The 144,179-nt window shown below is 43.0% G+C and overlaps 2 protein-coding genes and 1 non-coding gene across 5 annotated transcripts in view; 1 reads left to right on the top strand and 2 right to left on the bottom strand.

Moving 5' to 3' along the window:
• The first annotated feature begins 30,804 nt into the window (after nt 1–30,804).
• On the top strand, nt 30,805–110,640 carry LOC144511816 (fibroblast growth factor receptor substrate 2-like). 2 transcript variants are annotated; one of them, XM_078242165.1, is made up of 8 exons: nt 30,805–30,934; nt 83,664–83,771; nt 86,725–86,813; nt 89,451–89,637; nt 91,957–92,118; nt 94,534–94,700; nt 96,661–97,610; nt 105,992–110,640. In XM_078242165.1, the coding sequence occupies exons 3-8, from the start codon at nt 86,748–86,750 to the stop codon at nt 106,017–106,019; spliced, it is 1,560 nt and encodes a 519-aa protein (XP_078098291.1). In that variant the 5' UTR covers nt 30,805–30,934; nt 83,664–83,771; nt 86,725–86,747; the 3' UTR covers nt 106,020–110,640. The 2 variants fall into 2 exon arrangements, with proteins under 2 accessions (XP_078098291.1, XP_078098292.1); XM_078242166.1 differs by lacking the exon at nt 105,992–110,640 and having other exon boundaries at nt 96,661–97,614.
• A 10,126-nt stretch (nt 110,641–120,766) lies between these two features.
• Nucleotides 120,767–120,949, bottom strand: LOC144479320 (U2 spliceosomal RNA). The gene has a single exon (XR_013495509.1). It is a non-coding gene; the product is annotated as a U2 spliceosomal RNA (small nuclear RNA).
• An 8,952-nt stretch (nt 120,950–129,901) lies between these two features.
• Nucleotides 129,902–144,179, bottom strand: part of LOC144511819 (gastricsin-like) — a 15,561-nt gene continuing 1,283 nt past the window's right edge. The window contains exons 3-9 of one of the 2 annotated variants that reach the window (XM_078242170.1): nt 142,349–142,466; nt 142,101–142,219; nt 139,307–139,506; nt 135,901–136,023; nt 135,317–135,461; nt 131,940–132,038; nt 129,902–130,057 (exon numbers count right to left, since the gene is read on the bottom strand). In XM_078242170.1, coding sequence (XP_078098296.1) covers nt 129,902–130,057; nt 131,940–132,038; nt 135,317–135,461; nt 135,901–136,023; nt 139,307–139,506; nt 142,101–142,219; nt 142,349–142,466 — 960 coding nt within the window. The remainder of the gene's footprint in view (nt 130,058–131,939; nt 132,039–135,316; nt 135,462–135,900; nt 136,024–139,306; nt 139,507–142,100; nt 142,220–142,348; nt 142,467–144,179) is intronic. The other variant, XM_078242171.1, reaches the window with a different exon arrangement.

Here is a 144,179-nt window from a genome sequence, read left to right as displayed (position 1 = left end):
CTGCAACCAGCAATTTCTCTATCTTAACACACTGAGCATCAGACGCAATAAATATCTGAAATGACCTCCTTCTAGTTAATCCATTTGTTCACCACAATTGAGATATAATTGGATACCTCATGTCCCTTGCCTGCACTAAGTCAGCAGGGCACATCATTCAGTGGTAGGGCGGCACAGTCGTACCCTGGTTAGCACTGCTGCCTCACAGCTCCAGGGACCCTCGTTTGGTTCCTGCCTCGGGTGACTATCTGTGTGGAGTTCGCATGTTCTCCCCGTGTCGACATGGGTTTCCTTCGTGTGCACATCAATTTCTTCCCACAGTCGAAAGACGTGCAGGTTAGGTGGATTGACCGTGCTAAATTGCCCCTGGAATAGCCATGGGAAATGGGTGGAGTTACTGGGATAGTGCAGAATGGTGGCCAGGGTGGGATGCTCTTTCAGAGAGTTGGTGTAGATTCGATGGACCGAATGGCTTCTTTCTGCACTGTAGGGATCCTATGATCAACGCTGGCTGAATTTAATCAGGTTTCTGAGTATGTTCTTTCATTTCAGTTCACTAGAATAGAACAATTTGGTTATATTTGTTCAGTAAGAGGTTAAATTCAAAACCAGTCACTTTGGAATGGGATTGCACAATGTTAGTTGTAGGATTAACAACATGCCTTTTAGCTATCAACTTTATCTGCTTTATTTATTGCAAGACACAGGACAAGACTGACAAATGCTTATTACCATCATAATTTACACATCTTCATTGTTCTTATTTGTATGGAAACCTTTCTTCCCACTTTCCTTCCCCACCTTTCTGAAAGGCAGTGACTCATGTTGAGATTGGGATCTGCAGACATTAGCACCGCTCTGGAACTTCACTTCTTCAGATGTGAGTCTAGTGTCAACCTTAGCTCAGTTGGTAGATACCTCACCTCTGAGTCAAATAGTCGGGGATTGGAGCGACAGACTTCCAACACATCATTTCAACACATCCTAACAAGGACTGAAAGGGTTGACTCGAGATTAAGAAGTGATTTCCTGGAAAACCGAGGAAATAAAGGCTAAGCCACACCCTCAGATTCTGATGGCCCAATTTCAACCTACAATTTGTGCTGAGTTGGCTGACCTACAGGGAGGTGACCATAGGCATGTCACTGGGTCACACACTAGAATTGGGTTCAGATTCCTGGTCACAGTTTCGAGAGACCTGCCAGAAAATACATGTGTTTGTACCTTTGGGTGGGAACACAATTCGGCACAAGTTGCTAGATCTGTTTGAAATTTTGCACAGTGGCCACCCAACACGATGGAGGGTATCCTCAATGTGAAGATGGAACTTTGTCTCCACAAGGACTGTGTGCTGGTCACTCCTACCTATATTGTCATGGACAGTTGTATCTATGACAGGTAGATTTATTAATTCCCTCACCACCTGCCGCAGACCCAGTTTCGTAGCTATGTTCATTAGGACTTGCCCAGCTCAGTCAGGTGTGGTACTACTGATCCACTCTTGGTGATGGACTTTGAGGTCTCCCACCCAGAGCACATTCTCTGTCCTTGTTGGCCTCAGTGCTTCTTCCAAATGGTGTTCAACATGCAGGAGCAGAGGGGAGCAGTAGGTGGTGATTAGCAGGTTTCCTTGTCCATGTTTGACGTGATGCCATGAGGTTTCATGGGGTCCGAAATTAAACATCGAGGACTCCCAGGGCAACTCCCTCCCAACTATGCTGCCACCTCTGATGGGTCTGTTCTGTTGGTGGGACAGGACATACCCAGAGATGGTGATGGTGGTGTCTAGGACATTGACTGTAAGGTATGGTTCCATGATTATGACGATGTTAGGTTCTTGCTTGTTGCTGTGAGACAGAACCTTGACACAAGGCCCTAGATGTTTGTAAAGAGGACTTTGCAGGTTCGATAGGGTTTGGCGTGGTGTGCCGTTGTTGCTTCTGGTGCCTAGGTTGATGCTAGGTGGTTCATCGGTTTCATTCCTTTTTTTTAGACTTTGTAGTTGTCTGATACAACTGAGTAGCTTGCGAGGAAATTTCAGAGGTCATTTAAGAGTCAATCATATAGGCTGTGGGTCTGCAGGTCAGACCAGGTAAGGATGGCAGATTTTCTTAATGAACCAGATGGGTTTTTACAACAAATGACAATAGTTTCACGGCCACTATAACTGAGACTGAACCGTGATGGGATTTGAACCCGTGTCCCAGAACATGACCTGGGCTTCTAGATTACTAGCCCAGTGGTGCTACCGCTACGCCATCACCTCCCTGTGAAGTGGAAAATGTGGCTGGAGCAGCTTGAAGCGTATGCTGACAGTCATGGTCTGCTTTTCAAAATTATAGCTTGTGTTTCAGATAGTTAACTGAGTGAGACAGGGGAAGACTGCAGCCTGTCATGTCTCGTTGACTTTGGTGATGCGATCGCTAAATTATGATACTTTTATTTTTGTTTACTCCTCTTTGTGACTTGTTTCTCATTTACATCATCTTCTACCACACCATATACCATTCATTCCTTAACTAGGAATGTTACTGTTTTCAATGTGGGTGATTGCTGTTCAATGTGGGTGCTTCGGTGAGGGAGATTTTCAAGACATTGACTGCCACAAGAGATAAGGGCAATAATGAATGCACAGTGAAAGCGTTAGAGAACCATTATGTGGTGACACCAAATGCCACATTCCAGAGGCATGTTTTCTATCAGATAGAGAGAGAAGCAGTCATGTATGATGTATAATTCCATCCAGCCCCAAATGTATGACCCATTTGGGGCTGGATGGAATTATGTTGTGACAGATCTAAATAACCAGGTAATGGATCGGGTGATCCCAAGACTGCAAGTTGGATCAGTTGAGGTGTAAGCTTAATGTTGGGAGCTACTTTGAAAATAGCAGTTGCATTGGAAACAGTGGATGGACAATTTCACAGCATGCAACTTGGTCCATCTCTGCCATTGGCAAGACAAAAGTTGCGTTAACCGAGTGGCAGAATGGAACCCAGGTGCATGTGGACAACATTTTTTAAATTCCTTTTTTTCATTCATCCATGGAACATGGGCATCGCTGGTTTATTGCTCATCCCTAGTTGCCCTTGGAGGGCAGTTGAGAGTCAACCACATTGCTGTGGCTCTGGAGTCACATGTAGGCCAGACCACGTAAGGATGGCAGATTTCCTTCCCTAAAGGACATTAGTGAACCAGATGGGTTTTTCCAACAATCGACAATGGTTTCATGGTCATCAGTAGATTCTTAATTCCAAATACTTTTATTGAATTCAAATTCCACCATCTGCCGCGGCGGGATTCGAACCCAGGTCCCCAGAATATTAGCTGAGTTTCTGGATTAATAGTCTAGCGATAATACCACTCGGCCATCGCCCCCCCCCCCCCCCCCCCTTCCTGATATCCCTTAAAGGCATATTGCAACACAGGGGTGGAAAAATATGATATTCAAAATCATTTATTTTTTTTATTCATTCATGGGACATGGGTGTCACTGGCTGGCCAACATTTATTGCCCACCCCTAGTTGGCTGAGGGCAGTTGAGAGTTAACCTCATTGCTGTGGCTCTAGATTCACATGTTGGTCAGACCAGATAAGGATGGCAAATTTCCTTGGGTTTCAGACCCTTCCTGAACCAGATGGGTTTTCTGACAATCGGCAATGGTTTCGTGGTCATTAGTAGATTCTCAATTCCAGATTTTAAAAATTGAATTCAAATTCCACCATCTGCCACGGTGGGATTCGAACCCAAGATCCCAGAACATTAATTGAGTTTCGGGATTAATAGTCTAGTGCTAATACCACTATGTGATTGCCTCATTTTCAAGAGTTGTCAACAAGCAAGGTATTTTGCAAAGTAAAGTGGGGACACCATCAACTGGAGCTTCAACCTGATTCAAGGAAGGTAACAACCTTTGATATTCATTGTAGATTTTACTGATATAAGAGATCGTTATGCGGCATCAATGTGGTAGCAGAGATTTACCAACACAAAATCCATTAATTGATACAAGGGATCCCAGGAATAACCAATATCTCAGATGTCAGAGATGTGCGGATTAGGTTGATTGGCCATACTCAATTGCCTCTCAGTGTCAGGGAGATTAGCAGGGTAAATGTGTGGGGTTGCGGAGGTAGGGCCTGGGTGGGATTGTTGTCAGTGCAGGCTCGATGGGCCGAATGGCCTCTTTCTGCACTGTAGGGATGCTATGACTCTATGACATCATTATTCATCAAGCCAATAGAGGGGAACATAATGAGAGGTTGAGATTAATATTGGTCAGATTGCAGGCAGCAGGATTTATGATGAATACAAACAAGTGCTTGCTGGGCATTACAGAGCTAATATTCGTGGGGCAGAAACTCACAAGTGGCAGGATCAATCCAGCCAAAGACAAGATAGAAACGATGGCAGAGACACGTGAACCACACAATGCCAGCAAAGCTAGGAGTTTTCTGGGAACTACTGTGCAAGGTTTATTCAAAGCTTCGTTACCCTGGCTCATCCATTGAAGAAGTTGCCCTGAAAGAATGATTAGTTCAGATTTGATGAGGAACAGAAAGCTGCTTTCAAAGCTTTGAAAGGCAGCTTGACAAGTGCTTGAACCTGGGATACTGTGATCCAAATGCACCAATGAAGGTCATAGCAGATGCAACCCCAGTAGGATTAGGAGCTGTGATGGTGCAAATGCATGCTGAAGGCTCGAGAATCATTGTCTGAGTGAACAGATTTCTGACAAGTGTTGAGAAGAGATATTCTCAGATGGAGAAAGAGGCCTAAAGATTAGTGTGGACATGTGAAAGATTCCATGCATACTTGTTCGACATTGAGCTTGAATTAGCCATTGCAAGATCACAAGTCATTGGAGACGATTTATTCTCCTAGATCTAAAACACTTGCCAGAATCAAAAGTGGGTTTTGTGGCTCCAGCAGTACAAGTACAAAGTGATTCACGTTGCTGGACAAATGAAACATAACTGACCTACTGCAATGACTACTGAGGAAGGATCAAACATTTGGATCCTCACCAGAGAAGGGAGCCGAATTGTTCGTGCGGTTATGGGAATTCATGCTACATCCAGGGCAATGAGAATGAGTGAGATTGAAAGAGAGTCCAACAAAGATCCAGAATTGGGTGACATCAAATGTATAATTCATGTTGGGAACTGGGGGAATTATCGATCAAGGTTGCACATTGCTATACAAGATGAACTGTGCAAAATTGGCAAGTGTGTTCTCAGAGGCAGTAGACTTGCAGTGCCACAAAAGCTTAGGCCCCAACTACTGACGCTTGCTCATGAGGGCCACTTGAAAGTGATCGGTACTAATAGTTGGGTAGCACGGTGGCACAGTGGTTAGCACTGCTGCCTTCACAGTGCCAGAAACCAGGGTTTGGTTCTGGCCTTGGCGACTGTGTGGAGTTTGCACGTTCTCCGCGTGTCTGCGTGGGTTTCCTCTGGGTGCTCTGATTTCCTCCCACAGTCCAAAGATGTGTGGGTTAGGTGGATTAACCATGGTAATTGGGCAAGGTTACGGGGATAGGATAGGGTTATGGTCGGCCTGGGATAAAATGGGTCACAATAGGCCTTTGCAAAAATGTCATGCAAGTCACAGGCATTCATCATCACGGAGTGACTCCTAAAAGGCCGCAGGCAAATGGGGAAGTGGAACAACAAAGCCAGTTTGATTTTGTTCAAAATCATGAGGGGGCTGGACAGATTAGAAAGGGAGTGAAGTAGATGGGGAAAAACTGATCCTCCTTGTAAAAGGAACAAGGACAAGAGGGCACAGGTTTAAGGTGATTTGCAAAAGAAGTAAATGCGATGTGAGAAAGAAACCTATCCACACAGTGAGTGGTTCAGGTGTGGAATAGACTGCCTGGGAGTGTGGTGGAGACAAGTTCAATCGAGGCATTCAAGAGGGCATTATTGAATGGATACTTGAATACAAACAATACGGGAGTGTCTGGGAAAAGGCATGGGGAATGATACTCAGCCATAATGCTTAATTGGAGAGCTGGTGGAGACACGATGGGCCAAATAGCCTCCTTCTGTGCTGTAACAATTCTGTGATTCTATGAATCCTTCAAGAAACAGATGAGGATTGGTCAGACTGATGGCAAAGATTGGAAGGAGGCACTGCTATCACATTTTTTTATTATTCATTAGTGGTACATGGGTGTCTCTGGCTGGCCAGCATTTATTGCCCATCCCTAGTTGCCCTTGAAACTGTGTGGTTTACTAGGCCATTTCAGAGGGCAGTTGAGAGTCAACCACATTGCTATGGCTCTGGAGTCACATGTAGACCAGGTAAGGATGGCAGGTCCCTTAAGGCCATTAGTGAACCAGATGGGTTTTTCTGACAATCGACAATGATTTCATGGTCAGCAGCTGATTCTTAATACCAGGTATTTTTATTGAATTCAAATTCCACCATCTGCCGTGGCGGGATTCGAACCCAGGTCCCCAGAACATTAGCTGAATTTCTGGATTAATAGTCCAGCGATAACACTACGAGGCCATCACCTCCCCAACATGTAGAGCAGCTCCACACGCTACAACAGGAAAGACCTGCTATTTGGATGCATAATATGCACCAAGGTTCCAGGAGCTGTAGGACATCAATGTTGAGCAGGAGGCTCAAGGTCATGATGCTGAGAAAAAGGGGCTTGTAAAAGTTTTATACAGAGGAGGGGGGTGAGACAGTCTGATTAGATGCCATATGATGGAGTACAGCTGAGACGGGAGGAGTGTGAGTAAGATTGGTGCACCATTTTACCCCAGGCTGTACAACGGCGATGTCCTTCAACATTGGCTGTACATTGCCATCAGCAGGAAGGGAAACAGTGTGATTGTGCAGTCGCCAGAAGGAGAAGTGTGTGACAGAAATTCCTCATGTGTCAGAAAGTATCCAGATGACAAACACACAGCAGATGAGGCAGATGTAGGGGCTGAAGCAAAGCTGAAATGCAAGCCAGTGGCGCTGATGGCTGGTAGATAGATAGCTAGCTGTTCAGAGGGAGCAACTCTGAATTCCGAACCCTGACGTGATGACCAGAAATCCTGAAAAAGCAGGCAGACCACAGAGCGAGTGGAGAGCACCACAGCGATCTGAAGACTAAGCGATAAAAGATGAAATTGGAAATAGCAGTTCCAGAGAGTGAAATACTGAACAAAAGTCTGAAACCATATCGTACGATGATGGAATGAATTTACCGAATGTTCATAATTGAAGAAATTCATTAACGCAGTGAGTTATGAAAACAATGATTCTGTTTGCAAAATTTATTGGAGTAGGTTTAGTACGGGATAGAGCCTAAGCTACAAACACCAAGTAGAAAAATCATGGGCAGGCTTTTGATCTAACAAGGGAGGGATAGCCGCTTGTGCATGTAGACTTTGACTATTAGATACTATATGGTATTCAGATAAGATACTGTAAGGTACACTCTTTGCTACATATGAGGCTGCCTAACCTGGGGCATTACAGGTCAGACAGGCTGGACGGTATTCTCTGGCCGTTCACACCAATGGGATTCCCTGGTCCTGCTGCGCCACATTCTCCGTCCTCGCTTGCTGTGGCGGCGGGACGCGAACGGCCGGAAAATTCCAGCTGACATGTTGAGAGGTTAGCCAGCGTGTCAGATGAAAGTAAAGTTTATTTATTAGTCACAAGTAAGGCTTACATTAACACTGCAATTAAGTTACTGTGAAAGTCCCCTAGTCGCCACAGTCCGGCGCCTGTTCGGGTCAATGCACCCTAACCAGCACGCTTTCAGACTGTGGGAGGAAACTGGAGCACCCAGAGGAAACCCACGCAGACACGGGGAGAATGTGCAAACTCCACACAGACAGTGACCCGAGGCCAGAATTGAACCTAAGCCGAGAATCGAACCTGGGTCCCTGGCGCTGTGAGGCAGCAGTGCTAACCACTGTGCCGCCCACGGTGTTATAGCATTACGGCATTATATGCTGTGAAACCAGCAGTTAAAGCTGTGAGATATCCCTTCAGCCTGAGATATCACACTTGAGACAACTTGCTAAGTGAAAGACGCTGGGCAGGATTTTCTGGCCGCGCTGGCCCCAAAACCAGAAAATCCCGGCAAAAGTCAACGGACCTTTGCACGATCTGCTGCACCACACCCCCCTCCCCGCCCCCTGCCCCCCCCCCACCCCCCCTGCCCCCCCCCGCCCCCCCTGCCCCCCCCGCCCCCCCCGCCCCCCCCTGCCCCCCCCCCGCCCCCCTGCCCCCCCCCCACCCCCACCCCCCCCCTCCCCCACCGCCGCCCCCCCCCCCCCCACCGCCCCCAGTCCAACCCACCCTCTATGATCCCTGTGGCGGGCGGGACAGGAAAATTTTGGTGGCTATCTGAGTGCAATATTTTTGGATGTAGAAGTGATGTTTTTGTGGTGGAACCCAGAACTAGCGTGAAGAAGCCGTCATAATTACAGTGACAATTTGCAATCGGTTAAGAGAGATTTAATTATTCATTATCATTGTCTTGACAATCGCATGGTGATGGAAGTTTCAAAAAGTGACTGTGAGATACAGAATACAGATAACTGGAATGTCTGCTCTGGTCCTGGCAATTGCTGAAGTGGGCAGCAGGATGGTGTATATTCATGAAAAGCCTTTGGGGAGAAAATGAGCTGATATTGCACTTGGGTTTCACAATGCTTTGTCTGATTTTGGCACAGTGAGAAGCCCCACAACACCAGCTTAATGTCCAACAGGTTTATTTGGAATCATCCGCTTTCGGAGTGCTGCTCCTTCATCAGGTGAGTGATGAATGGGTCCCGCGAAGTATCCTCTACTTCACCTGATGAAGGAGCAGCGCTCCAAAACCTCGTGATTCCAAATAAACCTGTTGGACTTTAACCTGGTGTTGTGAGACTTCTCACTGCGCCCACCCAGTCAAACACCGGCATTTAGAATCATAGAATCCCTGCAATGCAGGAGGAGGCCATTTGGCCCATCGGGTCTGCACTGACAACAATCCCACCCAAGCCCTATCCTCATAATCCAACATATTTATCCCACTAATCCCTCTAACTTATGCACCCCAGGACATTAAGGGACAACTTAGCATGGTCAATGCACCTAACCCGCGCATCTTTGGACTGTGGGAAGAAACCGGAGCACCTGGAGGAAACCCACGCAGACATGGGGAGAATGTGCAAACTCCGCACAGACAGTGACCCGAGGCCGGAATTGAACCCAGGTCCCTGGATCTGGGAGGCAGCAGTGCTTGCCACTGTGCCACTGTGCCACCCATCTCCATATCTTGTCTGATATTGAGGTGAGGTCCAGATGACGTTTGATGGTTTGGTGCATGTAATTTTAGCCTTGCACAATCCTCATGCACAGAAATGAAATTTTACTGCATTATTTTTCTGTGGTGACTTTTACGAACCCTTTCACGACCATGGGTTCAGTCTGTTTGAAATCACAGAAACACTCTTGTTGGTGCTAGCACTGTCTTAGATAAGGAAAATAACACAAAGTCACTTTAAACTACTGGAGTCTCTGGCCATTTGTCAGCTCAAGCGGTTGGATTGTTTACTTAAAGGTGGAGGAGAAATGCAGACGACACCTTTTAACCCTCTACCAGGCTTTTAGAAGATGCATAAAGCTGCTCTCTGAGTTTTTTGGCAGATAGAGCTTTTATGAAAGATATCTAATGACATCAGCGTGCCACCTGATGGAACCTGGGATCTTCGCACTTACAAGTTATGGTCCAACAAGCCAGAGTCTTTTTAAGTGAATCTTGTGAACAACTCATCCAATTCCTTCATGGTTCCTTCCATTGTAGTCTATTTCATCATCCTGACTTCAGGCCACTTTGAATGCGCATCGACTAGGACAAGAACAAAGAACAAAGAAAGGTACAGCACAGGAACAGGCCCTTCGGCCCTTCAAACCTGCATCGATCATGATGCCTGCCTAAACTAATATCGTAAGCATTTACGGAGTCCGTATCCTTCCATTCCCATCCTATTCATCTATTCGTCTAGTTGCCCCATAAACGTCACTATCGTACCTGCTCCCACCACCTCCCCAGGCAGCGTGTTCCAGACATTCACCACTCTGTGTAAAGATTTGCCTTGCATATCTCCTCTGAACTTTTCCCCACACACCTTAAACCTATGTCCCCTAGTACTTGACTCTTCTACCCTAGGAAAGAGCATCTGACTATCCACTCTGTCCTAGGAAAGAGCATCTGCCCATCCATTCTGTACATGTAACCTTCAATGACTCCTGCAAAGTATCCATTGCCAAATTTGTTTGGCCAATCCCACAGTGAAGTGGTTGTAGAGTTGGAATATTTTGCATTCTAGCACATGATTGGCATTACCCCACTTTTTCTTCTATTTGTGAGTCAAATCCCAGCCACCAAAAATAGCCCCGTGCGTGCACTACCGCTAAATGATGTTCCTCTTAAAATCATGTGCATGACCCTACCCATTACTGGGTCATTGCTCGTGTGCCTTTGCGCCTGAGACCATGTAATTGGGACATTCTCTATCTGAGAGAAGTATAATGTGTTGATGAAGCTGTCTTGTGATTCGATTTTGTCCGGAAGTGGCAATCTCGGTAAGCCATCTGCCTTGGCATGTTGTTCTGATCTCCAACACTTGATTTTATAGTTGTGCGCTGATAGTATTAAGGCCCATCTTTGTAAATGACTTGCAGCTAATGATGAAATTCCCTGGTAAGGACCAAAAATTATTGTCACCATCTTTGTGGTCGGTCAACAAAGTAAATCTTCTCCCTTACAGGCACAGGTGAAATCATTTAATGCCAAATATTATGCTGAGTGCTTCTTTCTCAAGTAGTGCATTATTTTGTTCCACGTTTGATAATGTTTGTGATGCTATTGGCTCCTCCCCAGTTACCATAATGTGAGATGTAACAGCACCCACCCTGTGGGGCAATGCATCACATGCCAGTTGAATTTTCAGCTCTGGGTTAAAGTGGACTAGTACCTCAGATTGCTTGAGTATGCCTTTAACTCCTTTGTACACATTTTCACACTCCTTCATCCAATTCCATTGTTGGCTAGCGCACAATAAAGTATGAAGTAGCTTTAGTAGTGTTGCAGTGTTCGGGATGAACTACAAGATTAGTCTTTCTTGCCACAGCTTTTGCATTTATTTTCTCTCCTCCAACATTCATGTGGCAAGTGCCCCGCCCTGGGCACACCTATGGCATGCTTGCATTTTAAGAGCTTTCTTTCTGTCAGTTCCCATCTAATGTATCTTGGCTTCAGCTCCACTTGAGAAGCTTCTTTCGCGGCCAATTCCATGGACACTGCGATCTTGACAGCAAGTTTTAGTGCTAAAGCGCTTTCAGTGAGCATTCGTCTTTCTTTTTGAAGTCCACAAACAAGCCTGTCTCACAGAATGTCCTTGAGAGTTGGGCTAAAACTTACAATTGTTTGCTAGCCTTCTTAATGTTTCTACGAATTGTGATATAATTTTGCCCTCTTCCTGGCTCCGTCGATGGAATCTGAATCTCTCAGCAACTATTAGTGATTTAGGTAAGAAGTGACTTTTGAGAATCTGGGTCAGTTCCTCTTAGGTTGTTCCACTAGTTTTCTTGGGATGAACAAGGCTCTGCAGCAACGTAAATGTTTTACGCCCTACAATGCTAAGGAAAGTAACTTTAAGTTCATCTGGTATCCTGTTTGCTGCAAGATAACATTGAAAACTCTCTTTGTAAGCATTCCATGTTTCCACATTTTCCTTGTACACTTCCATGGTGCCACCTTTGCCACCATTGCAGTCCTGATTCTTAGATCGTAATACTTCTTTAACATTCTCACTCCTCATTTCTTTTGTCTTCCAATTTTAATCTGTGTTTTTTTTAATTGATCCATGGGACATGGGTGTCACTGGTTGGCCAACATTTATTGCCCATCCCGGGTTGCCCTTGAGAAGGTGATGGTGAGCTACCTTCTTGAAACGCTGCAGTCCATGTTCTATGGGTTGACCCACAATGCTGTTAGGGAGGGAATTCCAGGATTTTGATCCAGAGACTGTGAAGGAACGGCAATATATTTCCAAGTCAGGATGGTGAGTGGCTTGGAGGGGAACTTGCAGGTGGTGGTGTTCCCATGTATCTGCTGCCCTCTGGATGGAAGTGGTCGTGGATTTGGAAGGTGCTGTCTAAGGATCTTTGGAGAATTGCTGTGTGATTTATTTTATTCTGTTATTTCTTTTGTTGTTTCTTTAAATTATTTCTTGTCTGGGTTATGGCTTCAGAGAAAACATTTTTTCCTGACTTATTTTCCTTCTGCTTTTTTAAAATTTATTTTTATCGCAAACACTAATCTGACTTTAAACCAGAAACTTTAAATTTAAATTCTGATTTATCTTTGTTATGCTTATGTTTTTGTTGGAGCAGTTACTTTGCCAGGAGCTGGTTTTCTCTCTCTGTCTGAGACACAATGCGCGATGCTGTCACTTGCGAGCCCAAAAGGACCCCCAATACGGTAAGTAAAATTGTTGATTTCAGTTTTACTCCCTATTCACACGATTTGTTCATTTTCTAGGGGGTTTTGAGCCCACTGATTTTTCTAAATTAAATAGTATTTCTGCTATTTTTGCTGTGCTCTGATTCTCTGAGCCGTTTTGAGGTCATGTCAATTTTTAAAAAATGGAAGGTTACAGAGTGCTTTTATCAATTTAAAAGTTAATATTCACCTGCAGCAAATGCTAAAAAGAACTGTTTCCACGGCTAAATTTACTGCACTTTTGATCGATGGTGTGGCGGTCCTCTGAAAATCGACCCTTGACTCGAATTCCGGATGAATTATTTCTTCTGACTGTTTTCTTGTCAGCAGTTTTGTTTAAAACTAGTCTTTGTCGATGATCTTGCTGGAAGACGCACCTAATCACCAGTTTAGTTCTTTACTGTTGTGTTTTGGGGCTTAAGCCTCTTCTACAGCAAGGAGCAAAAAAATAGGTAGTCACAGCATGGATACTTAACCAACAAGTCAGAATTTATTGAGATAAGTGTTGCTCCATCACAGCCTGAGACAGTAGAGACATAGAACCCTGTGAATGCCTCTGGTGATGTCACAGCACATCATGTGACGAATCACACAGTGATGCATTGCTTTACAATACATATCAGTTATCTTATGAGGAAAGGTTAGACAAGCTGGCCCAGTATCGTTGGAGTTTAGAAGAATGAGAGGTGATCTTATTGAAACATTTAAGATCCTGAGGGGACTTGACAGGGTGGATGCTGAAAGGATGTTTCCCCTTGTCGGACAGACGAAAACTAGGGGTCACAGTTTAAAAATAAGGGGTCTCCCATTTAAGACAGAGATGGGAAGATTTTTTTACACTCAGATTGTCATGAGTCTTTGGAACATTCTTCTCCAGAGAACAGTGGAGGCAGGGATATTGAATATTTTTAAGGAAGAGGTAGATAGATTCTTGACTAACAAGGGAGTCAAAGTTCATTGGTGATAGGCAGAATGTAGCATCATGGCCACATCTTTCAAAAGGTACTTAAAAATGATCTACCTATTGAGCTAGATGTAAATGATCGCGTGGTATTCATAAAATCCATAGAATCCTACAGTGCAGAAGGAGGCCACTCGGCCCATTGAGTCTGCACCGACCTCAATCCCACAATACCATGCATTTACCCTAGCTAGTCCCCCTGACACTAAGGGGCAATTTATCATGGCCAATCCACCTAACCTGCACATCTGGAGGAAACAGGAGCACCCAGAGGATGCCCACACAGACACGGGGAGAACGTGCAAACTCCACACGGACAGTGACCCAAGCCGGGAATTGAACCCGGGTCCCTGGTGCTGTGAGGCAGCAGTGCTAACCACTGTGCCACCATGCCGCCCACAGTGAAGACTCAGGGTTTCTCCTGATTCCCTGGAAGACAATCATCCCCCAACCAGCAATGCTAAAAATAGATTAAAGGTTCATTTCACCGCTTGTTGTCTGTGGGAATTTGTTGTGTAGAACACTTCAAAGGTGAATCCGTGATCGGAAAGCAATGCGGGTCAACACGAGGATGTGGAAGGCACTACGAAAATGCACTTCCTCTATTTCTTGGAATGGTAAGAAAATACCTCAGCTGGAAAAATGGCTGGACATTTATGACTGAGGAAAAATAAAATTCAAGCTCCTGGAATGTATGGGTTCTCCAGAGGAAGATCAAAAGTAATATGACTGAATAGAAACATCTGGTTCTGGCCATTTCCTGGAGTTTCTGCTGAGGTGACAGCAGGAGAAGGCGAACCAGTGCGAGGCCCTAGTGGAGGCTGTGGTTTAGTTCGTGGTATTGTCACTGGAATAGTAATCCAGAGACCCAGGATAATGCCCAAGGGACCCAGGTTCAAGTCCCACCAGGGCAGATAGTGAAATTTGAATAGAAATCCAGAATTAAAAGTCTAAGGATGACCATGAAACTGTTATCGACTGTCATTAAAAACCCACCTGGTTCATTAATGTTCTTTAGGGAAGGAAACCTGCCATCCTTACCTGGCCTGTGATGTGACTCTGGATCCACAGCAATGTGGTTGACTTTTTAAAAAATGCCCCCTCAAGGGCAATTATGGATGGACAATAAATACTGGCCCAATGCTGTTATTCTACCCCAATGTTTCTTTTAAACCATGGACGTACAGGATGGGATTTTCCGGCTGCACTCGCCATAAAAACGGAAAATCCTGCCCGAGTTCAATAGACCTTTGCATGGTCCACCCTCGCCCGCCCCCCTCCGCACCTACCCCTCGCCACCCCTCCCCCACCCCTCCCTCCCCCACACACCCCCACCCCCGGCCCGCTACGATTCCTGTGGCAGGCAGGATGGGAAAATTGCTTATTTCAATTTTTGATTTTCGGATGATGCAGAGGAAGAATGTTAACGTGTGTCTGGCAGGTCACCTTGTTCTCTCAATCGTTCAATCCTTTTCATCAGTTTTAATTGTTGAAATGAGTTTGAGTGAAGGTTCTCAATGGAATGCAAACGGGATTGCCGCAAGTATCGTGCAAAAATGGCTACACAGCTGCCATGGTTAACTGAAAGTGTGCCTATACGTAATTTACTTCATTATAATAGAAGCATTTCAGTGCAGTATAGCAAATCCTATTTTTAAAAAGGCTATGAAACACCAAACTGTTTTGCAATTCATTCTGGGGGAATCTGAGAAATCTTTGACCCCCTTCAGCATTGCAATTACTTTAACCTCATCAGCAGCAGAAAGAAGATTATTTTTTTCACAGGTTTAGTTTTCATTATTCGCAAAGAGAGACGGAGTGATTTTAATTGGGTAACTAATGAAAGTTGATATACCGAGCGGGGAATAAACCTCATCCAAATGCTGCTGCAAATCCGAAATGTCGGAAATACTCAGGAGATCAGGCAGCGTCAATGGAGAGAGAATGAACCATTCAGATGAATGACCTTCCACCCCCATCGGCTTCCTGCCTGGAGAATAAAGTTACAATTAACTCCATAACTCCTACCGCAGTTTCACCTCCGTAACATCACCCAGATTTTGCCCTGTCTAAGCTGGTTTGCTGTTGAACCCCCCAGCCGTGCCTTCATTACCTTTAGACTTCCACCAAGGCTCCTTAGGCAGTACCTTCCAAACCCATGATCTCTGCCATCCAGAAGGACACGGGCAGCAGACACATGGGAAGGCAGCACTGCTGCCTCACAGTGCCGGGACCTGGGTTCAATTCCCGGCTTGGGTCACTGCCTGTGTGGAGTTTGCACGTTCTCCCCGTGTCTGTGTGGGTTTCCTCCGGGTGCTCTGGTTTCCTCCCACGTGCTGATTAGGTACATTGGCCATGCCAAATTCTCCCTCAGTTTACCCCAGTGGTTCCCAAAGGGTGCGGCGCGCCACACTGGTGCGGCGAGAGAGGATGGCAAGTATGGCGGGAAGATTCAAGGACAATCAAAGAAAGATTTAAACATGGTTTAAACAAGCATTCTTTTATACTTTCTGGATGTCCCATGATCATATTATAAAGTAGTTGTGTTCTATGTTATGAATCAAGCATTGCTAGGAGTTGTTATTTTTTGTTTTTGAATGTATTCCTTATCAATAAAAAATTCGGTGTGGCACGAGCAAATTTTTATTCCGAAAGTGCGGCCCAGTGAAAAAAGTTTGGGAACCACTGGTTTACCCAAACAGGCGCCAGAATATGGCGACTCGAGGATTTTCACAGTAAATTCATTGCAGTGTTAATGTAAACCTACTTGTGACATTAATAAACTTAAACTTAAAAAACTTCCGTGCTTTAAAACAGAAAATGCTGAAAAGACACACTATGCAAAACACGTCTGGGACAATGTGGCGTACAGATGTCGGGACTCAGCTGAACAATATCAGGGGCTGTCACAGAATAGAGGCCACCAGCAGCTCTGGACCCCGGAACTCTACAGCAGTGGGTGGAAGAGCATCTACAGGTGGATCTTCCAGATTCAGTGTCATTGAGGAGGTCCACCTTCCAGCCTCAGAATGTTCCTGGAGATCCATCACCTTTCTCATAAGGTTCATCTTAATTCTTCAATCGTGGGTCGGTGATGTTTTGTGCCTTTTCAATATGGACTGGATACAATGGTGGACTACGCATCTTTAGAGATCAGAGCTGGAAGATGTGGCAAATTTTTTTGCATGTTTGTAGAAACTTGATGTCTGTGTCGATATGCGCGATCTTCTTGGAGATCCTCTCCACTTGGAGCCGGCAGTTTGCGGCGTCGATGGTAGTCATGACTACCATCGACGCCGCAAACTGCCGGCTCCAAGTGGAGAGGATCTCCAAGAAGATCGCGCATATCGACACAGACATCAAGTTTCTACAAACATGCAAGAAAAAAACGCCGGCATCTCCACAGCATATTTTTTCAGCAGAAACACTCCATGTTCCTACCCCCCTGCCATGGAACTTATTCCTAGAAGGGAGAACTGTCCCAATGATTTGAGTGGATTGATTTGAGAATTTGTCCAATGATTTGAATGGATTGATTTGAGAATTTGCCCAATGATTTGAATGGATTGAGTTGCGAATTTGCCCAATGATTTGAGTGGATTGATTTGAGAATTTTCCCAATGATTTGAGTGGATTGATTTGAGAATTTGCCCAATGATTTGAGTGGATTGATTTGAGAATTTGCCCAGTGATTTGAGTGGATTGATTTGAGAATTTGCCCAATGATTTAAATCTTCTTCAGCTTCTGAACACTTGTAATCTTTTCTTTCACTGGTCATTGTTTGTACCTCCAACATTTTTGAATAATTGATATCTTTACTTATTGCTACCTCCAATATTGCCACTTCCAATTACGTTTGACTTACTTGAGGCTCTCCATCTCAGTGAAGCTTTGTTTATTCGATGGACAATCGTACCACTCCTGTGGACGAAGCCTACTATTGTCCTTGTTTTCATGAATGCATTTGTCACTTTAGCTCAGCGGGGCAAATAGCATGAACAAACAAGTGTCGGGGAGTTTACTCACATTCATTTTGCTGTAGCTCTCCATTAATTGAGAGAGCCAAGTTGTGACATGCTTCCAGATTTTGCCAACACCCGTCGTACCCTGTTGTTGGTGGTTGAGTTGGTTGGGTTGGGTTGGGTGGAGAGGAGCGAGGGAATGTTGCTGTGAATATTTTTCACATCCAGCCTTTTCAGAGAAAGGCCTAGGGGCAGATTTTGTGACTCTGGCAGGTGCAAGACCATAAAATGCGGCCAGCCGGTGGCAGAGTGGTTAGCACTGCTACCTCATAGCGCCAGGGTCCTGGATTCAATTCCGACCTCGGCTCACTGACTGTGTGGAGTCTACACGTTCTCCCAGTGTCTGCGTGGGTTTCCTCCGGGTGCTCTGGTTTCCTCCCACATTCCAAAGACGTACGGGTTAGGTGGATTGGCCATGCTAAATTGACACTCGTATCAGGAGGATTAGCAGGATAAATATGTGGGGTTACAGGAATAGGGCCTGGTTGGGATTGTGGTCGGTGCTGACTTGATGGGCTGAATGGCCTCCTTCTGCACTGTAGGGATTCTATGATTCTATGAGTCACTCAAAAGCCCATCGAATCTGACACGACCAGAAAATCCTGTCGGTGGAAAGGGTCATAAAATTGCGCCGTTAATTTCTAGAACTGACTTCTGGCACATCGGATGTGAGTGACTGGGAAGGGTGGGAATGCGAAATTAGGGTTAATTTCCCCATTATCCAGCATTAATATTCATTACCTTGGGAAGATCAAAAATATCCGAAAGTGTATTTGCCATTAGCTCAATTCCTGTATGTTAAGCTCATGGTATAAATAGAACATTCTATTGATATCTGAGGAGCACTTTTCAAAATTTAAGAATAGAAATTGCTGGTAATTGTAGTGTAATGGGTTATTAGACTAGCTTTGCTAATGAGTGATGTTGATCATGATGTATCAGTGACATTAGCAGTTACATGCCAGACTCTCTTGAGAGTGGATGGAACACACTATACTCAGGACAGACCTACCTACTCCATAATCTACCATATATAATGTTAATAAACCAATTTAAAGCAAGTATCAGAGCTTTTTAAATTCATCTATGGGATGTTGCTGACTACACCAGCATTTATTGCCTATCTCTAGTTGCCCTTGAGAAGGTGATGGTTAGCTGGCTTCTTGAACTGCCATGATGTGGAGATGCCGGCGTTGGACTGGGGTGAACACAGTAAGAGTTTTAACAACACCAGGTTAAAGTCCAACAGGTTTATTTGGTAGCAAATACCATTAGCTTTCGGAGCACTGCTCCTTCGTCAGATAGAGTGGAAAACTGCTCTCAAACAGGGCACAGAGAACCGGGATATTGGATTTATGTCACATTATCAGTAACCCCCACAGCTTGCCTCCTGGACTTGCTGGCTGTCCTATCTGGAGACAATACACATCTCTTTAACCTGTGCTTAATGCTCCCTCCACTCACATTGTTTGTATCTTTAAGATCTGGTTGGTTGTAGGGATTCGCATTCTAATCAGTATTCTGTAACTTGATTTTGTGTCTCTGTGCCCTGTTTGAGAGCAGATTTCCACTCCATCTGACGAAGGAGCAGCGCTCCGAAAGCTAATGGTATTTGCTCCCAAATAAACCTGTTGGACTTTAACCTGGTGTTGTTAAAACTCCAACAGGTTTATTTGGTTTATGTTGGACTTTAACCTGGTGTTGTTAAACTTCTTACTGTGTTTACCCCAGTCCAACGCCAGCATCTCCACATCATGTAGGTACATCCACAGTGCTGTTAGGGAGGGAGTTCCAGGATTTTGACCCAGCGACAATGAAAGAACGGCGACATATTTCCAAGTCAGGATGGTGACTGAGTTGGAGGGAAACCTCCAGGTGGTGATCTTTCCAGGTATCTGCTGCCCTTGTCCTTTTAAATGGGAGTGGTTGTGGTTTGGAACGTACTGCCTAAGGAACCTCGGTGAGTTCCTGCAGTGCATCTTGTAGATACATCCTGCTGCCACTGTTTGTCGGTGGTGGAGGGATTGAATGTCTTTGGAAGAGGTAGCAATCAAGTGGGCTGCTCTGTCCTGGATGGTGTCAAGCTCCTTGAATGTTGTCGGAGCTGCACCCATCCAGGCAAGTGGAGAGTACTCCATTACTCTTCTGACTTGGGGATTGTAGATGGACAGGCTTTGGGGAGTCAGGAGATGAGTTACAACAAATGTATATTTGTTACCAAATATTAACCATGTTAAAGAAGCTTTTTTCCAATTTACAGCAATCAAAAAATGCACATCTGACACTCAGCCACCATGTTCCACAGCATTTGTTAAGATGAGTTATTAAAGCAGTCATTTAAAAACAAGGTCCTATCAAGAATTCGTGGTTCTTCTGCATCATCATCACATCTGTCGATGCTGCCGTCTGTTAATAAATTTCCTTCATTCCATGTTTGATTTGATTTGATTTATTATTGTGTGCAGTTCTGGTCACCTCACTATAAGAAGGATGTGGAAGCGCTGGAAATAGTGCAGAGGAGATTTACCAGGATGCTGCCTGGTTTGGAGGGTAGGTCTTATGAGGAAAGGTTGAGGGAGCTAGGGCTGTTCTCTCTGGAGCGGAGGAGGCTGAGGGGAGACTTAATAGAGGTTTATAAAATGATGAAGGGGATAGATAGAGTGAACGTTCAAAGACTATTTCCTCGGGTGGATGGAGCTATTACAAGGGGGCATAACTATAGGGTTCGTGGTGGGAGATACAGGAAGGATATCAGAGGTAGGTTCTTTACGCAGAGAGTGGTTGGGGTGTGGAATGGACTGCCTGCAGTGATAGTGGAGTCAGACACTTTAGGAACATTTAAGCGGTTATTGGATAGGCACATGGAGCACACCAGGATGGTAGGGAGTGGGATAGCTTGATCTTGGTTTCAGATAAAGCTCGGCACAACATCGTGGGCCGAAGGGCCTGTTCTGTGCTGTACTGTTCTATGTTCTATGTATTAACATACAGTGAAAAGTATTGTTTCTTGCGCGCTATACAGACAAAACATACCGCTCATAGAGAAGGAAATGAGAGAGTGCAGAATGTAGTGTTACAGTCATAGCTCGGGTGGAGAGAAAGATCAACTTAATGCGAGGTAAGTCCATTCAAAATTCTGACGGCAGCAGGGAAGAAGCTGTTCTTGAGTCGGTTGGTACGTGACCTCAGGCTTTTGTATCTTTTTCCTGAAGGAGCAAGGTGGAAGAGAGAATGTCCAGGGTGCGTGGGATCTTTAATTATGCTGGCTGCTTTGCCGAGGCAGCGGGAAGTGTCGACAGAGTCAATGGATGGGAGGCTGGCAATAATAAATCAAATCAAATCAAATCAAAATGTTTTGGGGAGAACAAAGAAACATTCAAACACAGCGAAATCACTGTCAAAATAAGAAAAGTGATGCAGAAATCTAAAATAAGAAACAAAATGCTCAGGAGGTCAGACAGGATTTGTGGAGAAAGAACCAAAACTAGAAAAAGCTGGAAAATCTCAGCAGGTCTGGCAGCATCTTTTCCCGCATTTTCTGTTTTTGTTTCAGATTCCAGCTTCTGCAGTGATTTGCTTTCATCTGCGGAGAGAGAAAATTTCTTTAGAATTGAATATCACAGAGTGGACTACAACACTGACGACTGGCCTTCCATGGATTTCCAAGATTGCAAAGAGAAAACGAGTTGCAAAGTGTTTTCGATCACACCTCTGTCTACACTCATCTTTATGACTTTCGATCCGGCTGTTAACCAATATTTTCCTTCACAGTAGAATTAGATTACATCACATTCGCTGTATGCTTCTGATAGGATTTAATAACCAATTCTATGATTCTATATCGATTACATGGTAGGAAAGGATGAAACATTTAATTTCTTCCCTTGCTTGAATTTTTCTGATTACCTGCTCCTTGCAGCTATGGATGGGGTTATTATTTATCATACACAATCTCTCATTCATACCTCCGTATCCAGTGTCAAGAAAACACAGATTCAATCTCTAGATTCCCAATAACCCACAATTCCAGTGTTAGTTGGCTGCTTTCTCAGGAATTGTCATAGAATCACAGAATCCCTACAGAACAGAAGGAGGCCATTTGGCCCATCGGGTTTGTACCGACCACAATCCCACCCAGGCCCTCTTCCCGTAACCCCACACATTTACCCTGCTAATCCCCCTGACACTGTGGTCAATTTAGCACGGCCAATCAACCTAACCCGCACATCTTTGGAGTGTGGGAGGAAACTGGAGTGCCCGGAGGAAACCCACGCAGACACGGGGAGAACGCGCAAACTCCACACAGACAGTCACCTGAGGCTGGAATTGAACCTGGGTCCCTGGCGCTGTGAGGCAGCACTGCTCGCCACTGCGCCACTGTGTCGCCCTTAAACTTGTCTGACAGTAAATTGAAACTTGCTGTGTTCGGTTTTGCCTGTGCATTTTTTGAAGCTACATTTGCTTTCACTGGTGCTAACGTTTCAATTCACTGGTCTACACGCAAGACAGTTTGAATTGACTTACCAGGACTGCCACCTCCTGGTCGCTGACTATATAGATTAACAGGGGAAGAGTTGATTTGCCTGTATATCTAATTAACACTTTTTATGGAGTTAAAAGTTGGATAGTTTTTATTGATTTTGTTAAAGAACTAGCTGATTTGGAAAAGAAATGTCATTATTATCCATTCTGGATTTTATGAAACGTGTACATCACTTTGAAGTTTATGAAGGGTGGATGATGAAAAGCATTGGAAGAATTAAGTCATGGGATGATGAAAATATTGATGAAGGTTTGAGCAGCGAAGCTGAGCAAGTGATAGGACCAATTCGGGATCAAATAGGACACCCAATGCTTTGTCTGAAGAGTGTTCAGGCAGGCAGCTAGAGTCAGTTGCCAGAGACTGCAGCAATAAAGGTTTACCAGGCTGATTCCAGGGATGGTGGGACTGATGTATGAGGAGAGATTGACTAGGTTAGGATCGTTTTCGTAGGAGTTCAGAGGAATGAAGGGGAATCTCATCGAGACTTATAAAATTCCAGCAGGACTAGACAGGGTAGATGCAGGGAGGATGTTCCTGGTGGTGGGGGGAGTCCAGAACCAGGGGTCACAGACTGAGGATTCAGGGTAGATTATTTAGGATGTGGAGATGCAGCGTTGGACTGGGGTAAACACAGTAAGGAGTCTCACAACACCAGGTTAAAGGTTTATTTGGTAGCAAACGCCACTAGCTTTCGGAGCGCTGCTCCTTCGTCAGGTGAGTGGACGATCTGCTCATGAACAGCACACAGGGCATATAAAGACACAAACTCAATTTACAGAAAAATGAATAATGGTTGGAATGCGAGTCTTTACAGCTAATCAAGTCTTAAAGGTACAGACAATGTGAGTGGAGAGAGCATTAGCACAGGTTAAAGAGATGTGTATTGTCTCCAGACAGGACAGCCAGTGAGACTTTGCAAGTCCAGGCAAGTTGTGGGAGTTACAGATAGTGTGACATGAACCCAAGATCCCGGTTGAGGCTGTCCTCATGTGTGCGGAACCTGGCTATCAGTCTCTGCTCAGCGACTCTGCGCTGTCGTGTGTTGTGAAGGCTGCCTTGGAGAACGCTTACCCGAATATCAGAGGCCGAATGCCCATGACCGCTGAAGTGCTCCCCAACAGGAAGAGAACAGTCTTGCCTGGTGATTGTTGAGCGCTCAATCTTCTCTTCCTGTTGGGGAGCACTTCAGCGGTCACGGGCATTCGGCCTCTGATATTCGGGTAAGCGTTCTCCAAGGCGGCCTTCACAACACACGACAGCGCAGAGTCGCTGAGCAGAGACTGATAGCCAAGTTCCGCACACATGAGGATGGCCTCAACCAGGATCTTGGGTTCATGTCACACTATCTGTAACTCCCACAACTTGCCTGGACTTGCAAAGTCTCACTGGCTGTCCTGTCTGGAGACAATACACATCTCTTTAACCTGTGCTAATGCTCTCTCCACTCACATTGCTTGTATCTTTAAGACTTGATTAGCTGTAAAGACTCGCATTCCAATCATTATTCATTATTCTGTAAATTGAGTTTGTGTCATTATATGCCCTGTTTGCTATTTATGAGCAGATCTTCCACTCACCTGACGAAGGAGCAGCGCTCCAAAAGCTAGTGGCGTTTGCTACCAAATAAACCTGTTGGACTTTAACCTGGTGTTGTTAGACTCCTTACTGTAGATTATTTAGGACAGAGGTGAGGAGACATTTCTTCACCCAAAGAGTGGTGAGTCTGTGGAATTCATTACCACAGGAAGTAGTTGATGCCAAAACATTGAATGTATTCAAGAGGCAGCTGGATGTAGCACTTGGGGCGAATGGGGTCAAAGGTTATGGGGAGAAAGCAGGATTAGGCTATCGAGTTGGATGATCAGCCATGATCATAATGAATGGCGGAGCAGGCTCGAAGGGCCAAATGGCTTCCTCCTGTTCCTATCTTCTATGTTTCTATGTCAGGGTTTATAGCGGCTCTGATATTCCTGATGCTGATTTGGAGGAAGCTGTGACGCACCCACAATTTGTTGTTGGCCGTGCAGCCTGATAGTTGTGCAGTCAAAAGAAATGACGGAGAGATAAAAGATGGCTGCTGATAGCATACATGAGGATACTAATCCTGGGCCTATGGACGTTGGCTGTGAGCGCAAATCCCCTCATCTTGCGAGTGGACAAAAATGGGATTTACGCTGGCACGATCTCACTTTGAGATCCACCCCCGCCACACTCCTCCATGCCAGTGGTGACATGATCAGAGAAAGGGCGGGAGCCTGATTTCAATACATTAACATTATTTTACATATTATTAAAGGTTTTGACACCGTAGTGTCCGACCATGACACCTCCTTTGCCCCAACGGCTTTACGTCATCCCGGCACGCTCAAAAGCAAATTCCAGTCAGGATGACCATGCCTGTAGGCCTCGGGGGTTGAGGGTCAAAGCTGCACATTGCCACCTGGCACCCGGACAGTGCAAGGGGCAGTGCCAAAGGGGCAGTGTCAAGCGGCACGCGAAGGGAGCAATTCCAGGGGGGGGGCTCTGGCAGGCAAGGATACCCTCCTCCTCCATTGGGAAAGTTCCCCTTATGTAGGGGGGGGGGGGCAGGGGGGGGGAGCGCGGGTGGGGGGAGGGGGGCAGAGGGGAGGGGGGTGGGCGGAGGGGGGGTGTGAGGAGAATCCCGATGCCTGTGGGGGATGGGGGTTGGGAAGTCCCGATTCCTGCTGGGGGGGTGCGAGTAGGGGATAGCCCCAATGTTGACTTTGTGGTGGAGGGCAAAGGTGTGCCTCGATGCTTGGGAGGGATCCCAATCTCCATCGGGGAGAGCGGGGGGCGTTTCCCGATCTCCACCGGTGGAGTGGAGGGCATTTAGTGCAATTTTGGAATTGGGATGTCCTTTAAAAACGGAGCCCCCATCTGAGAGTCCCAGTTTTGCTGATGTGTTTAATCCTCTCTAGCACTTTGTAATAGCACAGAGTGCTATTATATCAGGCAAGGAAAGGCGCCTATGGGGACGGCGAGTTTCACACAGCTGATCCAACACTGTGCAATTCTGGGAAAACTGCACCCAATAACTTGCATATGTATAGCATACTCAACATGGTCAAACAATCCAACGTACTTCGAAGGAGTTTCATCCAACACCAAACTACAGTAGGTAATTTTAGGACAGATGACTCAAAGCTTAACCAAGAGTTAGGTTTTAAAGGGTTTTTAAAAGAGGGGGCAAGAAATGGAGAGACTGAGATCTGTAGACAGAGAATCCCAGAGTTTTGGGCTTAGGCAACTGAAAGCATTGTCACCAGTGGTGGGACAATTAAAATGGGGGATGCAAGGAGAAGACAGCGAGAACTGGATCAGCACACAGATATCTCAGAGGATTGTAACTGAAAATGACAGGGAAGATAATACACCACAGTCATCATCATAGGAAATATGATTTACCCCAGGTCTGTCTTCATTCTGTAAATAAAGTGGAAGTTCAATTGGAGAGATTCACGGTGGCAACACACTCCGAGAGAGGAAAGGGTGATCGACGATCTGGTGAGTTGGATGGACTGATCCTTTGGAGAGGAAAGGGAGATGGTAGGAAAGGAGGTCGAACATCAACAACTTGTATTTATATAGGGTGGAATTTTATGAGAAACATTCTAATTGTCCAGCTAACGTGAAAATGGGAGAGTTGCAGATCTGTTTTTTGGGTGAGTTTTTACTCCCAATCTTGTGTACATCATGCATGAAAAATGGGCTAGACCATTTCTAGCTACTAGAGGCAGTGGGCGGGGCTTAATTCACCAGCCAGCAGCAGAGGGAACTATTGCGCATGTGCATGGCTCTGTGTCTGCACATGCACAATTTCAACAGCAGAGGCCTGACAGAGAGAAACAGCTGTCAGTCCTCTGCTGCTGGAGCCAGCCTGAACCAACCCACCCCCTACAATCGCGGGGGGCCGCAGCCGATTGCGAGCTCCACACCGCCCGTAAATGTAGCCCCTGCTGCCCCCTCACCACTATTCTGCCCAGACAGATCGCACCCGCCCCCTCCCTCTCCACTACAGATCATAGGCAGAGCGGCAGCGGGCCCCCCCATCCCCACCCTCACCAATCACAACTGCAGAGTGCGCAGAGTGCCCTCCTTCCTCTCTCCACTGATCTAATGCAGAGTGTATAGTGGTCCCCCCATATGCCCCGCCCCTCTAGGATACGCTCCCCCCATAGGCACCACCCTCTCTAAGTTCCCACCCCTCATATCCACCTTCAGGCCCCACCCTTGGCACTGCCAGGTGGGCATTGTCAAGGTGCCAAGCTGGCACTGCCCAAGTTGCCAATCTAGCACTGCCCTTGCCCTCATCCTCCCTGGGGGTGGGCCTCAATGGCCTCCAGATCTACCGGTGATGCTGTTCCCTGTTCATGGGGAGCAGGTGTTTTCCTCGCTGGAGGCGTGGCCATAAAGGCAAGTGAGACCGGACGATTGAGTGCCAGGCTCACTAAAGACATGAAAATGAAGATTTAAATAAATTTAAATAAATTATTCAGCCTCTCACCGGAAACTCAGTTCTGGTAAGATTGCGAGAGTTGAGAAATCGGGCGTGATTTCGTCCATAGTGTGTTTACTGTATTAAAATGTCCCACGGCACTTCATATGAGCATTATAAAAGAAAATATGAAACCAAGCTACAGAAGGAGATATTCGGACAGATGACCAAAATTTTGGTCAAAGCGGTAAATTTTAGGGTCTATGTAAATGGAGGAAGAGATGGGGAGAGGTGTAGGGAGGATATTCCAGGGCTTGGGGCTTAGGCAACTGAAGGCCATGCCACCAATGATGGAGAAATTAAAGTTGTAGGTGAACAAGAAGTCAGAATTGGTTGAGCACAGATATCTCAGCAGGAGGGAGGTTGTGGGGTTGGTGGAGATTTCAGAGTTTGATAGGGGTGAGGCCACAGAGGGAATTAGAAGCCAGGATGAGAATTTTAAAAATGAGTTGTTTCTGGATCGAGGGTCGATGTAGGTTAGCGAGCACAGGACCGATTGGGGAAAGGGACATGCCACATGTTCAAATACAGGCAGCAGAGTTGTCGATGTCCTTGTGTTCATGGAGAATAGGTTGCGATGATTCTGAGGTGATCCCACAAAGAAATCTAACCAAAGAGGTCTGGGTTGCATCCAAAACTGAGCACACTTCAAGCATTGCTGGAAGGTGTTTATAAGTTCATAAGATATCGGAGCAGAATTAGGCCATTCGGCCCATCGCGTCTGCTCTGCCATTCGATCATGGCTGATATGCTCCTCATCCCCATTTTCCTGCCTTCTGCCCATAACCCTTCAACCCATTACCAATTAAAAATCTGTCTAACTCCTCCTTAAATTTATTCACTGTCCCAGCATCCGCCGCACTTTGGGAGAATTAGTTTCCCCTCAACTCTGTTTTAAATTTGCTACCCCTTATCCTAAGACTATGGCCTCTCATCCTAGAATGCCTCACAAGAGGAAGCATCTGCTCCACATCCTTATCCTTACCTTTTATCATTTTGTGTACCTCAATTTGATCTTCCCTCATTATTCTAAATTCCAGAGAGTATCGGCCTAAACTGTTCAATCTCTCTTCAAACAACAAAGCCCTCATCTCTGGAATCAATCGAGTGAACCTCCCCTGAACTGCCTCCAATGCCACTACATCTTTCCTCAAATCTTTCAGAGTGGGGGAGGAAACCGGAGCACCTGGAGGAAACCCACGCAGACACGGGGAGAACGTGCAAATTCCACATAGACAGTGACCCAAGCCCGGGAATCGAACCCAGGTCGCTGGCACCGCAAGACAGCAGCGCCAACCACTGTGCCACCATGCGGGCAAAGAAGAGAAAACTTTGGTTAGGAAGAAGAGTTGGTTATGTGTTTGTATTTTATTGCCTCACCCATCCAATGCTTGCCCCGACCTTGGAGGAAGAGGAAGAAATATTGATGCAACGTATAAAATAGATAGAGGGGTGGCCTCACGGAGCTCCTCCTTTCCTTATGAGCATTCCCCGGATGCATTGGACAGAAAGACAGGCCTAATAAGTAATGCACAGTGAGAATGTGCTCCAAATGATTGGAAAGGGGCAATTCCCCTCACATTTTCAAATCAGCATTTTGATAAAAACTAAGGCCCAAAATCCTGGAAGAAGTAAGTTTGTGATACTGTGAGTCCAGCATCTGGTTAGGGACAAATCTTCTCGATGTGTGGCATTGTCTGAGGAGGATGTTTGGAGCGGTCTATTTCTGCTTATTCAAGGAGCTGATGGAGCCTGAAAGCTCAGTGAAGCAACTATGCCCTGTTTATCCTTTTGAGAACTGAAGGACCTTTTTGACTTTCAAAACAACGTCACATATTTTGATAACTTTTTGAGAACTGGCTCTTTTGATCCAGACTGGATGCTTGAAAGAATTCCAAGTGATATTACCATTGTCAAAATTATGGTGATGGACATTCCTGTGCTGACCCTGTGTGTTTAGTCTCTTCATCACTTTGGAAGGCAAAAGGGGAGAAAATGCTTTTGGATTTAGTACAAAGTACTAATCCATCATAAACAATTTTTAGATCTTGAGTAATTGTTATTACTGTGGTACCTTTGACTTTCATGGTATGTACTGTCCAAAAACAATAAATATATTTATGAGTCTGCTGCTCAATTCCTTGTATTTCTGCTTTTGTTACCTCTAGACTTGTCTATAACTCTCCCATCTTCCGCCCTCTATAAACTTGAGCTCATCCAAAACTCTGCTGCTTGTATTTAACTTGTCCCAAATTATCACCACCCATCAGCCATACATTCACTGATTTGCATTGGCTCCCGATTCACTAATACCTCAATTTTAAAATTCTCATCCTCCTGTTTGTGTGGAGTCTGCACGTTCTCCCCATGTCTACGTGCGTTTTTTCTGGGTGCTTCGGTTTCCTCCCACAGTCTGAAAGACGTGCTGGTTAGGTGCATTGGCCATGCTAAATTCTCCCTCAGTGTACCCAAACAGGCGTTGGAGTGTGGCGACTAGAGGATTTTCACAGTAGCTTCATTGCTGTGTTAAAGTAAGCCTACTTAGAGTCATAGAGTCATAGAGGTTTACAGCATGGAAACAGGCCCTTCGGCCCAACTTGTCCATGCCGTCCTTGTGACCATAATAAATAAATTTGAACTTAACTAGGGTGCTGAACTTAACCTGATCTTAAGCTGATCTAAAACACTCCACGGCCTTGCCCTTTCCTACTTGTCATCTCCTCCAGTCCTACAACCCCCCGGGAATTCTGCGGGTTCCTCCAGTTCCAGCCTTTTGTGCACCCTGCTTTTCTTTTACTCTACCTTTGGAGGCAATGCCTTTGTCATAATATGGGTTCTTTATCTTGCTGTGATAGTGGCTCATTGAGGAGATCTTGTGTGTTTAAACATAAAGACCTTTATTGGTAGGCTTTACAAAGGATACTGTTCATAGAGTATATAGGGGAGAAGGGAAGCAGAGGGTGCAAAATATAGCGTTATTGACATAGCTAGCGTGTAGAGAAAGATCAACTTAGTATAAAGTAGGCCCATTCAAAAATCTGATGGCAGCAAGGAAGAAACTGTTCTTGAGTCGGGGGGTTGTACGTGATCTCAGACTTTTGTATCTTCTTCCTGATGGAAGAAGGCGGAAGAGAGGATGTCCAGGGTGCATGGGGTCCATGATTATGTGGGCTGCTTTTCAGAGGCAGTGGGATGTGTAGACGGAGTCAATTAGACGGGAGGCTGGTTTGCGTGATGGACTGGGCTACGTTCACAACCCTTTGTAGCTTCGTGTGGTCTCGGTCAGAGCACTGCCTTAGAAACAAACCGGTGACACTGTGGTTGGCACTGCTGCCTCACAGTGCCAGGGACTCGCGTCCAATACTGGCTTGGGTCACTGTCTGTGTGGAATCTGCACATTCTCCCCGTGTCTGCGTGGGTTTTCTCTGGGTGCTTCGGTTTCCTCCCAGTCTGAAAGACGTGCTGGTTAGGTGCATTGGCCATACTAAATTCTCCCTCAGTGTACCCGAACAGGTGCCGGAGTGTGGCGACTAGAGGATTTTCACTGTAGCTTCATTGCTGTGTTAAAGTAAGCCTACTTAGAGTCATAGAGGTTTACAGCATGGAAACAGGCCCTTCGGCCCAACTTGTCCATGCCGCCCTTGTGAGACCATAATAAATAAATTTGAACTTAACTAGGGTGCTGAACTTAACCTGATCTTAAGCTGATAATAAGTTGATCTTTCTCTACATTATAGCTATGACTGTAACACTATATTCTGCACCCTCTCCTTTCCTTCTCCCCATGTGCGCTGTGAGGCGAACGGGATCAAGGGTTATGGGGAGAAAGCAGGATTAGGCTATTAAATTGAACGATCAGCCATGATCGTGATGAATGACAGAATAGGTTCGAAGGGCCGAATGGCCTCTTCCTGCTCCTATCTTCTCTGAACGTTACGCTTTGTCTGTGTAGTGCGCAATAAACCAATACTTCTCACTGTATCCCTATACATGTGACAATAATAAATCAAATCGAATAGTTGTGACTGTTCCTTTGGCAACTTGTGCCACATTTTTCTTGGAAAGAGGAATATTATTGATAAGGCTGAGGAACAAATGGTCATTTGTGTGCACCCGGAGGAGGAGCTGGGAGGACTAGACTCCCAGTGGCAGTGTGGAGCTGCTGCGGGCTGCTGGTTCATCTTGCCGCGCTCCGAGCCTCCTCGGGGGGGAGGGGGGGGCGGGAGGCTGCCCTTTGACCTCCTGCGGGAGATGTCAGTTGGGGCCTGCGAGCGAAGGCTGCAGCCTGAGGCGGCCGCCGGGCTGGGGGACCGCGGGCGGGCAGCGATGAGAGCGAGCCCGGCGGCACACAGGAGAGAGGCCCTCGCTGTGTCGGTGTGAGTAGGCGGCGGACGCCGGCGGGGTTTTTTGTGTGTGTGGTGGTGGGGTTTGTGTCGGAGGCGGAAAAATCGCCTTTAACCAGAGGGAGAGGGGGGGGGGGGGGTTACAATGGCCCCGGGTCCCGAGCCTCCAGACCCCTCTGTGCTCCCAGACACTCAGCCAGACACCGGCAGCTTCCAGCCCTGGGTCCCGGGGCCGCTGTCTGGCAGCTTGTCTCAATCTGTCCCCAGTCACAGACACATTCCACTCACTGATACTCGCTGATGTATTTTCTAAACCTGTGTCACTTCAGCAACAAGCTTGATAGCCCAGTCTGCATCTGTATTCACAGCTCAAACATTACACGGTGCTTCCACCCTGTGGATATACGATTCTCAGTCAATTTATCCAGACAAAGCATACCGTTCATAGAGTACATAGGGGAGAAGGAGAGGGTGTGGAATACTGAATAGAATATAGAATGTGTTTAAGTAACCATTATTTTCTCTGTGACCATATTTAGGTAAAATGTTTGTGTGTGTGTGTGTTGGCACATGGGGTCTGCACCCAACTTGTGATCACTTTGATTTCTGTTCGGGCTGTTCCCCCTCCTTTTTGGGGAGCTGCCCCTTTTTACTTTGTCCTGACTTAATCTGAGTTTGTTTATTTGGTTTGACCTAAAAAGAGGGCATGCCGATGCCTGCCTTGTATGGTGTGCAGGTCTATTTTGCATGTGTGCACATACCTGTCTTGCATGCATTGTCCATATTGGGCGCCTGCCTATATCGTGTGTAAGAAGTCTCACAACACCAGGGTTAAAGCCCAACAGGTTTATTTGGTAGTAGAAGCCGCTAGCTTTCGGAGCGCTTGCTGCTCCTTCGTCAGCTAAGTGGGAGTTCTGTTCACAAACAGGGCATATAAAGACACACACTCAATTTACAAAATAATGGTTGGAATGCGAGTCTTTACGGGTAATCAAGTCTTAGAGCCATAGAAAATTACAGCTCAGAAACAGGCCTTTTGGCCCTTGTCTGTGCCGAACCATTTTTTGCCGAGTCCCACTGACCTGCACTTGGAACATATCCCTCCACAGCCCTCTCATCTGTGAACCCGTCCAAGTTTTTCTTAAATGTTAAAAGTGACCCTGCATTTACTGCTTTATCCGGCAGCCCATTCCACACTCCCACCACTCTCTGCGTGAAGAAGCCCCCCCCCTAATATTCCCTTTAAACTTTTCTCCTTTCACCCTTAACCCATGCCCTCTGGTTTTTTTCTCCCCTAGCCTCAGTGGAAAAAGCCTGCTTGCATTCACTCTATCTATACCCATCAAAATCTTATACACCTCTATCAAATCTCCCCTCATTCTTCTACGCTCCAGGGAATAAAGTCCCAACCTATTCAATCTCTCTCCGTAACTCAGCTTCTCAAGTCCCGGCAACATCCTTGTGAACCTTCTCTGCACTCTTTCGACCTTATTTACATCCTTCCTGTAACTAGGTGACCAAAACTGTACACAATACTCCAAATTCGGCCTCACCAATGCCTTATATAACCTTACCATAACACTCCAACTTTTATACTCGATACTCCGATTTATAAAGGCCAATGTACCAAAGGCACTCTTTACGACCCTATCCACCTGTGACGTCACTTTTAGGGAATTCTGTACCTGTATTCCCAGATCCCTCTGTTCAACTGCACTCTTCAGAGTCCTACCATTTACCCTGTACGTTCTACTTTGGTTTGTCCTTCCAAAGTGCAATATCTCTCACTTGTCTGCGTTAAATCCCATTTGCCATTTTTCAGCCCATTTTTCTAGTTGGTCCAAATCCCTCTGCCAGCTTTGAAAATCTTCCTCACTATCCACTACACCTCCAATCTTTGTATCATCAGCAAATTTGCTGATCCAATTTACCACATTATCATCCAGATCATTGATATAGATGACAAACAACAATGGACCCAACACCGATCCCTGCGACACACCACTAGTCACAGGCCTCCACTCAGAGAAGCAATCCTCCACAACCACTCTCTGGCTTCTTCCATTGAGCCAGTGTCTAATCCAATTTACTACCTCCCCATGTATACCCAGCGACTGAACCTTCCTGACTGAACCTTCCTAACTAACCTCCCATGAGGGACCTTGTCAAAGGCCTTGCTGAAATCCAGGTAGACAACATCCACCGCCTTCCCTTCATCCACTTTCCTGGTAACCACCTCGAAAAACTCTTAACTGGTCAAACATGACCTACCACGCACAAAGCCATGTTGACTCTCTCAAATAAGCCTCTGTCTATCCAAGTATTTGTAGATCCTATCCCTTATCACACCTTCCAATAACTTGCCCACCACCGACGTCAAACTTACTGGCCTATAATTTCCCGGATTTCTTTTGGAACCTTTTTTAAACAACGGAACAACATGAGCCACCCTCCAATCATCCGGCACCTCCCCCGTGAATACTGACATTTTAAATATATCTGCCAGGGCCCCTGCAAGTTCAACACTAGCTTCCCTCAAGGTTTGTGGGAATACCCTGTCCGGTCCTGGGGATTTATCCACTCTGATTTGCCTCAAGACAGCAAGCACCTCCTCCCCTTTAATCTGTAAAGGTTCCATGACCTTCCTACCTGTTTGCCCTATTTCCGTAGACTCCATGCCCGTTTCCTCAGTAAATACGGATGCAAAAAAAACCCATTTAGTATCTCCCCCATCTCTTTTGGTTCCATACACAGTCTACCACTCTGGTCTTTAAGAGGATCAATTTTATCCCTCACTATCCTTTTGCTCCTAACATACCTATAGAAGCTCTTTGGATTTTCCTTCACTCTGTCTGCCAAAGCAACCTCATGTCTTCTTTTAGCCCTCCTGATTTCCCTCTTAAGTAGCTTCTTGCACTTTTTATATTCCTCGAGCATCTGATCTGTTCCTTGCTGCCTGTACATTTCATACAACTCTCTCTTCCTCTTAATCAGTGTTACAATCTCTTAAAGGTACAGACAATGTGAGTGGAGAGAGGGTTAAAGAGATGTGTGTTGTCTCCAGCCAGGACAGTTAGTGAGATTTTGCAAACCCAGGCAAGTCGTGGAGGTTACAGATAGTGTGACATGAACCCAAGATCCCGGTTGAGGCCGTCCTCATATGTGCGGAACTTGGCTATCAGTCTCTGCTCAGCGACTCTGCGTTGTCGTGTGTCGTGAAGGCCGCCTTGGAGAACGAGTATATTGTGTGTGTGTCTGTAGTGTATTGGGTGCATTGGGCGTGGGCAGGTTGGGTGTGTGCATAGCAGGGTGCACATGCCCCACTTGAGTGTGCGTCTTAGCCCCTTGTGTGCACATGTGTATTGTGTGCACGGGTGCCTGTCTGTGCAAGCCTGCACCTGTATTGTGCATCCATCTTGTGTTTGTGCATATTGTGTGCATGTGTAGGGGGAATAGTCCACGCATGACTGTTTTGTCTGCACTTTAATATGCCTGCGCCAATCTTGTGCACTTGCATGTGTGTGCTCATGCATGTATTGTGCGCACGCCCATATTGTGTTTAGTGCATGTGTGTGCACATGTTGTGTTGAGTGTATCAGGTGTGCGCACCTATTGTGTGGGCACACATGTATTGTATGCTCGTGCACCCATCTTTTGAGTGCACATTGTGTGCATGCATATTGTGTCTGTGTGTGTTTTGTGTATCAGATGCACACGCACGTGCATATTGTGTGCAGTGCATGTGTGTATTGTGTGTGCAGCCATTCTGTGTGCGCATGCACCTGGATGCTCATCTTGTGCGTGTGCGGGCCCGTCTTTGTATTGTGTATCGGGTGGACATGCACCTGTTTTGTAAACGCACGTGCATGTTGTGTCCAGTGTGCGTGCGTATTGTGCATGTGGCCATCCTGTGTCTGTGCACGCGGGGAGTCATCTTGTGTGTGTGGGCTTGGGTGGTTGTCTTGTGCATGTGAGCCCATCTTCTGCACGTCAGTGCCCCTCTTGTGTATGCGAGTGTGTGCTTTTGTGTATCATGCACACATGCATGTCTCTGTGCCTGCACCCATCTTGTGTGCATGCTTGCACCGGTATTGTGTGCGCTTGTATTGTGTGCACATATGTCCATGCCAGTCTTGTGTGCGTGTGTGCACATATGGTGTTGCGCGCAGGTGTATTGTGCACATGTGGCTGTCTTGTCTGTGCTTGAGTACACCCGCACCTGTCTTGTGCGTGCGTGTTGTGTGCCTGTGTCATGCATGTATTGTGCACATGCCTGTATTGTGTATAAAGTGTGCGTGTATCGGGTCCGCAGGTGTACTGTGTGGGCACATCTTTTGAGCGCGTGCATATTGTGTGCATGCATATTGTGTGTGTGTATTGGGTGTGCAGACACCTGTTTTGTGAGCGCACGCGCATGTTGTGTGCAGTGCACGTGCGTATTTTGCATGGGCTGTCCTCTTGGCGGGCGGGCACAGGTGGTCGTCTTGTGTGCCCGCGGGCCCGTGTTGTGCACCCGTATCTGTGGGTCTGTCTTGTTCGCGTCCTCTGTGTGCGCTAATATGTTTCTCTATATTGGTGTGTGTGTTTTACATATTTCACTGCTGCTTGCTTACTTGATGGTTTGCAGTCTGCACACCTGGTCACAATTTGTACCTGAAGTTACTGACTTTCACAACCTCGGCAAAACCGTTGTTCTCTACAGCCAGTGAAGTGAGCTACAGTCATTGTTGTGGGAGTTGCTGCAGCTAGTTTGCACACAGCAAGCTCTGACCAGGCAGCAATATAATAATAACCAGATATTCTTTCAAGTTAAAGTTTATTTATTAGTCACATTACATTAACACTGCAATGAAGTTACTGTGAAATTCCCCTAGTCGCCACCGTCCGGCGCCTGTTTGGGTCAATGCACCTAACCAGCACGTCTTTCAGAATGTGGGAGGAAACTGGAGCACCCGGAGGAAACCCATGCAGCCACGGGAGAATGTGCAAACTCCACGCAGATAGTGAACCCAAGCCGGGAATTGAACCTGGGTCCCTGGCGCTGTGAGGCAGCAGTGCTAACTACTGTGCTGCCCCAGTCTTGTCTTGTGATGTTGATCGAGGGAAGGATAAATTTTGGGTACGCACAATTTAGTCTGACCCTTTTTGGTGTTTACTATATTTTCTTGCTGTGTTCATCTATGTTTAAATGTGCCCTAATGATGTGGGCAGTAGGTAGTAATTAAGGTGAGAAAATGCTGACAACTTGATTTCTCGTAGGATATTGCCTTTTTATTAGATTTTGGATTCTGAATCCACCACGAGTAATCATGTGGAATGGCCATGTCATTATGCGAATGGCAGCAATATATTTTACTATTGAAAACTCAAGTTAGTGCAGTCCTCCCTTAAAATGGTATAAAAACAAATGTTATTTTGGTAGTCGAGAAAATTAGAAGTAAAGTACTTATTACTGACTCGTCCTATAATTTCTTTATTTGTAAATGGGTATGTGTGGTAATGGTATATTTGCCATGCTTTGCAACTGTGTTTTGCTCATGAGAACCTAGGGATTGGGAGCAGCAAATTGGTGCTTTGTAAGAAATTGACACTGAAGCCAATCGACATTTGTCATCACAAGAGCAGTAGATTATTAGGCAGTAGGTTGTTCTACAACTGCTGTATGATTGGAGTTTATAATGGAGGGTACTGTTCATTTGTCTTGCCCTGCTGCAAATTTCAGCACTAAGCCGGCAGGCTGAACTGCTGCAGAGGCCCGAAAGCCCCAGGATTGATTTCCACTGCGTGCCGACTTAGTTGATCTCAGCTAGGGTAGCAGTTGTGACACCACAATCGGCTTTGCTGCCCTTGGGTTAAAGATGACAAAATCTGCCATGGTTCCAGCTCCTGAGTGTTAACTAGTGACTCGGACTAGATCAGGATCTGCCGTTACGCCTCCACAGTTGACTGTCCCGCTGAAATTCACTGTCTGGGCCTCCACGGGGACTGGCAGCTTTGCCGAAGAATCCATGCCTCAAAAAACTGTGGCGAAACAAAATGTAGTCCTGCGTTGTGAGACAATTTTGCCCTCAGTAAGAACTGGAAAATATTTTTTGCCCTAAACTAATTAGCAAATTTCATTATTGAATTTCAGCTTTGAGGCTTGTGCCTTTGACAATCACATTGCATGTTTTGTGCTCTGCTGTCATTCTCACTCTACTATGATTACTCTGCCGACTTTGAGAAGATGTTCAAAAGCAATTGATGTTATAAAAATTGTCGGATTTGAAAAGTGCTTGCGTTTTTTCCTGATTTAGTTTTTTGACAGGTATGTGAATGGATATTACAAAGTGCTTTTACCTTTTGAGCTCTCAATCAATGAGGAACAGTTCAAAGGTTGCAGAGCATCCCATCTAATTGTCTACATTCCAGATTTAATATTTTCAATAAAAGACAATATTGTATGATTAGTTCACTTAAAGTAAGCACAGTGGTAGAAGTATGATGAAGGTTCAGAAATGTAATGGTGAATGTACAAAATAACAAAACCGTTCCAGTGCTTGTACATTTAAATACAGCACTGAGGGAATGCTGCATTGTTGGAGATGCAATCTTTTGGCTGAGGCATTACATCTGTTCAGGTGGATGTTAAAAATCCCATGACACTATTTTTGAAGAAGAGCAAAATGTTCTGGTGCCTTGGCCAACATTCATCTTTCAACCAAGAGCAGAACGATAGATTAACTGGCTAATTATCCGACTGTTCATTGTGGGACCTTGCTGTGCTACTTTTCGCAGTAGAGAACTACAATTCAGAAGGAATATATTGCTGTGAAAGTCAGTGTGGTTGTTTTTCTGAGGTCACCAGCATGTGACATTCCCCAGGGGTCAGATATGAAGTCTTAGCTTTTCACCATGAACTTGGATAAAGGAAATAGAGAGTTGTACTTTGCAGTTAGTAGATGACACTAGGTTGGGAGGCCCAGTAATTTGAGAGATCGGAGCAGTAAATTACAAAAGGACATGCAACTAAATGAGAGGGAAAACCTTTGACAGATATAATTAGTTCACTGTGGAGTAGTGAGAGATTTTTCATATTGGATTCAAGAAAGATGGATCAGAATATTTGTTTACTGGTGAGAGACTAAGAGTGGAAGTGCAAAAGGATACAGGGGTCCACGTGCATAGATTAGTGAAAGCTGGTGTAAAGTAATCAAAAGGCTAATGGAATGTTCGTCCCTGTCATAAGGGAGGATTGGAATAGAAAAGTGAGGAGTTGATGTTTTAGTTTTGCAGACCTAGGTCAGGCACCGTCGAGAGTAGTGTTCACTTTTGGACACTGAAGCTCTGGAAAGATATATTGACCTTATGAGGGTGCAGTGCAAACTTGCCAGAAAGACAGCAATGCTTAAAAGGCTAAGTAACGTGGGAAAGTTGCACAAACTCGCTATGTATTAAGTTTGGAAAGTTGAAGGGTGATCTAATCAACAAGCTGAAGGAATTCACAGGAGTGGAACTAGTGATCTAGTGGCAGAACAGAGTACAAAGTTCTTTTCAACTTTCCCTTACGGTACTTGTTGACTATCAGTCTCGTGCCAGTATTTAGCCTTAGATGGAGTTTACCACCCGCTTTGAGCTGCATTCACATGCAACCCGACTCCGAGAAGACTCAATCCCGACGCGCCAGGGGCCTCACACCTTCCACAGGCTAAGCCTCGTTCAGAAGGACTTGGGCTCCTTGAGTGTTGTCAGAGAAAGGTTTTTCGTACGCCACATTTCCCATATCTGCCAGACGAGCGGGGATTCGGTGCTGCGCTCTTCCCTCTTCACTCACAGTTACTGGGGGAACCCTTGTTAGTTTCTTTTCCTCCGCTTAGTAATATGCTTAAATTCAGTGGGTTGCCACGTCTGATCTGAGGTTGTAGAATGGAGTACAAAGGGGCATAATAATCATCAAATTAAAGATCGGTTATTTAGGAATGGAATCGTATAGTATTTCTTTTCACACCAAAGGGTAGATAAAATGTGGAATTTTCTCCCGAGGAAGGCTGTGGATGCTGGGTCAAATTGAAATGCTCAAGATAGATTTAGTTAGGTGTCGGTAATTAAGGGATATGGAATAAAATGTGGGCAATTGGAGTTCCGGAATAGATTGGCTGATCTAGTGAAGTGGTGGAACAGGTTGAATAGCATCCTATTAATATGTTCCGAAAGGTCATGGAAGGTGCTAGGTAAATGCTGTTTTTTTTAATGAGTTTGCCAATCTACACATATTAAAATGATTCTGACATCTAATTTATAGCCTGAATATGCGGTAGTGCATTAGTTTATATATCCTTTTTAAATATCTCACTGTGACTGCTATATACTCTGGCAGCAAATACAATTATTATCAAAATGCAAACAGAAATAGTGGTGACCTATGGTTGACTGACACCTGCTCAGTTGGAAATGGGTCACTATACTCCCATGCTGAGATCTGACCAATACGTACTTTTTACAAGTTCTTGGGTCACTCTGTGCTGTATGGTAGCAGATTAGCCTGTAACACTATTTAATGCATATACAAGCAATCGTATCAGATGTTGTCTTGCATATAATAATAACTTGTATCTTGTGTTACTTCATTTTGACTTGTTTAACAAAATGTGGAGGTGTGACCGTAGACTTTTGAGATCTACTGTGGACTTGGGGACAGAAATGAGTCCAATTTGGCTGCAGGGGTGAGTTCAAATAAAAGGGAAGAAGTGAACCAAATGTGAAGATCTGCATGAGTTATTGCTAAGTAGTAAATGGCATTATTGTGGACAAAGTTATGAGACCAGTGAAGGAAGATAAACAGTGAAAATATGAACTAAATGATTCTAGACCACATGGTGAAGACCAAGAGAGGTATCTGGGGTTAAACTAAAAGTGTCAGTAAGCAAAGCTAACCTGACCTCTATCCAAGGAGATAGAACACAACTCCTAGGACAAGGCAGTCATAAAGCTATGCCTGGAGTATGGTATGGTATGCAAGTCTAGTAACTACTGTGGCTTGGGGGGAGATGGTGGTATAGTGGCAATTTCGCTGGATTAGAAATCCAGAGGCCCAGGCTAATGTTCTGGCAATGTGGATTCAAATCCCACCATGGCAGCTGGTGAAATTTAAATACAGTTAATAAATCTGGAATATAAAGCTTTTATCAGTAATATTGATCATGACAACCATCATCGATTGTTGTAAAAATCCATCTGGTTCACTCATGTTTTTAAGCAATTCTGACATTTACGTGGTCTGGCCTACATGTGACTCCAGACCCACAGCAATGTGGCTGATTCTTAACTGCTCTCTGAAGTGGCCTCGCAAGTTCAAGGGCAAATAGGAATGGGTAACCAATGCTGGCCTTGCCTGTGACACCCACGTCCTGTGAAAGAATAAACATTGGAGGCAGTGTACAAAGCACAGTGACAGCGAAATGTAGTTTAAAGCATCTGGTCTGTGTGGAATTACATTCCAGATGACCGAATCCTGATCACGTTTTCAAGATTGCTGCAAACTCTAGAACCAGGAGACAACTTCACACTTTAAAGAGGGAATAATGATAAATATGTGAAACAGATTATACCGGGCGCAGATAGCACAAAGTTTAAGGGAGATTTATATTCTAGTTGTCAAACTTCAAGTGTTTTGAATATATTCAAAAAACGTTGTTGTAATGTAGGGTAGATAATCAAGACGGTGAGTACTTAGATGTAAAGTGCTTTGGGACGTCCCGATGTTGTGAATAGGGCTATATCAATACAGGTTCTGTTTTATTGAACCTTTTTAACTTCACACCCTCCTAACCACTCCCCGACTCCACTATTCTCCTGGGAAAATGTATTTATGGTTTGTTCGTGCTTTTACTCATCCTCTTACGGCGTGGTAGACCATATTCATCACCTGAGACATTTGTTAGGGTTCTATTGGGTTTGTAGTGACTGCTAAATAGCAAAGGCAGTGTCAGTAATCCTAGTACTAGACAGACCAGGCAAGAGCAAGGGAAGTCCAGATTAAACTGCATTTATTTCAGTGCAGAGGCCTGACGGACAAGGCAGATGAACTCAGGGCATGGATGGACACATGGGACTGGGATATTATAGCAATTACTGAAAAATGGCTAAGGGAAGGACAGGACTGACAGCTCAATGTTCCAGGGTACAGATGCTATAGGAAAGATAGAACAGGAAGTAAGAGAGGAGGGGGAGTTCACTTTTGATTAGGGAAAACATCACGGCAGTACTGAGGGGGAATATCCGAGGGTTCGCCCACTGAGTCTATATGTGTTGAACTGACAAATAAAAAGGAAGAAATCACTTTGATAGGGTTGTACTATAGGCCCCCAAATAGCCGATGGGAAATTGAGGAGCAAATAAGTAAGGAGATTCGAGAGCGCTAAGAAAAAGAAAATAGGGTCGTAATAGTAGGTGATTTTAACTTGCCCAACATTGACTGGGACAGCCATAGTATTAGAGGGTCGGATGGAGAGAAATTTGTTGAGTGTATTCAGGAGGAATTTCTCATTCAGTATGTGGATGGCCCGACTAGAGAGGGGACAAAACTTGACCGCCTCTTGGGGAAATAAGGAAGGGCAGGTGACCGAAGTGTTAGTGAGGGATCACTTTGGGACCAGTGACCATAATTCCACTAGTTTTAAGATAGCTATGGAGAATGATAGGTCTGACCCAAAAGCTAAAATTCTAAATTGGGTTAAGGCCAATTTTGATGGTAGCAGGCAGGAACTTTCAACAGTTAATTGGGAAGGTGAAGGGACATCTGGTAAGTGGGAGGCTTTTAAAAATGTGTTAACCAGGGTCCAGGATAAGCACATTCCTCTTAGAGTGAAGGGCAACCCTTAGAAGTAGGGAACCCTGGATGACTCGGGATATTGAGGCCCTGGTCAAGAAGAAGAAGGAGGCACGTGACATCATAGGCAGCTAGGATCCAGTGGATCCCTTGAAGAGTATATAGAGGGTGTAGGAGTAGAGTTAAGAGAGAAATCAGGAGGGTAAAAAGGGGACACCAGATTGTTTTGGCAGATAAGGCAAAGGAGAATCCAAAGAGCTTCTACAAATACATGAAGGGCAAAAGAGTAACTAGGAAGAGAGTAGGACCTCTTAAGGATCAACAAGGTCGTCTACGTGTGGATCCACAAGAGATGGGTGAGATCATAAATAAATATTTCTCATCAATATTCACTGCGAAAAGCATGCTTGTTAGGAAACTTGGGGAAATAAATAGTGATGTCTTGAGGAGTGTACATATTACAGAAGAGCAGGTGCTGGAAATCTTAAAGCGCAGCAAGGTAAATCCCCGGGGCCTGATGAAGTGTATCCCAAGACATTGGGAGGCTAGGGAGGAAATTGCGGGTTCCCGCGCAGAGATATTTGAATCATCGATAGTCACAGGTGAGGTGCCTGAAGATTGGAGGGTGGCAAATGTTGTGCCTTTGTTTAAGAAGGGCTGCAGGGAACCACCTGGGAACTACAAGCCGGTGAGCCTCACATCTGTAGTGGATAAGTTGTTAGAAGGTATTTTGAGAGACAGGATCTACAGGTATTTAGAGATGCAAAGACTGATTAGGGACAGTCAGCATGGCTTTGTGAGTGGAAAATCATGTCTCACAAATTTGATTGAGTTTTTTGAAGGGGTAACCAAGAAGGTAGATGAGTGCAGTGCAGTTAATATTGTCTACATGGACTTTAGCAAGGCCTTTGACAAGGTACCACATGGTAAGTTGTTGCATAAGGTTAAATCTCACGGGATCCAGGATGAGGGAGCCAAATGGATACAAAATTGGCTTGATGACAGAAGACAGAGAGTGGTTGTCGAGGGTTATTTTTCAAACTGGAGGCCTGTGACCAACGGTGTGCCTCAGGGATCGGTGCTGGGTCCACTGTTGTTTGTCATTTATATTAATGATTTGGATGAGAATTTAGTACGCATGGTTAGTAAGTTTGCAGATGATGCCAAGATTGGTGACATAGTGGACAGTGAAGAAGGTTATCTAGGATTGCAACGGGATCTTGGTCAATTGGGCCAGTGGGCTGACAAATGGCAGATGGAGTTTAATTTAGATAAATGCGAGGTGATGCATTTTGGGTGATCGAACCAGGGCAGGGTTCATTCAGTTAATGGTAGGGTGTTGGGAAGAGTTATAGAACAAAGAAATCTAGGGGTACAGGTTCATAGCTCCTTGAAAGTGGAGTCACAGGTGGACAGAGTGGTGAAGAAGGCATTTGGTATGCTTGGTTTCATTGGTCAGAACATTGAATACAGGAGTTGGGACGTTTTTTTGAAGTTGTACAAGACATTGGTAAGGCCACACTTGGAATACTGTGTACAGTTCTGGTCACCCTATTATAGAAAGGATATTATTAAACTCGAAAGAGTGCAGAAAAGATTTACTAGGATGCTACCGGGACTTGATGGTTTGAGTTCTAAGGAGAAGCTGGATAGACTGGGACTTTTTTCTCTGGAGCATAGGAGGCTTCGGGGTGATCTTATAGAAGTCTATAAAATAATGAGGGGCAGAGATCAGCTAGATAGTCAATATCTTTTCCCAAAGTTAGGTGAGTCTAAAACTAGAGGGCATAGTTTAAGGTGAGAGGGGAGAAATCTAAAAGGGTCCAGAGGGGCAATTTTTTCACACAGAGGGTGGTGAGTGTCTGGAACGAGCTGCCAGAGGTAGTAGTAGAGGGGGTACAATTTTGTCTTTTAAAAAGCATTTAGACAGTTACATGGGTAAGATGGGTATAGAGGGATATGGGCCAAACACAGGCAATTGGGACTAGCTTAGGGTTTCAAAAATGGGTAGGCATGGACAAGTTGGGTCGAAGGTCCTGTTTCCATGCTGTAAACCTCTATGACTCTATGCTAAGGCTGATCTGCACTCAGCAGATCCTTTCCGACTGTAGCATATGATGCCACAGAGAATTGAATTTTGGCAAGTTGCTGGCTCAGGCTTTCTTCTCTCGGCTTCTGATATACTTTAAAGGTTCTTTATTTGGTTGCACCATAAGACCATAGGATATTGGAGCATAATTAGGCCATTTGCCCCCATTGAGTCTGCTCTGCCATTCAGTCATGGCTGATATATTTCTCAGCCCCATTCTCCTGCTTTTTCCCCATAACCTTTGACCCCCATACCAATCAAGAATCTATCTATCTCTTTCTTAAATACACTCAATGACTTGGCCTCCACAGCTTTTTGTGGCAATGACTTCTGTGGCTGAAGAAATTCCTCCTCCTCTTGGTTCCAAAGGGTCATCCCTTTACTCTGAGACTGTGCCCTTGGATCCTAGTCTCTCCTTTTAATCTTCTCCATGTCCACTCTATCCAGGCCTTTCAGTATTCTGTAAGTTTCAATGAGATCCCCCTCATCCTTCTAAACTCCATCGAATTAAAACCCAGAGTCCTCAAATGCTCCTCATACATAAAGCCTTTAATTCCCGGGATCATTCTCGTGAACCTTATCTGGATCCTCTCCAAGGCCAGCACATCCTTGCTTACATAAGAAACCCAAAATTGCTCACAATATTCCAGATGTGGTCTGACCAGAGCCTTATAGTACACCCCTGCTTTTGTATCCTAGTCCTCTTGAAATGAATGCTAACAATCCATTTGCCTTGCTAACTACCAACTCAACCTGCAAGTTAACCTTAAGAGAATCCTGAACTATGACTCCCAGATCCCTTTGCGCTTCCAATTTCTGAATTATCTCCTCACTTAGAAGATAATCTACACCTCTATTCTTATCAAAGTGCATAACCTCACGCTTCCCCACCTGCATCAGGTGCAGCGATCTTGGGTGAGATTTTCCCAGGACTCGAAGCCAGTATCAAAACTGCCAAGTGAAATGTTTAGAGTGTCCTTCTGACACTTCCAGTAACCTGGAGAGTGCAGCCCAGACTCGAGCTCTTCAAAGAAGATTTGGTTTGGTAAGCGAGTGTCAGGTTTCTGGCTTCAAGATCAGCTAATTTGGTTGTGACTGTGTCATTATGGTGTGGATGTTTGACATGTCAGCTTGAGTGAGCACCTCAGTGTCTTGTGTTTTGTCCTGCCAGCTGATCTTTAGAAGGCTCTGAAGGCAGTTCAAGTGATAGTGAATACCTTGGGGTTCTGGTCCAGGACCCTAAGATAGGACAAAAGAAGTCGTCTTGGTTGGTAACCTATCCACCATCTTAAACATTCACTCCCTTTACCATTGTACAGTGGCAGCAGCCATCTACAAACTGCACTATGACAACTCTCCAAGACTCTTCAGCAACACCTTTTAAACCTATGACCTCTCCCACCTAGAAGAATAAGGGCAGTAGGTGCATGGGAACATTGCTGCCTTTCAATTTTCCCTCAGGCTGCACATACCATCTTGACTTGTAATCATTCACTGTTCAATGTTGCTGGGTAAAATCCTGGAGATCCCTAACAACACTATGGATGTAGGTACACAGATGGACTGCAGTGGTTCAAGAAGGCTGCGCACCTTCAAGTGCAATTGGGGATGGCAACAAATGCTGGCCTAGCCAGTGACATCCACATCACGTTTAAAAACTTTTTTAAAAAAAGTTTGAAAAGTGCTCAGGGGATCCATTGGATCTCCTGGACACTTAAGCCATCCAGATTTAATTTAAATGTTAAATATGGACGTTCTACCCCTATTTTCTAAACATTTACATTGTAACCGCCATGAGAAGCATGAAAAGAGCTCTGATTTGCGGAGGAGAATTGGAATTCCAACCTGTAGAAATCAAGGAATACAAAATAGGAAATTGCTTGGAAAACCGGTTCTAACTTTTTAAATTCATTTGTGGGACATGGGCATTTCTGGCTAGCCAGCATTTATTGCCCATCCCTAGTTGCCCTTGAGAAGGTGATGGTGAGCTGCCGCCTTGAATCGCTGCAGTCCATGTTCTGTCGGTTGACCCACAATGCCATTAGGGAGGGAATTCCAAGATTTTGACCCAGCGACTGTCAAGGAATGGCGATATATTTCCAAGTAAGAAGTCTCACAACACCAGGTTAAAGTCCAACAGGTTTATTTGGTAGCAAAAGCCACTGTGGCAAAAGTGGCTTTTGCTACCAAATAAACCTGTTGGACTTTAACCTGGTGTTGTGAGACTTCTTGCTGTGTTTACCCCAGTCCATCGCCGGCATCTCCACATCATGATATATTTCCAAGTCAGGATGGTGAGTGACTTGGAGGGGAACTTATAGGTGGTGGTGTTCCGATGTATTTGCTGCCCTTGTCCTTCTAGATGTAAGTGGTCGTGTGTTTGGAAGGCACTATCTAAGGATCTTTGGTGAATTGCTGCAGTGCATCTTGTAGATAGTACACACTGCTGCTTCTGAGCATTGGTGGTGGAGGGAGTGGGAGTTTGTGGATGTGGTGCCAATCAAGCGGGCTGCTTTGTCCTGGATGGTGTCAAGTTTCTTCAGTGTTGGAGCTGCAACCACCCAAGCAAGTGGAAAGTATTCCATCACACTCCTGACTTGTGCAATGTAGATAGTGGACAGGCTTTGGGGAGTCAGGAGGTGAGTTATTCATCACAGTATTCCTAGCCTCTGACCTGCTCTTGTAGCCACTGTGTTTACGTGGCGAGTCCAGTTGACTTTCTGGTCAATGGTAACCCCAAGGATGTTGACATGGTAGTTTCAGTGATGGTAAAACCATTGAAAGTCAAAGAGTGGTGGTTAGAGCGTCTCTTATTGGTGATGGTCATTGCCTGGCATTTACCTGTCGTGAATGTTACTTGCCACTAGATATTAGGTATGTAACTGCAATATAAAGGCATATTTTTTGTGGTAATAGTGCATTATTTTTCAATAAACTGCTATATATTTCTTCTTGCCCCTTTTTTTGAGGTATAATTTCATAACTACCGACAGAGCTCCAGTACTTCAGCAGCTGGCTACTCCAAGTGCAAGGCAGATGTGGCGTAATAAGTCATTCAACTGATGGGATGGAGGGTTCAGCAGACATGATATGGCTTTCCTTTTCAATCTGCATAAAAACCCTTCCAAATAGATGTTGCTGGATAATGATCAGGATCGAGATGATTGAGATATTGCTGTAAATTACATTGCCGCAACTGTTAAATTGGATGAAATAATGCAGAACAGTGATCACGATCTGCAAGCTTCCTGCTCTGGAGGCTACACCATGAGTTAAGTTTATAGAACGAAAGCCTTGCACTTTTACATAGCACTTTTCATAACTGTAAAACGTCCCATACTACTTTACAGCCAATGAAGTACTTTTGCGATCAAGTCACTGTTGGAATATGTGCTCGACCAGCAGAGTAAACCCCAGTTACTTGCTTCTCTTATCATGTAAAGAAAGAATAAACTTGCATTTATATATCTTTAATACACTGGTAGAATGTTTCACAGTCCGTAACTTTTTTTGGAAGCATTATTCTCTCCAGCTAGATCTCTGTTCTAATAATGAGGTGAATGACCAGTAATCAGCATCCTTTTGGTGGTGTTGGAAGAGGAAAGTGCCAGCCAGAAGGGCAGTCCTCTGCTCTTCCTTGAGTAGTTCCCATGAAACAGAGTTGGCATAAATGTTGTTGGGTGGTGTGCCACAGGGATCAGTGCTGGGGCCTCAACTTTTTTACAATTTATATAAATGACCTGGATGGTGAGATGGATGTTGAGACTGAAGGTATGGTTGCTAAATTTGCTGGTGACACAAAGATGTAGGAAAGTAAATTGTGAAGATAACATGAGGCTACCAAGGGACATAGAAGTGAGTGAGCAAAGATCTGGCAAGTGGAGTACGATGTGGGCAAATATGAATTTCTCAGTGTTGGCGGGAAGAATAAAACTAGTTATTTAATTGGTGAGAGATTGCAGGGATCAGAGTTTCGTAGGGTACTGAAGTTTCCTAGTGCATTAATCACAAAAGAAATACAGCAAGTAATTAGGAAAGTTAATAGTATGCTATCATTTATTGTGAGAGAAATTGATTACAGAAGTAAGGAGAATATACTTCATTTATACAGGGTATAGATGAGAGTACAGTATTGGTCTCCTTCTTTAAGGAAAGATGTAAATGTGATGGAAGCAGTTCAGAGAACGTTTGCTAGACTAATACCAGGAATGGGCGGGTTGTCTTATGAGGAAAGGGTTAGATTGTATACAGTATGGAGTTTAGAAGAGTAAAAGGGGACTTGATTGAAACCTTAAAAATTCTGAGGAATCTTGACAGGGTGGATGTGGAGAGGATGTTTCCTAGAATTAGAAACCACTGTTTAAAAATTTGGGGTTGTTTGTTTAAGGTAGTGATGAGAATTCTTTCTCTTGAATTTTTATAACTCTTCCTCAGAAGGCAGTGGGAGCAGAGATTTTGAATATTTTTAAGGCAGAACTAGATAGATTCTTGATTAACAAGAGGGTGAAAGGTTACCAGGCCTAGGCAGGAATGCGTGGCTGAGGTTATAATCAGATCAGCTATTGATCCACTTGAATGGTGGAGCAGGCTTGAGGGGCCGAATGGCCTACTCCTGCTCCTAATTCGTGTATTGGTACGTCTGTTTGAAATAAGACCTTATTTTCTTTTAAAGATTCATAAGAAACCTAGCACATTTGCAATTCAGTGCTGTACTCAAGTGGCTGCCGTAATTTCATAGTTAGATTCTACAATGGGGTTAAACCCGTGACCATCTAACCCTGAGGCAAAAGTAATAGTGAGTCAAGCTGATAGATAAAACAACCACTTCTGATATGAGACAAACTCGTACAAGAAAACCAGGATTAGGATGCTAATTAACAGTAGGACAGAAACTTCATCTACAAAAATGGAAAGGGTAAACTTAGTAATTACATAGGAAAGAAATTGGAAAAATTGTGTAAATTCTAAGGGTGGATAATGTGAAACCATTTAACACCTTGACACATTCTCTTGATTTGTAAATGACTTGAGCTCTGGCAATGCATTTTGAAAAACACATCTGAGCTCCCATCAGTTATACAGTCTTTTTATGTACTCCCAGCAAATTCTTGTCCTTAGTGCATTCCTGATTGTCCTATTATTCTGTGTACTATATTTTATTTTGGGCTTTCATTCTGCTCCAGAATGTTTTCAGCATAATGTCTTTTGTAGATTACAGTGAGAGAATTCATTTTTCCCCACTTGAATTTCAACAGTGACAATTCTATAGCTACAATCTTCATCATAAAGCCTGATGGTCTTAATTGGTGGATGTTATGACTCTTTCTGTCAACTCAATGTCTATAGCTAGAGTAAGCCTGCAGCTAATGCATTGGTGTCCCTGGTTTCTCATCCTGTTTCACCCGACAAAATGTGAGACCTTTGATTTAGTAATAAAAACAGAAAATGCTGGAAATTCTCAGCAGGTCGGCAGCATCTGTGGAGAGAGAAATGGAGTTAATGTTTCGGGTCGATGACCTTTCAGACCTGCTGAGTGTTTCCAGCATTTTCTATTTTTATTTCAAATTTCCAGCATCCATGGCACTCTGCTTTTCGATTTATGCATGGTTTGGTGTGGTGTCTGTGACTGCAGTAGATCTTGGAACATTAGACCTGAAAAGGAAGGAGGTATGGATGTATATTTTGTTTTATATAAAAAAAAAATTTTTTTTGGGGGGGATCACTTCAAATTCTTGGCTTATTTTTTAAAAGAATCTCCTATACTACATAATTTATGTAATTTAATCAGAATATGTATTTGATTAGTGTTACATGGCAAAGCTCCAAATAAAGCCTTATTTTTGCTGCTGAAAATATTTAAAGAAAAAAAGATGTTGGGAAATGGACAGAGCCATGAGCTTTCTAATCTGTGACCAAATTAAAATGTATGTAGCATTTTCAAAGTAAATCAGTCTTCTATCAAACCCAGTATTACACTTCACAATCTTTCAAACAGAATAAGGAACATTGGAGATGTTGGTCGAATATTATAATGTTTGTATATATGTATAGGAGATAAACTTACTGTGAAATTCGACTCCCAGCCTTGTACAAATCTACATGGAAAATCTGAGGGAAAACGACCAGCTGTGATTTAAGAGGAGATTGAAAGCAGATTATATTTAAAGTGTTATGACAGCAAATTGTCCTACTGACTGTTCCATGGCCCTTCACACTGACGTTTTCAGCATGAGAGAATAGACTTGGACCTGTCTCTGCTGTGTACAAATCCTGTTTTCATTTTTTTTTTGTTTATTGACTTTACGGGATGTGGATATTGCTGGTTGGGCCAGCATTTATTGCCTGTCCCCAACTGTTCTCCATTTCCGAGGGAATTTGAGAGTCAACTACATTGCTGTGGGCCTGGAGTCACTTGTAGGCCAGACGCGGTAAGGACGACTGATTTCCTTCCCTAAAGGACATTAGTGAACCAGATGGGTTTTTCCGACAATTGACAATGGTTTCGTGGTTATCAGTAGACTTTTAATTCAAATTTTTATTGAATTCAAATTTCACCGTCAGCTGTGCTGGGATTTGAACCCACGTCCCCAGAGCATTACCATGGGTCTCTGAATTACTAATGCAGTGACAATACCACTACACCACTGCCTCCCCTACGCCAATATTGCCTCTCCTGCATACATTGAGCATTATTATACTGTGGCATCATATGCTGAGATTATTTATGAAGGCCTGCCTTCTCAACCTTGCCCCTCGCCTGAGGTGTGGTGATCCTCGGGTTGGATCACCACCAGCCAGCTCTTCCCATCGAAGGACAGAACAGTTTATGGCCATCTGGGACTATGGTGACTTACCCGAGGCATCACACTTTCTTGATCTAAGGCATATATTTACAGTGGGACTTCAAGGGTTAAACTACTGAGACTCATGTTATATTGGTGTTTAAACATTCATGACTTTTTTAGGGCGAAAAAGAAAGGCTATAGAGGATAGAGAATTTAAAAATCAGTTCCTTTCATCTGTTTTGGTTTTTAAAATTGGTATACCAGAAGCAAGGCCAATGTTTAAATGTTACTTGAAAGTACGGTTAGCAACAATGACTCTGATAGTTTGTTCGAATGGCTGTCCTCATAGATTACTCTGCCTCATTTTGATTGTTGACTCTTTCAGTGAAGGGATAGAGATCCCTCTCGGGGATTCTTGAGAATTGTTATCATACATTTGAGATTAGTATTTAATTATAGAAATACTTCAACTTGTAAATATGTAGATTGCCTTTCAAATTTATTAGTGAATTGGTATTTAGATCTTTTTTATAGCAGCCTGCTACAAAGATCATCAATGATTAATTTTGTTTTTTTAAAGCACAGTGAACTGATTATTTACCTGCCTCATCAGGCTTGCTCTCTTTGCATGGGCTAGAGTTCTATTAAAGTTGAGTACAGATTCAACCTTGATGAAATAACTCCTATCCTATACTAAATCCCTGTCCCTGTCACCCTTTGTCCTTGCCAATCTCTACTGATCCCTGTTCCCAACTTATTGAATTTAAATTCTTGTCTATACAAATTCCTCCACAGTCTACTCCGCCAGCTCACTGCCATCCTTCCCCCATTTTGCAGATTCGGGCCCCCATATGTAATCCTCCTCCCTGCTTTGCCTTTGGTGGCAGATCTTCAGACTCCTGAGATTCATGTTCTCGAATCCCAACTAAACCCCTCATCCTTGATATATCCTGATTCAGATTCCTATATCTGCACCAAACCACACCTTTAAGCAAGCAATTCTATCAACTTATTACAGGCATGTCCTTGACTTCATGACATTTGAGTTATGACGAATGGTGCTTATGACGTTTAGAAATTGTCACCCGTTTTGGCTTAAAATGCTGGTTTTGACTTTATGATGCCATGCCAGCAAACAGTTGGTCTTTTACTAGTTGTTGTGTTCCTTTAGGTTCCACCTTTCACCAAGTCAGAAATTGATTATTAGGCATAGAAGATTCCCTAAACTTTAATTTGACAAAAGCCCCGGTTTAAAACTAACTGACTCGGTGGAAACTGGCTCCTGTTTTACAAAAAAATTTGAGTTTACTGAACGTTCGTTGTGAGCAGCTTTTTTGTTTAAAACCACAAAATATCACATAAGGGATGATTCCATGCCTTTGTTCATGATGTCACGGTCACGCATTGATGGAAAGGGAACATTACTTCCCAGTGAAAATAGGGTTAAGGAACCAATCCCCATTTATAACATTGTTGCTATGGGAAAACTTGCTGCAATTTATGATTTTTCGACTTGTGATGTGATTTTCAGGAACCAGTTGCGTTGAAAGTCCAAGGACTGCCTGTATGATAAAATTCTATCTATATGTGCATTGTGGGAGATATGGTGGGAGATATAGGAAGGATATCAGAGGTAGGTTCTTCACGCAGAGAGTGGTTGGGGTGTGGAATGGACTGCCTGCAGTGATAGTGGAGTCAGACACTTTAGGATCATTTAAGCGGTTATTGGATAGGCACATGGAGCACACCAGGATGATAGGGAGTGGGATAGCTTGATCTTGGTTTCAGATGAAGGTCGGCACAACATCGTGGGCCGAAGGGCCTGTTCTGTGCTGTACTGTTCTATGTTCTATGTTCTATGTTGTAAATCCCTATTCGGGACTACTGTATAATTTGTTACAGGGTTTGTAATAATGAAGCTTCTGTCTACAGTATTTTGAAACTTGTTCAGTTCAGCAATTATTAGTTTTCGCTGGATACATTTGATAAAATTTTAAAAGGAAAATAAAGTAATTCTAAAAGGAAAGACCGTTTCTTTAGTACCATCTTCATTGTTATTTCAGTTTCAAGGAAATTAGGGATTCAATGACTTCAATAGGGCTGTAGTTATTTGCCTGCAGGAGATACAGTATGTATCTAATTCTTCTAATTGTCCATGAATAGAGCAAAATTGGACAAGAATAGAGATAACACAGAGCTGAAATTGTCTTTAATCTCCTTCTGACATAGGTATTGTGAGTTAAGGTTTTCGACTCTTGATAATAGTATCTGTGCACCTTGGATTTATTAAGTATTTGAACAGGAGAAAAATAAGTAAGAAAGTTGATCAACTGCTTTCATTAACATGTGCCCAATCCCAGTCAGCTGTCGAAGAACTGACCTGCTGCAACCCAATCCTAGCCAGCCATCACAGACTAATCAATTTAACTTGGCCTTTTTGAGTCTCAAAGGGTGACCCCGTGCGATTTACAATCTTGGTTGTGCTGTAACCTTATGTTTGTATTCCTGTGATCCTTCCCCTTTCACTCACTATTGCTTTCCACCTTACAACAGATGTTTGAAGGTCAACTTCCGAGGAGCTCCTTGACCTTCCGGAATTTGGAGTTTTAGCTTTTTCTGCCAGCTTCTCTCTGAGATGCCCTCAACAACTGGAGGAGATTCATGTCCTGCTAAATTCTGCTATTCCAGTCAAACATGCTAAAACATTAATTATTAACTTATTTGTGTATTGAAGTGTTGCGACGAGAGCTGGGGGAAGGAATTTAGATTCCATTAACATTAACATATCACTGAGGTTTGAAGGTGGATAATACTCACTGGTCTTTCTAAATTACTCATCGCAATGAAACAACTCCTGACTAGTCACAATCAGCCACATTGTAGAGATAAGTGTAGAGGACAAATATCAATTGGCAATATGAGACATTGCGGTGAGTGCCTGTGTTCTTGGGTGAATGCAAAGTGCTGTATGATATTCATTGCAGTGTGGCGGTTCCTGAAGTGTGCTTTCATCGGCCATCATAAAACCAGTGAATGGAGAGGTAAATTTTTGTATTGTTCTAGAGATCGTATTCCACAAAACCAGCTATTGTTTCATTGAAAATGTAAGTCAGTGGCCTTGATTAATCCCTCAAGAAGTGTGTATTGTGGCAAAGGCGAAGTAATTATAACTGATAGAAATATTGGCATGAGGGTTTTCTTTTGAGGCTATTGTCACAAGATATGTTTGTGTAAGGTTATATTAATGTGTGATTTGTTTTTCCACCAAGGACTCTTTCAGAAATAGTACACTGCAAATGAGATATCAAAATCCAGTGATGTGAAATTACTTATTTGGAGAGAGAATCATTCAACATTAGACAACTGACTGAAAGGCAGCGATATTTTTTAAAATTCATTTTTGGGACATGGGCGTCACTGGCTGGCCAGCATTTATTGCCCATCCCTAGTTGTCCTTGGAGGGCAGTTGAGAGTCAACCACATTGCTGTGGATCTGGAGTCACATGTGGGCCAGACCGGGTAAAGAGGGCAGATTTCCTTCCCTAAAGGACATTAGTGAACCAGATGGGTTTTTCTGACAATCGACAATGGTTTCATGGTCAACAGTAGATTCTTAATTCCAGATTTTTAAATTGAATTCAAATTCCACCATCTGCCGTGGCGGGATTCGAACCCGGGTCCCCAGAACATTAGCTGAGTTTCTAGATTAATTGTTTAGTGATAATACCACTGGGCCATCACCTCCCCTTGCAATGCATTGGTGCACTTATACAGCAATGGAAATTAAAACTGTAGCCTCTGAATGCTTTTTGTTACATATACAGAGCCTATCTGGGAGCAGTTTATTATAAAGCTGGCACAAAGGATTTCCTGTATTGTGTCAGAATGTGAGTTTAGATCAGTTACATTCTCGTTTTCACTGGCCCATCACGGTCCCTCAATGGTCTTGGTCTGACAGATGAGTGCTTATTTTGATTGAAGTTTGGCATTATTCACATGTATTTGGTTCAAAATTGCACCTACACAGATTCATTCTAGAACCATGCTCAGATTAAGGTAGTTAGGTTACCGGATTAGCAATCGAACAGCCTGTATTAATAATCCAGAATTTGTGAATCCAAATTTCTAAATTTTGCCATGACACTTTGGGAATTTGAGTTCAATTTGAAAAATGAAAAGCTGGTAGTTCATTATTGTCTTTAGGGAAAGAAACCTGCCATTTTTGCCTGGCCTGGATTCCAGCCCTACCCTAGTGTGGTTGATGATTAATTGCTCTCTGAAGTGTCCTAGCTTGCCACTCCAGTGTATCATCAAATCGCCACACAGCATCCACACAAATCATAGCAATTTATTAAAATTATACAAATAGAGGATTTATGGCGATCCTGGATCAGTTTTCCAAGGTGTCATATTTACAAGCTTCACTTCTTGCATTTGTGTGCTTCGTTGAGAAGCTAATATTTTCTGCTAAGAGCCATTGAGCTTTTCCAGTAACAGTTATTATACTTTAGGAACTATGCTTGACATTAGTGCTTTCTCTGATGGCCATGGTATATGATCATTTTCATTAAAGGACATGTTCACTTAAGAATCTCACTATTTCTATTGGCTACTGTTGATCTTAGTTTTGTTTTTAAAAGTGTGATAAATACTAACCAAACTCTGTAAAAGTATTAGTAGAGTATGCTAAATCTATTAAAGTTGCTGCTCATAAATAAAAGCTAATTATATGAAGAAAGTATAGGTCGATGTGTGATCATAGTTGGCAATGCAATTGAGTTATTACCTTTCATGGGTTGTGGTATTAGAAGTTCAAGATGCTTGTAAACAATGTTTTAATGTTAAGGTTGAATTATTACTACCTTAACCTTACTGCTAGCTATTTCACAATATATGCAGAAAGCTCATATCATAGGAAGTTAATGCAGTTGAATGTGCCTTAAGCCACATTAAGCCAGAAGCTTTGATCTGAAGGTGTAACACAGAAGCAGTCATTGACTTCTGTACTTTCATTGTGATCTGTAATCCTTAGCAATGATTTTACTTGATTGTAATTTTGTGAGCCCTAAAGAATCCTGAAGCACTTTGCGGACATGGTGTGCTTGCATCCCGGGCTGCCAGCATTGGAAAAATCTAAATTTTCAATTGCAAATTGTTGTATACTCAAGTGGTCTGTCTCCTCATGTCAAAAACTGTTAATGGTTTAACCATAGTGAGCTAATCATCAGATCTCTCAGATTTAATCACTTTTTTTGCTGATGTGGTTGTTCTGAGTGACTGTCATGTCTCCATTATCATTACCACTCCAAATAAGATGAGCCTTCTGGTCATTCCCAAGAAATGCTTTCAACCAATTGCCAATCGGAAATCATCTGGCAGAGATGGTTGCATGCTGGGAAGGGTGGGAGTTAGCTGCAGTATTAAAGCAACTGGTGCAAAGCCTGATTTAAAAAAAAAAGTTATTTAAAGTTAAAACCAGATTCTGGTAGCCTGCTATTCCCAATATTTTCATGTTTTAATGATTAAAAAGAACTGACTGTCTTATTGGTTATTTTACTGTTGCATTGAAGTTAGGACAGCGGACCTTTTTGCTTGTGTTTGATGTGTACATTTATGCCCTACCTTTCCCAGTTTCATCATTATCTGAATAGATGGTCAAAGCATGATTCATACTTGCATTACTGTGAAGTAGAAGCAAGACTGAGTCTTGTTGTACAAGATAAATCGGTGGGATATCTCACCTTTTCCTTCTCATCCTCTTTCTCCTCCCCCCTCACTTCTTTCTCACTTTCCTTATCTTTTTCTCCTATTTTATTTAGAATCTCTCTTCTGCCACAATTTTTCATTTGTGATTTCTGGCATCTTGCTGCAGGTACAAATGTTAGTCATTGAAGACTCTAAGAAAATAAGCACCAAGGTGACCCAGAATCCATAACACTAACAATTATGAGCCATTAATTCTGGACTATACTGGTACCTTGGCTTTTGAGAGAGTCCCCATCTTTATGGACACCTCTGTCTTCAGAAAGAGGAAACAAAAGAAATAATAAAACCTGGATTTGCTTGTAGGAGATACTAATCTCCCACATGAGAATCTTCAAAAATGGTGGAATGGGCCAAAATAGGCCAGGGACTGGGGTAATTTAAAGGCCAAAAAACCAGGTGGCAACTCTAGAGCTTTGAATCTGAAATTGCGAAATTCAAGGCAGGAACCTAAATTATGGCCCAGGAAAAAGTGACCCAAGTTGAATGGTGGTCTAAAACTGAATATGTTAAGGAACAATGGTGAGAAGGATGTAATAGTGAAATGAGTTCTGCTTGGGTCCTGCCTGCGCAATTTGTGAAAGCCTAATTGGAATAGTGTATCAAAGCTTCGTAACCACCCACTCTTGGTATGGTTTTGCCATTTGTGCAGTATTCCTCAGCTCCCAAATCACTGCACAGCCTGCTCTATGCAAAATTCTCTGCAGTGTAGTGCTCAGCTTTAGCACCAAAACCACCTTGAGGAATTTGCAGTAGACCCCTTACCATCCTTTGCTTCAGGTTTAATTAACTCATGAATTCCCCTGGCATTTAAGAGTATCCAAGCCCTTTCTGAATTGTGTTTCTTGATATTTAGCAAGGTCATGGACAATCGTTTGAGAATACCCATAAAGACCAGTGCTTCAACTGTTTCCTTATGATTACCATTCATTGACTGAACTAAGGAATCTGGGCCTTCCACAGTTTATGGAAGGGGTCTGTTGCATTTGTTAAAGGGCAGTAATAAATGAGAGCTGGTGGAGTTACAACCTGCATTTTGGCTAGCTTAGTTGCATGCTGTGTGACATGCAACAATGCTACAATAGAGAGTGGGAGAGCAAGTTTGTGTTCCTTGGGGAGGGGAGGGGGGGGGGCGGGAGCGATGGTAGAAGTGAAAATCTGTAAAGTTCACAGATCAGACTCATTTCCTCGTGGTCCAGTAAAGAATAGCATTTGGGGACATCTAGGACCTGCTGTTGTATAGCAGAACCGATGTGAAGAGGAGAATTTGATGTAGCTGTTTATTAAGAGTGATGCTGTGATTAATCTTTGTCCAGGCTTTTAAATTACCTCTGTTCTTGTATTTACTAATGGTTGTGATAATTCCAGTGTTTTATGCTGGGCAAGGTGAGCTCACGTTGAGTAAAACACTTGCCTGTATAATCCAGTTTCACTATCCTTTATTCCCTACTCCAGTGTAAAACTGCATTTCAAACCATATGCATTGTTTGATGTATGGTAATTATAAATCAGTCAAATATAAAGTTTACGGTTTATTTATTAGTCACAAGTAGTCTTCCATTAACACTGCAATGAAGTTACTGTGAAAATCCCCTAGTTGCCACACTGCAGCGCCTGTTTGGATACGCTGAGGGAGAATTTGGCATGGCCATTTCACCTAACCTGCACGTCATTGGACTGGGGGAGGAAACCGGAGCACCTGGAGGAACCCACACAGATACGGCGAGAATGTGCAAACTCCACACAGGCAGTGACCCCAAGCCGGGAATCGAACCCCGGGTCCCTGGCGCTGTGAGGCAGCAGTGCTTGCCACTGTGCCGCCCATATTCACTGGTTTTCAGAGTGTATATATGCAAAGTGTATTTTTTTGATGAGTATACAGTACTATACACTTCAGCTTATGGGAGCAAAGAAGATGGTATGGTTTTGATCATAAATTGGTATATTTTATAAGAGCTTGCATTTATTTAGCAACCTTTTTATAGTAAAGGGTCTCGGGGCTTTTCCCTCCTTTAGCAGAACCTTCAAAGAAGGGAAAAACATAGACCAATATCTATCCCCAGTGCATGCAGCTGCTTGTGCCTCCAGATCTAGATAATATATGTATGCCACACGGTCGTCTTCTTCAGGTAACATCCTAAATTATTCGAGGATTGCTGAACCATGGTTTATGTTGTGGTTTTACTATATATTTATTTATTAGTGTCACAAGTAGGCTTACAGTAACACTGCAATGAAGTTACTGTGAAAATCCCCTAGTCGCCACACTCCGGTGCCTGTTTGGGTACACTGAAGGAGAATTTAGCACGGAAAATGCACCTATGGTGCAGGGTGACAAGGTAGGTCCCAAGTCCACCATTGCTGGAACAGGGATCGAATCCTGTACTGTTGGTGCTTATTCTGAGCCATAGACCTGCCAACAATACTACCCAGCTCCTCGGTACATGGTTACTTAGGGGAAAATCAATTGCTTCTGTGAATGTACGTGAATAATCGTTAAACAATTTCCTTTCAGCAGGTTTTATAAAACACAGAGTACACTCGTCCATGAAGTTTTACTTTTTAAAAAAAAAATGATATAGTACACGATGCAAAGCAATTGGAAACAGTCTTTTATTTCCTCATCTATAGACATAGCTGGACTATCTATGTGGAGATTTCCCAGTTGCCCTTGTGAAGATTTTCACAATGATGTCTTGCAGTACCCTCCTCTTTTCTGTCAGAATCCTGATGGATCTTGTGCCCCTTTGAAGGGGACAGGCTGCCTTTGAATACCGTGTAAATCCTGCAGTGACCTTGCTGAGTATTGTGGCAGTGTGTTATTCGAATCAAGATGTGAGATTTCAACTGATTCAAGGGGGGAGAAAATAAACTTGTTAATGGAATTATGGTAGAAACACTCCTGCTGAACAGACTGATCAGCAAGCTGTTCTTCATAGGTGTTAAGAACACTGAACCATGTGATGTAGAAATTAAGCAGAAGCATTATGTTAACTAGGATTTCGAATTGCGGTTTGAATGCAAACTGCCTAGGCATAGGAGTATTCATACTATGGAGAGCGTAAACTTGATTAAGTTCTGCAATTATTTCTCAATACAATGTTTTCCAATATATGTGTCTACATTGCAAGACCTGAGTATTTTGATTGTAATGGAAATGCGACTCAATGGAGAAAATTAGCTAATTAATAGCTAATATATGGATGCCTGGTGAGGGTGGCATTGGGCTTGGCTGTGATCATCTTCACGATTGGCTCTGTCTTCCAGCGCACACAATGAAGCCTCCACACATGAATGACACTCTCCTGTTTGAGGTACTCAAAGTTGATCACTGTCTGCAGAAACATAGCCCAGTGAGAGGAATTGAGGAGGAATGGAAGAAAATTGGAGAAACTAGAAAGAATTCTTCCCATTGTTTCATAATTGAATCACATTTTGTTAAATTTTAATAATGTTGAGTATTTCTGGAGTAAAGGATAGATCATACCTGACACATCTGATTCAATTTTTTGAAGTAGTTGTGGATGGGGAATGCCTGTGGGTGTTACTTTTATATAGAATTACAAGAAGGCATTTGATGATGTCTCTCATAAGAGGCTGTTAACTGAAGTTGAAAAATCATGTAATTGAAGTTGAATTATTGAGTTGGTTAGGAAATTGACTGAATGGTGAGATGTGGAGAATAGGGATAATGGGCCGGTAATCCAATTGGCAGGTGATACTCATGGTGTCCCTCAGGATCTGTGTTGGGCCTCAACTGTTATTGTATTTGTTAACTATTTAGATGGGATAGAAAGCCACAGATCCAAATTTGCCAAAGACAAAGATAGCTAGGTTGCTTACATTGTTGATACTTCAGATCCACACTGGTTGGCAAAGTTTAAAGAAAGACACAGCTGCTGGAGACAGAGATAGTTGACTTAGTTCACAGTCAGGACTACAACCGACAAGTGTCCCAGCTATCCCCATTTATACTCATTTGAGCAAACAGTTAGATATCTGCATTTATACTCTTTTGGGTGAAACAAATTAACCCCCATTTATAGGTGTACAAATACCCATCACTTGTTTAACAATGTGATTGCCATTAAACCTTAATGCGATTAATACAACAATGAATATTGATTAAATGGGTAAAACTGTAGCAAATGGATTTCAGTGGGGGTAAAATTGAGGTTATCTACTTTGGATTTCAAATGATGAGAACAAAGTGCTTTCTAAATGGTGAAAACCTACAAATACTGAATACGCAGAGAGTTGTAGCGTTCCCCCCAGGTATGTGGATCAATAAGATGTCATGAACAAACTCAAAAAATAATCAAAATTGGTAATTGAATGCTGGCCTTTAATATCAAGTGGACTGGAATACAAAGGACGTAGAAGTCATGCTTCAACTGTGGAAAGACCTGGTTAGACTACACCTGGAATACTGAGAGCGATTCTGGTTACCACATCATAGGGAGGATATATTGACCTTGGAAGGTACGCAGCATTAGGGTTATCATTGCTGAAATGATAGCTGGACACTAAGCGTTAAATTACTAGGAGAAATTGGGTTTGTATTCTTTAAAAGATTAAAAGGTGATTTGATTTCAAGTCTTCAAGATATTGAGGAACAGATAGGGTACACTTGGGCAGAGTCTAAAAATTGGACTCAGATTTTCAGAGATGAAATTGGGAAACACTTCACACCAATCGTGGTACATATGAAGCGTGAGTCACGTGTAGGCCAGACTGGGTAAGGATGGCCGATTTCCTTCCCTAAAGGACATTAGTGAACCAAATGTTTCTTTCCGACAATTGACAATGGTTTCATCGTCATCAGTAGATTCATAATTCAGATTTTTTAATTGAATTCAAATTCCACCATCTGCCGTGCTGGGTTTCAAACCTGCCTGCCCAGATATTGGCTGAGTTTCTGGATTAATAGTCTAGCGATAATACCACTAGGCCATTGCCTCCCCATATGTACATTAAGGGACATGCAGCAACGGCGGGTAAATGGAGTAGTTTGCAATTCAGCCATGACCTCATTGAATGATTGGACAGGCTCAAGGGGCTAAATGGCCTCCTGTTCCTACGTTCCTATATAAAACAAAAATACTTCAAGGACTTTAGTTCTCAAATGTCTTTTTGCGCATAGCCCACTTGGGTGGGGCAAAACTCCCTTCGGCCTACCTACTGGTCCCACCCCACCTGCTTTCACTTGCCAATTATCACAGAAAAACCCATCAGAATTGATGAGTAGAAGGGCACTGCTTTTGATAAGATTGTAATGAGATGATATCTGGTCGTACACTGGAGAGCTTCAGTTTCATTCAGCTAGTTCTTCTTTGTTTCCATCCCACAAGTGTTCAAATTGCAATCTCGCGGTTATGACTACTTGTGCCACACACACACGGGAGCTGATCCAGGTTTGTGACATCACGAGTGTTGAGATGAGAGTTTTTGCCTCTTCTCTCGTATCACCATGGCGTTGCACATCAATGATTTATATTTTCGACTGTCTGGAGGGCCCTCATGGATCACACCTAGGTTTGAGTTCATCAAGTTTTATAGTTCTTGTGTCTGATCTTGGTACGTTTGTATGCTTTTTCATTGAGGTTGGATGCTATTCTGTGCAATTATGCTGGCCTTTGGCCCATGTTTGGTTTGCTGGAATAAGAGACATTAACTGGATGGCAGGTTGTTGTAGTCAAATGTTCACAGCCCTCACACTGGTCTGGCCATTGTACTAAGATATGTGCAGGAAAATTGTCTGCCTGCATGCACTCGAGTTAAAAACATCTTTAGACGGCGATAGTTATAGAATGCTAGACCTGATTCTCAGGCTGGATGCTCTTCTTGGGACGGGACACCTCTGAGTGTATGGTAGGGTCTGATTTCTTTTCATTAATTTAGTCAACAGAAATCAGGGCTGTGGGTCTGTAGTTTGCTGTGAGAATCACTTATTGCTGGTGCAGAGAATCAATCTTCATAATCCTGTGTTTCACTTTGCTGTTAAACATCTCCATGTAGAATGCTGTAGTTTTGAGGTGCGCAGAGTCTGGGTTGCCCCAGTGTGCTGTAAGGTTAGGAGGATAGAATAGATATGCTGTGGGGGCCAATGCTGTAATATCTTGATGGGTTAACTGTCTTTAAATGCAGACCAGAATTAGCATCAACTTTTGGAATGAGAAATGAATGCTAGAAGCTTGGGGGTTTAGTGATATTATAACAGTGACACTGCTTTTGGAAACGAGAAGTAGAATTTCTAATCACATTTCATCTCAAACTCCTATTGGCTTCAGTTCAAACCTAATTGTCTGATGAAAAATCAAGATGATCATTCCTTTTAAAATGTGATAATGAGATGATTGTTCACTGAGCTTTACCCAGATGATTCTCTTTCCTTGGTAGCAACTCCCATTGATGTCAGTTTGAATGCAATTTTATGGGTCACCTGATGAATTCTACTCTCAGAAGTGGAAACTTAATCTTGGGATTGTGTGGTTAATCTATTTACTGCACATTTGGTAAAAGAGTAGTTGCTTGGAAGGTAGTCTGCTTTTAAAGGAGAAAATATATATATATTCCCTTTGCGAACTGCTCTTGTAGCAGGAGCCAACAAAAATGATCTGTTTTGGATGAACAAAAATGTGAGGGTGAAGGTGCAATACAGCCCGTATTAACTCACATCTGCAGAGCTGTAATCAAGATTGCTGCTGTAGAGAACAGTTTGTTTCTGGCTGGAGAGAAAATGATTCAGCTGTGAAATTGTTCTGTGAATCACTTCATTTAGTGTTATTTAATATGTATGTATGGCATGTAGTGAAATGTTATGAATTAGGATATGTTCTTTTTAACTTTATTGGTGTGATTGCTAACTTCACTGCTCATAGAACTAGAATTATTTTGCACGTTTTGAAAATCAGAGATGATGATGTGCACAGTAACACCTAATGTCTGGCAGCATCTCATGCTGTTCCAGAATTAAGTTAAACACTGCAGGAGGAGTCATGCATACTTGCAGTAGGTAGAATATCTCGGCAGCAGTGGTGAGTCTCAGTCAGGTATACAAAACACATGTGTCTCCCGGAGGAAACTCTTGTCTTTTTATATTTTTACACCAGTGGGTCAGTTGAGAAAATCCTTCATGATAGCGTGTATTACTGGAACTGAGGAAATCAGGTCATGGTGTTGTACTTGTTGCTGAGTTTAAAATGAGGGGGAAAAAAAGCTCTTCGATGTAATATCTTTACGCTGAATGGCGCTAGCAGGAGGAGCTCAAAATATATGTGCATTTCAAAACTGTGTAGCAAACCAATAAAGATCCAAATAATGAGGGGATTCGGGAAGTAACCTTCTAAAATCTAGTAAGCAACGATTTAAGAAACAGCGATAAATTATTTAAATGTATCTACTGAAATATATTTTTTTAAAAGGACTTCTATGTTCAATTCATTTATTGGACAGTATTGATACAATCATCCTGTATTAATGCATTTCTTATTGTTTCCAGGAAATGGTTGTGGTATTTGTATGGTATAATTTCTCTGCACGCTTGGAATCTGGAATTATTGGGAGTACTTTTGTGTAAATACTTCATTATTGATTAACGGATAACCGATTTTGCTTTGAATATCTAAAGCTACAAATCGCTATCCGCCTGTAATGTGAATGGGCATTGTGTATCGAAATGCTTTTGCTGCGTAGGATTTAACTTTAAGTAGATATTTTGATGTTTATATTCTGATCTTGGAGATTATATTTGCTTTTTTTTCATTGTTATTTTTTTCATCTCTTTTGTCGTTCTTGTTTGGTCTTTATTTCCAAGATTTGTGTTTATTATGTTAATGTCTGTCATTTTCAAACTGTGTAGTTCTGTGTACGTGTGTGTATGTCTGTAGTTGGCTAATGGTATTAGAATTCAAAACCTCCTTTCAGAGCAGCATTGCATCTTGTACTGTGGAAAATTCGTATCAGTGTATTGTGCAATCACGGCCTTTTAGTATTCAGTCAACAGCACAAAATGTTCATTGCAGTGTTAAACTGCACACTTTGTGCATTGTTGAGAATAACCTGGGAAAATGCGGCACTGTGCCAGGATTCTTCCTCAGTGGTGAATATTGAGATGAAACTATTACTTGGAAATGGGGCATATATGTTCTTAAATTCACCCTTCCCAACAGAACTAAAAGGGACAGGATACACACTTGAATTGATTTTAATAAACAGAGCTGTCTTGAAAATCCAGTAACCAAATTAATATGATACTTCAAAACCTTGGATTAATGAGGTGTGACTATATTGGGCAAACTGTTTGAACGTGTCAATGTACCACCTGCCCTGCACTGACACAGTACAATGAAAGTACTAGCTGCTGCCTGGTACAGATTGCGCAGAGTCGCGGAGCAGAAACTGATAGCCAGGTTCCGCACACACAAGGACGGCCTCAACCGGGATATTGGGTTTATGTCACACTATTTCACATAAATATTTCTGCTTTTTTCCTCCTGAGTCTTTATCATGCGATCCTAGAATCAGAATTTATGTCACACTATTTGTAACTCCCACAGTTGCGTGGACCTGCAGAGTTTCACTGGCTGTCTTGTCTGGAGACAATACACATCTTTTTAGCCTGTCTTGATGCTCTCTCCACTCCCATTGTTTTGTTTCTTAAAGACTGGATTAGTTGTAAGTATTCGCATTCCAACCATTATTCATGTAAATTGAGTCTGTGTCTTATAAGTTCTGTTTGTGAACAGAATTCCCACTCACCTGAAGAAGGGGCTCAGAGCCTCGAAAGCTTGTGTGGCTTTTGCTACCAAATAAACCTGTTGGACTTTAACCTGGTGTTGTTAAACTTCTTACTGTGTTTACCCCAGTCCAACGCCGGCATCTCCACATCATGACAGATTGCAGTGCCACACATTAGAGCCTTATGTGAACTAATGAGTCTCTTTTGCCTGAACCTTTGTGACTTAAAGGGTTAAAGATTACAACTCTGTTCTTGCAAATAAAGAAGCATTTTTCTATGAGTATAATTACTGTATTTCAGGCTATAAACTTGCTTTAGTGGGAGGGCAGACTCTGTTTGTAAGCTAATAAATCTGTGTGGGAATTGCATTTAACTCTTGACCCCAGTAAGAGTATCACACAGAGTTCATGGTCACCAGCGAAGGCTGCATCAAAGGGAAGCCATGCAAAATGGGAGTGCTGGGTTACCAAGGTAATCCTGGCACTGTCAATGAAGCTTTAACTGAGACTGCAGTTTATTATGTGTGATAGTGGGTGTCTGGAGCTTGATGCAGTTGTACGTCATTCTGAAACTTGTGCTGAGAATGGCAAAGAGTGGGTGTATTTGCCATTTATCTGGATTGAGTTACTGTGCTTACTGGAATAGAATTGTATTTCCCCATACAACCCATTAACCTAGATTGCAAAATGTTAGCTTAACAGATGGTAAATTCTTGCTAAGGAGTCACTACGATAGTGACCGTGTCCATTTCTGTATCAACAGTTGCATGTTCCTCAGGAAGGCTGTCGATAAGTTGACTTTGAAATGTGCAACTGATCTTGTGTTGGAATCATAAGCCTTCAAAAAGAAAGATTTATTGCACTGTCGGATCTTTGTAGATGGAACTTTGGGCCTGGTTACTACTGTAAAGTTGGAGCAGCAATGACATTGTCGCTGAACAAATACAACAGGTACAGGCAGCAGTTCTTCCCTGGTCTTTATAAATAACAGCTTACATTTCTATAGTGCCTTTAACACAGTTATGTTTGGGGAATATGGTGAGGCATGGAGAGAACGATTGGGAAATGTGACTGATGTTTGATAAGGTAGGTTTTGAAATAGTAGGGATTAGAATCATAGAATAGAATCCCCACGGTGCAGATGAGGTCATTTGGCCCATCGCGTCTACACCAACTCTCTGACAGCGTATCTTACCCATGCCCTCTCCCCTGCCCTATCTCCATAACCCAACACATTTCCCATGGCTAATCCATCTAACCTACACAGCTTGGGACACTAAGGGACAATTTAGCATGGCTAATCCACCTAACTTGCACATCTTTGGACTGAGGGGGGAAACTGCAGCACCTGGAGGAAATCCACACAGATACAGGAAGAAAGTACAAACTCCACACAGTCGCCCAAAGTTGGAATTGAACCCTGGAGCTGTGAGGCAGCACTGTGCCACCATGCTGCCTGTGGGAAAAGGTTGTGTGAGAAAGAGAATTGGAGAGGTAAAGATCTTTTAAGGAGGGTGTACTAAACAGCGATTGACGTGGCTGAAGAATCTGCCACTAGTAAAAGGGGAGGGTGGGGTTGAGTCGTGAAAATGAATGCGAGGCAAATGTTTGTTTGTTTATTTATAATAAATAAACATTCTCCTCGCTTTCATTTAGCAGATATGTGCAGAAAATGTGTGTGAGGAGAATGTGCAAGGTGATTAGAGGGCTGAAAGGACCAGCTGGTCCATCAGGACATTGCCATGAGGCAGTATGGACAAAGATGGGAATTGTAAATTTAATACAAAGTCTACCCGGTGAAGGTCACTCAGGGATGGGGATGATGGATGAGTGGGACATGATTCAAGCAGCAGGGCTTTGAGGAGTTGTAGTTTATAGAATGTGGAGGTTAGCCAGCAGAGCATCGGAATAGTTGAGTAGAGGAGCCATAGGGTTGAAAAGGTCTCTTGAAGCAGATGCAATGAGGAATGCATGGAGGTGGATTATCTTGAGAAGGGTAACTATATGATATTGGCGATGGATAAGATATTGGATGCAAAACTCAGTTTGGGGGCCAAGTTAAATGTCAAGATTGTACATGGTCTGATTTAGTCCAAGTGAGTGGCTGGAAAGAAGGATGGAATTGCTTGCCAGTCTGCGTGGTAATTCTTGTTTAACCAGGAGTTGCTGAAGCTCCTCTGGTTGGCAAAGATCTGCTTTAAATATATATTTTTATATCTAATAGTATATGTGTTAATTTTACACTAGCTATGTTTTCCCTGAGAGATGGGAGAAATGAGCCAGTGATTAGCAATTTTAAAGCAGAGTTAGCAAAATAAATCTCATGTAAATTTAAAAAAAATTTAAAGTAAGTTATAAATGATATTGTGATATGGATGTGTTTAATAATTCAAAATGATAATTGGAAGAGTTTTATTGACAAAAGTATTTTTTTAATAATGAAATTCTGGTAGGTAATTGCTGTTCCAGTAAATCATTGAATGCTATTTGAGAAATCATCTTGTGGCGTTATGCTGCATTCCTCTACCATGCCTATTGCACTTTACTGAAAGGTTTCCTATGAATTGGTAGATTTTATTTTTTGGAATCTAGGAAAGTTATGTGGCCCTATTGTACAGGCATCTCACATTAACCCTTTATTTAGACACTGTGTGGGTGGAGGCGAAGCATCCAGTCTGTACTCCACCCATGTGGGGAGAAACCACAGAAGCACAAGAAATGCTGACTGTTCTGGCGTTGATATTACTTATTCTCCATGCTGCGTAAGTTGGCTTTGAACAATACCACATACTGTTGCCACAACTTCAAAAATCTTGCTCTTACCTGCATTTCTGATAATGTTATTACTCAGCTGGGCACTATTTTTAAAAAAAGAATTTCACAAATTCATGAAATGAACCAGCTGTATTGGTTTTCAGGAGTACATGTTGCATGTATCCTTACAGACTAACATCTCTAGATGGGACTTGAAGTTGTGTGTTAGTAGCATCTAGTGATGAGCAAAGGCTGGAACTATAGCTACAGTACTTAGTGAGGGGTCTGCAAACAATAATTTTATTATAATTTTTTGGAAACTTGCTAGGTAATGAGCTTTGTGGAGAACAGCCGTTTGTTTCCAGTGTTCAAATTATTATTGGCATTAAAATTTGATTTCTCTCTGGGAGACCTGCAAGGCCTTTGCTAGAGGTTTGGTCACCACATTCTCAGCTAGCAAGAGGCGTAGATTGATGGAACAGCAGTGTCAGTTAGAGGTCTGGCCAGCTGAATTGGAGTGGGTGTATGGTAGGAATTGTTGTCATGCAAAGCTGAAGGAAATTGGTATCGTTCGGGCAGCACTGGACTCTTTGACACAGTGTACAGAGAGGAGTTTGAGGTTTGCTAAGCAGAGATTGTATAATTTTGGAATAAACTGAAAAGGTATTTGGTTTTTCTTACTAGGAAGAAATCCTACTCGAGGGCGATAGCTTTGGTGGTGGACTCCAAGAGAAATAGGAGGATTAAAGCTCAAGATATTAATGAGACTTTTAAGAGCTTTTACACCAATTTGTATGAATCAGAATAAGCTGAGGAAGCTAGTACTTATGGAGCGTTTCTTCTCTTCTCTTGAGCTTCCTTCTGCCTCAGAATCTGAGGAATAGCTTTGAATGCTCCAGTCTCTGGGGGAAAGAGGTGGTCTCTGCAATGATGGAACTTCAGCTTGGTAAGGCACCCAGGTCTGCTGGTTTTGGGTGTGAATTCTACAAGGAATTCAAAGACCTGTTTTTAAACCCATGAATTGATATGTATAATCATTCTTTTGCCGTAGGAATATTTCCTTAATCCTAAACAGTATATTTCTTCTTGAGCCATTCCTTTATTAAATGTTGATTTGAAAGTGTTGTCTAAGGTTCTGGTGACGTGTCTGGAGAAAATCCTGCCTGTGATTATCCAGGGTGATCAGATTGAATTTATTAAGGGTCTGAACTCGTGCCATAATGTTAGGAGATTGCTGAATATTATCCAAGTCTTCCAAAAGTGTGCTTTGGATGCATTAGTGATCTCCTAGATGCCGAAAAAGCCTTTGATAAGGTAGAATGGAATTATTTGTTCCTTACTTGCATAAGCTTGGATCAGGAGGGAATCTTGTGAAGTGGATTTCAAGAACTCTACAAGAACCCGGTGACTGCGGTCCTTACAAATGGTTATAGGTTAGAGAATTTTGGCCTTCAGAGAGGGACTAGGCAGGGATGTCCAGTGTCTCCCCTGTTGTTTGCCTTAGCTATTGAACCTTTGGTTAAGGCTATTAGATGTGACTCCATGGGTTGTCCAGTGGAGATAGACAGCACAAAATTTTGCTTTATGTGGATGATGTGTTGCTGTTTGTCTCCGAGCCGAATGTCTCTGTTCCTGCTATTATTGATGTGATAGCCAGATTTGGTCTTTTTTTGGGTTAAAAGATTAATTTCATGAAATTGGAGGCTATGTCCCTGGGCAGGTTAAGGGGTAGATTCCCCTTTTCTCATTTTCCCTTTAGATGGTCCCCTTTGGGGTTTACTTATCTGGGCATTTGTATTACTCTGGGAGAGGACCTTGCAGTAAATATTGATGAGGTGGTATTTTGGAATGTGCTAATAAAATTTCAGTTTGTAATAGAACGAAAGAAATTCAGTTTAAGATATTGCACCTTATCTGCATATTGCTCCAAACCTGCAGCATTGTTTCGACCCCGCTATGTCCTCATTGTGTGAGAAGTGCAGGGTGGATGTGGGGGGTGTTACCTGCATTGCTTTTGGTGCTGTGTCAAGATTAAGGCCCATTGGTTTAATGTTCTTTAAAGAGCTTGAGAGGATCTTTGATACAATCTTGGAGTTTGATCCCTTGCATCTGATATTGGGTCTCCCAGACAAAAAGATCAGTAATGGGAAAAGGCTGTAAAATATCCTAACATTTGCAGCATGGGAGAATATCCTTTGTTCATGGATTAGTGATGAACCTCTTTCAAATTGGAATTTGCATAAAATCATTCTGGAATACATACTAATGGAATTTTTCACTTGTTTACTTTGAGCTAAACCGGATACATTTCGTAAAGTTTGGGACCCTTACCTTAAAATTCTGGGCACTGCATTGTCTAGTTAACTCCTGTCATGTTTTCCATACGTTCTGTGACTGTGTCACCATTATCCTGTGAGCTTGGCTATGGGCAAAGAAATGGCAGATGGAGTTCAATCCAGATAAATGTGAAGTGATGCATTTTGGCAGAACTAACGTAGGGGGAGCTATATGATAAATGGCAGAACCATAAAGGGTGTAGATACGCAGAGGGACCTGGGTGTGCAAGTCCACAGATCCTTGAAGGTGACGTCACAGGTGGAGAAGGTGGTGAAGAAGGCATATGGCATACTTGCCTTTATAGGACGGGGCATAGAGTATAAAAGTTGGGGTCTGATGTTGCAGATGTATAGAACGTTGGTTCGGCCGAATTTGGAATACTGCGTCCAGTTCTGGTCGCCACACTACCAGAAGGACGTGGAGGCTTTAGAGTGCAGAGGAGGTTTACCAGGATGTTGCCTGGTATGGAGGGGCTTAGTTATGAGGAGAGATTGGGTAAACTGGGGTTGTTCTCACTGGAAAGACGGAGGATGAGGAGAGACCTAATAGAGGTGTATAAAATTATGAAAGGCATAGATAGGGTGAACGGTGGGAAGCTTTTTCCCAGGTCGGTGGTGACGTTCACGAGGGGTCATAGGTTCAAGGTGAGGGGGGGGAGGGAGGTTTAACACTGATATCAGAAAGACGTATTTTACACAGGGTGGTGGGGGCCTGGAATGTGCTGTCGGGCAAGGTGGTGGAGGCGGGCACACTGGGAACGTTTAAGACTTATCTAGATAGCCACATGAACGGAGTGGGAATGGAGGGATACAAAAGAATGGTCTAGTTTGGACCAGGGAGCGGGCTTGGAGGGCCGAAGAGCCTGTTCCTGTGCTGTATTGTTCTTTGTACCACTCAACCAAAATGTACTGTAATCATTTTGATCATAATTAAAAGTAACTTGTGGTGCAAACGCTAATTGTTAAAAGTAAAATTTTACTCCAGTGCAATAAAAATACTCAACTTTAATTGACAATAAAAATGAAAGCACTTTTTAATTCTACATTCCCCGCCTCCCTTTGTTCTCCACATTGTCTCTCCTTTACAGTGCTGTGTAGTTCAATCCGTTCCGCATTGGATTTAGACCAGAAAGTCATGGGGTTGAATTCTGCCAAGATTCACCAGGCTTTCATCTTTTTAACAAGAGACTGTGTACAACACTTGGCATTGCTATGGCATTTTTTACATGGGCATTCCAGGCAGTGTTAAAAGGGAGTAAAACTGCACCAAACAAACATTTGTATCTAAAGGTGACCCACACGTGTGGGTATTCATGTTCTTTCTTTCCCAGTTTTTATAATTTTTGTTCAAAATTTCCTTCCGCATCGTCTCTCTTCATTTTTTCTGTTTAAAAACTAATTTTCTGCTGTTGATCACGGCTTGCACATTTCATTTTGAAGGTTGGAACGAATTAAAAGTGTAAATTGGAAAGGTTCCCCTGCTTTAAAGCCCCGTGTTTGAAACAATCAAAAGTCCTAATAAAAAATGAAATGATGTTGCCTTCTAAGCCAAAACAGTAAGGCTTGCCAATAAACGGTTATGGTGAGGAGGAGTGTGGCTAGACAAGCAAACTGCTTCTTGGCACATGCTGACTAAAAGTGGATTTGGGGCAGTGTACCCAAGACAGTTTAGTGCACCGAGGGTTGATAACATGTGTTTCACTTTATCCCCATATTTAATTTTGTAGAAATCCTTCAGGAATATCTTTTGTTTTCAGAAATTTATTAGGTTTCTATACTAAACCCACCATTTTACCGTGATCCGACTACATAACCGGCATTAAAACAAGCAAAATACTGTGGATGCTGGAATCTGAAATAAAAGCAAAGTGCTGGAAAATCTCAGCAGGTCTGACAGCATCTGTGGAGAGAGAATAGAGCCAAAGTGTCGAGCCTGGATTAAGGGCCATCTAGACTCGAAACGTGGGCTCTATTCTCTCTCCACAGATGCTGTCAGGCCTGCTGAGATTTTCCAGCTTTTTCTGTTTTTAATTAAAACAGGCAAGCCCTTTAAACTTTGAATTTTGAAGCTTGGTAGAAAAATCCCAGTGCAGTCTTCTATGATGCATAGGTAAAGTTGTACAATGCATAGGGGTAAATACATTCAAGCTTCTTTTTGTGATAAACATCAATATGATACGTGGCGTACTTCGATGTACGTTGCTTGGGCATACAGGATGCAGTTTTGAAATTTGTTGGTGGCTCAAAAGTTGTAGTAAACCACGAGGAATAAAGTATGCTTCAATAGGACATATGGGTGCAACATGGCAGATGAAATTCAATGCAGAAAAATGTCAGGTGGTAGGAAAAATAATAAGCAACAACATGTACTAAATGGCAGAATATTAAGGGGGCAGCAAGAAGAGAGAGAAGCTGGAGCTGTTTGTACACAACTCCTCTTTGAAAGAGACAGGATAGGTTAACAAAGCAGTTCATAAAGCGTATGGGATCCTGGGCTTTTTTAAAATAAAAGAGGGATGGAGTACAAAAGGTGAGAGGTTATGTTGTTTCCAATGGTTGAAGGGTCAGATACTGGGGGGGTACAGATTTAGGTGATTGGCAAGTGAACCAGAGGCAACTTAGAGGAAAAGCATTTTTACACGAGTGGTTGGGATTTGGAATGTACTGACTGTACGGTGAATTCAGATTCAGCCTTAAAGGGAGTTGGCCAAATATTTGATTGAATTTCAGGGACGTAAAGAAAGAGCAGGTAGTTTGACAAACTAAATTTCTCTGCTTTCACGTTCTCTGGTAATGTCTGATGTGTTGGCATTTACGTTAACATTGGATGATCTGCAACTCTGCTAAGACACTGCCAATGTTTTAACTTGAATTCTTTTAACATATTCAGTCCTTTGTGTCATACATCTGTTATATATGTTTCCATTTGTATTCCCACTTAAACCGGCTCTAGGCTGGTTTGCAACTTTTAACGTTCTTTCAACCTTAGACTGCAGAGGCATCGTATCTCAGTCTGATCATGTCCACCCACACATTTGATTGGACTTGAGAACAGTCACACCATGGTCACCTTTTCTCCCCTTTGCACAAGGGTGCTGAGGCTAATTATACAATACCTACTGCTGTCCGGGTTGAAATCCATAGAGGAATTGTATTTGACAACTGATATGCTCAGTTCCATTACTCACTAAACGATTGGGTGTGCAAGTTTTCTTTTGCTTTTTTTACGGTGAGTTATTTTAACTCTAGGCGATAGATATCAACACTGGGGAAAGGAGCATTCTTCCGACCCAGTCTTTTTATTCATTGTCAGTGTCACACTGTCACAACACAGGTAATATTGTGCTTGAATAATGTGCCTTTACCTTAAGAGTAATATGCTCAATAACACCAGTGTGAATTTTTCTGCAGGTTCTCGTGGCCTCTGATAAAGTTGCCAACTTAATGCAGAATAGTTCCCAATTTTATGTCCCGAAACAGCATCTCTGTTTGATGAGTGCTAACAAACCTGGGAGCTCCTGCCTTAAGAAGACTGCTGCTTTTGTGATTTTGTCCTGTCAGGGCAGTTAATGTGCTGCATGCAGCAAAGATCAAAATTGTTGAACTTTTCTTGATGGCTGTCGGTTGTCCATGTTTCACAGCCATACAGCAAGGTGCCGAGAACACAGACCTTGTAAACCATCAGCTTGGCCCTATGATTCAATCAGGGTCAGCTTGCTGTTACTCCCTTTTACATGCCCACAACAGTTCATTATCTCTGAAATGTTTACCTTGGATTTCTGATCTCCTTCATTTTTATTTTGTTGAACACATATTTAGAAGGTAGTTTTTGATAACTTTCAGTTTTGTTACCTTCATTATTAAATTATCTTGTTGCAACACTAAATATTGAGAATGATGATTATCGGTTAGAGTTAACTTGGAGTCTTTGATAGTTACTGCATCTTGGGATCTCCATGTTCTTTTATATACACACTTTCTTAGTATTAACTAGTTTAGTATGCATAGCGCAATAAGTCCTCCTTTACTGCATTGTAGTCTCTTGTTTGGATTCTAATGCAGGTTTGCAGGTGATTTGAATTCTTAAAGTGGTGAAATAACCAAGCCACAGTTGATATTAAGCGAAGTATTCTTTCATACGTTCGATTTATATTGCCTCCGCAGCACCCCAATAGCAGTGTGAGATATCTGTAGTAAAGTACGCGAGGGCTAACACTGAGTTTAATTTACAGTTGAGCAATATGGACTCCAGACATTCGTCATTCCAAAGGAATGCAAATTTATAATAATTTGCCGAGAGCTTAATTTATAAATAAAACTTTCTGCACATTTACAACCTCGTTTTAAAGTTAATGCTAAGAGCAGATTTCCACAATGTGATCTAATTATTTATGCTTTATGCGGGAGGATGGCAAGACAGGATAGACTATTATTTTCAATGCAAGTAGAAAGATTAACTCATTAAATATTAGATCAAATGCTGTATTCATACAGTAATGCTCAGTTAATATTCAAATCTGCTTTGTATATTTGATCTATTGGATAAACCTACATTCTGTCTCTTGTTTGTTCAAATTCTTTTTAGTTTCAGTTTTGTTTATTAGTGCCACAAGTAAGGCTTACATTAACACTGCAATAAAGTTACTGTGAAAATCTCCTAGTCGCCATACTCTGGTGCCTGTTTGGGTACACTGAGGGAGAAATTAGCTTGGCCAATACACCTAACCAGCACATCTTTCAGACTGTGGGAGGAAACTGGAGCACGTCGGTTGACAATTTGGAAGCTTTTTCCCAGGGCAGAAATGACAATTACAAGGGGGCACAAGTTCAAGATAAGGGAGGAAAGGTTCAGTGGAGATGTGCGGGAGAAGTTTTTTACACAGAGGGTGGTGGGGGCCTGGAATGCACTGTCAAGTGGGGTGGTTGAGGCAGTTATGTTAGCCACATTTAAGATTTATCATGATAGGCATATGAACAAACGGGGAATAGAGGGATATAAGCGGTTGATCGGCGCTGGCTTGGAGGGCCTGTTCCTGTGCTGTAACGTTCTTTGTTCACCTGGAGGAAACCCACACAGACACTGGGAGAAGGTGCAGACTCTGCACAGACAGTGACCCAAGCCGGGAAATCGAACCCAGGTCCCTAGCGCTGTGAAGCAGCAGTGCTAAGCGCTGTGCCACCGTGCCGCCCTTATTCTATATGGAAAGATTATGGAGAATGCAGTAGAATTAAACAATCTCATTCCCATACTGCAATTTTCTCTTGGAACTTCAGATACGTTTATACTGAAAAATAATATGTTTTTTATGATTGAACATGTTCTTACATTATCCTGTTATAAATCCCAAGCATGCAGCAATTTCTCGAATCCTGTACTGATAGACATCTGTTTTGTAGTGGCAAACATAGGGATTATACTTCTGCGATTATATATTTCATCTTGTGGGTTTGGAACATTTGCTTCCATCCATTTTTTGTTTCTTTATAATAGAGTTGGCTTTCTGTGGCAATAATTGCTGTCGGAGGATTGCCGCATGCTGTTGCTTTGGCCAGAGAAGTTCTGAAACACAACTGAACAATGAAACTTGATTCCCACAGTAATAATACTTCTGCAGAATTGATAATGCACACAACACCACAATGTTGAAAGCATACAATGGTTTAAGATGGCTGTGAGAACCTGGACATGGTTGGTGTCAGAGACTGTTTTGTCACGTGCGGGGGAGTGTGGAGATCAAAGTTGAACCGGGCCCTGTGTTGACGCAGTGTTTGCGAGTGCATACTTCCTAGCAGGGCTCACTGGCTATCAACTGGAAATGCAAACTCTGGGTGATTTGACCCAGCCACTGCCTAACTTGGGAACGGAAGCCAAGTGTACTGTCCCAAGTAATGCTTTGAGATTAGCTAATTAGTGATCTGGCGAGATTGGGTGAGAACTGCACTTAGCAGTGCCATCACCCATTTGGGGATTTGTTGGAGATGGGAAGTGACTGCTAAGTACTGAGTGAAAATTATCAGCGTACTGTAAAGTAATGGGCTAGAATATAGTTATGTGATCACCAGATTGGAATGGTAGCACAGGAGGTTTCAGAATAACTTGACATTTTTAGGAGGCGGGATGAACTTTAACAGAAATGTGCGTATGAAATTTCTTTCTGTAGCAGTCACTGGCCAGTGGAAATATTTTTCCCCTAACTGTAAAACCACTCATAAATTTTAACATTGATCAGCTGTATTAACTGTCTCTACTCCACTGAAAAGAGCATTTACATTTCTTGTTTTGGTGTCATTTTTAGTGATTTGATTCATAGCCTTTTCAAAACGAAAGCTTAACATAACTGCTATACACTCGGTTCTGGAACAAAATTGTTTATTTGCCTCTTTCTTCCAAAATTGCCATTGCCTACACATTAAACTTATTTTGTTTCCAAAAATATGCTTTGAACATAACATAAGAATTAGGAGCAGGTGGAGGCCAATTTTCCCTTTGTGCCTGCACTGGCATTCAACAAGACTGTGTCTGATCATCTACCTCAACTCCACTTCCTCCCCCATCCCCATGTCCCTTAATGCCTTTAGTACTCAAACCTGTTGACCTCTGTCTTGAATGTACTTGACCACTGAGTATCCATAGCCCTCTGGGTAGAGAATTCCAAAGATTCACCTCTCTTTTGAGAGGAGAAGTTTCTCCTTATCTCGGTTTTAACTAGTTGACTCCTTATTCTGAGACCCTGACCCAAATGTTTCATCAGATCACTTTGCGTTCTTCCAAATTCCAGAGAATATAGACCCAGTCCACTCAGTCTCTCCTCAGATCAATTCCCTCCTTCCAAGGAACCAGTCCAGTGAACTTCCTTTGCAATTCATCCTACTACTTTCGAAGTTGCCCACATATTTATCAAGCATAACTTTACTTTCATAAATTAGTGTTGACTTTGCTTAATCATATTATGATTTTTCTAAGTGCCATTGTCACAGCTCTAACAATATTTGCCCGCTAGTGATAGGCTAACTGGCCTATTGCACCCTGTTTTGCCGTTTTCTCTCTTTCTCCTTTCTTAAGTAGTGGGGTTATATTTGCTACCTTCTGATCCATGGGCGACAGTGGTTAGCACCGCTGCCTCACAGCACCAGGATCTGGGTTTAATTTCGGCCTCGGGTGACTTGTGGGTTCTCCCCGTGCCTGCGTGGGTTTCCTCCAGGGGCTCTGGTTTCTTCCCACACTCCAAAGATATGTGGGTTAAGTTGATTGGCCATGATAAATTGACCCTTAGTATCAGGGGGTTAGCAGGGTAAATAAGTGGAGTTACGGGATAGGGTCTGGGTGGAATTGTTGTCGGTGCAGGCTCAATATGGCTAAATGGTGGCCTACTGCATTGTAGGGATTTTATGATTTCTATTCTAGAATCTAAGGAGGTCTAGATGATCAAAACCAATGCTTTCTCTGCTGCTAGATCTTTTAAAAACCCTGAAATGCAGGGATTGGTTGCCACTTAGTCCTGTTAGTTTGTCTAGTACTGTCATTTCTTGTACTGATTTTTTTTGAAGTTCCTCGTTCTTGTCTGAGTCCTGGTTCCCCATTACTTCAGGATTGTTTTGTGTCTTTTACTGTGAGGATACATGGGTTCCTTGATTTCTTTTACATGATTTTCGAATAATAGGTACACAGTTTAGTGGATGCAAAATCACGTAACAACAATCGGACAATGAGCAAACCTGCACTCAATTCATCTATAGATTCAGCATAATTATTTTACTTATGACCAAGGTCCAGGCGTGAATAATGCCCATCATTGGGAGGAATAATGCCCGTCATTGGGATCCTCCTCTTTCAGATCCCATTCCCTAAAAAGGCATTGGCCACTATGACTTCCATTAAATTGCTCCAATTGTACTGCAGTACGGCTGCCCAGGAAATTGTCCCACGCTTGTCGCCTGCCATCAGGTGTATTGGAAATCCACTCTCTTTTTGCCTTTATTCTTCATGAGATGTGGGCTACTCTGGCAAGGCCAGCATTTGTTGACCATCCCTAATTGCCTTTGAACTAAGTGGCCATTTCAGAGGGCAATTCCGAGTCAATCACATTGCTGTGGATCTGGAGTTGCATGTAGGCCAGACCAAATAAGGATGCCAGATTTCCTTCCCTAAAAGGCATTAGTGAACCAGATGGATTTTTATGATCATCGATGGTAATCTCCATTACTGAGACTAGCTTTCAATTCCAGATTTATTCATTGAATTTAAATTTCACCACTTGCCATGGTGGCATTTGAACCCATCTTCCCTGACCATTAGTTTGGGCCTCCGGATCGCTAGTCCAATGGTATTGCCATTACACCACCATCTCTCTGTTATGAATGCTCCTTCCGTGATCATTCATGGGACTTCAACCCAGAACATCTGGCCCAAAGGTTGGAATGCTATCAATGCGGCACAAGACCTCCATCTCATTAGGATCACATCGCACAAATGAAATTAGGTAACACCGATAATTGAATCCACTGCTGCACACATACACTTCATGGGACAATTGAACTTGGGGCTGAGCCTCATAAAAGTGGTATCTGAACTTTGCAAATACAGGTAATTCCAGGTTGTTATTTTTAACTGTCTGATTAGTATCTCACTTGTTTCCTTGAGGTTTAGCGATGTTCAGACTAAAAATTGCTTTAAAAAAAAAATTCTGCTTTCTTACAAACGTACTTGGTTTATTAGGACTAATTTTGTCCTTTTTGCTTAAAAATAATAACTGATAAGCCTGAGCACAAATCTGGTTCTTGGATCAAAAATTTATAAAAATAACTTTAAAGGTCCTTAACAATAGAAGTGCAAGTTCAGTTTCTTTATTTTGAATAAACAAACCCAAATTCCCTCAATTAAACCATGAAAGTGTTCTGTAAATAATTCGACCATCATACCTAACCTGCATGCTCAATCCATTTATAGATAATTATTTTTGCAAGAATGGACTTTTAGATTTTAAATTTGCAATTAATTATATAGAATGCACACAATTTAGTGCTCTTGAGTTTGTCTGTGTGATTGTATGTTTTACAACACAAGGTCATTTCTTTTCAAGGTTGAAAAGCTTAATTTATCCAGTATTTCTTTCTCCATTCTTTGAGCTCGGGAAATAGTTTTGTCTCTATTTTTTCTGCACACGCTCCAAGGATCGAATGCCTCCTTGTGCCTCTGCGCTCTGAATAAATGTTCTGTACGGTCCGAGCTTGACTTTTACTTCGAGAGCATTCTATGGTTTCAGCATGAGTTCTTTACAAAATTACATACTATCACACATATGGTTTCGAGCAGATGTTGCAGTCCTTTGGGTATCAATAAACAGATTCAAACACTCCTGAACAAGCGTGTTTGGAACATTGAGTGCTCCTACCACCTAGGCTATTACAGGATGAGTTAGTCATTGAAGGTCTATCTTTCCACACTCATGTCCACTCATGATGAGTGTAATTGTTAAGGTATATGTCATGGCTGGCTGTAATGTATTCAGCTGGTAGTTCTTGCAGTACAGTGTTACCAGATTTGCTGGAAAACCATGGGCATCAGTATTATTTAATGGTCTAATGCTTTCTCATTTTGATCTAATGTTATTTTTGCATCCCCGAGATATGGCCTCTTTGCAGTGACGCAGAAGTGACCGTATAGCCAAGGGTCATATTCTGATGGTCTCAGTGACGCACTGTCCCATCACTTGGGCAGCATGAAGTAAAACTCGTGCTAAAGCAGACACTCAGTGAGCCCATTGGATAATGTGGGCCCTCCTGCACACACGCTCAAAACTTGCAATATTTACCGTCTGGGAGCAGAACGCTACACACATGTACTTGCATGCTCAGGACTCTCTCTTTTGCAGTCAAGAATGATAAATTAGGTGTTGCCAGCTGCAAGCCACTGAATGCAGCAATTGGTCTCTGGCCAATAGTGCAGTGTAAGCACAGCTTTAATTCATCACCTTGAATTACTGGCACCAGTGACAGTCCTCTAACCACCAGTATTTCACCCTGGTTTTCTGAAAATCATCTATCGAGGCACAGCCCATTTGGAAGAGTAACAATCACGGGTACCAGAATGGTACACACCCTTCATCATTACACTGAACTGAAATCCTAGTCACAGTGCACTGTTAAAAAAAAATTTTTGTGGCCCCAGAAATAAATTGAAGATGTTTTATGCTGTTTTGGCGCAGAAGAATTATGGACAAGGGTAAGGAACTTTGCACATGGTGTTCAAAAGAGGCATGCTTCGGAACTGTCAAGTGTGTCTGGCTCAAGTAGATAGATTTACTGAAGTATGGGAAAATATTTAATCAGATTTTAACATGAGCTGATTAACCATCGAGCAAAAGAAAAAGCAAGCGCTGGAAATCTGGAAGAAAAATGAAACAGCAACATTTTTGATCAGGCAGCACCTGGGAATGGAACAGATTGCTTTATCTTTCAGGGTGTGGGTCCACATGAGAACTGTTTTGATCAGGAACAACATGGCCTCTTCTTTTTCTGTAGCATGCAGCCGAGTTGTTTAAGTGTGTGAACCCTTTAAATGGTGTGTGGCCGAAGTAACTTAAAACGGTTGATTTGTGTGTGGTTTGAGAGAGATATTTTGGGATGCTGCTCAGCCATGCAACTTAAAAGGTGATGTTGTCAGTGACCCTTTGCTTTTCCAAGCTTCAATTTCATTGTTAAAATTGAGTTATTGGAAGCCAGCATTGTGTCAGTCTATGCGTCTGAACCTAAATATTTTTTAAAAATTCACTCGTAGGATGAGTATGTCACTAGCAAAGCCAGAATTTATTGCTCACTCTAACTGCCCTTAAGAAGATGGTGGTGAGCGGCTTTCTTGAACCATCGCAATTCATCTGGTGTAGGTACATCCATGGTGCTGTTAGGAATGGAATTCCAGAGACAAATCCAAGATTTTAATCCACATATACCTTTTAAAAGCCGCTTCTGATTTGACATCAGAGCCAACTGACGGCTCAGATTCCTTTCGAAATTGAAGCCATCGTGAATATTTATATATGTGGGCCGATTAGCACTGGCGTATATCACCTGATTAGCTTTTAACAGACTTCCTCTCATTAGATACTTGCAGTAAGGAAAAGCAATAATATAAATTGTCGTCTTTATATGGGAATGCAAATTCCCAAAAGTCCAGCACTGAGTTTAAACGCATTGGACGGGTTAATGAGCCCATACTACAGTAACTTTGCACTTCTGTTGAAAGCATTGTGGGAACTGGAAAAAACAACGTTGTTATAGTCAGCAGTAAGATACAACCCTCTTCATTTGTGTTAGTGGTTCCACTTATAGTTGTACCCTTGTACTCAGCTTATTATTTCACGTGCATCCCAGCAACATGCTGGGAAATATTAACATCAGCGGGAGGCCCATGCATTATTTTTCCTCCCCCTTTTCTGGATTAAATTTAAAGTTTTCATAGTTGCTGATGTGAAAATTATATTTTTGTGGCATTTCATCTTTTCTGTGACACTGATTGTACTGGTTGCACGGCAGTCTCTATGGTAGAGCATTGATTTTACTGAACTTGAGTTAAATACTTCAGCCATCCATCAGCTGACAATTTTTTCCCCCTCCAGAATTTTTTTTCTTCGTTTGCTTTGTTTCCTGGGCCGCATACTGTCTGTGGTTGAGAGGGTTGGTAGCTGATCTGCTGGGGCCCTGACATTGCCAATGTGGACCACTCTCAAGGACATTGTAGAGAGTGGTTTGATGATATCATGGTCTCTGATTTTTCTTCCGGTCTCCTCTTCCAAAGTGATGCAAGTCCCACATCCCACGACTCACTGCACCACAATGCTGATTGCACTTATTATTTTCTGCTTTTTTCATGTATTTTGTGTGTATTAGCCCTGCGCCACTCCCTTGCTTGACCAAGAAGCCAAGTTGCCAGCTGTTTCTTTAACTGTTCCGTGGTGATCAGTTTGAACAGTGCTGTTTTGATTTCTCTCTGTAAACATGCATTTCTGCTTGAGGTACCTCCGCTCATCATTCTGGTGACCAAACGTCTAAGAGTACTGTGGTTCGGACAGTGGTACTAACCTGCTTTATAATTTACTGTATGTGAATGATTTATGCCTTAGTATTTACTTGGCTGGAATTATGCTAATTAATCTTTGCAATGAAAATGCTGCATATTAAAAGCAATAGCAAGTTGAAAGAAACTGGAAGTACTTTAATCTGCTCTGTTAAATCTCCATAGAGGATCCAGGAGAACAGTGATAGTTTTTGAACATTTATTCTTTGTACTCAGCTCCTTTTCATTTTTTGTCACCATGCCTTTTTAAAAAATATACCCTTAATTCTTCTGCATCCAATAAAAACTGTAAAATCGCTTGTGGCGAAAGTTGGTTCAGCGAAAAATCACAAGAGCGTTGCTACCAGAGTTTGTTAGTTCTACATCCAAAGGTGTTAATGTCATTGGTACTTTTAACACCGCACGCAGTTGAATAATCAATATTTGTGGGTGAATTTTCAGTTGGCATTTGATATGCACTTAGGAAGAAATGCTTGATAGGTTTCTAAACCTCAAAGCACTGAGATTATAATGCAGTTATTCACTCGCTCCAGGATTCTATGTGTTGCATTGTTGAGTTAGTTTTTAAAAGTGCTATCACAGCAAACCTAGAAGTGTTCAGCATTGTCTATAATCTGCAGGGTGCTGTGGCAACCCTTGAGTGTTCACAATACTGTACTGCATGCTCTTGACAGAATTGGACAGTGCATTTTTTTAAGTAGACCCCAGTGATCTCCATTTTATATGTTCCAGAGTCTGTAGGGATTTTCACTCATTACTATTCTGTTTGTTTTTTCTTCTCAACAAAAATTCCAATTTTGTGCATTGTTTTCTTAAAATGGGTTTTTGAAGGGTTTTCTTTTCAATATACACTGTATATATTGTGAATGTATTGTCTGGACAGATGCTGAAGAATTTACAAAATAGAATGTACCAAGGTATTACAATACATTGAGTCCCTCCCATCCCACCCTACTTTTGTGGCTTGTAGCATCAGTAAAACTTTAGTCTGATAACCAGTTATACGGATCAGGGCAACTTCAGACAAGGGCACTACAATTGCACTGTTTTTCAACGATAGGGAAATATCAGCAAGGGTTGCTGTTCTTTAATGTTGAGTGACTGTGACTGGAAGGTATACACGTGTAGAAATTGGGTGAGGATAGCATTGGGCTTGGCTGTGATGTTCTCTGCAGTTCAAGACCTGTTATTCACTGATTTTTACGAAAAATGTTCACTGTAGAATGGACAGTTGAAAAAGTTACTGCTATTTATAATGCGTTTAAATGTATGAAGGTCTGTACCTACTGCACTTAAAATATTTTGGAACTGGAGCAGAAAGTTGTTTGTTTTGAGATTAATATCTCCGCATTAAATATCCTTTGGTGAGAATTATATCTGGCCAGATGATTAAGTCACTGTAATACTTTCCTTTAGGTTGAAGAGGCAAGTGCTCGACCATGGCTTGAGTTTGTTTACCATGACTCCAAGCAGAGGTACCTGGAACTGAGACTAGGCAGCTTTCCCACTAATGGCCAAGACTAGGTAAGTATAATCCACATATGCATACTGTTTATCACCTGTTACCCACTTACCTCAGCAGGAACTGGTATGTGGCGACCTGGTCCCTCGTTGTTGCATTTTTTTCTGAAAAGGAACTAGAATTTAAAGTGCCCTTTATTTAATAAAAGAACTCAAAAGTACTTTGGACTAATTACATTTTGAACTGTTGCTACTGTTATTGCCGCAGTCAATTTGTGCACAAAAGATGCCACAAACCACGAATCTGTTTTATGTTTTGGTGATGTTGCTTGAATGCATTTTGGCCAGGATAATGGGGAAGTTGCATGATTTTCTTCACGTAGTGCCTTGGGATCTTTAATGTCCTCCTGAACACTGAGACAGGATCTTGACTGAACATGTAGTCTAAACATCTGAATGATGGCATCAGTGACAATGGAGTCTTCCCTCAGTACTGCACTATTGTAATCTGGACTATATGCTCAAGTCGTGAACAGGGACTCTTCATTCCTTTTGATGTAAGCTCCCAAGAAGTTTTTTTTTATACATATGGTGTACATTTTGAAAATGGAATAGGTATGACCATTGACAAATTACTGCGTTACAGTGCATCACGAATACTGTAACTACAGAAAATGGTTCATTTTCAAGGATGAGGAACCATGCTGGAAGAATTTGTGCTTTTGAAAAGACAATGTCCTTTAAAGGGTCAATGCAAGGACTTTGGGTGTGCTGTACCTGGAAAAGACGACATTTTACAAGAAGAGGCAATGAAACAGTTTTGAAGAAGCTGGTGGACTGTTTACAAAAGTGGTTTATGGCTTTGCAAGAAAATAAAATGCCTGGAAAACTGTATATGACAGCTGGTCGGCTGGTTTTGCTTTAGGGAGAAAAACATCAACTACTGGGGGTTAAGAACACGATGTGGAGATGCCGGCGTTGGACTGGGGTAAACACAGTAAGAGTTTTAACAACACCAGGTTAAAGTCCAACAGGTTTATTTGGTAGCAAATGCCATTACCTTTCGGAGCGCTGCTCTTTCGTCAGATGGAGTGGATATCTGTTAAGAACACACTAGGTCCTGAAGCTCCTGACACAGTTCCAAAGCAGAGAAAACCGGGAGTTGTTCTGAAATGGGTCTATGTTCTGAAATTGACTGACTGCAAGTCTCGAGTCCAACTGAAAAGTAGTGCAAGAGGCAAATGATTGTTCTGTCGGTCAGTGCTGAGAAATCAGCTGACTAATCTAGATGCCATAGACCCCATCTATCCTCTCCCTTCAACCATTGACACTTAACCGTTTGGGAGAATTCCTTTTCTTTGGGGTGCGTGAGAGAGAGATTTAGGGTGTTTGGAGTAGTTATTATGCTTTCATATTTCATAGTGTATGCTAATAAGCTTTGCCGTTCCACTTGATAAGTCCAGTTTTATAATTAATTTTGTTGTTTTTGAAGAAGCCTGGTCGTTGAGTGATCGTTCTGAGATTAATAGGTAAAGCACTTATTTTACCATATAGCTAGCTAGAAAGATCAGATATGGTGCATTTCTCACAATAGTAGGAATAAACACTTCAATATGGAAACTGGATTAGAGAATAAAATATACCTTTCAAAACACCCAAACCTTAAGATCCGTTTTTGAAACATGGCAGGCATGTTCAATATTTTTAAACTAAGACTTTTATAAATTAAATCGTCAAGTACCAGCGGTTAGCACCGCTGCCTCACGACGCCAGAGACCTGGGTTCGATTCTGGCCTTGGGTGACTCTGGAGTTTTCACATTCTCCCCGTATCTGTGAATTTCCTCTGGGTGCTCTGGTTTCCTCCACAGTTCAGAGATGTGCAGATTAGGTGGATTGGCCATGCACAATTTCCCCCCTTGGTGTCCAAATGTGTGTAGGTTAGAAGGATTAGTGGGGTAATTACGTGGAGTTATGGCGATCGGACCTGAGTAAGATGTCTGTCGGAACGTTGGTGCAGACTCAATGGGCTGAATGGCCTCCTTCAGCATTGTAGGAATTCTATGATTCTTACGAAAGAACTTGCTATAAAAATGCAACTTTCTGGATGTCCCAAAGCATAGTTAAAATCCATGTTTCATAAAGTGCTGCAATACTTTCTTTAGCCCCACTCTTTAAAATGGTCACCAAGTGGTGAGATAATAAAAAATTGTCAGCTAGCTGTTGCCCCAGCTAAAGTTCTACAAGGCTGGAAATTGCAAGAGGAAGGAAAGGGCTGAATGTTCTACAGTTTTGAAGTCCTGTGAATGGATGAGTTAAAGTATAAACCAGAAATGTGATATCAGGGGTAAAACACCAAATGAATGTGCAATAGAAAATTGGAAAATAACTCTGTTTTAAATAACGGTTACGATGTATAATTGCGTAAATGATGAAATTTTGGGTGATGTTAAAGGAGGTTGCGTACATCTCTTTAGAAAAGTGAATTGAAGCAGTAAGGCGAAACAGTGTGGGGTATGAAAACATCTCTGTTCCTTTAACCAATCTCAGTTGGGGGAGGTGTTCAGCAGAGGAGAAGGAGTGAGTGGAAGAGAGGATAGTTCAGCAGTGACACAAAGGAATTAACCTTGTGGGGGGGCTTTTGAGGCATATTGAAGGCAAACTGTTTAGTTTGGGGAGTTTGAGGTCCACTATACCTCTTAGTAACTCAGTATAGAGCAGCATTAGAAGAAGATAGGATGTGGACAATTTATCTGTCTCAGTCAGAGAAAAAAGGAACAACCATTGTATAAAGGTAATCTAATGCTTATAATGTATTAAATGTTAAAACTCTGCTGGGCAGAGTAGATATCTCTCAAAGATTAATTGCATTATAATGTGCAAGAACTGAATGACTGACTATGAAATCTGTATTTGGTACTTCAACAGTTAACTGTTTTTTTGGTATTGACACATGATTTCCACAATGGAGTGGAGCTCCAGAGCTGAATTGTGTCTGCATTAATTTGTTTTATTTAGAGATCAGCTGGTCTGCTGAAGCCATGGGGAGCTGCTGGAGCTGTCTGGATAAAGACACAATCTCAGACAACCACCCAACCAAATTCAAGGTAACATTTTCACTTCCCTCAACCCAAAACAATTGGGTCGTTTGACTGTAATTAGTTGAAACCTTCCTCAGCTGAAGGAAATAACATCTTGTAAAAGCCAGAGCAGTTTTAAATATTTTTGTACTGTATTTGCGATAAGAATAGCGACTTTTACATAATGCTGGAAAGCCCAAGCTTTTTGTTCATATGAGCCACTTGGGCACAAATCCGAAAGTATGTTGCTCTCTTTTTGCTTAGATTATTGATCAATGGATATTAACCTATTTGGTGTTTTGATTTGGTATTTACCCATTCATTGAGAACTTTGAATTTCATGTGTCTAAAGATGTGCAATAAGGACGAATTAGCAAGTAAGAAATAGAACTGAATTGTCTGGGTATTATAAGTAGCTGTGGCTGTTGTGTCAGCTGTGGCTCAGTGGGTAGTACTCTTGCCTCTGAATCACCAGGCTCTTAGTTCAAGTCCCACTCCCAGTACTCGAGCATGTGTAATGAAGTAGTGCTGCACTGTAGGAGGTGCTGTCTTTGAGTTGAGACGTTAAACCGAGGCCCCATTTGCCTGCTCAGGTGGATGTAAAATATCCCATGACACTATTTCAAAGAAGAACAGGGGAGTTATTCCTTGTATCCGGGCCAATATCTATCCCTCAATCAATGTTACATAACAGATTATTTGGTCATTATCACACCGTTACCCATGTTGGCAGAATACGGATGTTAGTCTATGATGCCGACACAACTGAAGCAGAAGCGCAAGATTGCTGCGGTTTACAGGCTGCACATGGACAAGGTGCTGTGGTTTGGATGCCTGGGGCAATGACCTGGAGTTTTCAGTTGTATTGATGATGAAATTGTCAGCACTTGTCATCACTTACTCTGTGAAACTGACAGCAACATTTGGCATCTGCATGTACACTGTTCAATGCGGAAATCCAGAAGTTGCTGTCAGTGATTTGACTGCCCCTGCCCAAGGTGTGCACCTGGAACTTGGTAATTTGACATGAACCTCAACCTTTCACACTATTAGTTCTGCTGTGAAACTTCTTGATAATGTTATGTCTTGTCGAAGAAGGTTTCACTGGCTTTTAACAATGTACCGCATCGTAATTACTGTTTAGAAATCTCTCTGGTCCCGAAAAGTTTAGTTCTATATTATCAAATGTAAATTTTCTCCATTATGATAAAGTTCATAGATTTTTTAAGTTTGTTAATGGTATTTCAGGATTAATCCTAATCCCATGCTTGTATCTTAATCTTTATTTCACCTTCTGTAAAATCATTAAGATTGGAAGGAGTATTGGTGCTTTTTACCTCCGGGTATGCTGTCTACGAACCTGCTTAATGATGTCATTGTGCCTGGCCCTAAGCGATTGCCTTTGGACGCCAGAGGTCTCCTATAGATAGCGCCAAAATCAAATTAACATTGGGAAAGATGATATCCACACCATAAAGATCGCTAGATCTTTGAGGTCTGCTTTCTTTGGGGATCAAGTTCTGCCCTTTTCATCACTGTAAAGTCAAGGTCAATGTTTGTAATGTAGAAATGCCTTGCTATTAGAAATCTTGTCTTGAAACGAGCAGCAGAGAAATTAAGAGCTGCTTCTGAAAGCATGGTGAAAACATGTGCTTTAAGGAGACTTTTCAGAGTTTTAGGTGTACAAACCCAGAGTGTGACAATAAGACAGTTGAAGGCCCTACCACCCACTGTAGAGCTGGGGAAGGTACAGTAGCCATGATGTGGAGATGCCGGCGTTGGACTGGGGTAAGCACAGTAAGAAGTCTCTCGACACCAGGTTAAGTAGGTACAGTACAGTGAAGGTACAGTAGGCCAGAACTGGATTTGTTAGAAGTAAGAAGTTTAACAACACCAGGTTAAAGTCCAACAGGTTTATTTGGTAGCAAAAGCCACACAAGCTTTCGGAGCATAGGATTGGCCTGCTTACGTAGGGAGGAGCAAGGCTATGGAATGAGGTGTAAACACACACAATATTTTTGTAATTTGTTTACCATGATATGGGAAACCAATGGAGCTCAACAAGAACAGACCAATTGTGGAGACAAACTTTATGCAGTGGAGGATGGAGTTCTGGAAGACAGTTACTTGGTAGTAAAGAAATTGATGAAAAAAAAGACATGCTGTTGAAACTTCATCTTGCACTCATCAGGATTGATGCAAAAATACCAAATTTCAAGGAACCTTAATTTATAATGGATGAGAAAAGGGTGCTGATTGGTTGGCAGTTGAACTCTGGTTAAGACATTGTGATGGAGAATTTACCACAGAACAGTTATCTCCCAGTCTTTGGTTTAAATTCAAAAAAGGCAACTTTGCTCTGGTCGATGCATTCCCAATGCACCAAGGTCAGACATGTGGGATTCAACTTGAATGGGGACCTTGGAAGGAGTTGAGTTAATGAGCAACAGTGCAGAAGTTTGGTAGAAAGGCTTTGGTTTTGCTCGTGTTTAGCAACACAAAATTTGGCTCATACACAGCTTGATGTCAGACAAGCAGAAGGGAAGTGATGGAGAGGTAAATCTGAATGTTGTAGCCATAGATATGAATGCTGACTGCATGGATACCAAGACTAGATAAAGCATAATTTAGAGTGCATCTTCACAGTGATACTCTCTACCACAGGTGACAAACGTCGATGATGATGGTAATGAGCTGGGCTCTGGGATCATGGAATTGACCAACTCTGAGCTGATTTTGCACACCAGGAAACGAGATGCGGTGAGATGGCCGTATCTCTGTCTCCGTCGCTATGGTTACGACTCCAACCTCTTCTCATTTGAGAGCGGTAGAAGGTGTCAGACTGGGCAAGGTTAGTTTTTGAATTGTCAACTGAACTGTTTAGTATGGGTGACACCGTGGCACTGCTGACTCACAGCGCCAGGGACCCGTGTTTGATTCCCGACTTGGGTCGCTGCTTGTGTGGAGTCTGCACATTGTCCCTGTGTCTGCATAGGTTTCCTCCGGGTGCTCCGATTTCCTCCCACAGTCCGAAAGACATGCTGATTAGGTGCATTGGCCATTCTCCCTCGCTGTACCCAAACAAGCGCCGGAGTGTGGCGACTAGGGGATTTTCACTGCAACTTCACTGCAGTGTTAATGTAAGCCTACTTGTTACACAAATAAATAAATGTATAATATTACAGAAGCTCTTCATTCTTTTCTATAAATGTACTAAACAAATCCTGTGCAATTCAGGCCAGTGGCTTTTGTTTAAAAGGAATCTTTGGAACAGCAGAACCTCTAGTGAAAATCACAAGAATCCAATATAATTAAAAACTTTGATTACAGGGAAGAGTAACACACTCCTACATTATAGAAAGGGCTATGGGTTTTCTTTTTTAATGAAAAAAATGAATGGAATCGTGAAGTGCAATCCCAAAATGTGGGTAAAAGTCCTGAAACTCATTCGACATTTCCGTTTGGAAGACTAACTACTGGTTGCGTGCCACTTAAACTTAGCTGCCACTTCATAACTTAGCTGTTTTAGCTGGCTTGGTGGAAAGCGCGGCAGACATATGTTAAGTCATTCTTTAGCCAACTTGATTGCATTGTTAATGTAATCCTACTTGTGACTAATAAATAAACTTTAAATATGGGATTCAGAGACCCAACTTCTTTTGTTTAAAGAAAATAGCAGAAGAGCAAATATTTGAACCATCAATAAACAATATCCATCATCTTCCATTTAGTATGTGGGGCAAGTTTCTTCATCAATGCACATTGACTTCCAAAGGAAGTTGAGCAGGTCTTGTCAACTCTGGCAAATAAATCTACAAAGTAAAAAGACCAAGAAAGCATGAATGGTAGGGCTGACATAACCACCCCTCCCAGTCAATGGTGAAACCTCGCACCCTCTTCCACCCCACAAATTGTCACGCTGTCTCTACAGAAAGGCAAAGCAAACCTGAGGGAATAGAACTTGAGGCCAATGCAGGAGAAAGGAGACATTTTTCTCCATGGCTGAAATAAAATCCAGCAGATGGTGGTTGTCCACATTGCTGTGCAAACTCAGCTACTTAAGGTGATACGTTTTAGGGAAAGCTCAGTGGAAACAGGCGGAAGAATAGAAAGGTATTCTGATAAGGTTAGATGAAGTAGGGGGGGGGGGAGGAGTAGAGCTTCAATCCCTGGGATAGTGTTGGGCCAAATGCTGAGTGACAGTAGCTAAGTTTCTCTAGCCGAAAGCTAGCATTCGATATGTTGTAAATATACTTCAATGCAGTATTTATAGAACACAAATTAAATAGTGAAAAGACCCCCATTTAAGTGAGTTGTTTCTATTTTTTTAGTTAGCTTAAAATTAATTTCGCTCTTAAACTAAAATTGATTCTGGGAGCTGCATTGTATTTTAAATTAATAGTTTCAGTGCACCACCTACTGCTCGCTAAAAGTAACTGCTGGAAAACTTATAGCACTGATTTATCTTAGAACGAAGAAAATTACAGCGCAGGAACAGGCCCTTCGGCCCTCCAAGCCGGTACCGACCATGCTGCCCGACTGAACTAAAACCTCCTACTCTTCCGGGGACCATGTCCCTCTATTCCCATCCTATTCATGTCTTTGTCAAGACACCCCTTAAAAGTCACTATTGTATCTGCTTCCACTACCTCCCCCAGCGAGTTCTAAGCACCCACCACCCTCCGTGTTAAAAAGACTTGCCTCGTACATCTCCTTTAAACCTTGCCCCTCGCACCTTAAACCTATGCCCCCTAGAAACTGACTCTTCCACCCTGGGGAAAACTTCTGATTATCCACTCTGTCCATGCCCCTCATAATCTTGTAGACTTCTATCAGGACTTCTATCTTGCAGTGAGAAAATATAGCAAGTGATCACACTGCCAGTACAATTGAGAGACTACTTTAGTACTGTAGCACTTAAGGGCAGTGTTTGATGTATGCAACTATTCTTGTTACTCAGTACTGGGTATGAGCAGCTGAGCTTTAAGGTGCATGAAATTAGAATAATTCTTCAAAAGCTATAGATTGCCAGATCTCAAATAGTGAACCAATCAAAGCAGACCTGGATTTCATTGAGTGAAATGTCAGTAATCCATTTCTTGATGTCTTTTTCAGGACTTCTGATTTTCACAATTTGCACTCAATAACTGATTTCTCACTTACTTTGCAGGCATTTTTGCCTTCAAGTGTGCACGTGCTGAGGAGATTTTTAACCTTCTCCAAGAGATCATGCAGTGTAACAGTATTAACGTTGTTGAGGAGCCCATGATGATATCAAGAAACACTCATCCAACAGAGCTTGATTTACCAAGGACACCTCAGACACCGACCAGTGAGTGATTGTGGATGATGCTTCTGGGATTTTTGGGTTTGAGGGAAAACGGATTGTGTTTTATTGGATGAGTTAGATGGATATTTTATTGTATTCCCTAAAGCCAAGTTATCCACTGTATAATTCCAACCACCTACAGCAACAACTTACATTGAAATAGTGTTCTTAATGTAGAACAAATGTCCCAAGGTGCTCCACTGAGGTATAATGACGAGGTGAATGTGAAGGCCAAGAGAAAGCTATTAGGAGGGATATTGTTTGGATGAAGAAGTTGATTTTCAGGAGCCATTGAAAAGGAGATGTTGAAATAGGGAAGAGTCAGGGAGCAAATTACAGAACATGAGGCCTAAATGGTTGAAGGCATGGCTACCAGAGAAGTGAAGGGAGGGAGAGGGGGGGAGGTGCTTTAAGAGGCTGCATAACCAGAAAGGGGCAAGGCCATGAAGATATTTAAATTAAGCTTGAGTACTTCAATGCATCAGTGTAAGTCAGCAATGGCAGGGTGTTAGGTAAGTGGGAAACAAAATATGAGTAGTTGGGTTTTGGATGAATTAAAGTTTATGGAGGATAGGAGGGTGGGGGATAGAAGTCCAGGATTTTGAACACTCTGCATGACAACACTGAGGCAACAACATCTTGTATTTATATAGTGCCTTTACTGTAACTAAATGTCCCAAGATGCATTACTGGATTGTTTATGAAACAAAATTTGACATGGGCCCACAGGAGATATGAAGGTAGATGGCCAAAAGTTTGGTTGATGGTAGGTTTTAAGGAGGAAAGAGAAATGATGAGGCTAGAGAGGGAATTCCAGAGCTTGGTACCTAGTCACCAATAATGGAGCAGTTAAGTACAGATGCTCGAGAGGAGCACAGGCATATCAGGGGATTGTAGGGCTGAGGGAAATTAAGGAGATGGGGAGGAGTGAGTCCATGGGCAGATTTAAAATGGTGATTGAGAGAAAGAAGTGAGTGTTATCAGCATACAAGTGGTAACTGATCCCGTGTCTGGGTGATTTACCAAGGGCAACGTGTAATGAGGAAGAGCTGAGGCCCAAGAATAGATACTTGGGGACTGTAGTTGTTGTGATGGAGGGACATTGAAAGAAAAGCCATTGCTGCCAATTCTCTGCATTCAGTTGTGTTGGTAAGAGTGGAACCAAGCACAAGTCTCATTGAGTTGGACAGCAGAATACAGTTGGAGAGAATGGTGAGGCTGACTCAAAAGGTTCCAGAGGGAAAACGGAAGGATAAGGCACCACAGTCATGGTGGTGCTCAGTTGTGACAATTATTTAGGGACATTGATGCTGTGGCAGGTTGGAAATCTTTTGGGAGTGATTCAGATGGGAAGGTGTGCAAAGGATGGGTACTTATCCAGGAGGCAGTACAATGTTTAAGAACTTTGGAGATGTAAAGGAAATTGGGGATGAGGCGATTAGGTTGCAAGGACAAAGACGTAGATGGTGACAACTCTAGCTTTCAAAGTGGGGGGTGGTTGGGGCGTTGTGGTGATGAAGCTGTAGTAACTAAGAGACTGAAATATTTGCAATCTCAGCTGGCAGGAAGGCCAGGGAGAGATGTTGGATTGAAGGCAATTTTGTGGGAATAGGTCAAGTGAGTAGGAATTAGATCTTGTTGATGACATGAGCTCGAAGAGGTCATAAGGGGTGACGACAGAAATTGTAGAAAAAGACACAAGTTTGGGGTTAGGATAGTGAGAGAAAGATCCTCGGAAAATATTTGTTTGCGGGGGGGGGACCAGGACATTAAAAGTGAAGGTGAGGGAATGATTGAGTCAATGAGCAACTGTAGAAATATTGTGGTGAATCAAATGGCAAAAGTTTGATGTAGTTTGAAAGTGCAGTTATGATTAACTTAAATTATAGTTAAGGATGGGTGCAGAAGGAAAGTAGTGCTGGAATGGGATAAAAGCCCTCTTATTCTGTCCATGTAAATCAAGAGTTATTTCAACAGCCTCTATTTCTTTGTAGGACTACAATTAAGTGTGAAGAGACAAGTGGCTTGTTTATTTGCTAGGGTTAAAATACCTATGTTGTGCGTGTCACTTATCTGACACCCTCCTAATACCACTAAAACAAGGTATGAAGCCGTAATCCCAAATTTCTCTGTTACTTTTGCTTCTGTAGAGTACGTGATTTCTTCCACTTTGGGGAAGAGGAAGTTGATTTTGTTTACCATATATCTTGCCAGTGTGACTCTTGTTGTAATATAACAATTACTTTCCTGTCGAATCTCTTGGAAGGGCCCAATGATGTTCCCATGAAGGTGAAAGGGTTAGAGGTAAAGGAACAAATATAGAGCCAAATAACTGGAAAGGGTTTTGGAATAGCTTGTGAATGTGAACCTGCAGCTCAACTTTCTGCAGTAAAGCTGAATACAAATGATTTTTTTCAGCCCCTGGCTTTGCTGTGCCAGGATTTCCAAATGGGTTCCCTTGTTATCCACCAATGGGCGATGGCTCCTCTCACCCATCAACTCGACATCCCTCCATAGGAAGTGCACGCCTCTCCTCAGTGGGTGAAGATTCTACGCATCCTTTGATCATCGGAGGTGATGATCAGGTGTGTACATATCCATTTATGACCAATTTAGTTCGCTGTTTGAAATTTTCACCATCTATGAATTATTATAGCCTTAAAATATTGCAGTAATCCAATAAAAGTCATGGTTTTTGGGTTCATGAACTTGTCCCTTTTCATATTATTTTGATGACATTATTCGTTGTTGGAAAGCAATTTGGACTTGGGAGGTATACAGCTATATAACTTAAAATGGGGATAAACAACAAATGTCAGCATTTGAAAAGACAGAAGAAGCTTTTGGTCTATATTGTGCTTGGAACAAAGGGCAGTGTAAATGTAGAAATGAAAATCCACCCCTCCCCCACCCCCATGTCCAGGTACCAGGTGAGTTGAAAATTTCAAAATTGTGGTTGCTATATTTTTGTTAGACAAGAGGGAGACAATGGCCGAGTGGTATTCTCACTAGACTGTTAATTCAGAAACTCAACTAATGTTCTGGGGACTCTGGTTTGAATCCCGCCACGGCTGATGGTGGAACTTGAATTCAGTAGAACTATCCGGAATTAAGAATCTGCCGATGACCCTGAAACCGTTGTTGGAAAAACCCATCAGATTCACTAATGTCCTTTAGGGAAGGAAACCTGCCGTCCTTACCTGGTCTGCCCTACATGTGACTCCAGAGCCACAGCAATGTGGCTGACTCTCAACTGCCCTCTGAAATGGCCTAGCAAGCCACTCAGTTCAGAGGCAGCTAGGGCTGGGCAATAAATGCTGATGTGGAGATGCCGGCGTTGGACTGGGGTAAACACAGTAAGAGTTTTAACAACACCAGGTTAAAGTCCAACAGGCTTATTTGGTAGCAAATTTATTTGGTAGCTAATGGCATGTTGGACTTCAACCTGGTGTTGTTAAAACTCATACAATAAATGCTGGCCAGCCAGAGGTGCCCATGTCCTACGAATGAATAAAATAAAGGTGTAGGAGTTCTGGAGCTGAATGGCCTACTCCTGTTCCTATCTGCTGGAAGATAAGCGAGCCACTTTATATGGTGATACTTGTCAAGAAAGAACCTATATTCTGCACAGTCGAAGACAAGTGTAAATGCATTACACAATTGCTGTCATGAAATGATCAGAATTAAGTACCGAATTCAACTCCGCAGTAACCTCTGGATAAGTGTAATGTTAAATCTATTAAAGCACTCAAGCAGGCATTTCCTTAACTTATCTGCTTGATCAGAAAGTATATCTTCTGGCATATACTGGAAATTGCTTTAACCTATAAATGTACAAGAAATGTCACATTTGACATGCAAATGAGATGTACAGTGCACAGCCCATCCTCTGTTGCACATGATTCATGGCAATACCCGAATGGTTAAGTGTTCCAGGTAAGCATTAATTTGGACTGTTGCATTTGTCGTCAAAATAGATTAACATAGTATTAAAATTCTGGCTAATTATTTGATAAGAAAACAGTATTGTTGTGCTAGAGGGTGTGTTTATTAGTGAATATATATAATTTATTTTTAGAAATGATGTGAAATAATTTTTCATTGGAAAAATGAAAGACTAAATCCAAATTATCTGTTATGATACCAACCTAACCAAATTTCTCAGCACGGAGGGAAATCAGTCGCAAGCTAAATTATTGTCGTCTTTATAATGTTCAACCTAATTTCACAATGTAGCAATAGAACTTTTAGGACATTGGACAGATGATTGATTCTGGTAAATTGGATAAAATTAAGAAAATAAAGCAGTGTTCTGTGTTAATAGAATACGGAATAGGTCTGTGGACTGAATCTCTTCAGTTGTAAGTTGAATTAAAGCAGTTTGTATTACATACAATATTATGAACAAATCAAATGATTTTGTTTCCTCTAATTATATGACTGTCTGATCCATGTTCAGTCCTGATTAACTTTGGTTACACTTACAAATCCTAAGTGTGTAGTGACTGTTTTTTAATCAACATTTTGTGGCCCCTTTCCTTACAGGTTCACACATACGTGAATACTTCTAATGTTGATGAGGAGAGGAAGAAAAGACCCTGTGTTCATGGTCTAACAGAGGCACGGCCATCCATTTCTGAAATGATGCGAAGCCACGCAAATCACTGTCCTGCAACGGAGGACAGAACTCCTCAAGTCCTCCTGCAGCCTGGGGAGGTCAAGTTTGTCCTGGGACCAACGCCGGTTCAGAAACGGATAATGGAGCGTGAAAGGATAGAGTGGCATAAAGATCTCACTGAATACAGTGGTGGTGGCTTGAGTTTTGTGGACCGAGATAATTTCCACGATGGCGTGGAGTACAGCATGGCTTGTGCGTCTAACAACAAGATGACTTATGAGAATATTAATGGTTTACTTGTGTCCGCTGGCACAGGGTTACGACGAGGTCGGCTCAAGATGGGTGGGGATGGCCAGAACCTTAACAATTGTGCTCATAGGAAGACAGCCATGCTGAACTATGAAAACCTACCCTCTTTACCTCCTGTGTGGGAAAGTCAGACACAAAGGCGGGAGGAAGAGGATTGGAGTGACCCTGGAACTCCTCCACAAAATGGATACCACAATAACTTTGACCCATTGCGGAACTATGTCAATACTGAGAATGTAACTATTCAACCTGGTTTGCATAAAGTAGACTTCACCCGGCGGCGGGATTGCACTCCAAATGTCTTCAGCTTTGACTTTAAGCGTTCGTGCCCCGAACAAAGACAATTAAACTACATCCAAGTGGAGCTGGAGGGTGGGAGTGACTCGGATAATCCCCAGACCCCCAAAATGCCCAGCACTCCAGTCCCGCCAACTCCGACACGTAGGACTGAGTTTTACGCTGTGATAGACATTAAAAAGACAGCTGCTATGTCCAGTTTGCAAAAAGCACTACCAAGGGATGATGGGACATCAAGGAAGACAAGGCACAACAGTACAGATCTGCCATTGTAAGCATCAACAATTTCCATCCTTGAGATTATTAGTATTTACATCTTCCTGTTCAGATTAGGATGCAGCCCCATTCTGTTGCTCGACCCTTTTTCGCCTCTCCCTGGGGATCACATGGTCTGGAATAGGGGGGTGGGGGTGAGTTAATAGGTTGTAATGAACAAAGCATCGTAGCTGTGAGGGACAGCTCGGTGGATAGGATATTGGTATGTAGATAGGCTGGAAAATTGGGCGGGGATCCTGGATTCAGGATTCAATCCTGGACCGGGGAGCGGCGCGGGCTTGGAGGGCCGAAGGGCCTGTTCCTGTGCTGTATTGTTCTTTGTTCTTTGTTCTTTGACCCAAGTCACTGCGCATGCTACATGGACCTGAGCAGCTATTTGACCATGAGGTGCAGGTTTGAAATGTGTATACTTCAATGCCAGGAGTATTCGCAATAAAGTGGGTGAACTTGCAGCGTGGATCAGTACCTGGGACTTCGATGTTGTGGCTATTTCAGAGACATGGATAGAGCAGGGGCAGGAATGGATGCTGCAGGTCCCGGGGTTCAAATGTTTTAGTCGAAGTAGGGAAGGAGGTAGAAGAGGGGGAGGGGTAGCATTATTGGTCAGAGATTGTATCACAGTGTCAGAGAGGAGGTTTGATGAGGACTTATCTGTTGAGGTAGTATGGGCGGAGATTAGAAATAGGAGAGGAGAGGTCACCCTGTTGGGAGTCTTTTATAGACCTCCTAAAAGTTCTAGAGAGGTTGAGGAAAGGATTGCGGAGTCAATCCTGCTTAGGAGTGAAAGTAATAGGGCAATTGTTATGGGGGATTTTAACTTGACTAATATTGACTGGAATTGTTATAGCTCTAGCTCGTTAGAGGGGTCAGTTTTTGTTCAAAGCGTGCAGGAAGGTTTTTTGACTCAGTATGTAGACAGGCCAACTAGAGGTGAGGCTATATTGGATCTGGTGCTGGGAAATGAGCCAGACCAGGTGCTAGACTTGGAAGTTGGTGTGCATTTTGGTGATAGTGACCACAATTCGGTTACGTTCACCTTAGTGATGGAAAGGGATAGGCATGAACCTCGGGCCAGTGGTTTTAGCTGGGGGAAGGGTAATTATGAGGCTATTAGGAGAGAATTAGGAAACATAGGTTGGACTAGGAGATTACAGGGACTGGGAACGTCCGACATGTGGAGTTTTTTCAAGGAGCAGCTACTGCGAGTCTGTGATAGGTATGTCCCTGTCAGGCAAGGAGGAATTGGTAGGGCTAGGGAACCGTGGTGCACCAAAAAAGTTTCTTTGTTGGTTAAAAAGAAAAAGGAGGCTTATGTTCGGATGAGACGTGAGCACTCGGGTAGTGCACTAGAAAGCTTTAGATTGGCTAAGAGAGAGTTGAAGAGCGAGCTTAGAAGGGCTAAAAGGGGACATGAGAAGACTTTGGCGGATAGGGTTAAAGAGAATCCTAAGGCGTTCTATAGGTATGTCAAGAACAGAAGGTTGGTTAGGGCAAGTTTAGGGCCAGTTATAGATGGCAGAGGGAAGTTATGTGTGGAACCGGAGGAGATTGGTGAAGCATTGAACCAATATTTCTCTTCGGTGTTCACGCAAGGGGACATGAATATAGCTGAGGAGGACACTGGGTTGCAAGGGAGTAGAATAGACAGTATTACAGTTGATAAGGAGGATGTGCAGGATATTCTGGAGGGTCTGAAAATAGATAGATCCCCTGGTCCGGATGGGATTTATCCAAGGATTCTCTGGGAGGCAAGAGAAGTGATTGCAGAGCCTCTGGCTCTGATCTTCAGGTCGTCGTTGGCCTCTGGTATAGTACCAGAAGATTGGAGGTTAGCGAATGTTGTCCCATTGTTTAAGAAGGGGAACAGAGACTTCCCCGGGAATTATAGACCGGTGAGTCTCACTTCTGTTGTCGGCAAGATGTTGGAAAAAATTATAAGGGATAGGATTTATAGTTATTTGGAGAGTAATGAATTGATAGGTGATAGTCAGCATGGTTTTGTGGCAGGTAGGTCGTGCCTTACTAACCTTATTGAGTTTTTTGAGAAAGTGACCAAGGAGGTGGATGGGGGCAAGGCAGTGGACGTGGTATATATGGATTTTAGTAAGGCGTTTGATAAGGTTCACCATGGTAGGCTTCTGCAGAAAATGCAGATGTATGGGATTGGGGGTGATCTAGGAAATTGGATCAGGAATTGGCTAGCGGATAGGAAACAGAGGGTGGTGGTTGATAGTAAATATTCATCATGGAGTGCGGTTACAAGTGGTGTACCTCAGGGATCTGTTTTGGGGCCACTGCTGTTTGTAATATTTATTAATGATCTGGATGAGGGTATAGTTGGGTGGATTAGCAAATTTGCTGATGACACCAAAGTCGGTGGTGTGGTAGACAGTGAGGAAGGGTGTCGTAGTTTGCAGGAAGACTTAGACAGGTTGCAAAGTTGGGCCGAGAGGTGGCGGATGGAGTTTAATGCGGAGAAGTGTGAGGTAATTCACTTTGGTAGGAATAACAGATGTGTTGAGTATAGGGCTAACGGGAGGACTTTGAATAGTGTGGAGGAGCAGAGGGATCTAGGTGTATGTGTGCATAGATCCCTGAAAGTTGGGAATCAAGTAGATAAGGTTGTTAAGAAGGCATATGGTGTCTTGGCGTTTATTGGTAGGGGGATTGAATTTAGGAGTCGTAGCGTTATGTTGCAACTGTACACAACTCTGGTGCGGCCGCACTTGGAGTACTGTGTGCAGTTCTGGTCCCCACATTACAGGAAGGATGTGGAGGCTTTGGAGAGGGTGCAGAGGAGGTTTACCAGGATGTTGCCTGGTATGGAGGGGAGATCCTATGAGGAGAGGCTGAGGGATTTGGGATTGTTTTCGCTGGAAAGGCGGCGGCTAAGAGGGGATCTTATTGAAACATATAAGATGATTAGAGGTTTAGATAGGGTGGATAGTGATAGCCTTTTTCCTCTGATGGAGAAATCCAGCACGAGGGGGCATGGCTTTAAATTGAGGGGGGGTAGTTATAGAACCGATGTCAGGGGTAGGTTCTTTACCCAGAGGGTGGTGAGGGATTGGAATGCCCTGCCAGCATCAGTTGTAAATGCGCCTAGTTTGGGGGCGTTTAAGAGATCCGTAGATAGGTTCATGGACGAAAAGAAATTGGTTTAGGTTGGAGGGTCACAGTTTTTTTTTTAACTGGTCGGTGCAACATCGTGGGCCGAAGGGCCTGTTCTGCACTGTAATGTTCTATGTTCTATGTTCTATGAACGTTTGTTTCCACCTATGCCTCTTTTCTGTTAGGAATAGCAATAACAGTTGTGCATCCTCGTTGATTTTGTTAGTATCCCTACAACCTCCCTGCCCAGGTCAGCTGATCCACAAAGATCGTGGATCAAATCAGCATCTTGCTGTTTTGAGTAATAAAAGCAAGATACCTCAGATACTGGAAATCTGAAATTAAAAACAGAAAATGCGGGAAAAAAACTCAGCAGGTCCGACAGCATCTGTGGCGTGAGAAACTGCTAATGTTTCAAAGTCCATTATTGTTTCTCTTCGGAACTGAAGAGAGATAGAAACGTGATTGGTTTTATGCTCTTGAAATAGGGGAGGGTCAGGTAGAACTGCTGTTTTCTATCTATTTAAGAAAAGGCAGATGGAAATCTGAATCAAAAGCACAGCAGGATGGCCAAGTGAGGTTGTGATATTTCAACAGAGCCAGACTAAGTATGTGCTCCGACTCTCTCTTCTCTCCCCGCCCCCCCCCCCCCCCCCCCCCCTCCCCTCTGCCAACCCATCGGAAAACACGTCATAAAATACATGAAGATACAAGTCTGAAGAATCATAGAATCTCTACAGTGCAGAAGGAACCATTTGGCCCAACGAGTCTGCACCAACAACAATCCCACCCAGGCCCTATCCCCAAAACCCCACACATTTACCCTGATAATCCCCCTGACACTGAGGAACAATTTATCACGGCCAATCAATCTAACCCCCACATCTTTGGGAGGAAACCGGAGCACCCGGAGGAAACCCATGCAGACACGAGGAGAACGTGCAAACTCCACACAGTCACCCTAGACCGGAATTGAACCCAAGTCCCAGGTGCTATAAGGCAGCCACTGTGCAGCCCACAAATCATACAGTCCAAAAAGAGGCCATCGGGCTCATCGAGTCTGCTCCGACTCCAAAAAAGCATCCCACCCAGGCATTCCCACCGTATCCCATTAACCCCACACACTTACAATGGTTTATCCACATAACCTACACATCTTCGGTCACTAAGGAGCAATTTAGCATGGCCAATCCACCTAACCTGCACATCTTAAGACTTAGACATAGACATAGAACAGCACAGTACAGTACAGGCCCTTCGGCCCTCAATGTTGTGCCAAGCTTTGTCCGAAACCAAGATCAAGCTATCCCACTCCCTATCATTCTGGTATGCTCCATGTGCCTATCCAATAACCGCTTGAAAGTTCCTTAAGGGTCCAACTCCACTATCACAGCAGGCAGTCCATTCCACACCCCAACCACTCTCTAAGTAAAGAACCTACCTCGGACATCCCTCCTATATCTCCTACCATGAACCTTATAGTTATGCCCCCTAGTAACAGCTACATCCACCCGAGGAAATAGTCTTTGAACATCCACTCTATCTATTCCCCCTCATCATCTTATAAACCTCTATTAAGTCGCCTCTCATCCTCCTCCGCTCCAAAGAGAAAAGCCCTAGCTCCCTCAACCTTTCCTCATAAGACCTACCGCCCCAAACCAGGCAGCATCCTGGTAAATCTCCTCTGCACTCTCTCCAATGCTTCCACATCCTCCTTATAGTGAGGTGACCTGAACTGCACACAATATTCCAAATGTGGTCTCACCAAGGTCCTGTACAGCTGCAGCATGACCCCACGGTTCTTGAACTCAAACCCCCTGTTAATAAACGGTAACACACTATAGGCCTTCTTCACGGCTCTATTCACTTGAGTGGCAACCTTCAGAGATCTGTGGATATGAACCCCAAGATCTCTCTGTTCCTCCACATTCTTCAGAACCCTGCCTTTGACCCTGTAATCCGCATTCAAATTTGTCCTCCCAAAATGAATCACCTCACATTTATCAGGGTTAAACTCCATCTGCCATTTTTTGGCCCAGCTCTGCATCCTATCAATGTCTCTTTGCAGCCTACAACAGCCCTCCACCTCATCCACAAGATTGGTACTCCACCAATCTTGGTGTCATCAGCAAATTTACTGACCCACCCTTCAGCCCCCTCTTCCAAGTCATTGATAAAAATCACAAATAGCAGAGGACCCAGCACTGATCCCTGTGGTACACCGCTGGTAACTGGTCTCCAGTCTGAAAATTTTCCATCCACCACGACCCTCTGTCTTCTATGAGACAGCCAGTTACTTATCCAATTGGCCAAATCTCCCTCTATCCCACACCTCCTTACTTCATGAGCCGACCATGGGGAACCTTATCAAACGCCTTACTAAAATCCATGTATACGACATCAATTGCTCTACCTTCATCTACACACTTAGTTACCTCCTCAAAGAATTCAATCAAATTTGTGAGGCAAGACTTGCCCTTCACGAATCCGTGTTGACTGTACTAAGCTGCATCTTTCCAAATGGTCATAAATCCTATCCCTCAGGACCTTTTCCATTAACTTACCGACCACCGAAGTAAGACTAACCGGCCTATAATTACCAGGGTCATTCCTATTTCCTTTCTTGAACAGAGAAACAACATTCGCCACTCTCCAGTCCTCTGGCACTATCCCCGTGGACAGTGAGGACCCAAAGATCAAAGCCAAAGGCTCTGCAATCTCATCCCTTGCCTCCCAAAGAATCCTAGGATATATCCCATCTGGCCCAGGGGACTTATCGGCCCTCAGGTTTTTCAAAATTGCTAATACATCTTCCCTCAGAACATCTACCTCCTCCAGCCTATCAGTCTGTATCACACTCATCCTCAAAAACATGGCCCCTCTCCTTGGTGAACACTGAAGAAAGGTATTCATTCATCGCCCCTCCTATCTCTTCTGACTCCATGCACAAGTTCCCACTACTATCCTTGACTGGCCCTAACCTCACCCTGGTCATTATTTTATTTCTCACATAAGAGTAAAAAGCCTTGGGGTTTTCCTTGATCCGACCTGCCAAGGACTTCTCATGCCCTCTCCTAAGCCCTTTTTTTTAGCTCATTCCTTGCTACCTTGTAACCCTCAAGCGACCCAACTGAACCTTGTTTTCTCATCCTTCCATACGCTTCCTTTTTCCTCTTGACAAGACATTCAACCTCTTTTGTGAACCATGGTTCCCTCACTCGGCCATTTCCTCCCTGCCTGACAGGGACATACCTATCAAGGACACGCAGTATTTGTTCCTTGAACAAGCTCCACTTTTCATTTGTGCCTTTCCCTGATAGTTTCTGTTCCAAACTCATGCTCCCTAATACTTGCTTAATCGCATCATAATTACCCCTCCCCCAATTATAAACCTTGCCCTGCCGTATGGCCCTATCCCTCTCCATTGCAATAATGAAAGACACCGAATTGTGGTCACTATCTCCAAAGTGCTCTCCCACAAACAAATCTAACACTTGACCTGGTTCATTACCAAGTCCAATGTGGCCCCACCTCTTGTTGGCCTATCCACATATTGTGTCAGGAAACCTTCCTGCACACAAAAACTGCCCCATCCGAACTATTCGACCTATAAAGGTTCCAATCAATATTTGGAAAGTTAAAGTCACCCATGACAACTACCCTGTGACCTCCACACCTATCCATAATCTGTTTTGCAATTTCTTCCTCCACATCTCTATTACTATTTGGGGGCCTATAGAAAACTCCTAACAACGTGACCGCTCCTTTCCTATTTCTAACTTCAGCCCATATTACCTCAGTAGGCAGATCCCCCTCGAACTGCCTTTCTGCAGCCGTTAAACTATCCTTGATTAACAATGCTACTCCTCCACCTCTTTGGACCATGGGAGGAAATTAGAGCACCTGGAGGAAACCCGCGCAGACACTGGGAGAATGTGCCAGCTCCACACACAGTAACAAACCCAATGCTGGAATTGAACCCGGGTCCTTGGCGCTGTGAGGCAGCATTGCTAACCACTGTGTAACCCCATGTCGATTATAGTGTCAAGTGATGCACATTACAACATGCTACGCTTAAATAAAATGGTGTCATTTCACCAACCATACTCAATGTTTGTATGGTGCTTCTGGTCAGGATCTCAATGGACCCCAAGGCACAGCACTATAAATTTGCGCATTAATATACCCATTCGTTCTGTTATGGAGAGTTCAATCACCTGACTTGATTTTGTTTCACTTACTGGTTGTCCTGTGTGTGGCTAGCATTTTTGGTGTTTATCTTTGCTTTGTAGGCATAGCAATGCACAGTGGGATGATTTTGCCCATTGAGCCACAGCGAAGCCCAAAGTAATTCATTTAATTGGAGTTATAAAGGGAGAGATCTGCAGAAGAAATTTTGTTTTGAAACAATATGATTTTTTCCTTGTTAAGGACTTTTGGGAATTGTGAACATTTTTTTGAATTTACATTTTCCAGCTGTTAAATTATTGCATTACAATATAACAAAATAATTTGGGATATGATATGGCAGTCCTATGTTGATTCTTTTTATTTTTTTTACCCCTCCCTTCATAAAATGATAGAATCCCTACAGTGCCGAAAGAGGCCATTCGGCCCATCGAGTCTGCGCTGATCACAATCCCACCCAGGCCCTGTCCCTGTAACCCCACGTATCTACCCTACTAGTCTGCCTGACACTTGAAGGGCAATTTAATATGGCCAATCAACCCAACCCGCACATCTTTGGACTGTGGGAGGAAACCGGCGCACCCAGAGGAAACCCACGCAGACACGGGGAGAACGTGCAAACTCCACACAGTGGAGGCAGTTATTTATCCTCTGCAACAATTTGCTTGGATATACCTCTCAACTTGCCATTCTCATATAGCCCATGACCGAAAACACTTAATATTTATAAAGTTCTTTCCAATCAGATTCATCAACAGCAATCAGGGAGTCCAAACCCTGGCTGGTCTTGCCTTTTACAGAACATCATCTGAAGATTGAAATTAAATCAATTAATATTTTTAAACTTATTTTGTAGGTATTTTATATTTCTGTTTATCTTTTGTGTGTTTGAAGCGTCAGAAAAAAAACAGTGGTTTTTGCTTTTCTTTGTTTGGGCATTGACATAGTATTTGCACATTCTGTGGGGTGGTGACAAGGTGGGATGATGCAGAGAAAGGGGGAGGATGGTTTTACTGGAGTAGGTCAGATATCCATGTTCATGTTTGTTTTTAATCCTTTTTCTATGTTTTGTTACAGCTCTTCATTTGTTGGAACCCACTGCTAGCCATAATTGCCATTAAAATGAGTTCATAGAAAATGTTCTACTTCTGAAGTGTCAAATATGGTACATTATAGTCTACATTTTCTTCTTGGGTAAAACTTTGCCTTTTTTAAAGGGACAGCCTCTGTTTAAAAGGTCTTGCGTGCGCAGACATTTCAGAATGGCTTTAAATTGTCACTACATTCCTGCAGAGATCCTTTGTTAAAGATGACAAGCTTGGTACAGAAATTGTCATTTTTGATGGGCTGCTACTTTCAAAAGGAAATAATATCATGTGCTTTGAGATGTTTTTCTTTGATTTTTTTAAAAATGCTTTATGAAATAGACTGTGTGCAGGCCCAGGAAAACAGATACTGTCTCTTTGATCCAAGTGTCAGGAGGCTATTTAAGGTGTTTGATGCTAGTCATTACTATGCATCAGTCAACATTGTTTCACTGTGCATCGTGTAGTGAAAGATGTAAAAACTACATCGATTGGCTCAGATGAACAACTGTCAAAGGATTAAGGATGTTTGCTACAAATTTCAAAGGTGGCCTGCTCATTGGAAATGCTTTTGCTTTATTTGCCAAGGGGAATCAAATGAATGTTTGATTAGATGGGGATTCTGATACAGTATGTTCGTATTTATAAAATCAACATAGCACAAATGCTCCATCAATACCTCTAAGTTTATCTAGTGAGTAGCTCACCTATTCCTAGTAGGAAAGTCAACAGTTCAATCTAATGGTTGAATTAACTGGTCTCTGCAGTGGTGGTTGGTTAGGGAGGGGAAGAAACGGCAGCACTGCTCCTCCAAGCTGCAGTCCTGTGACTCCTGGAAGAAGGGTGTGCACGTGGGTTTCAGATGAAGAGGCACTCCTGGCTTGTATGTCCTGCTCATGCAAGTTGGAACAGCTTGCTGAAACTCGGTTCTTACCCACGAACAGTGATCATTCTGCCATCGTGCTGGGTATGGGGTCGGGGGGAGTGGGAGGTGGTGAGACCCTCGTGTCTACAGACTTGCAGCAAGGTCCAACAAGCCCATGTGGGGATGGAAGGAAAAGTGAAGGACGGAACAGCTGCAGAAAAGAATTGGCAAGAGAAATTGGACTTAAAAGGCAGTTGGAGTTGTATAAAAGTGTTGCAAGCTAATGTTTAAAAGAATTACTTAAACCTGTTTCTTCAACTGAGTGAAACTCAAGTTGAGATTTGACGTGAGGTGGGTGAATGATTGCGTAGTAGTAATTTCTACAGTGGAAGTAGTATTGACACATGCAATGAGGTTTCAGTTTTTCTCAAGTTTCCAATATATCTACTCTGAATCAGAAAGGAAAGACCCCAAATTTTTAGTTCACCTCAGCTAGTTACATAAGGGGTTATGTGTGCGAGCATCATATATTTTGAAAGTACACACTGTTCCCTTAGATTGTAGGTATTAATCTCCCATCAAAAGAGCAATCATTCATCAAACCGACTTTCTGCGATTTATATTGAACATCCTTAACTCTTATTTCTAGTTCTGTAATTGACTCTTTACATTTTCAGGGTTATAAAACATTATAAAATGTGCCAAAAAAGTGCCAACCCTCCATGCATGAAATAAGATGACATAGTGTTTAACAAAATCCAGTCTGTCTGGTGCCTTTGTTTACACTGAGATTTGCTTGCTCCTTCCGATTGTTGGAGCTTCAAAGTTAATTACTTATTTGTATGTTGTACTTTGGCTGTAGTTAATCAAAAAACACCATAATTCCCTTTTTCAGCTTGTACTTCATTTAATACAACAATGTGAATAAGCCAGTGTTTGGTCATAAGCATTTCTACTGCGGTCTGTGGGAATGCAAATACTGTAATAACTTTCTGCACAAGATCACATAGCCTGACATTTGTCTGACTTTCCCAATATAACCTTCAAAGCTGCAGTATATTATCCATGTTTTGAGTTTGTTGGGAGCGAGTTGACAGATGCAGAGTACCTATGAAAAAGAAATGAAGGACATCATCATTGTTTCCTAAAGAAGATTTTTTTTTAAAAAAAGGTAATTCAGACACTCAACATCTCTGAAGATTTTTATTTGATACTTGAACGTCTCCATCAACTATCAGTCTTAAATCACAAGTCTTTCCAAGTATATTTAAAGGTTAAACATCTTTGTTTTAAAACTCCCTGCAAAACTGGCTATTGTGATGCTGCAAAATCTGGTTAATTGTATGACATTCCTGAAGCTAAATCACTTTCATTTTTCAGAACCAAAAGGCTTTGCTTAATTCCTTTAAAACTGCCTCTTTTCCCCCATCCCCCTCTGCATTTTGAATTTACAGCTGCCATGGTGATGAGTCACAGATGGTGCTGCACTTTGACTTTCTTGTTTAATTAATATGCTGTAGTGAAAAGTCTCCACTTATCTGGAAGAATTTGGAATGTAGTATTACTGAACTGGTTTCTATTGTACAATTGTCATGTGTTTAACCTGAAAATGATGCCTCTTGTAACACCGGTACTAGTGTGGCACATTGTAGAAAGTGCAGCTTGTGACTGAGACTTGGGCTGAAAGTAACATTTCCACACAGCAGCTTTTCATCCCTAAGCCTGGTTGGCTGTGTGAGTAAATGCAGTGAGGCACCAAGGAGTTTTCCTGGGCAAGGTGAAGAAAGTTAAAGAGTGGGAGTCACTTCTGCGCTTCGTTCACACGGGGCCAGTTTACTGGTTTAACACGAAAAGATCTTGCACAATTGCCGATTTGTCAGTGAGAAAATGCGTAGAAATAATAAAATAACTTCAAAAAGGGGGGTGGGGTGGTAGAGAAGTCAAAGAGAGGTACGTGTTGGGCTCCTCCAATAGCTTAGTGAGGTAATGCAATGAGTAGCTGGTACTACAACCGGGGATCTTTTGGATTCACGGTGGATCTATAAGCTGGTTTCAGTTGGAGACGGTGGTAGGTAGCCTTGGTGCAGTTGGCCTTAGTGCCACCGGGTTGGGGGGGGGTGGAGGTACAAGTGGCCACTGCTCCTTATACTTGTTGCTATCCAGTGCCCCGGCTGATGATGTGCTTGCGAGGATATCTGAGGACAGGCTGCAATTATCCCCTCTCAAGGTGAATTCGCGTGTTGACTGTTGAATCTCACACCTGAATAAATGACCATTTGAACTAGCTGCTGCTCATCGAATTAGACCCCAGGAAAGAGTCAAGACCTTCTAAAGGGAAAGATCGGAGGGGCAAAGCAAGTTGACATGAGCTAGTAAATGGAATCTGAAATCAGTCACTACCGCAGCATCCCACCAGATGGAACTAAAGTATCATATTTTAGGAATTTACAATTGATTCTGTGGAATGTAGTTTGAGACAGCAAAGTGTGGGGCATAGCAGCAATTAATGACATTTCAATTGTCCAGCCATACATTATGTGCATTTAACTGTTTTCATATTATGCTTAAACAGATATTGGTGGGAATATATTGCAGCTTTGAAAACATTTTCAGTGTGTGTTTTGAAAGCTAAGAGTTGCCAAATTGCATTTACTTTTTCCGATGTTGGGTGCAGTTGCGGTTTTTAGTTTTTTTTCACCAGGATTAAGCTGATTTCCACTCAACAAGTATACGTGGCCTTTGTTATGTGTGTGTGTGTTCATTTCCAGGATCATCTGTATTCACCAGGGATTAGGGATTTTGTCCTTTTGAACTGAACTTGGGACTGCACCAGTTCTGTGCACAACGTTTTGAACTTCAGTTGGCCAAATGAATGGCTTCACAGTATTATCTTCTATATGCAGGTGTACTCATCAGGGTGAGGTTGAACAGGGCTAAAGAATGAAACTTCATTTCCACTTTGTGCCTTCTTTTGCACTCTTTGATCAGGCATTGCTCAGAACAGATCTGAAAATGAATATAGCTTTCAAGTCCTAGATGTACCTGAACTGCATCAATTTGGGTTCTGTAACAACCTTGCTTAGTTTGTCTTAGATGAAAATTTCTAATCGGTGCCAAATTAGGGTTGGCTTTGAACTACAGATTCCAACTGGAAACTGGATGAAGACTTGTCAGATTTTTTTTCTAATTTGTTTTCTTTTAATTTGTGGCAAACTTGTGGCAGGTGGTGGAGATTGTGTTCTCTCCAAGTAGGATTCGAATCCAGATTCCTAGGGTAAGAGAGCAATGCTTTGGACAACACAACAGCCACGATTTTCTCCAACCAGGCTGATGGATACAAAGCTCAAAGGGTAGTTGAGACTGGGACTTGCACTCTGTTGCACTGCTAAAGTTACAGATCCTTTACAGCACTCTCGAGCCAAGAACCGATGATATTAAAGAGATTATTGTGCTGTCTGGATTTCTATTCAGGGTTTTCCACCAGCTCTCTTGTAATCCAAAACCATGTAGTTAACATCAACCGATGGATGTTTTAAAAAAACTAAGGATGAAAGCCAAGAATCCTTGTATCTTGTTGACCTGGCTTGGTCAGGTCTACAATAGTTATAACTTCATATTGTGCAATTTTAGCCTTAAAATACTGGCCTTGGTGTTTCCTGTGCAAACTGTTGTGTTCTCTGGGGTGAGGTAAAGCATTTTAATTGAAATTTGAAGTTCTCTCTATTTGCTAAATCATTTAGAAGGCCATGTCATCACTCCCCCACCTCTCTATTTATAAAAAAAAAAGAAATTTGACCTCTGATCAGTTGCTGAAACTGCTGATTACAGTTATGTTTACAGATTAGCACTGAAGTTTCTTTTACAGCTAAGTGCCTAAGTTGCCATATGGATTGGCTGGTAGCAGGTGTCTGTTTTCTAAATATTGTAATTGGTGTTTTCTTTCTGTGTTTGGCGGGGGTGGGTATATTAGAAGGTGGATGCTACTAATGCCAAGATTCAAATATTACAAATATGCTTGGAATGTAAGGCTTTGCCTGACTTAATCTGTAAAATGTAGAGGTGAGAAGCAAGTGCCTTATCACTGTGCTAGTAAGATGTTTAGATGGAAGCAAGATTTTTAAATACCGTTGTGGTTGGCCACACTTCTTCCCTGTCCTCCTAATTACATATCTGTAGTAGGGGCTAAGACTTCCATGAAACTAGGTTACTTGGTCTTGAGTCATTATTATTGTCATAAAAGCAAAAGTGGAAAGTGGTTTCATTCTTCCGCACTGGTGACCAAAACACGCTGAATAAAAATACTGGGACATTAGTGGAAGTATTTAAGTCTGATAATTTTGATGTACTTTGTAGAGAATATGTGTGATTTGATTTGAAGCGCTACTGTCGACCTGACGGTGACATCTAGATGCCTCTAGTCACAAACGCAATTGCGCAACTTTCATTGTACAGTCATTTTTAAATTTCAGTGGGCGTTTTTCCCGTCAAGTATTGTGTAAAGTTTCATGAATAAATAGTCCGAGCAGGTTTCAGGCCATAATTATCACCATCTTAACGGTCCTTCATTTCTCTGCATGTGCTGATCTGCTGGCAGTTTTGTAGAAGTTTTTTGTGTACTGCACGTAGGTACGTAGATATCCTTGGACGCTGCTGTATATGTCTGCTTCCGTGAGCTTTTCCAAGGGACAGAAGAAGGGTAATCACAGAATTTTCTGAATGTACACAGAACTCATTGCACCCAAGAAATGTAGGAACATGCTGTCAACTAAGCCAAACTATAGCCATTTGAAAAACCTTTATATGCAAAAAAGAAAGGGACTCTGAAACTGGATTTTTTCCTATGCAGGGAGTTTTGTTGCATTGTTTAAATGATTTTTTTTGGTACAGAGTGCATTTCCCAGGCCTTAGCAATCAGTCAGAATTGACAATTTACTCAAAATCAGATAGTGCTGGTAGAACTTGATTGGAGGAAAATTGTAATGAATCGAGCACCTAGAATTACTTTTTCAAGTCTACAAATAGTAATAATGTGATTTAATTGTATTGGTACTCTGAGAGAGGTGCCTGATCATTTTAAACTTAACATGCATCCAGCTTTTGCTGTGTTAAAATAATTTGCCTTAATTTTTTTACCAAACATTAGGATGAATGTGACATTTACTTTCCCAGGTCCCTGCACATACGGTGTGTGTTCATACAATGGTGTGATGTAAATCAATATCCCATTGCCCCTCTTAATGCTTTTGTCCCATTTGCTCATGTCTGTGACCTAATGCCACCACTTCAACCAGGCGCCAATAAATCCGCAGTTCAAATTTCACATATGTCTCTAAGTTATTATTTTTTTTAAACAATGTGTAGGGAACTGTGGTGGCATTTGTGAATTCTGTGATTATCGCGTTTCCTTAGCTGTGATATCCTTGAGTTTATAAACTCTACTGTTTTTAACCCTTTCCAATCCATGAAGTGTTCAAACCCACTTCATGAATTCACAAAGGAACCATGGTACGTACAAATTGTCCAGAGCTGCTTCATTGATCAAGTAGGACCTGCAGGTAAAATTAACCAGGAAATAATCTGGTTGGATTGTAACCATTTATCATTCAGTCAAGTTGTATTTTCTTTCTCTGTCAGTAGATTTTGCACATCTTTTATCCAAAATGCTGTTAACCTCTGCACTGTAGCAACATTATGAAAACTGCTCATGCTAAAGTGGTTGATGCTTTATATTAAAGGTATTATTCACTCTGTTTATTAAAGGTAAAGCCCAGTAATTAGTTACCTCTTTAAATTGAGCTTCAATATCATAATAATAATCAGCACCATCGTCACTCTCACAAAAGTGCTGTTTGTGCCCTTATGGATAAGGAAGGGTTAAATGCAATTAATGGCCTAGTTTTCCTTAGGTAAACTGTAGGTACGCTTAAGCAGAATAATGGTATTGTAATTTCAGTCAAAGTAATTGTAGTCTGATTCTAAATATTTATGACTTTATTAAAGTGACTACACTAATAAAAGATCCCCATTAGGGATGAACAATTAAGTTGGATGTTTCTGTTTTATGGAAATCAGGTTATGTTTATAAATGCATTGTATTATACGGTACTGCAAATGTTATGTTCAAACTAGCACCATTTCATACTTTGTTTATATGCTGTATGGAAATGTATGAAATATAACGATTAAATGTTGTAAGAGCATTGCTGTATCATACTTTATTGGCCTTCAAAAATGGCATATAGAATAAAGAAATGGACTAAAAGAAACTGTGTTCTAATTTTTAATCATTTTCTTAAATGTTTTCATCAACACAATTAATGGGATTAGAGAGTGAGCACTTCGTGATATTTACAGAGTATCCTTCCCACCCCCACTCGCGCTCTCTCCGGCGCCCGCCTGCCCTTGCTCTGTCAGGCGCGCGTCCGCCCGCCCCAGCGTCCGCCCGCCCTCACCCGCTCTCTTCTACTCACCCCCCCACTGCCTAAACCCCAAGATGCACTCAGCTCTTTCTGGTGCCACAATTAAACTTTGTTTCTTCCATCTTACTGATGACAGAAGAACTTGCTTTTACATAGAGTCATAGAGATATATAGCATGGAGCCAGGCCCTTCGGCCCCACTAGTCCATGCCAACCAGGTTGCCTAAACAGAACTAGTCCCATTTGCCTGTGTTTGGCCCATATCCCTCTAAACCTTCCCCAGCCATGTACCTGTCCAGATGTCTTTTAAATGTTTTAATTGTACCTGCCTCTACCACCTCCTCTGGCAGCTCATTCCATAAACACGCTACCCTGTGTGAAAAGGCTGCCCCTCAGGTCCCTTTTAAATCTTTCCCCCCTCACCTGAATCATTTGCCCTCTAGTTTTGGGTTTCCCTACCCTGGGGAAGAAACCTTGGCTATTCACCCTATCTACGCCCCTCATGATTTTGCAAACCTCTTTAATGTCACTCCGCATCCTCCTACGCTCCTGAGAAAGAAATCCCAGATTATCCAGCGCCTCCTTATAATTCAAACCTTCCAGTCCCAGTAACATCCTTGTCAATCTTTTTTGCACCCTTTCCAGTTTAGTAGCATCCTTCCTAAATCAGGATGACCAAAATCGTACGCAGCATTCCAAGTGTGGCCTTACTAATGTCTTGTCGAGTTGTAACATAATGCCCCAACTCTTGTACTCAATGCATCGACCATTGAAGGCAAGTGTGCCAGATGCCTTCTTTACCACCCACCTGCGATGCCACTTTCAAGGAACTATGTACGTCACAACTGATGAAGTACTTTTGTGGTTTTCTAATGTTGAAGACAAATGAACACCAGTAGGATTTGAGATTAGTGCATTATCAGTAACGTCATATTTTCACCCACCTTTCAGTTCTGACTGCCTGGAAGAGCGCAATTCACTGAGTTGAAGCCTCAGCCTCCTAACATCACTGTACGGACTGCAGTGATTCAAGATGGTGGTGGCTCACCGCTACCTTCTTGAGGGCACTCAGGTTAGGCAATAAATGTTGGCTTAGTCAGTTTTGCCCACATTCTGAGAGAGAGAATAAATAAAGATGCATTTCAGTATCTTGCCCAAGTGGGCACAGTTTATATCCCAAGCTTTGGTGAATTTTGGAAGGGCTGTCAACCTCTATTTTGAGGGGTGATTGGAAGCAAGGGGAAGAATGGTGTGCCAACTGAATATGACCCTTTGTCAGCAAACATCCACACGTGTATTCTTCCAGCAGCCATTGCTGGCCAGCACTGACGATTGGGGATCAGGAACCTGAGGGATTGTAGTGCCACTACCGGAGTCCTGGGTAGAGAAACTAACGCGCAACTGGGCAGGGGTTGAATTTGCCTTGTTTTGGGCCTATGTGGATAGCTGTTTGCTGCATCAACTTGCTGAGTCCTCTGCAAACTGAAAAGAAACTTTAAAAAAGTAAAGTTTATTTATTAGTCACACATAAGGCTTACATTAACCTGCAATGAAGTTACTGTGAAATTCCCCTAGTCACCAACTCCGGCCTCTGTTTGGGTCAATGCACCCTAACCAGCACATCTTTCAGACTGTGGGAGGAAACCCACACAGACACAGGGAGAACGTGCAAACTCCATGCAGGCAGTGACCCAAGCAGGGAATCGAACCCGGCGCTGAGGCAGCAGTACTAACCACTGTGTCACCGTGCCGCCCCTAAAAAGACCATTCACATCCAGCAGAAATACTCCACCGGGGGAGAGGTAGAAAAATGTATTACAGTTAAAATCTGTATTGATCTGTATACGTTGAATAGATGACAAACAGATGTTGACTTGTGCAAAGGTGCATGTCTTCCAGCTTATGGTTGACAATTATGAATTTGTTGTACCCAAGTAATCAGACCGAGACTTGAGTAACGCGTCAACTACCCATATGTTGTCCAAAAGTCAATGTCAAGCTGTTTCTACTTATAGTAAACGGATACAGATCCTGTCTCCATCCCCACCCCAGTAATAATAAAACTGTTCCTGCTTCAAAATAATCCACAATGGGTACTGATTGCTGGTTTGTCCATAACAAGTAGGTTAATGAGTGACTTTTTAATCATCTTTAATCTATCCTAACCGCTGATGGCATACTTGTTCTCCATGGGATGTTCTATGTGGTAGCATAGTGATCAGGGTGTACAGTAACAGTGGTTGTGTTATGAAGTTAATAATTCAAAACTGGACTAATAACCTGCAGGCACATGTTCAAATTCTGCTGTGACCCAGAAAGGACAGTCACTGTTATAATGTTAGAAAGGTAGCAGCCAGTCTGTGCACAGTAAGAACTCATAAATGACTGGGTAATCTGTTTTTTTAATTGTGGAGGTCGAGGGATAAATATTGGCTGAGGTCCCGAGTAGAAATACCAAGCACTTTTTCAAGAAACTACTATGGGATCTTTTATGTCCATTCAAGGGGAGTCTAAAACTAGAGGGCATAGGTTTAAGGTGAGAGGGGAGAGATACAAAAGCGTCCAGAGGGGCAATTGTTTCACACAGAGGGTGGTGAGTGTCTGGAACAAGCTGCCAGAGGTGGTAGTAGAGGCGGGTACAATTTTGTCTGTTAAAAAGCATTTAGATAGTTACATGAGTAAAATGAGTTTTGAGGGATATGGGCCAAATGTGGGCAATTGGGATTAGCTTAGGGGTTTTAAAAAAAAAAGGTGGCATGGACAAGTTGGGCTGAAGGGCCTGTTTCCATGCTGTAAACCTCTATGACTCTATGAAATGAGGCCTTGGTGTAACATCTCATCCATAAGCCGACAATGCCCACAGTATAACACTCCCTCAGCACTGGAGTGTGAAGTGAGATTTTTTGTTTCTGGAGTGGAATTTCAACTCAACACTCTGACTTAATTGTGAGAGTGTTACCAGTAAGTCACAGCTGAAACTGAACCATGTGTATAGCACACTTTTGACTAAGATCGGTATATACTCATGAGTTGCTGAGACATGTTTGTGTGAAGCAGTGTCACATTTGAGCAGTCTGAGCCTATACTGTGCCCCAAAGTAGCACTGAACCTTTGATAGTGAAAAGTCATGAAGGAATCAGCGTCAAGAAATAGGGTCAAAATGAAGGGTGAAAGAGTTATTTTCCTATAAAACTTTAAAAGAGTACTTTAAAAAAAGGCAGGTCAGAAAAAGTTCACAAAGGTTCAGCAACACATTCTGACATGTTAGGGCTTCACTCTTCTTAATGTCAATGAGGATTTGTTGATAAGAAGGGTCACACATGAAAAAGACGCATGAAAACATATTTCCACTTTGAAGCCAGGAAGACACAACGATGTGGGAAATAGTAACTAAACCACGTTCAGAAACATAGAACATAGAAAAGCTACAGCACAAACAGGTCCTTCGGCCCACAAGTTGCGCCGAACATGTCCCTACCTACTAGGTCTACCTATAACCCTCTATCTTACTAACTTCTATGAACTTATCCAAAAGTCTCTGAAAAGACCCTATCGAATCCGCCTCCACCACCACTACCGACAGCTGATTCCACGCACCCACCACCCTCTGAGTGAAAAACTTACCCCTAACATCTCCTCCGTACCTACTCCCCAGCACCCTAAACCTGTGACCTCTTGTGGCAACCATTTCAGTCCTGGGTAAAAGCCTCTGAGAATTCACTCTGTCAATACCCCTCAACATCTTATACACCTCTATCAGGTCACCTCTCATCCTTTGCCTCTCCAAGGAGAAAAGACCTAGCTCTCTCAACCTATCCTCATGCGGCATGCCACCTAATCCAGGCAACATCCTTGTAAATCTCCTCTGCACCCTTTCTATGGCTTTCACATCCTTTCTGTAATGAGGTGACCAGAACTGGGCACAGTACTCCAGGTGGGGTCTGACCAGGGCCCTACACAGCTGCAGCATTATCTCCCGATTTCTAAACTCAATTCCTCTATTGATGAAGGCCAGTATTCCATACATCTTCTTAACCACAGCCTCTACCTGCGATGCTGCTTTGAGCGTTCTATGAACCTGGACCCCAAGATCCTTCTGATCTTCCACACTGCCAAGCGTCTTGCCCTTAATATTATATTCTTTCATCCTATTCGACCTGCCAAAATGAACCACCACACACTTATCTGGGTTGAAGTCCATCTGCCACTTCGCCGCCCAGTCTTGCATCTTACCTATGTCTCATTGCAACTGCTGACATCCCTCTACACTATCCACAACACCACCAACATTTGTGTCATCAGCAAACTTGCCAACCCACCCTTCCACTTTCTCATCCAGGTCACAAAGCTTCTAACACAGACCCCTGACTAAGGACACATTTTGACCCAGCCTGACGGCATGGTGGTATAGTGGTTAGCACTGCTGCCTCCAGAGATCTGGGTTCAATTCTGGCCTCAGGTCACTGGTTGTGTGGAGTCTGCACGTTCTCCCCATGTCTGCGTGGGTTTCCTCCAGGGGCTCCGGTTTCCTCCCACACTCCAAAGATGTGTAGGTGAGGTGGATTAGCCATGGTAAATGCATGGGATTATGGGGGTGGGGTGGGTAAAACAGGTTTCTCAACCAGTTTAGGTAAATCTCGTTCACTCAGGGGATTAAAGTATCTGTTACTTTAATATTTGATGGTTATCCTGTTTAAAATATTCTTACTGTAATAATTAAAATTTTAATTAGTTTCTGTCTTCGGAGCAGCATTGTCAAAGACTCTTAGTTAACAATTTCTCCTTAGGGGCGTATGTTAGAAGATTTGAACGTGTTTGTGAATTGGAAAATGTTCTACCCGAATGCGGTTTAGTCATCATTTCCCACATTGGGCTGTTTCCTGGTTTATAAAAGGAAAATATGTTTGAGTGCATCTTTTGTGTGTGTGTCCCTCCTTTCTGGGATCCATCTTTCCAAATTTGAAGTTGAGAGGAACCATGTGAGAGGGACACCTGATTTGAGATTGTTCCAAAAAAAGGAGGTGAGGGTTATGACACTGTACACCACAAACTGCTGCTCACAGTTGTTTGACGCTAATTGTGATGCAGAATCTAAGGCAACATATTTAGCTCAAGCCAGATATGGGACTATGCCAGTGAATGGAGTAGGCAGTGAGACTTGAGTTTCAGTCAGTAACTTGAATCTCGATGAGGGCAACTAATGTCTCGATACTGAAGTACTAACGGAAGCATTCATAAAGCTGAACATATTTCTTCTTTCCAGGCACCCAGGTAGTAAATACGATGGAGAAGTGACATTTGGAGGGATTAACGATAAATTGTACACTGGTGAAATTGTCTGGGCCCCTGTCCTTCAACAAATGTACTGGCTTATTGCCATGGACGGGTGAGTAAGAAATGTGTGACTGCTTACTGGTGGCTTGTACTCGCCACAGATCAGTTTAAAAACACATTATATAACTTTAATAATGCAGTGAGTTAGAGCAAGTAAGAGTCAGGGTGGGATTTTCCAGCCACGCTCGCCCCCGAGACTGGAAAATCCCACCCGAGGTCAACAGACCTTGGCCTGGTCCCTATTCCGCCCGCTGCAATTCCCATGGCGGGCAGGACGGGAAAATTCCAATTTCCACAGAACAATAAACCCAAGCTCTCACAATTCCTGCTGACACAGTTTTAACCCCAAGCTCTGTACAAATACTTGTAAACTTGCTTAAAATGAGAGGTGCGAGTGCACAGGGCCATTTAATCTATCCAGCTCGCTGAAACGTTTCATCACAGTGTTAAATCCTTTCCAATCTCTCTGGAGTTCTGGCCATCATTTGTTCACAGGATGTAAGCGTCACCGGCAAGCTCAGAATTCATTGCCCATCTCTAACTGCCACCAGCAAGGTATTGGTGACTGTCTGGAGACAATACACATCTCTTTAACCTGTGCTTAACGCTCTCTCCACTCACATTGTCTGTACCTTTGAGACTTGATTACCTGTAAAAGACTCGCATTCCAACCATTATTTTGTAAATTGAATTTGTGTCTTTATATGCCCGGTTTGTGAACAAAACTCCCACTCACCTGATGAAGGAGCAGCGCTCCGAAAGCTAATGGCTTTTGCTGCCAAATAAACCTGTTGGACTTTAACCTGGTGTTGTGAGACTTCTTGCTGTGTTTACCCCAGTCCAACGCCGGCATCTCCACATCATATCTCTTTGTCTGTCAATGTCTTCTTGTCTTTTCTACAGCCATTTTAAGTCCATGTGTTTTGAAACAGAGAATTTTAAGTTTGTCTGTACTTCAGCCAGTTTTGTCCATATTCCACATGTTGTCTTAATGTCCATTAAAAGGTGGATTTACCTCATCTTACACCCACAGCATGTGGGTGACTCTTAACTGCCCTCTGAAATGGCCCAGCAAGCCACTCAGTTCAAGGGCAATTAGGAATGGTTAAAAAATACTGGCCAGTTAGTGACACCCAGGTCCCATGAATGAATTTTTAAAAATGCAACCAAAGAGAACCATGGAAATTTAGAACAGTGTACATAGGGGAGGGTGGGAATAACTTTGACCTTTTTATTGAACTAAGCTGATATCCTGCTGTGATGTTCATGAACAAAATGTGCTGTTTTCTCAAGAGATGTATTTTCCAAATTAGTAAATTCAGACAGTAATCGAATCAATAATTGCACTGAGAAATTCATGAAATTCCAAAATTTACAAAATGGACCATCAGTGAAGCGGGAAATTACCTGCAGGAATTTGAAAATATCCGGGTGGGAAAAATTGCACACTAACACCGACATGAAGCTTTAAGGTTCCATTTCTATTCAGTGGTAACACAAGAGAACAGTCAGCCAAACCAGCACAGATAATAGAGAAATTTCCCAGTTACACACTGTGTGAACAGAGAAAGAACGACTACAACAATGATTTAACAACAATGATGGCAATAGTGGCTTTAAAATGGCTTTTCTGACAGAGAGTTAAGCAAGCTGGAGTTTTTTGTCAACTTATTTTTTTGTTTGTTTATATCCGATTCAATCCAATCAAAGTCCAGTTCAAAGTCTCAGCAAGTGAGACATTCCAGATCCAAGCTGACAAGACAGGCTTCCCACTTCCTGTCTTGGGCTTGATCTGCATAGAATCATAGAATCCCAACAGTGCAGAAGGAGGCCACTCGGCCCATCAAGTCTGCACCGACCACAATCCCACCCAAGTCCCATCCCCATAACCCATGCATTTACCTTAGCTAGTCCTCCTGACACTAGGGGGGCAATTTAGCATGGCCAATCCACCTAACCTGCACACCTTTGGACTGTGGGAGGAAACCGGAGCACCCGGAGGAAACCCACGTAGACACGGGGAGAATGTGTAAACTCCACACAGACAGTGACCAAAACCTGGTGTTGTGAGACTTCTTACTGTGCTGTGAGGCAGCAGTGCTAACCACTGTGCCACTGTGCCACCCCACAGCACGAAACTTACATGATCCAAGCTGATTGGAGCAGGCATTGCACCTCCTCCAAGACTTGATCTCATTTGCATCTTAGCCAAAAGACCAAGATGCCGCTTTAAAAAATTGCTTCAAATGAAGCCCCAATGTAACCTCATGACTTTAACCAAGTGCAGGATGCCAAAACTACACTTGATCTTAGCCAAAAGGCCGAGAAGCTTTTCTGACTGAGAGTTAAGCATGCTGGGATTTTTTTCGTCAACTTATAGATGAAAACCAGATGCCGGTCATAAAGTTGCTTTGGGTAAGGCTCCGGTCTGGGAGCTGTGACCTGAAGCTTCCTGTCTTGGCCAGATAAGGAAAGATGTTTGCATTAAGCCAGACAGTGTGGCTTTGATTTATATGACTGTTACGTATGGAGCATACAGTTTGAACTAAGTGTAATGGCATCATTAGCAAGTAATTTCACTGGATGTTTGAACAACGTAATCAGTTTCTGGTTACATAGTTGGCTGGATGACAAGAGAATTTTCCAGAAGCGAGTGGAGAATTGTGAATAAAAAGAAACGCACAGTCTTTGTTTGCCAGCAATAACTCGAAGAAGCCAACCATTGTAAGAAGACCTGCACTCTGAAGGATGCTTCAGAGAAGAAGATAGATTCTACATCGAGGATATCTCTTGGCCAGTGTTTTTCCTAAACTCAATAGTATCGATTTTCAGTCAGATAGTTAAAGTTGATGTTCAGTTCAAGTTAATATGCAGTTAAGAGTTAAAGTTCAGTTAGAGTTAATGAGTTGCAACTGTTTATGTTTGAGTTGGTACTTGAACTGTTGAATAAAGAAATTGTTGAGTTCCTGTCCTTGTTAGTCTCATTAGACTGGAATGCTCGGAAGGTGTTTAAATTAAAAGCCACGTAACACACACAAAACTTAAAAATTACTCTTTTTCTTTTACTACAACTAATTATTTATTTAGCGAATGTAAAGTCCCAAAGCCAAGCAGTTTCTTCTGGTCTTGCTTTGTTTTTTTTATTCGTTCATTGGATGTGGCCATCGCTGGCTGGCCAGCATTTGTTGTCCATCCCTGAGGGAAGTAAAGAGTCAACCACATTGCTGTGGGTCTGGAGTCACATGTAGGCCACACCAGGTAAGGACGGCAGATTTCCTTCTCTAAACGACATGAGTGAACCAGATGGGTTTTTACGACAATCGACAATAGTTTATGGCCATCATTAGACTTTGAATTCCAGGTTTTATTAAATTCAAATTTCATCATCTGCCGTGGCGGGATTCGAAACTGAATTCGAAAATTCGAGACTCCCCAGAGCATCACCCTGGGTCTCTGGATTCCAGCGACAATACCACTATGCCACTGCGGATAGACCACCGCTGAGGCTGTCGATTGGACACCCTTTTATGATGTGGTGCATAGTTTGCTCTTTCCCATGGGTACATAGGGGGCTGGCACTACTGCAATCTGTGGAGGTTGGCCAAGCATGGACCAGGGCTGATCCTGAACCTGTTGAGTGTGGACCAATCTTTCCTTAGATGGTTGAGACCAGGCAACTGTTGGGTTGGGTTTGAGACCAGGTACTTGTTTGCCGTGTCCAATGATTCCCATTCCTTTGTCCAGGTGGAATTTGCGTTGAAGTCCTGCGTGGGAGGATTTGAGCAGAATGACCTTCTTGATGGGAATCGTACCTTTGGTGGATTGAATAGTCCAGCATGAAGTGGCAGATTGGCAGGGTGGGGAAGCATTGCAAACATTTTCTATCATTTCAATCTAACTGGAAGCAGCAGAAATATGATGGGCTGAATGGGCCTCCTTCTGTGTTGTAATCAAATATGATTCCATGTCTGAATAAAGAACTACAAAGACATTGGCTGGAATTCTTCAGCCGTTCACAAGGGCGGGATTCTGGTCCTGCCGACAGCGCAAACCCCCGCGTGATGTTCCTGCTAGCGTGGGGGTGCCATCAATGGGAATTCCCATGGACAGTGGCGGGACCAGAGAATCCTGCTGCTACGAACATTGCGCCACCTCCTGCCGGCAGGAAACACACAGCTGGGAGGCCAGAGAATCTCGGCCATTGAATTTTTTTGTTGCAATTTTATTTTTTAATTTTTGCATTTGCATAAGAACAAATGGTAAAACTATTGGACGCTCTGACTTCACAAGGTAAGGGTCAACATTTCTGCAAACTGGCAGGGTGGATGCCAGGCAGGGAGGAACAGAAGCAAAGTACTGCGGAAATCAGAAATTAAAATGCGAAAGGTACTCAAACAGGCCAGGCAGCATCTGTGGAGCGGGAAATAGAGTTAACGTTTCAGGTCAATGAACTTTTAATAGAACTGGAATAGCTTGGAGATGCTATTGGTTTTCACCAAGTACACAGGTAGGGAAAGGGGGAGGGAAGAGTGAGAGGGAAAGTCGTTGATAGTGTGACAATACTGTGCCTTTAATAAATGTATTTTAAACATGTTTCTCTGCATGATGTGTGGAGCCATCATTGGCATTTTGTCAGAGCCATTATGTCTGCAGCCGGTGTCCTCTATTGTTACTGAAGCAGTATAATTCAAACCATGTTTGTCTTAATCTGAGCTAATGCAGTGTTTTGTTGCTTTAGCGTTCCCGTGGGATTGCAGAGTAGAGCTTGCTTGGGATGACTGCCAGGTCAGGTCATGTAACTGGGGACAGCTAGGCTTCCACAGAGGATTCTAGCTGAGTTGTTTTCAGATGCAGTTTGGAGTTGAACGGGAGAGTGGTGTCTCTTTTTTCCCCTCTCTGGAGTTGGAGATTTTTCTATCCGTGTTCAAAGACTATTTCTATCCGTGAACGTTCAAAGACTATTTCCTCGGGTGGATGGAGCTATTACAAGGGGGCATAACTATAGGGTTCATGGTGGGAGATACAGGAAGGATATCAGAGGTAGGTTCTTTACGCAGAGAGTGGTTGGGGTGTGGAATGGACTGCCTGCAGTGATAGTGGAGTCAGTCACTTTAGGAACATTTAAGCGGTTATTGGATAGGCACATGGAGCACACCAGGATGATAGGGAGTGGGATAGCTTGATCTTGGTTTCAGATAAAGCTCGGCACAACATCGTGGGCCGAAGGGCCTGTTCTGTGCTGTACTGTTCTATGTTCTATGTTCTATGTGTGTTGCTGTTTTGTAAGCTGCAGAGAGAGAGAGGTACCCTTTCCTGTGTCTGAAGTCTGAAGACTGAAAGCTGCTCGATACTAGGGTTATTTCTGTTTTGCTGCCTGGAGGATATATTCTTCTCTGAAAACTGCTGTTTGTATTTCTGTGCATAGGTGTTGCAAAGCTGGAAATCTAGTATCACGTGTTTTAGTGCTAACTAATTCTGAAGAAGGGTGTATGTCTTTACATTGGAACAACAGAGATAGCTAGCTGTTAGGAATTATACTGTGTCATGTTTAAGTCTTGTAATTGGTAAAAGTTATGCAGAATCCTTTTTATTATATTTTAACTGTGTTCTTAAATAAACTTAGTTTGATAAAAGCTTCCCAGTGGGTCACTTGAATCATACCTGGAGTGAAATAGCTTATGCTCACCAAAGCCAAAATCCAATATAATACTTAGGGTCTAGGCTAACTTCACAAAACTTTCTTGGCGTTTGCAGCCTGTTATGGGAAAAGTACCACTGGGTCAGGCTTGAAGGCTTCAAGAATACAGGTTTATTTTAACGAAGCTTCGTGGAGAAAAAGCACTAACAAGCAGCAAACCTTCTCTCAATGAGACAATAGGAGCGGTCCATCTTTATACCCTTTACACAATAGATGGACCAGACATCTAGCCATTATCACATCGTTGTAATCAAGTAGGTGATCGATCGTTAACACATCGTTATAGACAAATACAGACAGATACAGACATGAACATGTTAACATCACATTGTCTTATGAATGGATACATTTCCTACATTAGTGGCTATCAATGGTTTTAGTTTCGGCCTATTCATGTTGTAATTTACAGTAATTGGTTTTCCTGCAGTTATGTATTCCCGGTCCCACCTGTAGCTAATCTCATTATCTTCCCCTATTGTCCTTATCCTTAAGCCCTGGCTGGCTTCCTGTAGGATTTGATTCCTGCATGTTTAACTTTGAATAGCTGTCTGTCCTTTATGATTTAATCTCAGGTGGCTGTCTGTACTGAAAGTCAGTGCCCGTTTAATGTCTCTTTCCCAGGTGACTGTTTGTGTGCCAGGCAGCCATCTTATGTGTACCCATCTGTATATTTTTCCCACTTCAGTCCCCACTTTTGGTCGGATTATGAGTTTCACTAATCCTTAGACCAGCAATTTTTATATGTATAAGTCTTTGTTCTTCTTTTCTTCTTCGTTTCTTCTGATGTCTTCGGGGATCTTCATCGGGGTTTCTTCTTCGATGTATACACTGGCTCCTGGCACAATTCTAGTCACCATCACCTTGCAACAGACTTTTCGGCATCCAACAATGAGACAACAGGCAATTACAATTGAAATGAGCATGACCAATCCATGTAATAAGTAAGATTCCCATTAGCCATTCCAGCCAGTTACTTCCTTTCTTGGGTCCCTGTCTGAAGCTATCAGCTATTGATGACCTGTGTAATGTTATAGGACTCGTCTGTGACATGGGTTCTGCATTTATTGCCTATAATTGTACACACTCCCCCTTGTTGTGCTAACTGATAGTCCACTGTGTATCGTGTCTGTTGTGCATATAATCTCAGTTCAGCCATTTCTTGGTTAACAGCCTCCAGTGCTTTTGAAGTGCTGTTTCCCAGGACTGTTAGTCCACAAGCAATATGATTCCTATTCTTAGCACTAATCACTCCTGCTGCCCCCTCCCCAGAGATAAGGCTCCAAGGAACCCATATCCCAGTGAGGATCCCATTGTGCCTGGGGCTTCCCAGTCAGTGCAGAATTCTTTGCTGATAGCCCGAGTTACTATTCTCCTCTGAATATGCCTCTTCTGAGGGCATGGAACAGTCAGTGGTCCGATTGTTCCTACTGCAAAACGGTTTGGGAGGTTTGGTGTTTCTGTCATGTAAGTACCATTGAAGAGGAACACATATCTCTTCTTAGCCCGGTAACATTTAGTGTCTTGATTATGAGTTTGTTCATATTGCCAATTGTTTGGTTTACTTGACTCCCCGTTTGATCCCACCACCTGGTACGTATCAAATGACTAGTCTTTGTGTGGGTTTTGCTAATTTTGCGAACTCTGGGATGAAACTCCAGCTATAGTTGAATAGTCCGAGCACCTTTCTGACCCCTCTTACAGTGACGGGTCACGGCATTTGTTGTATTGCCTTCTTTCGGTCCGTTGGCATTTCTTTAAGTCCTTGGGATATAAGGTGTCCTCAGTATAGGACCTGTGCTTTCCCGATTTGTGCCTTTTTGGGGCTCACCTTTAACCCTGCGGCTTTTAATTCATTCAGTACTAAATCTAAGGCTTCTTGATGTCCTGACTTGGACTCCGAAGCTATCAGAATATCGTCTACATATTGTAGGATCGTAGTACCCTCTGGCAGTTCTACCCTGTTCAGGCTGTCACTCATTGCTCGATGGAATATCGCGGGGCTGTTGTGGAATCCCTGTGGTGAACGAGTCCAAGTGTACTGCCTGTCTCCCACTGGAAAGGCAAATTTGTCTTGGGATTCAGGATCCAATGGTAAGGACCAGAATCCATTGGCTATGTCCAATACTGTGAATATTTTATCCTCCTGTACAGTCCATTCAGGATTGTCGAAGGACTTGCTACAATGGGGTGCAATTTGGACGTGACTTTATTGGGTCCGGTGTAATCTATCGTGAGCCTGTAGCTTCCGTCAGGCTTGCTCACTGGCTATGCTGGGGAGTTAGTGGTGCTTGTGGTTTCTCTCAGAACTTTCCACTAACCCTTTAACTATCTCCACTACAGCTTTCTCTGCCTCTGGTTTGATTGGGTATTGTCGGTGTGGCTTATGCTCCGGTCCCGGTACCTTTATTGGGTGCGTTTTAGTCAAACCGGTATCTAATTTCGTTTTAGCCCATACTCCGGGGATGGAGGCACAGATGGCTCCGAACCCTCCTGTTTCTAATTCCCAATTTCTGGTGATGACTGTGGCCACCCTAATAGTTTCGAGGCAACTTGTAAGTCTCCCTATTCTCGTTTACCGACCGTCCTGTCTTGGCCAGATTAATTCTCCCTTTCCAGTCTATCAGAATCTCCTTTTCTTTCATCAGATCATTTCCCATTATTGTACCCTCGTTATTTTTGCACACATAAAACCTCATTGGTATATACAGATTATTTATCTCTACTAACGTGGTATCGCTCAGGTAGGCGGGTGTTTTGTTCCCTCCTATCCCGGTCAGGTAAATAATTTTATTTGTAGTGGGCAAGGGTAAGTCGGTGACAGATATGGACGCTCCTGTGTCCACTAGCATCTCACATTGTCTGCCCCCTACTAGTGCTGACAAGTAAATCCTTCCCTCCTTCTTACCCTTGTGAATGGGGGCTGCAGACCGTCAATCTTGCTGACCCCGGAGGTCCTGTGGTTCCTCCGGTTCTGCTGTGGTCATGGATCGCGTTGGGGGTTTCCCATGCTTATTCCAACACACTGCTTCTGTGCGTCTATATTTATTACAGTGGCTGCAATGCTTCCCATTGTTCCCAAATCTGTTCCCTTTCCGTGGAGTCCCGCAATCCCTCGCAAAGTGTCCTTGCTGGCCATAATTGTGGCAAGTCAGTTTAGACTTTGTTCCATTCCCATTACTGTAGGCTGCTACTCTTTCTAGCCTTGTTCTTGCCTGGGATTTCTCTTCTCCCAGTACTCCGCTAGCCCCCTCTACCAATTCATCGTAATCTTGGGACATAATTACTCCCATTTTTAGGATGACCTGGTGAGCGCTGGAGAGTCCATCCTTAAAAGCCTGGATGAACGCTCGATCCCCTCGACCTGGGTTCCCTTGTCCTGAGCACTCTTGAAATACCTGGAACAACCGTTCCCCGTATTCAGAAGCTCCTTCCCCTTTTAACTATTTTGTTGTGGTAATTCTGCTCCAGTTAGTGGGAGCATTCCCTAATACCCTCTGAATCTCTGCTTTAAACTGGGTGAAGGGTGCCTGTTGGGCATCTATCTCCGATGTTAGGGCGACTGCATGTGTCCACCGTTATAATCCTGTGCTGGAGGAGGAGGTAGAGGAACAGTTTCCCCTCTCCATTGCTTTTCTTCTAATACCTGGTTTTGCTTTTCCAGTTCCCTCACTCGGGATTCTAATTCTCTAATCCTTTCTTTATCTTCTCTCCACTTCTTAGTAGAGGTGACTACTTGCTCAATTAGACCAGCTAACTGATGTGTTAACATTACTCCAATTTTCTTTGTCTTGTTTCTCCTTTCTTTATCTATCCACTCTCTCTGCTGCTCTAAGGTGTGAGACGTATCCCAGCCATCCTTTTGCATTCTCTTTATTAACTCTTTCCTGTCTGTCATGTAAATTTCAATGAGGGATCCTGCAGGTCCCCTTTTAACTTCATTATCTGCCATTTCGCAGACTTCACTAACCCCGGCCACGATTACTCCCTAGTAAAGTGTGCTCTCTACCGTAGGGACTTCACTACTCCCGGCCACTATTACTATTCTAGCACCGTGTTTCACTACCGTTACAGGGTTTCAAGTTATACTCATGGCTTCCACTATTACCACCTCGGCAATGTGCTTCTCCACCGGAGTCCGGTTTAGGTCAGAGTTGATCAAGCTCCTTTTCCGCCCCGCTTTTCACAACATTGACAGTACAGTTCCCAACTTTTCAAACTTTCATGCAATCAGATAGCAGCTCTGCGTTTGTTCGCCACGACAGAGTTTGATTTTAACCGACCTCTGCCACTTGTGCTTCACAATCCTAAGTGCCCTTGGTGTCTCTTTACCCACTTCAATCTCCTGGCCTTCGTGTGGGAGGTTCCTCCTCTTAACCGGTCTAAGGCAGGGTTTTGAGACAGGCGCTACCTTGTCCTCTTGTCGGTCAGCACAAGCAACAGTTACTTATCACTATCAGCACTTAGTATTTATCACTATATCATATACAACAATACTTATTACTACAAATACCCCTTAAGTTTAACCCCTTAAGTTTAACCAAATACAGTTTGCAAACTGTATTTTTGACCTTGTCTGACTCTCAGAGATTCAGTGATCTCTACCCCGGCTCCGATTGTGGCCAATCGATCTCACCAGTAATAGGATCCATGCTGACTACGCCAATTGTTGTGGGAAAAGTACCACTAGGTCAGGCTTGAAGGTTTCAAGAATACAGTTTTATTTTAACGAAGCTTCGTGGAGAAAGGGCACTAACAAGCAGCAAACCTTCTCTCAATGAGACAATAGGAGCAGTCCATCTTTATACCCTTTACACAATAGATGGACCGGACATCTAGCCATTATCACATCGTTGTAATCAAGTAGGTGATCGATCGTTAACACATCGTTATAGACAGATACAGACAGATACAGACATGAACATGTTAACATCGCATTGTCTTATGAATGGATACATTTCCTACATTAGTGGCTATCAATGGTTTTAGTTTCGGCCTATTCATACAGTAATTTACAGTAATTGGTTTTCCTGCAGTTATGTATTCCCGATCCCACCTGTAGCTAATCTTATTATCTGCTCCTAATGTCCTTATCCTTAAGCCCTGGCTGGCTTCCTGTAGGATTTGATTCCTGCATGTTTAACTTTGAATAGCTGTCTGTCCTTTATGTTTTAATCTCAGGTGGCTGTCTGTACTGAAAGTCAGTGCCCGTTTAATGTCTCTTTCCCAGGTGACTGTTTGTGTGCCAGGCAACCATCTTATGTGCACCCATCTGTATATTTTTCCCACTTCACAGCCTGAGCTTTAACAATAAGGTGGAAGAAAGCTTAAGTGACAAACAGATAAAGCCCAGCACAAATCCCATTAAACCTGAATTAAAAGCCTTTAATCCACCTATGAGAAAGACTTTGGGGGTAGATTTATGACTTGATATCTGGTTGCAAAAACAAATGCTACAGATCTGCTGCTTATTCTAAAAACTGCCTGATATTCATCCCTATTCAAATCAGTGTCAAAGACCTTGTGCAAGTGGTTTTAAATGTCATGCTTTATTTGCTGAAATAGGGAACTAAACTAGAAGACATGTCCCTTAGGCAGCTGTAGCAAATCCGATTCTGTTATTCCCACGGTCAAAAACAGAATAGAATGCTCCGAGGAAGACGTCACCCAGAATCCATAGCGGTCCGTATTGGGTTGGGGGAGGGAGGTAGGTTGGTTCAAACCCAGCAGTACAGTATCCATTGTTCTGTAAGATAATGACGGTGCATGAGCTGATAATCATGTACAATTTAATCCTCTCTTTAAGCAAATCGACCAACTTCGGATCAGGTGAATATGTTCATAGAAATGTATCATTTTCAATGCTAAACTTTCCAACCCCGTGATCAGCAATCATGCTCGAATTTTGCAAAAAAAGAAACATGTTCTATTATCCTGATGCATTTCTTTATTCAACACAGGGAAGGAGAATTCCAAACTAGAGGGCATCGGTTTAAGGTGAGAGGGGAAAAGGGACTTGAGGGGCAATTTCTTCACACAGAGGGTGAAGTGTATCTGGAATGAGCTGCCAGAGAAAGTGGTTGAGGCAGGTACAATAGCAACATTTAAAGAGCATTTGGATAAGCAAATGGATGGGAAAGGATTAGAGGGATATGGGCCAAACATGGGCAACTGGGACTAGCTGGGATGGCACCATGGTTGGCATGGACCGGTTGGGCTGAAGGGCCAGCTTCCGTGCTGTATTGCTCTATGACTACATAATTGTGCAGTGGTGAACATATATTGCTACTGTCCAGAATATGCTTTCCATGTAATCACCGCATCCAATTTAAATTCAGATCATCAACTAAGGAGGGCTTTTTGGTTCTCGGTCAGGTGTCTCAAGGGGGTGTTACACATTAGGACAGGTCTCTGTTTCATCAAGGGGAAACGGGTACAGGAGGATCATTAAACTATACTGAAGGTAACCAGGACTCTTGAGTCCATATCTCATCCCTATTGGCTGAGAGATGACAGCATTGGAGCAATGGTCCCTCTAAGCTGCACGGGTGTGTGGCAGCACTACTCCACAGCAATCTGGAACATTCCATAGAGTGCAACAAACATTCCCCACACCATAAGGAAGAATTTGAATGAACATTGGTATGGGATAGATGAGGACGGTGAAGTGAATTCCAATACGAAAAGTGTCATTCTCCTTTCCTCTAATGTTATACCATAAGAAACAGCCAGATTCTGTAATATATGTGTATATATTGCATGTTGAGGTTTTGGGGTGCGTACTGCCCCTTTAAGAGTGTGGGTCAGCTGAGCCCTGGGCAATTAGCTCCTGGTGTTGGGACCAGGTTGTGCAGTCTGAGATCTGAGTGTGGAACAGTGCACACCTACAATAAATAGCTCCCAGTGTTCAAGTTACCAAGACTACTTGGTAGTTCTTTAGGCATCATAAGTCAATAGGCGCAGACATAACAACTTCTACCATGGCACCATTCTGATCCAACTTTAAGGATGATGCGCGATATAACACACGAGAGGCGTGATGTACTCGGGAAATAAAGGCTTTTATTGCCAACAATAACAGAGCTAACATATACAGTACACGATCCCAGACTAAAGGGTCACCAGGCAGAGCAGTGACCTTTATACCTCTCCCAGGAGGCGGAGCCGACTGGGGTGTGCCATAACAACTATATTAACAGGTAGAACAGCCCAACCCTAACCCCAACAGTAACATATATACAGACTCATAGTACTGGCCAGACCATGGCTCAGCACTACCTAGTGGGAACCAACAACGGTTCACCACAAAGGAGTAACAGGAAAAGCTAATCCCCAGTGTTATTTTTTGTTGTCCTTTTGAACATCCCTGGTTTTAATCACTCCACTTTGCCTGGCTGCTCCCTCAGTTGTCTTGGCCCTAGGCTCGGTAATTCCTTTTCTCAGCCGCTCCACCTCTTTTTCCTTCTTTAAGATTTTCCTTAAAACCTACCTCTTTGACAAGACGTTTGGCCATCAATCCAAATATGCTGCCATATTTCACTTTATTGCACACCTACAAACACACCTTGGGATGTTTTGCGACATGAAAGGCGCTATATAAATACAAGTTGTTGTTAGTGCATACATACCTGAAGGATGTATACTGATGGAGGGATTGTGAACTCAACCCCACTGATCACAAAGGTCAAAGAAGGCATGTTTCCAATGTTGTTACAGTTGACAGCAAACTGTTAAGTAGAGAAGACAACATTGAAGAATAACGTATGATAACGTACAAATGGAAAATAAAGAGCATGGGACTTAACATTTGTTTCACAAATGATCTGTCAAATGGATTATGAAACTCGAGTTGGAAATGACATTAATGCTACACTTCAGGGGCCCCACTATTTGTTCTATTTATATCACATTAACATGAATATAGCTATTCCCACTGAGATATTTGAACAAAGATCTAATGCAAAGTGTTATACTGTAATCAATGGTAACATGTTGTGAGGGTCAGCTGACCTGGTAGACAATGTAACCAATAGAAAAATGATGTGGTGGTCAGCTGGCCTTGTTATAAATATAAAGCAAACAGGTATTGTGGGGAGCTTGTCTGGCCCAGGGTGTGGCCTGAGTGTTGGTGTAAGGAAGTTCTTTTATTAAATCTTTTTTCTTTGATTTACTTTATGAAGTTAGTTCTTTTATTGCTCGCAATTGAAGTATCCTTACTGCTGGAAGAACATAAAGAAACTGGCTTCAATATTCTGCTATCGTGTCAACTGGTTTCCTTGCAATCACATTGAGTGGGGAACACTAATGGTCTGTATATTGCAGTTGTACAGCTGGCGAAACATTCACCATTGCACTGTGAAATCGATAGCAACTTCTGACACTTGTACAGTTAAATTGGGAAATCCAAAGTTGCTGTTGGTGCTTCATCACTCCACCATAGCGTGCAATGCTGAAGTCCTCCAATTTGGAAATCAATTCAAAATCATTGAATTGAGATGAAATTTCATTTCTAAGCCCTGATTCTTGCTATAAAAATACACAAAAATGGCTGAATAAGATGGAACTGGGTTTTTAACAGCATATTTCGTCATAAATACTATTGAACCACACTTCTGGCCCTGGCAAATTAACTGTAGATTTGCAGAATGTCATTTTTTTCTATTTCATTCTAAGAATGTCACAGATGTTTAAAGGTGTTTTCAAAGTTTGTTTATGATATTTAAGCTGTTGACTTAATTGTGTGTGAACCTTTATTTCACTTTCTGTTAAAATGTGCAGTGATTTGGAGTCATGGCCCTAAAGCTGTAGCCTTTGGATTTAGGCTGGAGACCTGATCCAGGAAAAACAAGCTACAGGAGACACAGGTTAGCATGTATTTTGTCTCCCTCGTGTGTCTCTAGACGGGCTTGCCTCCCACACGAGGTCAACGGACCTTTCTCTGGCCCGCCCCTCACCCGCTGTCATTCCCGTGGTGGGCGGAACGGGTAAGTTCACCCCAGGAAGTCTTTTAAATCGCAGTCAAAATTGTGCCAAGCACATGCTAAGACCTATATGTTACTTCCTGAGTTGCTGTCGGTGAGAATTCCTCAATGTGATTGGCTAGTATCGGGAGACTTAGTTGAGGATGACAGCAGAAACCTGAGCTCTATAGACATTAAAGGAGGCGTGAAACAAAATATCACATGGTAAAGGAAGACAACATTGATGAGACCTTCAACATAAGTTACACTTGCTGGTTAGGTGTATTGGCCATGCTGAACTCTCCCTCAGTGTGGCGACCAGGGGATTTTCACAGTCACTTCATTGCAGTGTTAATGTAAGCCTACATGTGACATTAATAAACTTAAACTTAAAGGCACAGGTTGTAAGTGATCAATTGACATCATAGGGCTAACATCAGGAAGAACAGCTTCATGGAAGGAGAGACCACATCAAGTGAGATAACAGAGTAAAAGATCATTGATTTACTCAAAATCCAGTAGAATGATATGATGGCTTAAATTTTATTCTTGCTGAATGAGCTACAGTGGGTTGAATGGAATCCTAAGTATTATTTAAAAAATACATTAAAATTATGTTTTTTTAAAAATGAAAACTCTTATTCCTCGAGGTCTATTATCAAGCACTTTGTAATCAAGCATTTCTCTCTTTCACACCAATTATCAGCGTCAAGATCGCCAGCAGCAAGTATGGCATCATGTTAAATGCACAATGAAGCTTCTAGTATACTGCCCTGAATTGTACCTTAACCACAACCAAAGCTGACTCACTACAATATCAATGTTATTCGCCCCACTTCCTACAATGCATAACTTTAGAGTTCTTTGCATGCAACAGTCCATTGTTAGTCAGGTACATGTTCGAGGAATTGAGGTTCAACCTCGTTTTACTTAAGATCCTACCAATTGCTAGAGAGAAGAAAGTTCAATTCCATCACTTTGAATTGAATTTGAATTTAAGCCCTGGAACTGAATGGGTGGTGGATTAATTCACCGTGTCATCGCCTTCTACTTTAAATGCCATTAGGGCAATATTAATCCTTAAAATGTTTTCATGATCATGTGGCGCAGTGGGTAGCGTCCCTGTCTCTGAGCCAGAAGCTCCGAGTTCAAATTCCACCCAGGACTTGATGGCCAAGGAAGGTGTTCTCATAATGAAGTCAGGTAGATTGACACCAATGGCCAGCTGTAAGAGTGGGAGAGACTCCTGGTCAGCACACTTGATGAGGAGTGATGCCCCTCAAGCTATAAGCACCTAATGATAGATTAATTTTAAGTTTACTTATTAGTGTCACAAGTCGGCATACACTGCAATGAAATTACTGTGAAAATCCCTGAGTCGCCACACTCTGGCGCCTGTTCGGGTACACTGAGGGAGAATTCAGCAAGGCCAATGCACGTAACCAGCAGATCTTTCAGACTGTGGGGGGAAACTGGAGCACCCGGAGGAAACCCACGCCGACACGGGGAGAATGTGCAAACTCCACATAGACAGTCACCCAAGCCGGGAATCAAACCCAAGTCCCCGGCACTGTAAGGCAGCAGTGCTAACAATTGTGCCACCATGCCGCCCACTAGTGACCTCTTCTGGGATTTACTAGCTATGGAATCAGACAAAAGTCTGCCTTGGTGCACCACTAGGTGGAGGGAGAGAATTGGAATTGCTGCTGTCAGACGTTTGAATGGACTTACCTTGCATTAAGTTGATCTTTCTCTACACATGAGCTATGACTGTAACACTACATTCTGCACTCTCTCGTTTCCTTCTCTATGAATGGTATGCTTTGTCTGCATAGCACGCAAGAAACAATACTTTTCACTGTATGTTAATACATGTGACAATAATAAATCAAATCAAATCAAATATTCATCAATTATCTGTGACCAGATAATATGAATTATTGATGGCATCTACTGATTTCCATTCCTTTCATTGTCAGCATGGGGCAACATTCCCAATTGTGCTGTCGGCCCAGAATCAATTGGCATTTCTTACAACAACTTACCTCACCATTCTGATCCTCATACGCACCAATCTCCCGCAACAATGGACCTAAGTACTCATGTGGGACGGTGATTTGGGAGGTTCCAGTGTCGACTATAGCTTGGCACCCTTGGTAACAGAAGGTATTTCGGCCGTTGAATTTCACACTGAAAGGGAGAATTGTGTTCTAGAGTGACATCTCAAGCAATGTGTGGAACAAAGCAGCAACTATACAATCACACTTCAATTGTTCAGTACGCAGAACCTCAGTCCCTTCCCTCTTTGGGGAGTCAAGTCCTACAGCAACCAAACATCTGCTTGTTCTGAAGTTTGAGTGTCCATTGATGAAACAGACAAAAGGAATTCATTCATAAGAGTATTTAAAGCGTTTGTATGCTAATATCTGCACAATATCATTTCAAAATCAGAACGTTATTATGGAGCATCAGTAACAGCTTCTTCTTACTGAATAGCAATGCTGTTTTTTTGAAGAGGGATCTCATTACAGAAATGTACTGTGACCCTTCAAGGGATTTGTAGCCAGCCCAGCCTATCGACAGGGTGGTTGTTCAACTGTGATTACTGTTTTATTTCTTTCTCACTTACCCTTCAATGGCGATTGTCCAGTACTCTTCTTGAATAACTGGCGCCCAGTAAATCTGACCTCTGTAGAGACTGTTATCAATTCCTCCAAATACCACTTCACCTCCATCTTGGCTGTTTGCAGTCCTGGAATAAATGAAATATTTCAGGGTCAATTAATGCATTTCATTGGTCTCCCCCTCAGTTACCTTCTAACTCCGGACTGAAACTCGTATCCCTTTTTTTCCCACCCCTCGGAAACATTAGGGGTAGAAATTTCTGGTTGCACACGCCACAAGACCTGAAATTCCAGCCCAAGGTCAACAGACCTTCAAATAATCTTTCTGTCCTGCCCGTTACAATTCCTGCAACAGGCAGGATGGGAAATTTCTGGCCTAGATGTTCACTCAGAGGTTTGTGAATCTACAGAATTCTCCATCCCAGACAGTTATGGATATTCTGTCACTGAATATATTCAAGGTTGAGTTAGGTACATTTTTGGACTCCAAGGGAATCATGGGAAATGGGCACAAATTGGCTCTGACGAAGGGTCATCCAGACTCGAAACGTTGGCTCTACTCTCTCTCCACAGATGCTGTCAGACCTGCTGAGATTTTCTAGCTTTTTCTGTTTTTGTTTCAGATTCCAGCATCCGCAGTTTTTTGCTGTTATCATGGGAAATAGTGATTGGCCGGAATGTGGGGCTTAAGTCAAAATCTTATTGAATGATGGAACAGGCTCAAGGGATTGTATGGCCTACGGCTAGTGCTTGTTCTTGTAATAGGGGCCTATAAGTCGACCTGGTGCATGGAAAAATTCAATTTCTTTGGCCCCCAAAAAATTATGTTTCTGCGTTTGATTGGTGGATAGCTTAATCCCCCTCCCCCCGCCCTCCCCCCACCCCGACTGCCTCTTTTCAGCCCCGAAATGTTACACGTTAATAGTCTCAATTTTTCACCCCACAAGTGGATATTTTGCTTACACTGCCTTGGAGTTGCGGGGAGTGGGAGGAAGAAACCAAGCAGGTGATACAGGCTGTGTTGTGCTAAGAAGCACAGGGTTTTGGGGCACACCCACACAGAGCAGACAGCTACTTGTATTTTTGATTCCTGTGGTAATTGTGGTCATTAAGGGCAACACAGCAGAAGAAGCTCATCTGGCTTGGGGGCAACCAATTAAGACTGAGAGTGGGTAATCATCCCAGGGGTGGAATCCTCACATAGGCAGAAGACAGTTTGAAGCCACGTGGAAGACATGCAGAGACAGGGGCAGTTGGTGGGCTGGCTGCCAGCCTCTGTACAGTTTTCCTTATTAATAAAGACCCTTTGTGTTCTTTATTGTATTTATTATTGTCATAACTAGGCTTACATTAACACTGCAATGAAGTTACTGTGAAAATCCCCTTGTCGCCACACTCCAGCGCCGGTTCGCATACACTGAGGGAGAATTTAGCATGGCTAAATTCAGACTGTGGGAGGAAACCGGTGCACCTGGAGGAAACCTACACAGACACGGGGAGAACGTGCAAACTCCACACAGACAGTGACCCAAGCTGAGAATTGAACCCAGATCTCTGGTGCTGTGAGGCAGCAGTGCTAACGACTGTGCCACTGTGCCTGATGAAGACTGTGGGTGTTGGTCATTATAATTGTCTTTTGAGGATCCAAGGGGAAGTAAAACTGAAAATATCCTGTCTTGCAGGACAGGTGTACAAGGTGGTCAGGAAAGCACATGGATTGCTTCCCATTATTTGGGTGAAATATTGGATACAAAAGCAGGGATGTAATGCAGGAACTGTATGAAACACTGTAAAGTAAAGTTTATTTATTAGTCACAAACAAGGCTTACATTAACACTGCAATGAAGTCACTGGAAAATTCCCCCAGTCGCCACACTCCGGCGCCCGTTCGGGTCAATCCACCTAACCAGCACATCTTTCAGACTGTGGGAGGAAACCGGAGTACCCGGAGGAAACCCACGCAGATAGTGACCCAAGCTGGGAATCGAACCTGGGTCCCTGGCACTTTGAGGCAGCAGTGCTAACCGCTGTACACCATGCCGCCTGGTGAGGCCAACTGGAGTTTTGTGTACAGTTTTGGTCCCCACATTACAGCATGGCATGGTGGCACAATGATTAGCAATGCTGCTTCACAGTGCCAGGGATCCGGGTTCAATTCCAGCCTAGGGTGACTGTGTGGAGTTTGCACATTCTCTCTGTGTCTGCGTGGGTTTCCTCCGGGTGCTCCGGTTTCCTCCCACACTGTAAATATGTGCACGTTAGGTGGTTGGCTGCACTAAATTGCCTAACGTGTCCCAATATGTGAATCATAGAAACCCTACAGTGCACAAAGAGGCCATTTGGCCCATCGAGTCTGCACCGACCACAATCCCACCCCGGCCCTACCCCCCTATCCCTACACATTTACCCGCTAATCCCTCTAACCTGCGCATCTCAGGACACTAAGGGGCAATTTTAGCATGGCCAATCAACCTAACACGCACATCTTTGGACTGTGGGAGGAAACCGGAGCACCCGGAGGAAACCCACGCAGACACAAGGAGAATGTGCAAACTCCACACAGACAGTGACCCAAGCCGGGAATCGAACCCAGGTCCCTGGAGCTGTGAAGCAGCAGTGCTAACCACTGTGCTACCGTGCTGCCGTGTAGGTTAGGGGATTAGCAGGGTAAATACATGGGGTTGCAGGAATAGGGCCTAGTTGGGATTGTTGTCAGAGCAGGCCTGATGGACTAAATGGCCTCCTTTTGCACTGGAGGGATTCAATTCTATGATTCTATGAAAGACATAATTGCTCTAGAGAGGCTGCAGAGGAGATTTACAAGAATGTTGCCAGGGATTTAAACTTGGAGCAATGAGGAGAGATTGGATAAACTAGGGTTTTCCTCCATAGAACAGAGCAGGCTACAGGATGACCTAATGGAGGTGTGCAAAATTATGGAGGGCCTAGACAGGGCAGTCAGGTGAGACTTGATTCCCCCAGCTGAGGGGTCAGTTACCAGGGGGCGCAGGTTTAAGGTGATTGGTAGAAGGATTAGAGGGGACGAGGAAAATCTTTATTACCCAGAGGGAGATGCACATCTGGAATTCACTGGCGGTTCAGGCTGAAACGCTCCACGCGTTTGAAAGGTACCTGGATCTACATCTGAAGGGCTGGAACCTGCAAGATTACGGACCAGGTGCTGGAAAGTGGGATTGAAATGAGTGGCTTGTTTCTTTTCACTCTTTTCTTTGGCTGGCTCAGACAGGATGGGCTGAATGGCCTCTTTCTGCACCGTAACCTTTCCATGGCTCTGTGATTCCATGGCTCAGACCCACTGGAATTGGCCTAAACAGCCATTAATCAGTTCAATCCATGGAGAATCCTATTGAAAGTATCTTGATCCATAGGTCCCTAAATCTTATATATTACCTGCCCAAGTACACAGAAAACAGAGGCTGTTCCAATAGGTTGTCTTTTAGCATGCTGTCGAACGCGGGTATTGCCCCTCCCTCTGAGAGCGCTGGATAACCCAGACCAAGGATTCCGTCAAAGGGTGCGTAATAAAAATTAGTGCCTGGTTCATTTTCGCTGAGGCCCAACTCCTGCCCTCTAATTGATATGCCGGCAACCTTGAGAAGGAGAAAATAGAAAGAAGAATGATGCACTGAGTGAGAAGATCATCAACTCCATTCATTTGCCTCCTGACAGATCCCTCCTCATTATAGTTTCCTCCTGCCTCATACTGCTCACAAAGCAAGATCACTCCGAATCGAAAGGAGGAGCATGTATTTAAATTGACTTAATGGGCTGGATGCCCAAACTTACTGCATTCCCCCCTTTACCATCGTGTTCACCCGTCCAGATTCAGCGCGAAACAGACGTGCTCAGGAAAAGTCTGTTTCGGGCACTCCAGCTTCTGAAGAGGTAAGTTCAGAGCTTCAGTAAGTTCAGGGAGGAGGAGGCGGGCCAGATGGATCTCTGGTGGCGGGGGGGGAGAGGAGGAGGGAGGCGAGCCAGATGGATCTCTAGTAGGGAGGTGGGTGGGGGGGGAGGGGGGGGGGTGCGGGAGGAGGAGGGCCATATGGATCTCTGGTGGGAGGAGGCAGGAGGAGGGCCGGGTGGGGGGGGGGGGGAAAGAGGAGGGAGGCAGGCCAGATGGATCTCTGGTGGGGGCGTGGTGGGCCGGGGGGGGGGGTCTGCTGCCACTCTGTGGGTGATCAGTGGCGGGGGGGGAGTGGAGCAGGGGGCCACAATCGGTCTGGGTAGCAGGGTGGGGGGGGGGGGGGGCGGGTGGATAAGGGGGACTGTTATGGTGTGGGGGTGGGGCAATGTCTGTGGGGGCCATCACTCCCAGTTCGCGAAAAGTGGCCCGGGAGCGATGTGGCGGTGGAGTGTTTTTCAAACTTTTTTTACTGTGCATGTGCAGTTGAAGGCTCCGACCAGAGAAGCAGCGTTTCGGGCGTGATAAGCCCCACACACAGCGTGGTTCAGAATCGCTGCTTTTTTTTCAGGCTAAGTGCATATGGGGGCGCCTGAGAGCAGGTTTACAAGTCCGATCTGAATCACATCCAGATTTAATACTTAGAATCAAAATGGTAAAATCAGGCCCTCTGTCTCCTAGACTCACCAGCCAGGGGAAACATCCTATCTACATCAGAGCACGTGTCCTGACCAATATTTAACCTTCAATCCACTTCACAAAAACAACATTGTTATTATCAGATTGCTGTTTTTTGGGAGCTTGCAGAGTATAAACTGACTGCAGCTTTTCCTTTATCACCTCACTTCATTAGCCGAAAGACACTTTGGGATACGCCCCGAGTTCCTGGAAGGTGCTATAAACATAGAAACACAGAAGATAGGAGCAGGAGGTGGCCATTCGGCCCTTCGAGCCTGCTCCGCCATTCATCACAATCATGGCTGATCGTCCAACTCAATAGCCTAATCCTGCTTTCTCCCCATAACCTTTGATCCCATTCGCCCCAAGTGCTATATCCAGGCACCTCTTGAATACATTCAATGTTTTGGCATCAACTACTTCCTGTGGTAATGAATTCCACAGGCTCACCACTCTTTGGGTGAAGAAATGTCTCCTCATCTCCATCCGAAATGGTCTACCCCGTATCCTCAGACTGTGACCCCTGCTTCTGGACTCAACCACCATCAGGAACATCCTCCTTCCATCTACCCTGTCTAGTTCTGTTAGAATTTTATAAATCTCGATGAGATCCCCCCTCATTCATCTGAACTCCAGTGAAACAATTCTAACCAAGTCAATCTCTCCTCATACATCAGTCCCGCCATCCCCAGAATCAGCCTGGTAAACTTTTGCTGCACTCCCTCGAGAGGAAGAACATCCTTCCTCAGAAAATGAGACTAAAACGGCAGACAATATTCTAGGTGTGGCCTCACCAAGGCCCTGCATAATTGCAACAGCACACATCCCTGCACCCGTACGCGAAACTTCTCACAATGAAGGCCAACATACCATGTGCCTTCTTTACCGCCTGCTGCACCTGCTCAGTTCATCACATAAATCAGCTTCCCACCCATTGACCCCATCTACACTTGCTGCTGTTTCAGAAAAGCAGCCAACATAATCAAGGACCCACGCATCCCGGACATACTCTCTTCCACTTTCTTCCGTCAGGAAAAAGATACAAAAGTTTTAGATCACATACCAACTGGCTCAAGAACAGCTTCTTTCCTACTGCCATTATGCTTTTGAATGGACCCCCCTTATATTAAGTTGATCTTTCTCTGCACCCTAGCTATAACTGTAACATTATATTCTGCACCCTCTTCTTCTCCCCTATGTAATATATGAACAGTATGTTTTGTCTATATAGCATGCAAGTTTTCATTGTATCCCAATACATGTGACAATAATAAATCAAATCAAAGACTGTCTGTACAATGTTGCTTATTCAGTTGACATGGGATGATGCTCATAGTAAGAAGTTTAACAACACCAGGTTAAAGTCCAACAGGTTTATTTGGTAGCAAAAGTGGCTTTTGCTACCAAATAAACCTGTTGGACTTTAACCTGGTGTTGTTAAACTTCTTACTGTGTTTACCCCAGTCTAACGCCGGCATCTCCACATGATGCTCATACACATTGAAGAGTAAATACAGAGACAAAATCATTGCAAAGATTATGTCGAGCGGAGACCTGGAAATGAGGTGTTCAGTGCATATTGCGAGCGTATCGTTCAGTACTCACATTCACTGTATCATATCCAAAATATCCAGACAGATCACCGGAGCCATAAGCCAAACGAAAGGTCTGTCCATTTGTAGTGAATGTTGAGGATCGAGTTGGATTAAATTTTGCATGGTTATCTGTCGGAGAAGAATAAATTATCACCAACATTAGTTCAGAATTCAGGTCCCTTGGAAAGTAATTTGAATTAGAATTTTAAAAACATGCTCTGATCAAGTAATCAAATGTGTCGGTTATCTTTCACTTACCACAAGATTGACTGCGGCAGTAGATTGATGGGACCCAAAGGTTGGACGAACCAGTGTCAAACAGGACAGTAAAGCTCTGGGGTGGGGTACCCACAGTAATGGATCCATAGTAGAAACTCTAAACAGTGAATTGAAAAACAGGAACTGGATTTTATTTACACGAACTTGAGGCCGACAACCGCAACTGAAACCAAACATCTCTCCCAAAAAACCCCCCCAAAACGTTTCACTTTCTGACGGATTCCCGCACTTATCAAATTGACTATCAAGCTATGAGGTTTCTGCTTGTGGTACCCCGTCGAATGTGAGGGTGGAATCCTTGCTGGAAATATCTTACAATGCAATTGGTTTCATTCTCCAGAGGTTAAGCTCACAGGGGAGAGGATTGTGGAGATGTGGGGGGGAATTTTCCTGTGCTGCCAGCCAAAGGTTCGTTGACCTGGGTGGGATTTTCCAATCTTGGGATGATTGCGGCCAGAAAATCCCACCTGTAGAAAAGATTTCAAATGATCACTGAACCAAAGTGTTGGTCAGGATTTTCCGTCCTCCTGGCGGTGTGTTTCCTGGTGGTGGAAGAAGCGCACTAATGGCCACTGGTGGGATCGCCTGGTCCCGCTGACGTCTATAGCGTTTTGTCGACTGCCCTGACCCCGGGGAACCCATTGAGAGTAGTGGGATGGTCACCTTAGAATCAGAATCCCTATAATGCAGAAAGAGGCCATTCGGCCCATTGAGCTTGTCCTAACCTGGTAACCCCATGTATTTACTCTGCTAATCTCCCTGACGCTAAGGGACAATTTACCATGGCCAATCAACCTAACGCGTGCATCTTTGTAATGTGGAAGGAAACTGTAGCATCCGGAGGAAAACCCGTGCAGACATGGGGAGAACATGCAAATTCCACACAGAAAGTTGTCAAATCATCCCTCAGCCTTCTTTGTTCCAAATTAAATAACCCCAACCTATCTCTCCTCATAGCTACACATTTCAAGCCCTGGCAACATTCTTGTAAACCTCCTCTGCATTCTCTCTAGAGCAATTACGTCCTTCCTGTAATATGGTGACCAGAACTGCACACAATATTCCAGTTGCCCACAATCAATGTAAAACTAGCTAGTCTATAATTGTTTGGCATTTCCTTTTTAAACAATGGAACTATGTTTCCATTTCTCCAGTCCTCCGGTACCTCCCTTGTACTTGGTGAGGATTGGAAAATCAACTTTCAGTAATGCCAACCTCTTGAGTACTTCTGCATTTTTATGATGATCCCATCCAATATCTCAGTGTTCCTCCTGGACTACTAAATCTACACAATCCTTTTCCTTTGTAAATGCAGAGAAAAAAACATTCATTCCCACAGCCTCTGCATCTACACACAAGTTTCATTCTTCATCCTGATAGGTCCCACTTCTTTATTAACTAACCTTAACTTTATTAACTAACCACGGTGGCACAGTGGTTAGCACTGCTGCCTCACAGTACCAGAGACCTGGGTTCAATTCTCGACTTGGGTCACTGTCTGTGTGGAGTTTGCACGTTCTCCCCGTGTTTGCGTGGGTTTCCTCCGGGTGCTCTGGTTTCCTCCCATAATCTGAAAGATGCTTGTGTGCATTGACCCGAACAGGCACCGGAATGTGGCGACTACGGGAATTTCACTGTAACTTCATTGCAGTGTTAATGTAAGCCTTACTTGTGTCTAATAAATAAACTTTTAAAACTTTTTTTTACCATTAATACATTGATAAAAAATCTTTGGGGTTTCTTTAACTTTAATTGCTAATCTTTCTTCATGCCCTCACTTTGATTTCCTTATTTCCTTTTAACTTCATCC

The sequence above is a fragment of the Mustelus asterias genome, chromosome 25 (assembly GCF_964213995.1).
Source record: "Mustelus asterias chromosome 25, sMusAst1.hap1.1, whole genome shotgun sequence".
NCBI classification, from domain to species: domain Eukaryota; kingdom Metazoa; phylum Chordata; class Chondrichthyes; order Carcharhiniformes; family Triakidae; genus Mustelus; species Mustelus asterias.
This window is presented reverse-complemented; position numbering and strand designations above follow the sequence as displayed.

Excerpts from the sequence above, each read along its gene's own strand:
- LOC144511816 (XM_078242165.1), top strand. The coding sequence starts at position 86,748 with ATGGGGAGCTGCTGGAGCTGTCTGGATAAAGACACAATCTCAGACAAC. Across the intron at positions 94,701-96,660 it reads TCATCGGAGGTGATGATCAG|GTTCACACATACGTGAATAC; the intron begins GTGTGTACATAT and ends CTTTCCTTACAG. Across the intron at positions 97,611-105,991 it reads AACAGTACAGATCTGCCATT|CTCTTCATTTGTTGGAACCC; the intron begins GTAAGCATCAAC and ends GTTTTGTTACAG.